This window comes from Oncorhynchus mykiss, chromosome 15, assembly GCF_013265735.2.
Source record: "Oncorhynchus mykiss isolate Arlee chromosome 15, USDA_OmykA_1.1, whole genome shotgun sequence".
Taxonomy (NCBI): domain Eukaryota; kingdom Metazoa; phylum Chordata; class Actinopteri; order Salmoniformes; family Salmonidae; genus Oncorhynchus; species Oncorhynchus mykiss.
In genome coordinates this window covers 61,921,802-62,040,587 of record NC_048579.1, presented here as the reverse complement: position 1 = coordinate 62,040,587, position 118,786 = coordinate 61,921,802, and the positions used below count along the sequence as shown (strand labels likewise).

The 118,786-nt window shown below is 40.9% G+C and overlaps 5 gene segments (V, D, J or C); 1 reads left to right on the top strand and 4 right to left on the bottom strand.

Annotated features, from left to right (window-relative positions):
- Positions 1 to 16,203: 16,203 nt before the first annotated feature.
- Positions 16,204 to 16,869, top strand: LOC110490857. The segment is given in 2 exon segments: positions 16,204 to 16,317; positions 16,439 to 16,869. Coding segments are annotated over 2 exon segments (426 nt in total).
- Positions 16,870 to 33,866: 16,997 nt separating this feature from the next.
- On the bottom strand, positions 33,867 to 35,816 carry LOC110490553. The segment is given in 2 exon segments: positions 33,867 to 34,453; positions 35,357 to 35,816. Coding segments are annotated over 2 exon segments (402 nt in total).
- Positions 35,817 to 48,322: 12,506 nt separating this feature from the next.
- LOC110490537 lies at positions 48,323 to 50,561 on the bottom strand. The segment is given in 2 exon segments: positions 48,323 to 48,898; positions 49,953 to 50,561. Coding segments are annotated over 2 exon segments (474 nt in total).
- Positions 50,562 to 62,685: 12,124 nt separating this feature from the next.
- On the bottom strand, positions 62,686 to 64,855 carry LOC118936447. The segment is given in 3 exon segments: positions 62,686 to 63,275; positions 64,328 to 64,444; positions 64,840 to 64,855. Coding segments are annotated over 3 exon segments (450 nt in total).
- Positions 64,856 to 89,615: 24,760 nt separating this feature from the next.
- LOC110490539 lies at positions 89,616 to 91,972 on the bottom strand. The segment is given in 2 exon segments: positions 89,616 to 90,205; positions 91,762 to 91,972. Coding segments are annotated over 2 exon segments (474 nt in total).
- Positions 91,973 to 118,786: the final 26,814 nt, after the last annotated feature.

Here is a 118,786-nt window from a genome sequence, read left to right as displayed (position 1 = left end):
CTTGCCCATAGTGTTGTTGCGGAAAAACACTCCCCCACTCCGTGCTTGTGCTAATGTTATTGTGGGCGATCCCTGTTACTCAGTGCCCCAGCTCCAAAGCAAAACACTCTTGACATTCCAATACTGGACTTTACAGGAAATTACAAACAGCCAGGAATACACACAGCACAGTCCAATGGACAATGAATCAAGTAAAAGTACAGACACTTTTGTTTCCAACTCCATATGTGTTTATCTCTCAAATGCCTTTAGATATATCCTATTCAAAAACAATTTCAGTGTTTCAAAAGGAATTATTTATGTTTTCTAACTACTAGCGCCACCCTCTGGTCCAGGTAAGAACAACCATTGGATAGGAGAACTACAGGATTAAAATGAATAAAACCAGGAAACACCTGTAGTACTGTCCCTGATTTATGTAACAAGGCTATGGCCATAGCTCTAGGTTCACTCTACCACAGTACATGTATTAGTTAGACTGTCTCTTGTGGGTTGGTTGTAGCAATCAGGACAGTCAAATCAAGCACTCTTATGATAACACCCCAAGTGAGGATAATAAAATGTGGCACATCGGCTGCGTACTGAGCACTGTTCTGTATGTACTATCAATATGAAACAAACGTACAGCAATATCTACATTCTGAAAAGAAATGTGAATCAAATCCAGAAGAATTTAAAGATACAGCTGAATATAAAGTAATGATAGGTTTATTTAAATGTTTGCTGTTTTCACAGAGTAAGTTATCAGTAAGCAATTCAAAACCTGCTGTACATAAATATTTGCATAAATATTTTTAAAATACACATCGAAGTTCAGAAGGAAATACAATTTAAGCATTTTTTCCCACTTTCAACACATCACATAATATAAATTAACATAACATTGTGTGAAACCTTGCATCTTGTATAAAGATTTATTATTAAGATATACACTATTTTATTTATGGATTCAAGAGATTGTGTGTAGATCCGTTCTAAGATGAAGACCATTTGTGGGTGTTAGTAAGAAGATCAATGATTATGTTTCTGAATGTATGAGTTTATTTGATTATATCTCTTCATTCATGCATACACTACATGGTGTGTGTGTGAAATAATCTAAATACATGCAAAAGTCAAGTGTGTGTGTGTGTGTGTGTGTGTGTGTGTGTGTGTGTGTGTGTGTGTGTGCGTGCGTGTGTGTGTGTGAATAGACACACAGTCAGGGTGCTCCTGGTCTCTCCAACACAGACAGGTCACTGACTGATTACCTGAGTCTTCATTCACCATCAGTTTATTCTACTGATTGACATCCAGGAGCATTCTGAAGTATACAAACTACCTCCCTTGACATTAACCCAACTGACTCAGAACAAAGAGGAGGGTTACGTCATTGAAAAGCGGAATGGACCTAGAACAGTGCCCTGAGGAACACCATCTACATCTTTCTCCGCTGTCAGTTGAGTTTTGGGGTTTGGGAGGCACTATGATGATCAGGTGACACAGATCACTCTTGCTCATACAGGAGGCTTATGGGACACAATTTTGGTTTCCATCTGTCCTCCCCTCGTCCTTCCTTCCCTCTTTGTCTTTCTCCATCCCTTTCTGGTCCCTCTCTCCAAATGTTTTAGGCCCACCAGGTAGTTCTGACTCAGGTTGGGCAGAGTAGGGGTTCACTAGAACATTTAGAACTCTGCAGACCTGAGAGAATGAACAAGAGTGGATTTAACATAATGAGCAATCATATACAGGGTTGGGTACTAACGGATTACATGTAACAGGGATGACTTAATTAGGCTACAAAAATAAAGCAACTAATCAACCCAGGTTACAAAAAAATGCAATAATAATGGGATTACAGTTAGTCTTAAAATCGGCTGATTACATTTTGGATTACTAATATCAAGATATGAGCTGCATGTGTTTGACTCAAGCACACTGAAGTAGCAGGTTTTTACATTTTAAGCAGATGCTCTTATCCTGAGTGACTTACATAATAGCATAATAGAGTCAAGTGCCTTGCTCAAGGGCACATGAGATTTTCAGTTGGCTCGTGGATTTGAACCATCGACCTTCCGGTTTCTAGCACAACTGCTAGGCTACCTGCCGTTAAACAACCCGGAAGTCACCATTCAGTGGGAATGGAAGGTTTTCCCAGCTGTTCGAATCTATTTTAAATCTCCAAAACGGCCAAGTTCTCTCCTTTTCTAAAACTAAAAACATCAGACCCCCACTTCCTGAAAACTGAATTATCCCAAATTTCATCAGGATCGTTGGGTCATAATTGTTTTTTGGGTTAGTCAACACAGCCTCATTCTGTTCATTTCCCAAGTACTGGGATGACACACATGACAAATAAGCTGCTTACTCAGCTAAACCTCTAGTTTCAGTAGAAATTAGTACACTAAAATCTACAGTGCCTTGCGAAAGTATTCGGCCCCCTTGAACTTTGCGACCTTTTGCCACATTTCAGGCTTCAAACATAAAGATATAAAACTGTATTTTTTTGTGAAGAATCAACAACAAGTGGGACACAATCATGAAGTGGAACGACATTTATTGGATATTTCAAACTTTTTTAACAAATCAAAAACTGAAAATTTGGGCGTGCAAAATTATTCAGCCCCCTTAAATTAATACTTTGTAGCGCCACCTTTTGCTGCGATTACAGCTGTAAGTCGCTTGGGGTATGTCTCTATCAGTTTTGCACATCGAGAGACTGACATTTTTTCCCATTCCTCCTTGCAAAACAGCTCGAGCTCAGTGATGTTGGATGGAGAGCATTTGTGAACAGCAGTTTTCAGTTCTTTCCACAGATTCTCGATTGGATTCAGGTCTGGATTTTGACTTGGCCATTCTAACACATGGATATGTTTATTTTTGAACCATTCCATTGTAGATTTTGCTTTATGTTTTGGATCATTGTCTTGTTGGAAGACAAATCTCCGTCCCAGTCTCAGGTCTTTTGCAGACTCCATCAGGTTTTCTTCCAGAATAGTCCTGTATTTGGCTCCATCCATCTTCCCATCAATTTTAACCATCTTCCCTGTCCCTGCTGAAGAAAAGCAGGCCCAAACCATGATGCTGCCACCACCATGTTTGACAGTGGAGATGGTGTGTTCAGGGTGATGAGCTGTGTGTTGCTTTTACGCCAAACATAACGTTTTGCATTGTTGCCAAAAAGTTCAATTTTGGTTTCATCTGACCAGAGCACCTTCTTCCACATGTTTGGTGGAAGTGTCTCCCAGGTGGCTTGTGGCAAACTTTAAACAACACTTTTTATGGATATCTTTAAGAAATGGCTTTCTTCTTGCCACTCTTCCATAAAGGCCAGATTTGTGCAATATACGACTGATTGTTGTCCTATGGACAGAGTCTCCCACCTCAGCTGTAGATCTCTGCAGTTCATCCAGAGTGATCATGGGCCTCTTGGCTGCATCTCTGATCAGTATTCTCCTTGTATGAGCTGAAAGTTTAGAGGGACGGCCAGGTCTTGGTAGATTTGCAGTGGTCTGATACTCCTTCCATTTCAATATTATCGCTTGCACAGTGCTCCTTGGGATGTTTAAAGCTTGGGAAATCTTTTTGTATCCAAATCCGGCTTTAAACTTCTTCACAACAGTATCTCGGACCTGCCTGGTGTGTTCCTTGTTCTTCATGATGCTCTCTGCGCTTTTAACGGACCTCTGAGACTATCACAGTGCAGGTGCATTTATACGGAGACTTGATTACACACAGGTGGATTGTATTTATCATCATTAGTCATTTAGGTCAACATTGGATCATTCAGAGATCCTCACTGAACTTCTGGAGAGAGTTTGCTGCACTGAAAGTAAAGGGGCTGAATAATTTTGCACGCCCAATTTTTCAGTTTTTGATTTGTTAAAAAAGTTTGAAATATCCAATAAATGTCGTTCCACTTCATGATTGTGTCCCACTTGTTGTTGATTCTTCACAAAAAAATACAGCTTTATATCTTTATGTTTGAAGCCTGAAATGTGGCAAAAGGTCGCAAAGTTCAAGGGGGCCGAATACTTTCGCAAGGCACTGTATTTGCACAATTGATCATCCAACTCATGAAATAATCTGATTACTCCTGGATCTGTTAGATCTGTCTTTTGACATCTTTATCATAGTAGACGGTTATGGGTCAGACATTCATGGTTGGGTCAGACATTCATGGTTGGGTCAGACATTCAAATGAACATTTCCTCTTTTACTGGCCACGATCTGCTTGGTGGCTGGGTGGAGTAGGCCCATTGCGCAACCAAAGAATGAGTGTTGGGAATGCTTTCCTTGAAACTTGACAGTGAAGCTGACCTTTTAGCAGGGATGCTATTTCATCAAGAAGAGGCATAAGGCAGCTGAGCCAGCACTTGCCTAAAGATATCTGCAGCATAAACTGAGGAGGCAGATGCTGGCTAACCAAAGAAGTATTCCAAAAGTAATCTGATAATGTTACTCATTTTGAGTAATCCAATGGATTACATTACTAATGATTTATTGTTACGTAATTTGTAATCAGTTACTGATTACATTTTTCAAGTAATCAGCCCAACCATGGATATGCAGTACAGTGAGCTCCAAAAATGTTGGGACAGTGACACATTTGTTTATTTTTGGATCTGTACTCCAGCACTTTGGATTTTGCTATGAGATTAAAGTGCAGACTGTCAGCTTTAATTTGAGGGTATTCTCATCCATATTGGGTGATCGTTTAGAAATTCCAGCACTTTGTACATGGTCCCTCCATTTTAGGGGGGCAAAAGTATTGGAACAAATTCACTTAAGAGTATTAAAGTAGTCAAAAGTTGAATATTTGGTCCCATATTCCTAGCACATAATATTCCTAGCAATGTGTCACTGTCCCAATACTTTTGGAGCTCACTGTATACTATAATATAACTACAAACAGAAAGTGCAACAACAAAAATATTCACCATGTGTTGATAGCTACAGTGTATAAAGTAGATACAACATGTCAATTCTATACCTCTGAGAAGTCTCCATTTTCGGCAGCCTGTATTGCATTCTGGGCAATGTAGTTGGGGAGCACCACGGGTTGGTGCTGTCCATCACACGGATCTCTTCCTCTATGGTACACACCTCAATTGCTCCATCACACTCCTTCACCAACCACTTCCTGGGTAATCGAACACACAGGGGGGATGATGTAAACCATGATTACAGCGTGAAACAGAGGAGGCTGGTGAGGGGAGGACAGCTCATAATAATTAATCGAATGGAGTGAATGGAATGGTATAAAACACATAGAAAACAGGTGTTTGATGTGTTTGAGACCATTCCATTTATTCTGTTCCAGCCATTACTATGAGCCTGTCCTCCCAATTTAAAATGCCACCAGCCACCAATGGCGTGAAACAATACCAAGAAAGTATAGATCACTTCATATATGCTTTGGTAAGCAGGAATCATGCTATTTCTTTCATCATTAACCAAGTAGGTGGTTTTGATTGAGTAGGATCCTCAATCCGGCATCACCTAACTACTATAGCCCAGTCATTTGGGGTTAACCTACTGTATAGCCCAGTCATTTGGGGTTTGCCTACTGTATAGCCCAGTCATTTGGGGTTAACCTACTGTATAGCTCAGTCATTTGGGGTTTACCTACTGTATAGCCCAGTCATTTGGGGTTAACTGACTGATCCATCATAGCCAATCCTGTCTCTGCGTTGTCCAGATTGGTGCTTAGCAGCTCCTTCAGCCTGCCCATCTTCTCCAGCTGATGGGCCACCTCTGGTTGGTCTACCACCAGGCCAAACATGGCTGGGTTGGTCTGGGCCATAGAGAGGACCATGTCCAGCTGACTGTGTGCATAGAGGGAGTCAAGAGAGAGGTAAAAACTGAGGCTAAGGGGCTAGATTGAAAACATTAGGATAACTATATGAATACATACACTGAGGTACTATATCTATATCTATACTATATCTATATCTGACATACTTACATTAGCATGTGTAGCTAATATTGCTAGCTACCTACGTAACCAGACAAATAATAAAAATGTATAGCAACCTTAAACAAGTCCTTCTGCACTAAAACAGCTTCCATTTACAGATTATCCTTGTATGATTTTTCTCCAAATCGCTGACTGCACATCAAGAGAACACAACGAAGGATGATATTAGGAACCACAACATCTTGCAAATGTGATTAGGAACATTTCTGAGAACATTTGTTAGGTTAAGTTACTGTATAGCCCAGTCATTTGGGGTTAACCTACTGTATAGCCCAGTCATTTGGGGTTAACCTACTGTATAGCCCAGTCAATTGGGGTTAACCTACTGTATAGCCCAGTCATTTGGGGTTAACCTACTGTATAGCCCAGTCATTTGGGGTTAACCTACTGTATAGCCCAGTCATTTGGGGTTAACCTACTGTATAGCCCAGTCATTTGGGGTTTACCTACTGTATAGCCCAGTCATTTGGGGTTAACCTACTGTATAGCCCAGTGATTTGGGGTTAACCTACTGTATAGCCCAGTGATTTGGGGTTAACCTACTGTATAGCCCAGTGATTTGGGGTTAACCTACTGTATAGCCCAGTGATTTGGGGTTAACCTGCTGTATAGCCCAGTCATTTGGGGTTAACTTACTGTATAGCCCAGTCATTTGGGGTTAACCTACTGTATAGCCCAGTCATTTGGGGTTAACCTACTGTATAGCCCAGTCATTTGGGGTTAACCTACTGTATAGCCCAGTCATTTGGGGTTAACCTACTGTATAGCCCAGTCATTTGGGGTTAACCTACTGTATAGCCCAGTCATTTGGGGTTAACCTACTGTATAGCCCAGTCATTTGGGGTTAACCTACTGTATAGCCCAGTCATTTGGGGTTAACCTACTGTATAGCCCAGTCATTTGGGGTTAACCTACTGTATAGCCCAGTCATTTGGGGTTAACCTACTGTATAGCCCAGTCATTTGGGGTTTGCCTACTGTATAGCCCAGTCATTTGGGGTTTACCTACTGTATAGCCCAGTCGCCGGCCATTGTTGAGGGGGTCTCTGTTGACATAGAGGTCCGATGTAACCAGAGATGTGGCACGGGTGGTGGGAATGCCCAGAGCGGCCATGGCCTCTCTGCACAGGAACTCCCGGATGCTGGAATGAAGGAAGGTTTTTTCAGCGCAACATTGTTGAAAGGTAGGCGCTTGAGAGATGAGGATGCAGAGTCCATGCCGACAGTCAACAGAGGTCGGGTCGGGTTGGGTCGGCCAGTTAGTCGTGCCCGGCACAAAACAAGTGCTCTATAATCCACTCACAGATTTAGCCTATGGAAACTCTCTTGCACTGACTGGATCATGGTGCAAAACAGTGAGTGGAGTTTATTAGTGCACTATTCAAAACCAGCCTACATAGAAAGTCTTTAAAGTCTCAATTTGACTCACTTGAAGGTTGTCATTATGGTCATGTGACATCCCTCTAGTCTATTTTGCCTTGGTTAAACCAGATTGGGAATGTTATTTGCCCGATGGAGTGGGCTACAATGCTCTAAGAAAGTATTATTCTACAGTGAGCTTTCAAAGTGTGTGTGTGTGGGTGTGTGCATGTGCACATGTGTAAGTAAGGTATGTGTGTGTGTAGCTCAGTGTGTGTTGCGTTGTGTATGTCTGTGTAGCTATGTGTGTGGGTGTGTAGCTATGTGTTTGTAGTTTGCAATGTAACCTTTTTAATTGCCAATAATATAGACCAGGGCACATTATTGCTTCCTTGTGCAGGAGATCTTATCACCCCTGTCTCGGGTTGAAATGAGATGTCATACAGGTACCCATAATTCAACACTGTGACTGTGTCTGGCCAGAGAGGCCCAGGCAGAATCGACCATTCCCGATGCAAAAGATTTAACACTCAGGTCCACTTCCAGCACAGATCCTGGTCATAAAATAAACCCAGCTAGCATCCAAGGCTTTTAAAATGCAGATGGAAGTGCTGTGCCTGCCTATCTGTGAAGCTGGAGATAAAATTGGCAGTTAATATCTTTAAAGAGGAAGCACTGGGGAAGGACTCCCTACATTCGTTTTGGGCAAAATGGTGGGATATGATTATGGACTTTTAATCATAAAGGCCTAGTTTGAAAAATACAGTATAGGCATTTGACACAATTGGCCACTATCATGCATATTCCCATAGATTAAATGTGTACAACAGCAAGTCATATACTGTATACCATCACAAAATACATAAAGGATATACACTACAGATGGTTTATAAAGAGTTGCAGAAACATCAACACACACAATCTGTTTTCAAAGATTCACTCACTAGATAATGTTGTCTTTGGAGTGTAGTTCATTACAGTAAAGAACTCGTCCTTTCCTTTGAGTATTTGAGTGAAATTTACTTTCCGGTGAATGTATTTTTATATACATGAGTTGTGTTTATCAGATTATAGCCACATCAACATGAGTAGTACAGGGGTGTCAGGTGTTTGTGTCAAGGACAACCAACCGACTGTGTAGTACACCCATTCTCTGTCACAAGGTATGACACAAGTCTTTTGTTCATCAGTCATGAGGTCATGTCTGTGTGTCGGGTTCACCATCACCGATAAGCATTAGAATAGATGTTACACATTATAAACTGGGTGGTTTGAGTCCTGAATGCTAATTGGCTGACAGCCGTAGTATATCAGACCGTATACCACAGGTATGACAAAACATGTATTTTTACTGCTCTAATTACGTAACCAGTTTATAATAGCAATAAGGCACCTCATGGGTTTGTGATATATGGCCAATATACCACGGCTAAGGGTGGTACCCATGCACTCCGCATTGCGTTGTGCATTAAGAACAGCCCTTAGCCGTGGTATATTGGCCATATACCACACCCCCTTGGGCATTACTACTTAATTATAATACCTGGAACTCAACACACACACACAACACAATTACAAGAGGAAGAGAATCAAAATGCACACTGAGTATTGGAGGGTAGAGGATAAATGGTGATCGTGAGATCACATTAGCGAATGTATTGATCCATTGGGCTAAACACAAGACATAAATTAGGAGGTGGGTGTTGAAACAGCCTATAATGGGAATAGATGTCTATTACAAATGATTAGGGGAACAAGACATTTTGATTAGGGGAACAAGACATTCCCCCGCCTACAAAATCCCTTTTTAATTCCTGGTTGTTATTTTTTGTATGATAGACTTCCATAGGTCTGAGTTACTTGACCGTGAAATGATCCTCACGTTGATTTATTTCAATGCCATTGATTATAAATAGCAATCATATTCAATATAAAATCAATGTCAATTGCCATTCTTATTACAGTTTGATGAACAACAATGCACCTTGTGAGGAATTGCGATAGTTGTGCAACAGGAATCACTGAGGTAATGATAATTTTTTCAGGCTGTCCAGTACTGCTTCATGCTTATGTGACAGCCCAACCAATGCACTATATCCGTGTCATGCCAATGCTTTGGAACCATTACAGAATTGGTGTGTAGTTGAATTTGTGTATGTGCTAAATATAACAAAGTATTATTGTCACAGTAACTTAGCAAACCGAGACCAGAAAAGGATGATACATTCCCATCACAATACACCAGATGGAGGTATAGACATGTATCTGGTCTTTTCAAAAGCTTAACCTGTCTATTTATGTTGGGAGTGTACCATCATAAGATGAGTATGTATCTAAATATATAACTGCACAAACATGTATACATTGAACTAGACCTAGGGTGTGTCTGCTGTAGCAATTTGGACATTAGACATCTTCCATAATGGTCAACTGACTATCAAATATTGATATACAAGACAAATATCACCAAACGGAAAATGGTATAGTCAGTACACTCTTAGAAAAAAAGGTGCTTCGGCTGTCCCTATAGGAGAACACTTGGAAGAACCCTTTTTTGGAACCCAAAATGGTTCTGCCTTGAACCAAAAATTATGTTCCTATGGGGACAGTCGAATAACCCTTTTGGAACCCCTTTTTTTAAGAGTGTATGGTCATGTCTGATCATAACAATCATACGATTCAAATATAACAGTAAATGTGCAATTTCTCTGACAGATTATTTACAAGAAACAACCAAATTAGTTGGTATGACTTGCCAAAATAGCACAGAATAACACTTTGTTTCACTGCACATCTTCACACGTGTAAATGTTCAGTCTTCACATTTCTTAAAGGGGCAGGTTCGTAAGCAGCAAGCAGTATATTTACAGTCATGTCAATGGTCGCACTTCACAGATGTCCGTGTATATACAGTAAATATCTCAGGATTGTTAGTTGGAGAAAGAGATGGTGAGTGGATATGAAAAGGAGCAGCTAACCTCATTCTTGGGTTAAAGTAGTGACATTATATTTCCTATATTTTCCTCTTCCACACACAATCAGAAATGTGAAGTTAGAGGCATTGTACAGTCCAAATGGTATTACTCTCCGATGGGTTGATCCCTAGTCAAGGTCCAGTATTGCCCACTCTCTTTATTAGTGTGCGACTGGTCGGTGTGGTCTTGGTTGCAGGCGGTTAGCTAGTAGACAGGCCAGGGCGATGCCGCCTATCTGGGTGAAGGCTAGACCCAGCACGGTGGCAGCAATGTGGAAGACGTTGTCATTGACGAAACTGAACACCTTCCGGAAACATCCGTGGGGATGGATCCCAGCAGCCGCCACCCCTTCGCCCCCCACAGCTGGCAGGGGTCGGTTCTGGCAGCCCTTGCGTCGGACGCAGCAGCTCTCGGGTAGCGACACAGAGGAGCCGTTGCCCATGGGCGAGAATGCTGCATCCTGATTGGCCCAGTCCGAGGTCAGCCAATCGCGCCAGCCCTCGGCCCCGCAGCACTCTAGCCCCCTCTGCAGGCTATCCAGAGCATTGGAGCGGCCCTCGTCTTCGCCATAGCCCGCCACTGCCTGCTGCAGTCCGCTACGGAACCCTCCGGCGATGTCCTCGCGGTAAAACAGGCCCGAGAGGCCGGCGGCTAGCCCTGCCATCAGTGCCGCCAACTGTATGAAGCCGTATGCCCGCAGCACGAAGGGTAGGTTGGCGGCCACTCCCAGACAGCCCAGGAAGCCCCAGGCCGTGACGGTGGCCCCAGTGGCCAGAAGGATGAGCGGGGTGTTGGGGTAGTGGTTGGCCGACAGCAGCATGTAGTCGGCCAGCGATACCTGGGCCCACACGCCCAGGGTGAAGATGGCCAGACCGGATGCCCAAAAGAGGCAGCTGAAGGCTAGCAGGGCCAGGCGTAGCAGGGGCATGATGCCCACTGGCCGGCAGCAGGGCAGGGGTCCACCCATGAGGGGAGCTGGTGGCGCCATGGAGGCCTCGGAGCACAGGGATATTGAGAGATGCTGTTGCAGCTGCTCCTGGTGCTCCTGGTGTTGCTTCTCCTGGAAGGGCGAGAGCATGTACCCGGGGAGTGCCGAGTGCCGCCGAAGCCCAGTAGAAGGGTTGAGGAGGCTCAGCCTTCTGGGAGAGGAGAGCCTCCGTGCCGCTAGCTGCTCACGTTCCCAGTCCACCTCTCGCCTGGGGCTCAGCCGAGCGGGCAAGGAGTCGTAGGGCAGTGGACAGCTCATGATGCCGGTTCAGGCTTTATCTACCTCCCTTTCTTGCTCTCTCTCTTCCTCTCTTTCTCTCTCTCTTTCTCTTTTTATTTCTCTCCTCCCGTTCTCCCTTGTTTCTCCCTATGAGGCAACCCCTCCCCCAGTTCTTTACGACTGGTTGTTAACCCACCTTCCCCACACACCCCCCTCCGTAGCCCCACTTCACAGTAAATCTCATTGACGGAGGCGTCGTGTCGTGGTGTTATCTGCATCCGTATGCCCCCCTCGTTCTGTCTTATTTATCGGTTTATTTCGGGGATTCCTTCCACCTGCGTGGTCACCAGAGCTCCATGTCACTATGGTGAGTGCCGCATCCTCTCGCTCTATGGTCAGGGGCAGAGGTGTTTATGATGGCTTGGACTCAGAAACCACCCAGGCACCCCCTCTCCCGGTGTGGAGGAGTCACTCGTCAGGATTTTAGTACCTACTCTGGTCGATTTGTAGCATCAACGAGCCGGAAAGAAAGTCCCCTATTCTGGTATGTCCTGTATTTTGTGAATATCATCCCAATAAAGACACATGCACTCACATGTTCTATTGATTTTCTATTGAGATAAGGTAAGTGGTCGACAAGCATTTTGTGACCCTATATCAGTCCAGTACCTGTATGGACTACTGTACTTTATGGCACTTGGAATGGGATTGGATGGCGATAGAAACTAACACAACTGGAAATACAGTATACTAAATGTGTGCTCTGAATCTGATAAACTGTATTCTGTAACGAAACACAACTGGTTACACATCCTTACATAGGCTATATAATTGTTTTGTTGACTATAGCCCGACCAATCCCATAATATCCTGCAAAATCCATGCAAATCAGAGGTTGCAGCAGAAATTCTGTCGTCAAAGGACTGGCATGTCCCCTAGCCTTCCCATAGATATTAGCGATTATTACCAAAGTTAGCTTTTGAATGTAAATTGAGCTGATTGCTGTAATTTTCAAAACAAATGTACAAAGTGAGATACTTTCGTCATGCAGTGGAGGCTGCTGAGGGGAGGATGGCTCATAATGATGTCTGGAATGGAGTAGAATGGAGTGAATGGAACGGTATCAAACATATGTTTTTGAAACCATTCCATTTTCTCCATTCCAGCCATTATTATGAGCTGTTCTCCCCTCAGCAGCCTCTACTTTCATCATGAGACCAAAATAAACTTGACAATGTAATTGGTTAGCTGGCATGTTCTAGACACAGTTTGTCATGCTAGCTTCCATTTTTGGTAACATCTGAGTAATTTACATCGAGATTACAACAGTACCTTTTGGATCCCCCTCCTGTGATACGCTTCAGCCATTTTGTGAACAAGTGCATGAAAAGGGCAATGTTTTAATTGGAATAGACCGGAGGTGATTTTGATAGTCAATAGGAAACCAAATACAGCTAAAGAGTTTGTTGGAGGTAACAGGCTTATTGGCCTGACTGCCATTAACAACATGGAGCCATTAGCCAAGTTGAAGGTATCAGTTTGATGTCATAGCCCCACCACTATATCATGGTATATACTCCATCTTGGGCTTCCTGGACACAATCATATACTTTCCCCTCGGAGTTTGCTGAAAATGGCACTGACCCCAATGTTATATATTTCCCAGAAATAGCATTGGTTTACTGTGTTTAGTCGTGGAAGAGAGGAAACAGGCTACGGTATCTGCACCAAATAGATTCTGAATGCTAAATATAGACTCTCAATTCATGGACCGAAGATATCTCCTTCTCTCAGGTGCTGTTAAATGGCAACCGGTTGTTCCCTGCTGGAATGAATGCATTCCTCTCAGACATTGGTCACCCCCATCCTCCTTCTGCCAGATACAGACACAGATACACACACACACAGACACACTCACACAGACAGACACAAACACACCAATCAGGGTTCATTAAATCCCCTTCCGCAAATTAAACACATTTGCGCAATGAAAGAGTCATTTGAAAAGGACACCCATCCATCAGGGGGAGGTGCAGGGAAAAGGGGTTTCCAGGGGAGAGGAGCAGGGCAGAGGGCCAAACCTTGGAGGGCCTTTTAACTAGTGTCTTCCACTAGTGAGGTGGGGGCGAGAAAGGTTCTGTGTAAACCAAGCCTGGAATATTGTCCACAGGTATGGTAACATCCATGCCATGAGATTCTTAATATTCCATCGTCTTGAAGAGGGTATTACACACCTCACACCCATTGTGCCAGCTCGTGTTTGTCACATTTAACTTGTTGAATAGACAAGACAAAGGCCAAAGAAAACCACAGTAGAGGGCAGCATTGGCAAAGGAATCAAAATGCCAGCAGAAGTACTCACCTCTTGTTAAATGAGGGAAAAGAGATTAGATCGATAAATGTTGATTTTTAGCAGTGCTGAGTATAGTTTCTATAATAGTCACCACAATGTGACTGAAATTTTAACAGTTTTAATCATCCATTCATTTCATTGAGTCATCTCCACCCCTTCTCTCCAGTGTATTTCAGGTGGTGAAACTGTTCAACTGCTAGACTGGTAGCTGTGAGAGTGAAACTGAGATTTACATATACAGAGCTGGGTGGTTCTGCTTGTCCCAGAATAGAGCAGCACTGTCACCAGATGTTCACTCTGTTCCCAGGGGGTTGTTAAATACAGGTGTGATCACATTGGTGAGTGTTCAAATGTTCAATAGCAATCTTAATTTGAGCCAATTTGCGATAGCAGGAAAACAATCCAGCAGTAACAAAAATGTGAATTATAATGTGGATTATAAATAATTAACATTTTTGTAGGGATGATGCATTTTTGATCAGGGAAAATCAAGTCTGAAATTTGGTGGAAATTACAAACTTCAGAAGCCATTTTAAACCTCAAATACACTAAACGTTTTACGTTTCTTGCATTGCAGGACAGTTCTCCTGCAACATGGTGATCAAATTAAGATCCTACATCTGTAGATTACAGCCTTTATAAATCTATAAATCAAGCAGGTCAAAAACTGTTCAAAGTTGAATAAATAGTACCATCCGTTACATGTGGCTAGACCTCTCCTGTTAATCTGTTAACATTGTAGTATCTAGACCTCTCCTGTTAATCTGTTAACATTGTAGTATCTAGACCTCTCCTGTTAATCTGTTAACATTGTAGTATCTAGACCTCTCCTGTTAATCTGTTAACATTGTAGTATCTAGACCTCTCCTGTTAATCTGTTAACATTGTAGTATCTAGACCTCTCCTGTTAATCTGTTAACATTGTAGTATCTAGACCTCTCCTGTTAATCTGTTAACATTGTAGTATCTAGACCTCTCCTGTTAATCTGTTAACATTGTAGTATCTAGACCTCTCCTGTTAATCTGTTAACATTGTAGTAACTACACCTCTCCTGTTAATCTGTTAACATTGTAGTATCTAGACCTCTCCTGTTAATCTGTTAACATTGTAGTATCTAGACGTATCTAGACCTCTCCTGTTAATCTGTTAACATTGTAGTATCTAGACCTCTCCTGTTAATCTGTTAACATTGTAGATCTAGACCTCTCCTGTTAATCTGTTAACATTGTAGTATCTAGACCTCTCCTGTTAATCTGTTAACATTGTAGTATCTAGACCTCTCCTGTTAATCTGTTAACATTGTAGTATCTAGACCTCTCCTGTTAATCTGTTAACATTGTAGTATCTACACCTCTCCTGTTAATCTGTTAACATTGTAGTATCTAGACCTCTCCTGTTAATCTGTTAACATTGTAGTATCTAGACCTCTCCTGTTAATCTGTTAACATTGTAGTATCTAGACCTCTCCTGTTAATCTGTTAACATTGTAGTATCTAGACCTCTCCTGTTAACCTGTTAACATTGTGGTATCTAGACCTCTCCTGTTAATCTGTTAACATTGTAGTATCTAGACCTCTCCTGTTAACCTGTTAACATTGTAGTATCTAGACCTCGCCTGTTAATCTGTTAACATTGTAGTATCTAGACCTCTCCTGTTAATCTGTTAACATTGTAGTATCTAGACCTCTCCTGTTAATCTGTTAACATTGTAGTATCTAGACCTCTCCTGTTAACCTGTTAACATTGTAGTATCTAGACCTCTCCTGTTAATCTGTTAACATTGTAGTATCTAGACCTCTCCTGTTAATCTGTTAACATTGTAGTATCTAGACCTCTCCTGTTAACCTGTTAACATTGTAGTATCTAGACCTCTCCTGGTAATCTGTTAACATTGTAGCATCTTGTGTTAATATGAACTACTGGTTGATGACAATGCAGTGAGAACATAAATAACTAAGCAATGACCTTTAGGTCTGATAGTTTTAAAATAAACTGTGAATCAGGCATTATGAATATATGATTACACCATTCAACAACATTTAAGACCAAAGTCTAATTATTGAAAGTGAAAATATAAATATTTGTATGACCCTTTTTGGGACATCTTATGGACTACTGATATTGTGGACTCAGGACTGTTCTTGTTTTCAAATCTCCAAATAACTTTTACATGAACTTTCACCCCATCACCAATATAACCAGTCACAACCACAAAGATTATGTTATTTTGAACAAAATATAAGTGCAACATGAGTTACAGTTACTTCTTGGAGTTACTTCTTGGAACCTGAAATAGATTTGAAACATAATTTGCATAATGCATCTCCCTGCTGCTCTAAGAGCATTTATATCCCTGTGAGTTTAACACTTCATGACTGAGACCTGTCCTTCATGACAACAGAACCCACAACAACCATGACTTTTATCACCATCGTCATTTGGACACTTGTCTTCTACATCAGGGGTAAAACAAACAAAGAAGAGATGTGTGTTTGTATAATGAAAAGTAATAAATTTGAGTGAACCGAATGATTGTTTTATTAATTCCTGGTGATGTACAATTATTAGTGTTTTCTATGTTTCAGAATCAAGAGGACAGATCACTGTGACTCAGACTCCTACAATGAAAGCCGTTCTCTCAGGACAGCTAGTCTCTCTGAACTGTAGAATCAGTAGTAATGTGTATGGTAATTGTTACAATGGTCAGTCATGGAACCATCAGTGTCTATCCTGGTACCAACAGAAACCAGGAGAAAAACCCAAACTCATGACGCTTCCAGGGAACACACTCCGTTCTGGGACTCCATCTAGATTCAGTGGTAGTGGATCTGGGAGTGACTTCACTCTGACCATCAGTGGAGTCCAGGCTGAAGATGCAGGAGATTACTACTGTCAGAGTTTACACTACCCCAACAGTGTCTGGGTGTTCACACAGTGATACAGAGCCGTACAAAAACCTCCCTCAGTCAGACTGCACAGTGACTGTACTGCTACAGCTGGGACCTACTGCAGGTGCTGAGGGGAGGAGAGGATCCAGTATAATGACACAGGGTGTAGTAGAGCTGAACAACAATAGAGTCAAACTAGAGCTACTGTATGCCTAGAAGACCTTAAATCATAACTGATCACTAAATGTTTCTCCTGACCATTAACTACATGTTGACTCTGCTGAGTAACCATCAACCAAACTCAAATCAAACTAGAGATGATGTGCAATGATCCAAACCCCCAAAGATGACCAGTGTTTTGAATAGCTAAAATTTAATCAACATGATTCAAACACATACAATAAAGCCTCCAAACACTCCTGGACAGTGAGAGTCAAGATGCTGCTCGAGCTGCAGGATGGTCAGGGTAGGGGAACTGTTACCTGGAAGAAACACATCAACTACATCAAAACAAAGCACTTTGGAAATGACTTCCTTAACTGTAAACTAATATAAAAGTTAGATTGCTAAAAGATGTGAAGAAAACTCAAACAGTAATATGATATAAAGCAGATTACAAGTATAAAGCACACAAGCAAGAAGGATACAAGTATGACGTGTTTAACTTTAGCATTTCTTTGTCATACAGATATATTTTTAGGAACGTAGCTCCCATTCCCCCCTCCTTCACAGTAGAAGCAACAAACAAGGTTCTAAAGACTGTTGACAGCTAGTGGAAGCCTTAGGAAGTGCAATATGACCCCATTTCCACTGTATCTTGGATAGGCTGTATCTTGGATAAGAGTAGAAAAACTACAAACCTCAGATGTCCCACTTCCTGGTTGGATTTTTCTCAGGTTTTCACCTGCCATATGAGTTATGTTATACTCACAGACATCATTCAAACAGTTCTAGAAACTTCAGGGTGTTTTCTATCCAATACTAATAACAATATGCATATATTAGCATCTGGGACAAAGTAGTAGGCAGTTCACTCTGGGCATGCTATTCATCCAAAAGTGAAAATGCTGCCCCCTATCCCAAAAAGGTTAAGGAGAGGTTTATCTAAAGTTCCATGTATAACACTTGTATTTTCATCAACATTTATGATGAGTATTTCTGTAAATTGCAAAATCACCGGATGTTTTGGAAGCAAAACATTACTGAACGTAATGCGCCAATGTAAACTGAGATTTTGGGATATAAATATGAACTTTATCAAATAAAACACACATGTATTGTGTAACATGAAGTCCTATGAGTGTCATCTGATGAAGATCATCAAAGGTTAGTGATTAATTTTATCTCTATTTCTGCTTTTTGTGACTCCTCTCTTTGGCTGAAAAAATGGCTGTGTTTTTCAGTGACTCTGTACTGACCTAACATAATTGTTTGGTGTGCTTTTGTCGTAGAGCCTTTTAAAAATCTGACACGTTGGCTGGATTCACAACAAGTGTAGCTTTCATTTGGTGTATTGCATGTGTGATTTCATGAAATGTTAATTTTTATAGTAATTTATTTGAATTTGGATGAAAGGTTTTAACTGACTTGCCTAGTTAAATAAAATTGTAATTCAATAATTTACGAGCCTAGATGTTTTAGCCTCGGAAAAAGACAAGGACCTTCCCGCTAGCCATAATTGGCTGAGATAATGGATAGGCTGGACATGCCGGGAGATGAGTTTGGATCTGCCATGTAGCATGCTTCTGTTTATAACGTGAGCTGCTCAGTATGTGTTGATAGTCCATTCTAACGCGCCATTTTTGAAATAAATACATTTAGCCATTGAGAAAGACCAAAGTTGTGCTACTTTTCTCAACAACATTGAAGCCCTGAATTTAGCAGGCATTTCCTTCACATTACCTATCAATTTAGACAAGTGTGTCAGGTTAGCGTCATCTAATAATTAATTATCAAATATTTTTATCTGGACACTTTCTGTGTTTGATATTGTTACTGTGCAAGTACCTATTTCACTGTACTGTTTACACCTTCTGTATCCTGTGCATGTGACAAATCATCTTTTTATTTTATTTGATATGGTGTGTGTTTACCAGAGACAGTAATGTGAAGAACAACACAACCTGCACCAATGTCAGATTAGGATATAGGCCAAAGACTTGATAACGTGTATTTTAACTGGAGTTTTTCCTTGTTGTAGGTTACTACTTTCACAACTTTTAGTGTTGAAATCTTTGGTTGTTTACTAAACAAATCATTTTGTTTAGCAAATGGCTTCACATGTGAATCCTTAAAGAGATGGGTGGGGTTAAGGTTTAAGAGGGTGTGAACGATGCTGAATGGGTGTAGACAAAAGAACTCTCCAGTACCAAAACATTCCATATTCTCTAAAGTGGGGTTACAAGTTTATCAACTTTCAAAGCAGAATTACTTTCCCATTGTTCTTCAACTTCAGTGTATGATATATCATGTTCTAGTTCTGAGTTTCTACTTTTAAAAAACACAATTTCAAATTTTGCTACATGAGACTGAATTGAGGTAGTCGGTCACATATGCAAACAGTGCCTCAACATGTCATGCAATTATTTGAATGGACTCCATCTGTGTGAAATGTGAAGTGTAGGTACCAGGTCTGTTCAAGCAGTTGGCACACAGTTCGGACACTCATCGTTACAACACAAAACATGCAACCAGAGGTCTCTTCACAGTCCCCACGTCAGAACAGAGGCTGGGAAATGCACATTATTGAATAGAACCATGACTACATGGTAACTCAATAAAATAACACCTTACTGCACAAAGGGGACTGTGAAAATACACAGACATTTTATATATATTGGATTAGAATTTGCACTGTACCATGTATTGGACCTAGATATTGTGTACAGGGTGGCAGGGTAGCCTGGTGGTTAGCGCATTGTAACCGAAAGGTTGCAAGTTCAAATCCCCGAGCTGACAAGGTCGTTCTGCCCCTGAACAAGGCAGTTAGTCCACTGTTCCTAGGCTGTCATTGAAAATAAGAATTTGTTCTTAACTGACTAGGCTGTCATTGAAAATAACTGACTTGCCTGGTAAAATATGTAAGCTGTGTGAGGTTTAAATGTGTGTATTTCAGTCCTTGATGAATAACGTTCTGTACTACAGTATGTATTTCATCATGCTTCATGTAGACCCCAGGAAAAGTAGCTGATACTTTTGCAGTGGCTAATGGGGATCCTAATAAATACCTCAATAATAGTGCCTTATATCATTTCTGAATAAAAACATCAGTCTCTGTTTTGGGTACCTCGGTTGAATAGTGAATTTCAAGGAACAATTCAACCATCATTGTACTTCCTGACGGCCATGCCAAAACACGTCAGAGTTTAAAATATTGTGTTCTATTGAACATGCTATCATAATAAAGGCATTTTAACTACTGATTAACAATTCAACCATATTTGTTGAGAAGATGGCATAACATGAATGTAACCCCTAATATGACAAGTTGTGTAAAAAAAAACACCACCTTCCTGACACACCCTGAAAGAACCTTCCAGCAACTTCCCAGTCTTTAATTAATTCCAGCTGAGGCTAATTTATCAATCAAGGCCACAATTGGCTGGACAATCAGCCTCAACCTTTTAAAAGTCTGCTGCTTACACAGATCTGTTCAACTGCATTACTGTACATTGGTTGCAGTTGCACAAAATCAAATCAAAACGTATCGGTCACATACACATACTTAGCAGAAGTTATTGCAGGTGTAGCAAAATGCTTGTATTCCTAGCTCCAACAATGCAGGAATATCTAACAATACACACAAATCTAAAAGTAAACGAGTGGAATTAAGAAATATTGAAATATTAGGACGGGCAATGTATATACACTACCGGTCAAAAGTTTTAGAACACCTACTTATCCAAGGGTTTTCCTTTATTTTGACTATTTTCTACGTTGTAGAATCATAGTGAAGACATCACAACTATGAAATAACACAAATATTTTATATTTGAGATTCTTCAAATAGCCACCCTTTGCCTTGATGACAGATTTTAACCACACTTGGCATTCTCTCAACCAGCTTTACCTGGAATATTTTTCTAACAGTCTTGAAGGAGTTCCCACATATGCTGAGCTCTGATTTTCCTTCATTCTGTGGTCCGACTCATCCCAAACCATCTCAATTTGGTTGAGGTCGAGGGATTGTGGAGGCCATGTCATCTGATACAGCACTTCATCACTCTCCTTTTTGGTAAAATAGCCCTTACACAGCCTGGAGGTGTACTGGGTCATTGTCCTGTTGAAAAACAAATGATAGTCCCACTAAGCCCAAACCAGATGGGATGGCGTATCGCTGCAAAATGCTGTGGTAGCCATGCTGGTTAAGTGTGCCTTGAATTCTAAATAAATCACAGACAGTGTCATCAGCAAAGCACCCCCACACCATAACACCTCCTCCATGCTTTACGGTGAGAAATACACATGCGGAGATCATCCGTTCACCCAAACTGCTTTCACAAAGACACAGCGGTTGGAACCAAAAATCTCCAATTTGGACTCAAGACCAAAGGACAAATTTCCACCAGTCTAGTGTCCACTGCTCGTGATTCCCGATCCAAGCAAGTCTCTTCTTCTTATTGGTGTCCTTTAGTAGTGGTTTATTTGCAGCAATTTGACCATGAAGGCCTGATTCACACAGTCTTCTCTGAACATGTCACGTTCGTCGTAACGAGGAGACCAAGGCGCAGCATGGTAAGCAAACATAACTCTTTAATAAAAAAGAGAACACTGAACAGAACTAAACAAAACAACAAAACGAACCGTGAAGCAATATGGCAAGTGCAGAACAGGCAACTAAACATAGAATAATAAACCACAAAACCAAAATGGAAAATGGCAACCTAAATAGGATACCCAATCAGAGACAACAATAAACAGCTGTCTCTGATTGGGAACCAATTCAGGCCACCATACACCTACATATACCAAAACCTCATAGAATTACAAAAAAACTCCCGGCCGCAAACCTAAACCTATATGGGAGGGTCTGGGTGGGCATCTAACCTCGGTGGCGGCTCTGGTTCTGTACGCTGCCCCCCTTCTTTACCCTGAGTCCACTCTTGTAGCACCGACCCGTGGATCCTCGCCGTAGGCCCCGGGCTGGGGACCCCGGACTGGGGACCGTCGCTGGAGACCCCGAACTGGAGACCGTCGCTGGAGGTTCCGGGCTGGGGCCCGTCGTTGGAGGTTCCGGGCTGGGGCCCGTCGTTGGAGGTTCCGGACTGTGGCCCGTCGTTGGAATTTCCGGACTGTGGCCTGTCGTTGGAGGTTCCGGTCTGTGGACCGTTGTTGGAGGTTCCGGTCTGTGAACTGTCGTCGGAAGCTCTGGACTGGGTACTGTCGCCGGACACTCTGGACTGGGTACTGTCGCCGGACGCTCTGGACTGGGTACTGTCGGCGGACGCTCTGGACTGACTTTTCCGAAGGTGGCCGAATCACCTGTCTTGTCGTGGGTGACCCTGCAGGTGTACACCTCCCCCTCTTCCCAGCGTGCCTTGCTCAGGGCCAGGGTGCTGCTGCGGCTGTAGCGGCTGTCCTTCTATTCTTCTGTGGTGGTCAGGACCCCCTCCTTCTCCTCCTCCCCGTCTACCTCCCCGCTCACCATCGCCCCCTGAGGGGAGTAGCAGCTCAGCAGGCAGGCCAGTCTGGCCGAGCCCCCAGAGAGCAGCTCAGAGGACGGGGGGAGCAGAGACACTGTGGGCCTTACAGAGGGACCAGCTGGAGAGGAGGGTCAGCTGCCACTACTCTATAATGGAATATATTAGGAGAGGGTCAGCTACTACGACTACTACTACTACTACTCTATATTTTTAGGAGAGGGTCAGCTAATCTACTACTACTACTAATCTATAACATTAGGAGAGGAGAGGGTCAGTTACTACTACTACTACTACTCTAACATGAGGAGAGGGGAGAAAAACTGCCCAGAAGAGCAGGGAGAAAAGACACTTGCCATGTCTGAATACCCATACTACCTCACTAAATAGTATGCAAAAAATAGTGTTTTATAGTTTATGAAATTTCATACACTGTACTTTGAATGCTCCATCTAATGCACAATTGTGTTGACGCCAGACATTTGGTACAGCCTCTCAATCTATCTGATTATCAGCTGTTGTCAAACACGTGAGTCAGAAAAGATGAATGAAATCTACTACATCGAAGGCCAAAATGATTATGCAGTTTAAGCATATAGTAGGCTAATATGAGTATTCGTACACGGCCACTATGTTATCAGTGAACAAAAACATTTCAGATCAACAGTACACAGTATAAACAACTAGCTACAGTACAGAGAACAACCAAGAACACTTAATCTATAAATAAATAGGCAAACGAAAAAAGTCTAGACAGGTTTTTTTTTTAAATGTAAGGTACAATCATGCTGTACAGTTTAGCCCATGAAGAACAACAAAACTTTGAGGGGTGGTTTTGCGGACACAGGTTAAGCCTAGTCCTAGACTCAAAAGCACTTTCAATAGAGATTCTCCATTGACTTTACATGACAAAAATGGTGCCGAAGAACATGGCTGACGTTTTACATTCTCCCAATCAATTGTGCTATTTTGTTAGTTTTTTTGTGTTTTGTGTAACTTATTTTTTTACTTATTGTGTACGGAATGTTGCTGCTATCATCTCTTATGACCGAAAATAATTTCTGGACATCAGAAAAGCGATTACTCACTGTGGACTGGAAGAAACGTTTTACTTTAACCTCTTGAAGCTAGGGGGCACTATTTTTATGTTTGGAAAAATAACGTTCCCAAAGTAAATGGCCTATTTCTCAGGACCAGATGCTAGAATATGCATATAATTGACAGATTAGGATAGAAAACACTCTAAAGTTTCAAAAACTGTCAACATTTTGTCTGTGAGTTAAACAGAAATTATATTGCAGGCTAAAACCTGAGGAAAATCCAATCAGGAAGTGCCCCTGTTTTTGAAAGCTCTCTGTTCTTATGCATCCCTATTGCCCATTTAAAGGGATATCAAGCAGATTCCTTTTTCTGTGGCTTCCTGAGGTGTCAACAGTCTTTAGACATAGTTTCAGGCTTTTATTTTGAAAAATGAGCGTGAAGGATCACATTGTGTAAGTGGATAGGTGGGGGCTCTCAGAGTGAGTTGGTGCGCAATTGAGTAAAATGGCCATTGTTCCTCCCGCTGTTATGGAAAAAGCTACACACTCGGTTGATATATTATCGAATATATATTTTAAAAACTACCTGAGGAATGATTATAAAAAACGTTTGACATGTTTCTGTGGACATTATGAAGACTATTTGGAATTTCCGTCTGCGTTGTCGTGACTGCTTTTTCCTGTGGATTTCTGAACATAATGCGACAAACAAACGTTGGTATTTAGGGTATTAAAATATTCTTTATGGAACAAAATGAACTTTTGCTGTGTAACTGGGAGTCTTGTGAGTGAAAACATCCGAAGATCATCAAAGGTAAACGGTTAATTTGATTGCTTTTCTGATTTTCGTGACCAAGCTTCCTGATGCTAAGTGTACATAATGCTATGCTAGGCTATCGATAAACTTACACAAACGCTTGGATTGCTTTCGCTGTAAAGCATAATTTCAGAATCTGAGACAACAGGGTGATTAACAAAAGGCTAAGCTGTGTTTCAAAATATTGCACTTGTGATTTCATGAATATGAATATTTTCTAGTAATATTATTTGACTTTTGTGCTATGCAGCGTTGCTGATGACAATTATCCCGGATCCGGGATGGGTGGTTCAGAAGTTAAGAACAAATTCTTACTTTCAATGACAGCCTAGGAACAGTTGGTTAACTGCCTTGTTCAGGGAAAGAACATCAGATTTATACCTTGTCAGCTCAGGGATTGGAACTTGCAACCATTCGGTTACTAGCCCAACGCTCTAACCACAAGGCTACCCTACCCCGCCTCTTACTTTCTTACTGTTATTATACTTAATCTCGCTTACTTTTGACTATCTATGTGTGTGTTCTCACATTTACTATACTTATTGACATTAGTCCTAGACTAACGTAACTTACTTTACTTTATTTCACCTTCTATATTACGTTTTCCGGCTACTGTATATCAACCAGTTTTACTTTTAGGTCTTACTGTTAGATAGTTTACATTGGTAGTGGCCACAGATACCTTGGGTCATTGCAGATCCAAATTTACTTACTTCAAAATGTCTTACTGCGATCTGTGACCCAGTGCCGCCAACACTAACATAGATATTTTTGTCTTAAACTTTCTCTACATTAGATTATATGGACGGTATACCCGATACAAATCTTACTTACTGTTAGTTTTACTGTTGAAATCCTCCCTCACATTTATCTTGACCAATGCTTTATAGGAATTTAATCCAGTCAATTTTAGTAAATTTAGAAATTATCCCCAAACTAATGAATACAGATTACTGGCCTTACCTTGCAGCTGATAATTCAATGTAGGTTGGATCTCGTCACCGTTTCTGTCACGTACCAGTTCACCACCGGCCTGTAAAGAACCCTCAGAATGGGGCCAGGTCTTTAATCTACTGATATTTCATCAGCCCGTGTACAGTTTTTGTGTCCCATGGCATGACAGAAAAAGGTATTGAGATCCGGTTCGAAAGGACCAAGCTGTCACGAGAATTTTCAATCCCAATGATGATAACAGTCACTATAGCTTTGACCAATTCCCCCTAGGTTGTAAAGCTAGGGTTAATAAGAATTAGGCAAAGACTCAGATTCTGCAAAAGGTCCATTGTAGTTTATTCATGAGAGCTCTAAAGTCCAAAATGCAAACACAGACATTTTATAACTCTCACTCTCACTCCCACCTACGCACACACCCACGCACACACACACACACACAGTAGGTGGGCTGTATCTTTCCCCACGGTCCACATTCCTCGTTTATCAATATTCGACCAAGCTGGCAGTTCCCTGCCGTTCCCTGCCTCCCTAGATTAGAGGGACCTTGACAGGCCCTTCTTCCTGTCGTACGTTTTTCAGAGTTCCAACCAGGTCAGGTCATGTATAGTTCAATTGTTCTCTGTGTTTTCTCAGTTCTCACACCACTACACAGCAACACAATGATTTCAGGCTACTAACACATTTCATACAATTATATGATTTCAGGGTGGAATCCTTCAGTCATTACTTTAAACATATAAATTCCCTTATCACTTACCTTTGATGATCTTCATATTGGTACACTCACAAGTCTCCCATTTACTCAATAAATGTTTGTTTTGTTCGATAAAGTCCCTGTTTATATCCAAAAACCTCAGTTTTGTTCAGTAATCCACAGGCTCAAACGCAGTCACAACAGGCAGACGAAAAATCCAAATAGTATCCAAAAAGTTCATAGAAACATGTCAAACAATGTTTATAATCAATCATAAGGTTGATTTTAGCCTAAATAATCGATAATATTTCAACCGGACAATAACGTCGTCAATATAGAAGGTAAACAAGAAAGGCATGCTCTCGGTCTCGCGCATGAAAAATCTCTAGGCCACTTCGGTGTCCGCTCATTCAGAGTGCTCTTACTCCCTCATTTTTCAGAATACAAGCCTGAAACAATTTCTAAAGACTGTTGACATCTAGTGGAAGGCATACGATGTGCAATTTGAGTCCTAAGTCAATGGATACTGTAAAGACATTGAATAGAAAACTACAACAACAACAAAAATCCTACTTCATGGATGGATTTTTCTCAATTCTTCACCTACCAAATCAGTTCTGTTATACTCACAGACATTATTTTAACAGTTTTTGAAACTTTAGAGTGTTTTCTATCCAAATCTATGTGCATATCCTAGCTTCTGGGCCTAAGTAGCAGGCCGTTTACTTTGGGCATGCTTTTCATCAGGAGGTGAAAATAGTGCCCCCTACCCTAGAGAAGTTAAAGGTTTTGTTCCCATCTCCTACCGAGAGCGGTATCACACAGTCGTTCCGAACAGCTGGTGCATGCTTCAGTGTTGCTTGCCTCAACGCGAGCATAAAAGGCATTTATCTCGTCTGGTAGGCTCGCGTCACTGGGCAGTTCGCATCTGGGTTTCCCTTTGTACTCCGTAATAGTTTTCAAGCCCTGCCACAACCGACGAGTGTCAGAGCCAGTGTAGTAGGATTCAATCTTAATCCTGTATTAACGCTTTGCTTGTTTGAGGGTTCATCTGAGGGCATAGTGGGATTTCTTATAAGTGTCCGGATTAGTCAGTTCTAGCCTTTAGCTCGATGCGGATGTTGCCTGTAATCCATGGCTTCTGGTTGGGATATGTACGTACAGTCACTGTGGGGACGATGTTGTCAATGAACTTATTGATGATGCCGATGACTGACATGGTGTTCTCCTCAATGCCATTGTATGAATCCCGGAACATATTCCAGTCTGTGCTAGCAAAACAATCCTTTAGTGTAGCATCCGAGTCACTGGTACTTCCTGCTTTAGTTTTTGCTTGAAAGCAGGAATCAGGAGGATAGAATTATGGTCAGATTTGCCAAATGGAGGGCGGGGGAGAGCTTTGTATGCATCTCTGTCTGTGGAGTGTCTCATGACCCCTCCTGTCTCAGTCTCCAGTATTTATGCTGCAATAGTTTGTGTCGGGGGGCTAGGGTCAGTTTGTTATATCTGGAGTACTTCTCCTGTCCTATTCGGTGGCCTGTGTGAATTTAAGTGTGCTCTAATTCTCTCTTTCTCTCTTTCTTTCTCTCTCTCGGAGGACCTGAGCCCTAGGACCATGCCCCAGGACTACCTGACATGATGACTCCTTGCTGTCCCCAGTCCACCTGGCCGTGCTGCTGCTCCAGTTTCAACTGTTCTGCCTTATTATTATTCGACCATGCTGGTCATTTATGAACATTTGAACATCTTGGCCATGTTCTGTTATAATCTCCACCCGGCACAGCCAGAAGAGGACTGGCCACCCCACATAGCCTGGTTCCTCTTTAGGTTTCTTCCTAGGTTTTGGCCTTTCTAGGGAGTTTTTCCTAGCCACCGTGCTTCTACACCTGCATTGCTTGCTGTTTGGGGTTTTAGGCTGGGTTTCTGTACAGCACTTTGAGATATCAGCTGATGTACAAAGGGCTATATAAATAAATTTGATTTGAGTAAAGGTGGTCTAGGATTTGTGACATGCTGGTAAAAATTTGGTAAAACTGATTTAAGTTTGCCTGCATTAAAGTCCCAGGCCACTAGGAGCGCCGCTTCTGGGTGAGCATTTTCTTCTTTGCTTATGGCCTTACAGAGTTGGTTGAGAGTGGTCTTAGTGCCAGCTTCGTTCTGTGGTGGTAAATAGACGGCTATGAAAAATATAGATGAGAACTCTTGGTTCACCTTCCAGCAGGACAATGACCCTAAGCATACTGCTAAAGCAACACTCGAGTGGTTTAACAGGAACATTTACATGTCTTGGAATGGCCTAGTCAAAGCCCAGACCTCAATCCACTTGAAAATCTGTGGTATGTCTTAAAGATTGCTGTACATCAGCGGAACCCATCCAACTTGAAGGAGCTGGAGCACGCTTTGTCTTGAAGAATGGGCAAAAATCCCAGTGGATAGATGTGCCAAGCTTATAGAGACATTCACCAAGAGATTTGCAGCAGTAATTGCTGCAAAATGTGGCTCTACAAAGTATTGACTTTGGGGTGGGGAATAGTTACGCATGCTCAAGTTTTCCGTTTTTTTGTCTTATTTCTTGTTTGTTTCACAAAAAAATATATTTTGCATCTTCAAAGTGGTAGGAATGTCTTGTAAATCAAATGATACAAAACCCACCCAAAAATCAATTTTCATTTCAGGTTGTGAGGCACCAAAATAGGAAAATAGGAATAGGAATAGGAAAAGGGGGTGAATACCTTCACTAGCCACTGTAAATCAAGTAGGTAAAAAAAAAATCCAAAGATATTAATCAAAAATCACCTACCACTTGTGGCTAGACCTTTCCTGCTAAACTAAACATTATAGTATCTACACCTCTCCTGTTAATCTGTTAACATTAGAGTATTTAGGCCTCTCCTGTTCATCTGTTAACATTGTAGAATCTAAACCTCTCCTGTTCATCTGTTAACATTGTAAACTCAGCAAAAAAAGAAACGTCCCTTTTTCAGGACCCTGTCTTTCAAACATAATTAATAAAAATCCAAATAACTTCACAGATCATTGTTGTAAAGGGTTTAAACACTTGTTCCCATGCTTGTTCAATGAACCATAAACAATTAATGAACATGCACCTGTGGAACACTTAAGACGGTAGGCAATTAAGGTCACTGTTATGAAAATTTAGGACACTAAAGAGGCCTTTCTACTGACTCTGAAAAACACCAAAAGAAAGATGCCCAGGGTCCCTGCTCATCTGCGTTAACATATCTTAGGCATGCTGCAAGGTGGCATGAGGACTGCACATATGGCCAGGGCAATAAATTGCAATGTCCATACTTTGAGATGCCTAAGCGCTACAGGGCTACAGGGAGACAGGATGGACAGCTGATCATCCCCGCAGTGGCAGACCATGTGTAACAACACCTGCAAAGGATCGGTACATCCGAACATCACACCTGCGGGACAGGTACAGGATGGCAACATCAAATGCCCAAGTTACACCAGGAACGCCCAATCCCTCCATCAGTGCTCAGACTGTTCGCAATAGGCTGAGAGAGGCTGGACTGAGGGCTTGTAGGCCTGTTGTAAGGCAGGTCCTCACCAGACATCACCGGCAACAATGTAGCCTATGGGCACAAACCCACCGTCGCTGGGCCATACAAGACTGGCAAAAAGTTATCTTCACTGATGAGTCGCGGTTTTGTCTAACCAGGGGTGATGTTCAGATTCGCGTTTATCATCGAAGGAATGAGCGTTACTCCGAGGCCTGTACACTGGAGGGGGATCGATTTGGAGGTGGAGGTTCCATCATGGTCTGGAGCGGTGTATCACAGCATCATCGGACTGAGCTTGTTGTCATTGCAGGCAATCTCAATGCTGTGCGTTACAGGGAAGACATCCTCCTCCCTCATCCCGCATGACAATGCCACCAGCCATACTGATCGTTCTGTGCATGATTTCCTGCAAGACAGGAATGTCAGTGTTCTGCCATGGCCAGCGAAGAGCCCGGATCTCAATCCCATTGAGCACGTCTGGGACCTGTTGGATCAAAAGGTGAGGGCTAGGGCCATTCGCCCCAGAAATGTCCGGGAACTTGCAGGTGCCTTGGTGGAAGAGTGGGGTAACATCTCACAGCAAATCTGGTGCAGTCCACGAGGAGGAGATGCACTGCAGTACTTAATGCAGCTGGTGGCCACAACAGATACTGAATGTAACTTTTGATTTTGACCCCCACCTTTGTTCAGGGACACATTATTCTGTTTCTGTTAGTCACAAGTCTGTGGAACTTGCTCAGTTTATGTCTCAGTTGTTGAATTGTGTTATGTTCATACTAATATTTACATGTTATGTTTGCTGAAAATAAACGCAGTTGACAGTGAGAGGACGAGTTTAGTATCCAGACCTCTCCTGTTAATCAATTAACATTGTAGTAACTACACCTCTCCTGTTAATCTGTTAACATTGTAGGATCTAGACCTCTCTTGTTAATCTGTTAACATTGTAGTATCTAGACCTCTCCTGTTAATCTGTTAACATTGTAGCATCTAGACCTCTCCTGTTAATCTGTTAACATTGTAGCATCTTGTGTTAATATTTTGTGTTAATATTTTTTTGTGTGTTGTTTGTAACTTGTATTTTTACTTATGTAATGTACATAATGTTGCCACTACCGTCTCTTAAAACCGAAAATAACTTCTAGACATCAGGACTGCGATTACCACGGACTAGCAGAATCCTTCATTTCCTTTCACGACTCTGACGAATCCGACGCAAAGGATATACTGCTTCCTCGGGAACAGGCCCCGATCCCCTGGATCTGCGTGAAGAGGAGGCAGAGAAAGAGGGGCCGAAAGGGCGGGCTGACTTCTGAGAATTCGTAGGCGATCGAATAAACCCCCACTTCCCTCCATTCTGATAGCAAACGTGCAATCTTTGGAGAATAAAATGTATGAGTTACGCGGAAGATTAAACTACCAAAGGGACATTAAAAACTATAACATCTTATGCTTCTCGGAATCGTGGCTGAGCAACGACAATATCAACATACAGCTGGCTGGTTATACGATGTACCGGGAGGATAGAACAGCAGCGTCTGGTAAGATAAGGTGCTGCGGACTATATATTTTTGTAAATAACAGCTGGTGCACGATATCTAAGGAAGTCTCGAGCTATTGCTCACCTGCTGTAGAGTATCTCATGATAAACTGTAGACCACACTACTTACCTAGAGAGTTTCCATCTGTATTCTTTGTAGCTGTTTACATACCACCACAGTCAGAGGCTGGCACTAAGACAGCATTGAATGAGCTCTATTCCGCCATAAGCAAACAAGAAAACGTTCACCCAGAGGCGGCGCTCCTAGTGCAGGGAAACTTAAATTTATTTTACCAAATTTCTATCAGCATGTTAAATGTGCAACCAGAGGAAAAATAACTCTGGACCACCTATACTCCACACACAGAGACGCATACAAAGCTCTCCCTCACCCTCAATTTGGCAAATCTGACCATAAATCTATCCTCCTGATTCCTGCCTACAAGCTAAAATTAAAGCAGGAAGCACCAGTGACTAGATCAATAAAAAAGTGGTCAGATGAAGCAGATGCTAAGCTACTGGACTGTTTTGCTAGCATAGACTGGAATATGTTCCAGAATTCCTCCGATGGCATTCAGGAGTACACCACATCAGTCATTGGCTTCATCAATAAGTGCATTGATGATTTCGTCCCCACAGTGACCGTATGTACATACCCCAACCAGAAGCCATGGATTACAGGCAGCATCCGCACTAAGCTAAAGGCTAGAGCTGCCGCTTTCAAGGAGTGGGCCTCTAACCCGGAAGCTTATAATAAATCCTGCTATGCCCTCCGACGAATCGTCAAACAGGCAAAGCATCAATACAGGATTAAGATAGAATCACACTACACCAGCTTTGACGCTAGTCGGATGTGGCAGGTCTTGCAAACCATTACAGACTAGAAAGGGAAGCACAGCCGAGAGCTGCACAGTGACACTAGCCTATCAGACGAGCTAAACTACTTCTATGCTAGCTTCGAGGCAAATAACATTTAAACATGCATGAGAGCACCAACTGTCATGGAAGACGGAGTGATCACGCTCTCCGCAGCCAATGTGAGCAAGACCTTTAAACAGGTCAACATTCGCAAGGCCGCAGGGCTAGACGGATTACAAGAACGTGTACTCCGAGCACGGGCTGATCAACTGGCAAGTGTCTTCAATTACACTTTCAATCTCTCCCTGTCCGAGTCTGTAATACCAACACATTTCAAGCAGACCTAGTGCCTGTGCCTGTGCCCAAGAATACTAAGGTAACCGGCCTAAATGACTACCGACCCGTAGCACTCACGTCTGTAGACATGAAGTGCTTTGAAAGGCTGGTCATGGCTCACATCTCCACCATCATCCCAGCAATTCTAGACCCATTCCAATTTGCATACTGCCCAACAGATCCACAGATGATGCAATCTCTATTGCACTCCACACTGCCCTTTCCCACCTGGACAAAAGGAACACCTATGTGAGAATGCTATTCGTTGACTACCGCTAAGATTTCAACACCATAGTATCCTCAAAACTCATCAATAATGTAAGGACCCTTGGACTAAACACCTCCCTTTGCAACTGGATCCTGGACTTCCTGACGGGCAGCCCCAGGTGGTAAGGGTAGGTAACAACACGTCTGCCACGCTGATCCTCAACACGGGGGCCCTTCAGGGGTGCGTGCTAAGTCCCCTCCCGTACTCCCTGTTCACCCATGACTGCATGGCCAAGCATGACTCCAACACCATAAATTAAGTTTATCGACGACACAACAGTGGCAGGCCTGATCACCGACAACGACGAGACAGCCTATAGGGAGGAGGTCAGAGACCTGGCCATGTGTTGCCAGCAACAACCTCTCCCTCAATGTGATCAAGACAAAGGAGATGATTGTGGACTACAGGAAAAAGAGGACTGAGCACGCCCCCATTCTCATCAACATGGCTGCAGTGGAGCAGGTTGAGAGCTTCAAGTTCCTTGGTGTTCCTTGGTGTCCACATCACCAACAAACTAACATGGTCCAAGCACACCAAGACAGTCATGAAGAGGGCACGACAAAACCTATTTCCCTTCAGGAGACTGAAAAGATTTGGTATGGGTCCTCAGATCCTCAAAATGTTCTACAACTGAACCAGGTTGCTTCACTGCCTGGTATGGCAACTGCTCGGCCTCCAACCGCAAGGCACTATAGATGGTAGTGCGAACGGCCCAGTACATCACTGGGGCAAGCTTCATGCCATCCAAGACCTCTATACCAGGCGGTGTCAGAGGAAGGCCCTAAAAATGGTCAAAGACTCCAGCCACCCTAGTCATAGACTGTTCTCTCTGCTCCCGCACGGCAAGCGGTACCAGAGCGCCATGTCTAGTTCCAAGAGGCTTCTAATCAGCTTCCTTCCCCAAGCCATAAGACTCCTCAACATCTAATCAAATGGCTACCCAGACTATTTGCATTGCCCCCCCTCCCCTCTTTACACCACTTCTACTCTCTGTTGTCATCTATGCATAGTCACTTTAATAACACTACCTACATGTACATACTACCTCAACTAACTGGTGGCCCTGCACATTGACTTTGTATCAGTACCCCCCTGTATATTGTCTTGCTACTGTTATTTTACTGCTGCTCATTAATTACTTGTCACTTTAATCTCTTCTTCTTATCCGTATTTTTACTAAACTGCGTTGTTGGTTAGGGGCTCGTAAGTAAGCATTTCTCAGTAAGGTCTACATCTGATGTATTCAGCACATGTGACTAGTAACATTTGATTTGATTTGCTGGTTGAAGATGATGTGGTTTGTGAGAACATACATAACTAAGCAATGACATTTAGGTCTGATAGTTTTCAAAGAAACTGTGAACCAGGCTTTTTTTATATACTGTATGTCTATACCATTCAACAACATTTAAGACTACAGTCTAATTATTAAAAGAGTCAACAAAAATGTGTGTTCCAAAGGAAAATCTTTATTTTCATCTATTCATTAAAGCATCAAAGCAAACATTCCTACAGTATCTAGTAGTAATAAAACAGAACACATCAAATCTAACACTGATTCAACCTCAGTCTACAGAGAGGATTGACACATGAACTCAAGCAAAGCCCTATGTTAGTCTACATGTCAGTGATCAATAAGGCAGAGAAAATCTGATCTCAGAACAGAGTCAAAGCAGAGGAACCAGCAGCCTCTCTCCACAGGGGTGTGACTGAGGGGTCCTATCCAGAACAGTCAGCCTTCCTCAGGGTCTTGGTCACTGGATTCTGGGATTTCTGCTGGGCTTCACAGGTCACCTCTCCTGCCTTGGTCCACTCCTGGCCAGTGAGAGTCAGGGTGCTGCTCCAGCTGTACAGACCATCCTTCTCCAGGACCCTAGAACTGGTCTCCTGGTTCTTGTTGGTCCCGTCCACTTTCCAGCTCATGGTCCAGTCTGAGGGGAAGCCCTTGTTGGCCAGACACGTCAGTGTGGCTGTTGTTGTACTGGACAGCTCCTCACTAGAGGGGGGCAGGACGGTGAGGGTGGGGGCACTGTTACCTGGATCAAATAGAACACATCAACTAAGTAACAACATCAAGTACAGCTACAGTAAGAGATTATCTTCAGCAAAGGACACAACAAAATAAAGTGAAATGGAAATGCCCTCTAAATATGAATGTAGGAGTCAGATTGATTAGAAGATGTGGAGAAAACACTAAAGTAACATGATACAAAGCAGATTTATGAACCAAACAAGTATAAATTGATTAACTAGAGTTGCTAATCATACGGTGTCAGATATACATGTCATACAGATATTGTTAAGGAATGAATCTGATCAGAATAGCCTACTCGTATTCATAGTATTTTCATCACATATCATCCATGTTAGATTATGAAGTCAGTTACAACCATAACTGAGACCCTTTGTCTTCACACTAACTGTGAAGTCTAGCAGGAACACAATGCAACAATGATGAAAACTATATACAATACTATTAGTTATTATACCAGAATTAGGAATGATAGTTTTCAATTATAAAATTATACTTTTGCAATTATACGAATCAGACACACAAATAAACCTAAAATTTATCATTTTGATTTAATAAATATTTACTTGAAAGAAGGCTCAGTCAAAAGCTACATTTAACCAAAATATTGAGATAATGATTTTTTAAAAATCGCACACAAACAGTAATACACAATGCAACAGCTATATTCCATATTATTAAATAGTTATCATACTAGAACTATCCTCTGCAATCCATCAAACCACACATTTAAATAAACACCTACATTTGAACATGTTGGTTGTTAGACAAAAGAAATATAAAAAGTTGTATTTTTTTAGAAAGTAAAGTATGTAGAATCACAATAATTTCATGGAGACAGAGTTCCACAGAGTAAAATACCCCCCAAAATAATCAGAAAGAAATATGAAGAGAGCTTGTTACTTACTTCCAACATCTAGTCTGGTGCCGCTACCAAAAGTCAACCACAGTGATACAATCCCTATTACTGCTGGTGCAACAACCTCCTGCATGTTTGGCACTCTTCATTTCTTTAGACTGTGGTTCAAATAATTAACTCTACTATAGTATGAATACATTTCAGAAATGATTTAATCTACTCAATTAGAAATAAAGTGTTTTTGATTTTGATTTCCTTAACATGGAACAAAACTGACTTTTTCTTGTACATTTCCTGCTAGGTGCAGTATGTTTATTCATACAACTAATCTAAAATGTAAGATAATCACTTCATAGTTTAAAGGCAGGTCAGATTTGATTAGACGTAATAACATTCATATTCAAATTGGCCATAGTATGTGTAGGGCTTGTGTATTTTGTTTAAATTATCTAAAAATGTTCATTTGAAAAATCCTCAATATCAAGGCAAAATGTATAGTGAAATTGAAACAGGACATCAAAGGGTGAATAAAACAGTTAATTTAGTTGTTTACTTACTTCCAACATCAAGTCTGGTGCCACTACCAAAAGTCCACCACAGTGATACAATCACTATTACTGCTGGTACAAAAACCTCTCTGTGTTGTGATGCTGCAGCTGTTACAGTGAAGATCACGTATAGAGAATCATAATCAACACTAATACACTTTAACATCTTCCAGGTAGAACAAACACTTCATATTAGCTGTTTCTGGGTAATATAAATATGAATTTTATCCTAAATCCAGATAATAGTATTTGTTCCTTCCTCTGTGTATCAGGTTCTCCTAGTCTGTAGATACAGTCCAGCATTAGATCAGTGTTGCTAGTATTCCTCCATATTGTCCATATGAAAGACAACAGCAGCAGCAGTAGTGATAGTGATCCATGTTGTATATTCCTTTATTAAACATGTTGATCTCACATTTAACAGTGGTGGTAAAGTCACAGAGGACAGACAACACTACCAGAGGAATCCTACCAGCTTTAGTTTAGAGAAGTGTTCACTAACTGATTAGAGGAACTTACATGAGAGACCAAGCATGAGTGAACAGACAGTTCATTATATCTGATCATCATCAGAATAACAATATAATGGTGGTGTGTCATAAAAGTTGCCATACATCAGTTATCAGAGTTAACAGTTGTTGTTTGATGTTATTGAAGGGGCAGCAGGTAGCTAGCGGTTAGAGTGTTGGGCTAGTAACTGAATATCCGGGTTGACAAGGTGAGAAATACAGTGCCTTGCGAAAGTATTCGGCCCCCTTGAACTTTGCGACCTTTTGCCACATTTCAGGCTTCAAACATAAAGATATAAAACTGTATTTTTTTGTGAAGAATTAACAACAAGTGGGACACAATCATGAAGTGGAACGACATTTATTGGATATTTCAAACTTTTTTAACAAATCAAAAACTGAAAAATTGGGCTTGCAAAATTATTCAGCCCCTTTACTTTCAGTGCAGCAAACTCTCTCCAGAAGTTCAGGAGGATCTCTGAATGATCCAATGTTGACCTAAATGACTAATGATGATAAATACAATCCACCTGTGTGTAATCAAGTCTCCGTATAAATGCACCTGCACTGTGATAGTCTCAGAGGTCCGTCAAAAGCGCAGAGAGCATCATGAAGAACAAGGAACACACCAGGCAGGTCCGAGATACTGTTGTGAAGAAGTTTAAAGCCGGATTTGGATACAAAAAGATTTCCCAAGCTTTAAACATCCCAAGGAGCACTCTGCAAGCGATAATATTGAAATGGAAGGAGTATCAGACCACTGCAAATCTACCAAGACTCTGTCCATAGGACAACAATCAGTTGTATATTGCACAAATCTGGCCTTTATGGAAGAGTGGCAAGAAGAAAGCCATTTCTTAAAGATATCCATAAAAAATGTTGTTTAAAGTTTGCCACAAGCCACCTGGGAGACACACCAAACATGTGGAAGAAGGTGCTCTGGTCAGATGAAACCAAAATTGAACTTTTTGGCAACAATGCAAAACGTTATGTTTGGCGTAAAAGCAACACAGCTCATCACACTGAACAAACCATCCCCACTGTCAAACATGGTGGTGGCAGCATCATGGTTTGGGCCTGCTTTTCTTCAGCAGGGACAGGGAAGATGGTTAAAATTGATGGGAAGATGGATGGAGCCAAATACAGGACCATTCTGGAAGAAAACCTGATGGAGTCTGCAAAAGAGCTGAGACTGGGATGGAGATTTGTCTTCCAACAAGACAATGATCCAAAACATAAAGCAAAATCTACAATGGAATGGTTCAAAAATAAACATATCCAGGTGTTAGAATGGCCAAGTCAAAGTCCAGACCTGAATCCAATAGAGAATCTGTGGAAAGAACTGAAAACTGCAGTTCACAAATGCTCTCCATCCAACCTCACTTAGCTCGAGCTGTTTTGCAAGGAGGAATGGGAAAAAATGTCAGTCTCTCGATGTGCAAAACTGATAGAGACATACCCCAAGCGACTTACAGCTGTAATCGCAGCAAAAGGTGGCGCTACAAAGTATTAACTTAAGGGGGCTGAATAATTTTGCACGCCCAATTTTTCAGTTTTTGATTTGTTAAAAAAGTTTGAAATATCCAATAAATGTCATTCCACTTCATGATTGTGTCCCACTTGTTGTTGATTCTTCACAAAAAAATACAGTTTTATGTCTTTATGTTTGAAGCCTGAAATGTGGCAAAAGGTCGCAAAGTTCAAGGGGGCCGAATACTTTTGCAAGGCACTGTATGTTGATGTACCTTTGAGCAAGGCCCGGCAGACCCAGGTCTCTACAAGGATAACTCAAGGGGATTTTTTTTTTTTTTTACAATTCACACATGGGCATAAAACACGTGTACGTGTGAAATAGGACACATTTAAGCACCCACCTAATTATTATAAAAGAAAGCTCAACCAGGACAAAATATATTCTGATGGGAGCCTACTTGGAAACTGAAATAGATTTGAAACCTCATTTGCATAATGCATCTGCTCCACTGCTCTAAGAGCATTTATATCCCTGTGAGTTGAACACTTCATGACTGAGAGCTGTCCTTCATGAACTCACAACAACCATGACTTTTATCGTGAGCTTTTTGTGGATATTGGTATTCTTAATTCAGAGTAAGATTTTACAATTTATTGCTCCTAAAATGACTTCCTTACAAGTAATATGTAATATATATATGTCATATTTAATTGAAATATGTGAACTGAATAATACTTCTGCCTAAAATTAGACAAAACAAACAGAGATCAATTAAAGGTTATTGAATGTCTCTGTTTCAGAATCCAGAGGACAGGTCACTGTGACTCAGACTCCTGCAGTGAAAACTGTTCTCCCAGAACAGACAGTTATTATAAACTGTAAAACCAGTGCAGATGTAGCAGATGCATGTCCTGGTGATTACACCTGTATGGCCTGGTACCACCAGAAACCTGGAGGAGCTCCTAAACTCCTTATTTATTTTGCTGAAGAACTTGAATCTGGGACTCCATCTAGATTCAGTGGCAGTGGATCTCATAGTGACTTCACTCTGACCATCAGTGGAGTCCAGGCTGAAGATGCAGGAGATTACTACTGTCAGAGTTACCACAGTGGTCCAGTGTTCACACAGTGATACAGAGTCATACAAAAACCTCCCTCAGTCAGACTGCACAGTGATTGTACTGCTACAGCTGGGACCTACTGCAGGTGCTGAGGGGGAAGAGACAGTGACACGGAACACTGACTGAACTAAAATACACTGAGATAAATATATCAGTGATGGTGACTATAATGTAAACTTATCCACCTTCATGTGAAATCATTCCTGAACTGACAACACCCGTAGGTCCAGACTACATAAATATGCCTTCCCTTTTGCTGTGGCTAACAAACCTTTTATTTAACATTTCAGACAATAAGTTGAATGGACTCTATGTGAAATAATAATGTCTCCCATGAGTTCAGAATAAATATCCCCGTCTCTGTTACGTCCCTCTATCGGGTAATGGGTTTCAAGCTAAGATTGAACCATATTTACTCAGATCATATAACATGATTTATAACCCACTTAAGCAACCTGAGGTACTCTCATACTAGAGACAGTGACATGGAACACTGGTTTGTGAAGTCAACTTTGAATATGTTTAGAACGCATCATTCAGATCACATGTTGCCCATCATCATCATCATCATCATTGTGCTGGACCTCCAAAAGTTATTTTAAGTTCTGAAAACCCCACAATACAGTTCCAACATGTAAAATAAGATGTAGAGAAGTAAAGAAAAAGAAGGTGATGGGACATCACCATCAGCCCCCCTAGATACAATACCCATATGAACCTCACAACCAGATATTGATCATCTAGCATTTTATTAACTATTTTAATGAGCAGGTTACTGACTGTTACATCTGTGAAGGAGACATGATGCTGGGATCAAACATTTGACACATTCGTGTAGAGACCTACACCATCTAGCTAAAATATAATAGAAATTTCATCTGTCATTATTTATATGATGGTATATGTGTTATGTCTCCTTCACTGAATCCACCATAGAGGTTAAAACCAGTCCACTACCTCACGTCTGGCCCAGTCCAGGGTATTTCAGGCAGTGAAACTGTTCAACTGCTAGACTGGTAGCTGTGGGAGTGAAATTGAGATTTACATAGACAGGGCTGCGTGGTTCTGCTTGTCCCAGAATAGAGCAACACTGTCACCAGATGTTCACCCTGTTCCCAGAGTGTTGTAGGTAGAGAAGACCTGTGGAAATATAATGAAGTGTAGACTACACTTTGAAGAAAACCATTGCTAAAACATCTCATTTAATAAAATCATATTTGGAATTAAACATGATAAGTTTACATACACTTAGGTTGGAGTCATTAAAACTCGTTTTTCAACCACTCCACAAATTTCTTGTTAACAAACTATAGTTTGGCAAGTCGGTTATGACATCTACTTTGTGCATGACACAAGTAATTTTTCCAACAATTGTTTACAGACAGATTATTTCACTTATAATTCACTGTGTCACAATTCCAGTGGGTCAGAAGTTTACATACACTAAGTTGACTGTGACATTAAACTCCTTGGAAAATTCCAGAAAACGATGTCATAGCTTTAAAAGAATATGATAGGCTAATTGACATGATTTGAGTCAATTGGAAGTGCACCTGTGGATGTACAGTGCCTTGCGAAAGTATTCAGCCCCCTTGAACTTTGCGACCTTTTGCCACATTTCAGGCTTCAAACATAAATATATAAAACGGTATTATTTTGTGAAGAATCAACAACAAGTGGAACACAATCATGAAGTGGAATGACATTAATTGGATATTTCAAACTTTTTTAACAAATCAAAAACTGAAAAATTGGGCATGCAAAATTATTCAGCCCCTTTACTTTCAGTGCAGCAAACTCTCTCCAGAAGTTCAGTGAGGATCTCTGAATGATCCAATGTTGACCTAAATGACTAATGATGATAAATATACGGAGACTTGTGTGTAATCAAGTCTCCGTATAAATGCACCTGCACTGTGATAGTCTCAGAAGTCCGTTAAAAGCGCAGAGAGCATCATGAAGAACAAGGAACACACCAGGCAGGTCCGAGATACTGTTGTGAAGAAGTTTAAAGCCGGATTTGGATACAAAAAAAGATTTCCCAAGCTTTAAACATCCCAAGGAGCACTGTGCAAGCGATAATATTGAAATGGAAGGAGTATCAGACCACTGCAAATCTACCAAGACCTGGCCGTCCCTCTAAATTTTCAGCTCATACAAGGAGAAGACCGATCAGAGATGCAGCCAAGAGGCCCATGATCACTCTGAATGAACTGCAGAGATCTACAGCTGAGGTGGGAGACTCTGTCCATAGGACAAAAATCAGTCGTATGTTGCACAAATCTGGCTTTTATGGAAGAGTGGCAAGAAGAAAGCCATTTATTAAAGATATCCATAAAAAGTGTTGTTTAAAGTTTGCCACAAGCCACCTGGGAGACACACTAAACATGTGGAAGAAGGTGCTCTGGTCAGATGAAACCAAAATTGAACTTTTTGGCAACAATGCAAAACGTTATGTTTGGCGTAAAAGCAACACAGCTCATCACACTGAACAAACCATCCCCACTGTCAAACATGGTGGTGGCAGCATCATGGTTTGGGCCTGCTTTTCTTCAGCAGGGACAGGGAAGATGGTTAAAATTGATGGGAAGATGGATGGAGCCAAATACAGGACCATTCTGGAAGAAAACCTGATGGAGTCTGCAAAAGACCTGAGACTGGGACAGAGATTTGTCTTCCAACAAGACAATGATCCAAAACATAAAGCAAAATCTACATTGGAATGGTTCAAAAATAAACATATCCAGGGTTAGAATGGCCAAGTCAAAGTCCAGACCTGAATCCAATCGAGAATCTGTGGAAAGAACTGAAAACTGCTGTTCACAAATGCTCTCCATCCAACCTCACTGAGCTCGAGCTGTTTTGCAAGGAGGAATGGGGAAAAAAATCAGTCTCTCGATGTGCAAAACTGATAGAGACATACCCCAAGCGACTTACAGCTGTAATCGCAGCAAAAGGTGGCGCTACAAAGTATTAACTTAAGGGGGCTGAACAATTTTGCACGCCCAATTTTTCAGTTTTTGATTTGTTAAAAAAGTTTGAAATATCCAATAAATGTCGTTCCACGTCATGATTGTGTCCCACTTGTTGTTGATTCTTCACAAAAAAATACAGTTTTATATCTTTATGTTTGAAGCCTGAAATGTGGCAAAAGTCCTACGTAGGGGTTGTTTAAGTTGCATCTCATTATATTCCCAGTATTACTTTATCAAATCTCAAATCTTATCAATCATCAAATTTGCCGGACGCTACCTGATTGGAATAATACTCCACATGTATCCTCAACAATCAATTAGACTTCCAGAAAGTACAGACTTGCCATTATTGTTATAAAATAACATCCCGCACTCAATACCACCCCGTGGTATTCTATGATGGGCAATGTTGAACGGAACCCCAAGATAACGCTACATTTCAAACCTTATTATCCAAAGAACTATAGCAAAGAACTATATCGTATTATCCAAATGTAAGATGAACACTTATTTCAACCCTCACACACTCTTGTATCACATTCACAGAAAACACAAACATCTCATCGCGCACCAGCGACTCCTGTGGCGGGCTGGGCGCAGTGTACGCTAGCCAAGGTGGCCAGGTGCACGGTGTTTCCTCCGGCGCATTGGTGCGGCTGGCTTCCGGGTTGGATGTGCGCTGTGTTAAAGAAGCAGCGGCTTGGTTGGTTGTGTATCGGAGGACGCATGACTTTCAACCTTCGTCTCTCCCGAGCCCGTACGGGAGTTGTAGCGATGCGACAAGATAGTAGCTACTACAACAATTGGATACTACGAAATTGGGGAGAAAAAGGGGTAAAAATTCAAAAAAAAAAAAAAAAAAAAGAAAACTACCAACATTAAAAGATCCCACTTCCTGGATGGATTTTCCTCAGGTTTTCGCCTGCCATATCAGTTCTGTTATACTCACAGACATTATTTTAACAGTTTTTAAAAACTTTAGAGTGTTTTCTATCCAATACTACCATGCATATGCATATCCTAGCTTCTGAGCCTAAGTAACATACAGTTTCCTTTGAGAACGTTTGTCATCCAAACTTCAAAATACTGCCCCCTACCCAAGAGAGGTTAAGTTATATCTATCCAAACGTGCAAAACTACCTACAGAGTACCCATGTCTCCTACCTAACTTTGTAACACTGTCCCAAAAATCCAATCTTACTTCATATTTTCTAAGTACCAGGAATATCAAAACACCGTATCAAAACCCCGTTCTGCTAGCGGAAGCCCTTGCCAACAGCCAATGAAATTGCAGGGCGCCAAATACAAATCACCAGAAATATCATAAATCAGATTTCTCAAAATTACAAATATTAGGCACCATTTTAAAGATACAATTCTTGTTAATCCAGCCACAGTGACTGATTTCAAAAATGCTTTACAGCGAAAGCTCCACAAACGATTATGTTAGGTCACCACCAACTCACAGAAAAACCCAGCCATTTTTCCAGCCAAAGAGAGGAGTCACAAAAAGCACAAATAGAGATTACATTAATCACTAACCTTTGATGATCTTCATCAGATGACACTCATAGGACTTCATGTTACACAATACATGTATGTTTTGTTTGGTAAAGTTCATATTTATATCCAAAAATCTTATTTTACATTGGCGTGTTATGTTCAGTAGTTCCAAAACATGCAGTGATATTGCAGAGAGCCACATGAATTTACAGAAATACTCATTATAAATGTTGATGAAAATACATGTGTTATACATGGAAAGATAGAAACACTTCTCCTTAATGCAACCTCTGTGTCAGATTTAAAAAAACACGGAAAAAGCATCATCTGAGTACGGCGCTCAGAGCCCAAAACAGCCCAAAGAAATATCCGCCATGTTGTGCAGTCAATATTAGTCAAATAGAATTATAAATATTCACTTACCTTTGATGATCTTCATCAGAATGCACTCCCAGGAATCCCAGTTTTACAATAAATGTTTGATTTGTTGGATAATGTCCATCATTTATGTCCAAATAGCTTCTTTTGTTAGGGCGTTAGGTAAACAAATCCAAAAGCGCGTTCAGGTCCAGTCAGACGAAAAGTTCAAAAGGTTGTATTACAGGTCAAAGAAACTTGTCAAAATAAGTATATAATCAATCTTTAGGATGTTTTTATCATAAATGTTCAATAATGTTCCAACCGCAGAATTCCATTGTCTGTAGAAAAGCAACGGAACGAGAGATACCTCTCATGTGATTGCGCGTGACTGAGAAAGAGGCTGCTGCCAGAACCCTAAGTCAAGCAGCTCTCATTCGCTCCCACTTCACAGTAAAAGCCTGAAACAACGTTCTAAAGACGGTTTACATCTAGTGGAAGCCTTAGGAAGTGCAGAATAACCCATATCCCACTGTGAATTCGATAGTTGTTTGACCCAGTTGTTTGTTATACACCGAACAAAAATATGAACGCAACATGTAAAGTGTTTCATGAGCTGAAATGAAAGATCCCAGAATTGTTCCATACGCACAAAAAGCTTATATTTCAACAACAACAAAAAATGACGCCAATGTGTTTACATCTCCGTTAGTGAGCATTTCTCTTTGGCCAAGATGATCCATCCACATGACAGGTGTGGCATATCAACAAGCTGATTAAACAGCATGATCATTATACAGTTTCACCTTGTGCTGGGGACAATACAAGGCCACTCTAAAATGTGTCAAGATCTGTTTCTGTAAAAGAAAAAGCCCACATTAAATCTTAGCTTCATATCAAGCTCATTCATATGTTTTCAAACGTTAAATCCTTGTCAATCTGAATTACAAAAGGTATTTGTATGCAGGGATTATAGAACCATCTAATGAGTGAAGATGTAATCAATCTGAGACAATCTTACGAGAACATGATGAACTATATGTATTTGGTTTTGCCCGCGTTAAGTATGAGTTTTAAATCATTAAGGGCTTTCTGCACAGCTGCAAAATCCCACTGTCACAGCTAGGTCAGCAGTCAGGGCTGTTACATAATAGTACATAATAGTATCATCCGCATATAGATGATTTAAAAAAAAAAATGTTTTACAAATTGACCAATAACATTTACAGTGGGAGAAAAAAGTATTTAGTCAGCCACCAATTGTGCAAATTGAGAGGCCTGTAATTGTCATCATAGGTACACTTCAACTATGACAGACAAAATGAGAAAAAAAATCCAGAAAATCACATTGTAGGATTTTTTATGAATTTATTTGCAAATTATGGTGGAAAATAAGTATTTTTTAAGTGGGAGAACTTGCACAATTGGTGGCGTCAGCAATAACATATCATTACATCATTAAAAAATAATTAAACAAAAACATTGGTGTAATAATTGCCAAGTATCTTCTAAACTATGCTGATGTGGTATACAAAAACATTTATTCTAAAATGGAAATAGGCCTATTTGGTTCTTCTTCCTCTTCTGTAAATACTTTGTATGTTTTTAAACACAATACCTGTCCATATGCAAATCAAGATCTACAGAAGTAAAACAAAAGATGATATAACCTCAACATTAATTCAAAGTTACAATCACTTCAGCCCCCCAAAACAAGTCCTCATATGGACCTCAACCAAATGTCTGATTTAAATGGATGAGATCTTCTAACATTATATTAACTATTTAAATGAGCAGGTTACTGACTGTTAGATCTGTGAATGAGAAATCATACTGGGCTCAAACATCAGACACATGTACTCTACAGATGGGAGGAGCTATTGGAAGGACAGGCTCATCATATTGGCTGAAATAGAATGCATGTTGTGTTGAATTGATTCCATTCCAGCCATTACAATTATGCCATGCTCCTATTGCTCCTCCCACCAGCCTCCTCTGCACTACATACACTATCTACATGAAGTATAATACCCATTGTATATGTAATTAATTCCATGGTGCCATATCATTTATGTCCCTCTCCCTGATTCCACCATAGAGGTTAAAACCAATCCACTCCCTCACATCTGACCTAGTACAGGGTATTTCAGGTAGTGAAACTGTTCAACTGCTAGACTGGTAGCTGTGGGAGTGAAACTGAGATTTACATAGACAGGGCTGGGTGGTTCTGCTTGTCCCAGAATAGAGCAGCAATGTCACCAGATGTTCACTCTGTTCCCAGGGGGTTGGAGGTGGAGAAGACTCTATTTTGAAGATGTGATGGTTTTAATATTAAGTGGACAAATGTATTGAATTTAAGCAAAATACATGAATGATCATATCATATTTGATCATATCGATCAAATGTTCAAATTCATTAGACTAAGTCTATATATCAAGCATGTTAAAAACTGCTCCAAGAAAGATGAATAAGGAGTTCCATCTACTACATGTGGCTAGATCTCTCCTGTTAATCTGTTAACATTGTAGTATCTAGACATCTCCTGTTAATCTGTTAACATTGTAGTATCTAGACATCTCCTGTTAATCTGTTAACATTATAGTATCTAGACATCTCCTGTTAATCTGTTAACATTGTAGTATCTAGACTTCTCCTGTTAATCTGTTAACATTGTCGTATCTAGACCTCTCCTGTTAATCTGTTAACATTCTAGTATCTAGACCTCTCCTGTTAATCTGTTAACATTCTAGTATCTAGACCTCTCCTGGTAATCTGTTAACATTGTAGTATCTAGACCTCTCCTGTTAATCTGTTAACATTCTAGTATCTAGACCTCTCCTGTTAATCTGTTAACATTGTAGTATCTAGACCTCTCCTGGTAATCTGTTAACATTGTAGTATCTAGACCTCTCCTGTCAATCTGTTAACATTGTAGTATCTAGACCTCTCCTGTTAATCTGTTAACATTGTAGTATCTAGACCTCTCCTGTTAATCTGTTAACATTGTAGTATCTAGACCTCTCCTGTTAATCTGTTAACATTGTAGTATCTAGACCTCTCCTGTTAATCTGTTAACATTGTAGTATCTAGACCTCTCCTGTTAATCTGTTAACATTGTAGTATCTAGACATCTCCTGTTAATCTGTTAACATTGTAGTATCTAGACCTCTCCTGTTAATCTGATAACATTGTAGTATCTAGACCTCTCCTGTTAATCTGTTAACATTGTAGTATCTAGACCTCTCCTGTTAATCTGTTAACATTGTAGTATCTAGACCTCTCCTGTTAATCTGTTAACATTGTAGTATCTAGACCTCACCGGTTAATCTGTTAACATTGTAGTATCTATACCTCTCCTGTTAATCTGTTAACATTGTAGTATCTAGACCTCTCCTGTTAATCTGTTAACATTGTAGTATCTAGACCTCTCCTGTTAATCTGTTAACATTGTAGTATCTAGACCTCACCGGTTAATCTGTTAACATTGTAGTATCTATACCTCTCCTGTTAATCTGTTAACATTGTAGTATCTAGACCTCTCCTGTTAATCTGTTAACATTGTAGTATCTAGACCTCTCCTGTCAATCTGTTAACATTGTAGTATCTAGACCTCACCGGTTAATCTGTTAACATTGTAGTATCTATACCTCTCCTGTTAATCTGTTAACATTGTAGTATCTATACCTCTCCTGTTAATCTGTTAACATTGTAGTATCTAGACCTCTCCTGTTAATCTGATAGCATTGTAGTATCTAGACCTCTCCTGTTAATCTGTTAACATTGTAGTATCTAGACCTCTCCTGCTAATCTGTTAACATTGTAGTATCTAGACCTCTCCTGTTAATCTGTTAACATTGTAGTATCTAGACCTCTCCTGTTAATCTGTTAACATTGTAGTATCTAGACCTCACCGGTTAATCTGTTAACATTGTAGTATCTATACCTCTCCTGTTAATCTGTTAACATTGTAGTATCTAGACCTCTCCTGTTAATCTGTTAACATTGTTGTATCTAGACCTCTCCTGTTAATCTGTTAACATTGTAGTATCTAGACCTCTCCTGTTAATCTGTTAACATTGTTGTATCTAGACCTCTCCTGTTAATCTGTTAACATTGTCGTATCTAGACCTCTCCTGTTAATCTGTTAACATTGTCGTATCTAGACCTCTCCTGTTAATCTGTTAACATTGTTGTATCTAGACCTCTCCTGTTAATCTGTTAACATTGTCGTATCTAGACCTCTCCTGTTAATCTGTTAACATTGTCGTATCTAGACCTCTCCTGTTAATCTGTTAACATTGTCGCATCTAGACCTCTCCTGTGAAAATAGTAGTATTTTGTGTTAGTATGAACAACTGGTTGATGACGATTTGCTTAGAACATAAATAACTAAACAATGAGGTTTAGATCTGATAGTTTCATAGAAACTGTGAATCCGGCTTGATTAATATGTTGCTGTATCATTCAACAACATTTAAGATTAAAGTCTATTTGGGTTTATTTAAAGAGACAATGAAAATATTTGTTCCAAAAGGAAATCTTTATTTTCATCTATTCATCAAAGCAAACATTCCTACAGTATCTAGTAGTAATAAAACAGAACACATCAAATCTAACAATGATACAGCCTCAGTCTACAGAGAGGATTGACACATGAACTCAAGGAAAGCCCTCTGTTTGTCTACATGTCAGAGATCAATAAGACAGAGAACATCTGATCTCAGAACAGAGTCAAAGCAGAGGAACCAGCAGCCTCTCTCCACAGGGGTGTGTGACTGAGGGGTCCTATCCAGAACAGTCAGCCTTCCTCAGGGTCTTAGTGACCGGATTCTGGGATTTCTGCTGGGCTTCACAGGTCACCTCTCCTGCCTTGGTCCACTCCTGGCCAGTGAGAGTCAGGGTGCTGCTCCAGCTGTACAGACCATCCTTCTCCAGGACCCCGGGACTGGTCTCCTGGTTCTTGTTGGTCCCGTCCACTTTCCAGCTCATAGTCCAGTCTGAGGGGAAGCCCTTGTTGGCCAGACACGTCAGTGTGGCTGTTGTTGTACTGGACAGCTCCTCGCTAGAGGGGGGCAGGACGGTGAGGGTGGGGGCACTGTTACCTGGAACAAACAGAAGACATCAACTGCAACTACTATGTCTAAAAGATTTATAAAAGCAATAGACATACAAATACATTGATTTGGAAATGCCTTTTAAATGTAATGTAGTTAGATTGGTAAAGGTTTGAAGAAAACACAAAACATAATATGATAGATATACAAAGCAGAATTATGAACAATATGAGTCAAGTGTGAGTGGTTAACTTTAGCGTTACTATGATGTCAGATATTTTAGGATTGTTTCTGATCAGAATACTCAGAACATCTACAGTATATCAAGATAATCCAGAGGTTGTATACAAAAATAAGACTCTTTCACAAAGCAACAATAACCGCAATAACCAACACTTTAAGAGTTATAAAGTCTGCTCTCAAACAAATCAGATACAAAAAATCCTACTATTTAACATTTTGATTGAATAAAACATTATTTGAAAGACTCCGTGTAAAACAATAGAAAAATGCAATGTATTTAAAATAAAGATTTATAAAATCGTAGTATATTTAAGCAAGTAAAAAAAAAATGTAATCAGAAAGAAATATGAAGAGAGCTTGTTACTTACTTCCAACATCTAGTCTGGTTCCGCTACCAAAAGTGTACCACAGTGATACAATCCCTATTACCGCTGGTACAAAAATCTTCTGACTATTGGGGAAGCTGAATTTCTTCAGACTGTGGTTCAAATATCTAACTCTAATATGGTATGAATACTTGCCAAATATTGTTTTATCTTCTACATTTGAAAGGAAGTGTTTATTGTTTCTTTTTTTAAAACCTACTGTTGATTGTATAGTTTCGACTCGGTGCCGTGTGTTTATTCATACAACTAGTCTAAGATGTAGGCTAATCTCTAACATCTTTCAAAAATGCAAGTCAAATTTGATTAGATGTAATAACATTTATATTCTAATTGACCATAGTCTGTGAAGGCCTTGTACTGCTGGCCTTGTGTATTTTTTGTATTTAAATCCTCAATATTGAGGCTAAATGTATAGAGAAATTGAACCGCAACATCAAAAGGTGAATAAAACAGTTAATTTGGTGCTTACTTACTTCCAACATCAAGTCTGGTGCCACTACCAAAAGTCCACCACAGTGATACAATCCCTATTACTGCTGGTACAAAAACCTCTCTGTGTTGTGATGCTGCAGCTGTTACAGTGAAGATCACGTATACAGAATCATAATCAACACTAATACACTTTAACATCTTCCAGGTAGAACAAACACTTCATATTAGCTGTTTCTAGATAATATAAATCTGAATTGTATCTTAAATCCAGATAATAGTATTTTTCCTTCCTCTGTGTATCAGGTTCTCCTAGTCTGTAGATACAGTCCAGCATTAGATCAGTGTTGCTAGTATTCCTCCATATTGTCCATATGAAAGACAACAGCAGCAGCAGTAGTGATAGTGATCCATGTTGTATATTCCTTTATTAAACATGTTGATCTCACATTTAACAGTGGTGGTAAAGTCACAGAGGACAGACAACACTACCAGAGGAATCCTACCAGCTTTAGTTTAGAGAAGTGTTCACTAACTGATTAGAGGAACTTACATGAGAGACCAAGCATGAGTGAACAGACAGTTCATTATATCTTATGTGGCAGGGTCTACAGACAATCACAATCACGGATTACAAAAAGAAAACCAGCCGTGTTGCGAACATCGACGCCTTGCTCCCAGACAAATTAAACAATCTCTTTCCTCACTTTGAGGACAATACAGTGCAGCTGACACGGCCCACTACCAAAGCCTGTGGGCTCTCCTTCTCTGTGGCCAATGTGAGTAAAACATTTACACGTGTTAACCCTCGCAAGGCTGCCGGCCCATCCCTAGCCGTCTCCTCAGAACATGCACAGACCAACTGGCTGGTGTGTTTACAGACATATTCAATCAATCCCTATCCCAGTCTGTTGTCCCCACATGCTTCAAGATGGCCACCATTTTTCCTGTTCCCAAGAAAGCTAAGGTAACTGAACTAAATGACTATCGCCCCGTCGTCATGAAGTGCTTTGAGAGACTAGTCAATGATCATATCACCTCCACCCTACCTGACACCCTAGACCAACTCCGATTTGCTTACCGCCCCAATAGGTCAACAGACGATGCCATCACACTACACACTGCCCTATCCCATTTGGACAAGAGGAATACCTATGCAAGAATGCTGTTCATTGACTACACCTCAGCATTCAACCCTATAGTACCCTCCAAACTCATCATTAAGTTTGAGACTCTGGGTCTCGACCACGCCCTGTGCAACTGGGTCCTGGACTTTCTGACGGGCCACCCCCCAGGTGGTGAAGGTAGGAAACAACATATCCACTCCGCTGATCCTCAACACTGGGCCCCCACAAGGGTGCGTTCTGAGCCCTCTCCTGTACTCCCTGTTCACCCATGACTGCTTATCCATGCATGCCACCAACTCAATCATCAAGTGTGTGGTGTCAGGAAAATAACCTCTCACTCAACGTCAACAAAACAAAGGAGATTATCGTGGACTTCAGGAAACAGCAGAGTGAGCCCCCCCGCGCAACAGCGCCTCTTCAACCTCAAGAGAATGAAGAAATATGGCTGGTCACCAAAAACACTCACAAACTTTTACAGATGCACAATCAAGAGCATCCTGTCGAGCTGTATCACCGCCTGGTACAGCAACTCTAGAGGGTAGTACGGTCTGCACAATGCATCACCGTGGGCAAACTACCTGCTCTCCAGGACACCTACACCACCTGATGTCACAGGAAGGCCAAAAAGATTATCAAGGACAACAACCACCCGAGCCACTGCCTGTTCACCTTGCTATCATCCAGAAGGCGAGGTCAGTACAGGTGCATCAAAGCAGGGACCGAGAGACTGAAAAACAGCTTCTATCTCAAGGCCATCAGTCTGTTAAACAGCCATCACAAACAGATAGGCTGCTGCCAACATACAGACTCAATCTCTGGCCACTATAATAAATGGATCACTAGTCACTTTAAATAACGCCACTTTAATAATGTTTACATGTCCTACATTACTCATCTCATGTGTATATACTTTATTCTATACCATCTACTGCATCTTGCCTACGCCGCACAACCATCGCTCATCCATATATTTATACATACATATTCTTAGTCATTCCTTTATATTTGTGTGTATAAGGTAGTCGTTGTGATTTTGTTAGATTACTTGTTAGATATTTCTGCATTGTCGGAACTAGAAGCACAAGCATTTCGCTACACTCGCATTAACATCTGCTAACCATGTGTACGTGATGAATAAAATGTGATTTGATTTGATCATCCTCAGAATGAAAATATATTGGTGGTGTGACATAAAAGTTACCATACATTAGTGATCTGAGTAAACTGTTGCTGTTTGATGTTATGAAGGATACGATACTTTAATCATTGAAGCCGACTTGGAAACTGAAATAGATTTGAAACATCATTTGCATAATGCATCTCCCTGCTGCTCTAAGAGCGTTTATATCCCTGTGAGTTGAACACTTCATGACTGAGAGCTGTCCTTCATGACAACAGAACCCACAACAACCATGACTTTTATCACCATCTTCATCTGGATACTTGTTTTCTGCTTTCAAGGTTACAATATTCATAATATATTGTTGAAGATAAATTGAATCTACGGTTTATACATGTTCAGCATATCAATGTTAATATTTATATTCAGAACGATTCATTACTATATGTAATATTTCATTCATATAAATGTTTTTCTTATATTTTTCAGAATCCAGAGGACAGTACGTTGTGACACAGACTCCTGCAGTGAAAGCTGTTCTCCCAGGACAGACAGTCTCTCTGAACTGTAAAACCGGCAGTAATGTGTATCCTGACTGTAATGGGTCAGGTAAACCATGTTTAGCCTGGTATCAACAGAAACCTGGAGAAACTCCTAAACTACTGGTCTACCATGGAAGCACCCTCTTCTCTGGGACTCCATCTAGATTCAGTGGCAGTGGATCTGGGAGTGACTTCACTCTGACCATCAGTGGAGTCCAGGCTGAAGATGCAGGAGATTACTACTGTCAGAGTTTACACCTTCTCAACAGTGTCTGGGTGTTCACACAGTGATACAGAGTCGTACAAAAACCTCCCTCAGTCTGACTGCACAGTGGGACCTACTGCAGGTGCTGAGGGGGAAGAGACAGTGACATGGAACAATGGTCACTGGAAGAGGTCAACTGGGACATGTGACAATATGGTTAGAAAGTAATCATTCAGATCACATGACCATCCACATCATCATCATCATAGTTACGACTTATAGTTTTTGTCATGGCCTTTAAGTGTATATAAAAGTTATTTGATGTTTTGCAACACAATACCTGTCCATATGCAAAGCAAGATCTACAGAAGTAAAACAAAAGATGCTATGACCTCAACATTAATTCAAAGTTACAATCACTTCAGCCCCCCAAAGCAAGTCCTCATATGGACCTCAACCAAATGTCTGATTTAAATGGATGTGATCTTCTAACATTATATTAACTATTTAAATGAGCAGGTTACTGACTGTTAGATCTGTTAATGAGACATGATGCTGGACTCAAACATAAGACACATTTACACTGCATACAGTTTCTACATAAAGTATAATACCCATTGTATCTGTCATTTATCTGTCATTTATCTGTCATTACAGAGCCGTAAAAAAACCTCCCTCAGTCAGACTGTACAGTGACTGTATTGATAGAGCTGGGACCTACTGCAGGTGCTGAGGGGAGGAGATGATCCAGTACAATGACACAGTGTGTAGTAGAGCTGAACAACAATATCTGTCTGATAACTCTAAGCTGTTAGATCATATTCAGTCATTATCCCATGTGTTCCTTACTGCATTTTGACTCATTATTATTGAGTATCTCATGGAGAACCATGAAACCATCTATCTACAAAAAGGTTCAAATCTGGTATCTTCTTAAACAGAGGATAGCAGCAATGACTTTGTACATTTAACAGCTCACTAAAAAGCTTACCTGCACACACATCTTACCTGCACACACATCTTACCTGCACACACATCTTACCTGCACACACATCTTACCTGCACACACATCTTACCTGCACACACATCTTACCTGCACACACATCTTACCTGCACACACATCTTACCTGCACACACATCTTACCTGCACACACATCTTACCTGCACACACATCTTACCTGCACACACATCTTACCTGCACACACTAGACACTCTACCATGATGCTGTTAGATTAGTAACCAACACAATACCTCTAACACATCACTGTATATTGTCTCAGTTAGCAGGATGGCCATCCTTAAGTCCTTCTGTTCACCTGATTTAGAATTCCTCACAATCAAATGTCGACCGCATTATCTACCAAGGGAATTCTCTTCGATTATAATCACAGCCGTGTATATTCCCCCCCAAGCAGATGGCTCTGAACAAACTTTATTTGACTCTTTGCAAACTGGAATCCATTTATCCGGAGGCTGCATTCATTGTAGCTGGGGATTTTAACAAGGCTAATCTGAAAACAAGACTCCCTAAATTTTATCAGCATATCGATTGCGCAACCAGGGCTGGAAAAACCTTGGATCACTGCTATTCTAACTTCCGCGACGCATATAAGGCCCTGCCCCGCCCCCCTTTCGGAAAAGCTGACCACGACTCCATTTTGTTGATCCCTGCCTACAGATAGAAACTAAAACAAGAAGCTCCCGCGCTGAGGTCTGTTCAACGCTGGACCGACCAATCTGATTCCACACTCCAAGACTGCTTCCATCACGTGGACTGGGATATGTTTCGTATTGCATCAGACAACAACATTGACAAATACGCTGATTCGGTGAGCGAGTTCATTAGAACGTGCGTTGAAGATGTCGTTCCCATAGCAACGATTAAAACATTCCCAAACCAGAAACCGTGGATTGATGGCAGCATTCGCGTGAAACTGAAAGCCCGAACCACTGCTTTTATTCAGGGCAAGGTGACCGGAAACATGACCGAATACAAACAGTGTAACTATTCCCTCCGCAAGGCAATCAAACAAGCTAAGCGTCAGTATAGAGACAAAGTAGAATCTCAATTCAACAGCTCAGACACAAGAGGTATGTGGCAGGGTCTACAGTCAATCACGGATTACAAAAGAAAACCAGCCCCGTCACGGACCAGGATGTCTTGCTCCCAGGCAGACTAAATAACTTTTTTGCCCGCTTTGAGGACAATACAGTGCCACTGACACGGCCCGCAACTAAAACATGCGGACTCTCCTTCACTGCAGCCGACGTGAGGAAAACATTTAAACGTGTCAACCCTCGCAGGGCTGCAGGCCCAGACGGCATCCCCAGCCGCGCCCTCAGAGCATGCGCAGACCAGCTGGCTGGTGTGTTTACGGACATATTCAATCAATCCCTATCCCAGTCTGTTGTTCCCACATGCTTCAAGAGGGCCACCATTGTTCCTGTTCCCAACAAAGCTAAGGTAACTGAGCTAAACGACTAACGCCCCGTAGCACTCACTTCCGTCATCATGAAGTGCTTTGAGAGACTAGTCAAGGACCATATCACCTCCACCCTTCCTGACACCCTAGACCCACTCCAATTTGCTTACCGCCCAAATAGGTCCACAGACGATGCAATCTCAACCGCACTGCACACTGCCCTAACCCACCTGGACAAGAGGAATACCTATGTGAGAATGCTGTTCATCGACTACAGCTCGGCATTTAACACCATAGTGCCCTCCAAGCTCGTCATCAAGCTCGAGACCCTGGGTCTCGACCCCGCCCTGTGCAACTGGGTACTGGACTTCCTGACGGGCCGCCCCCAGGTGGTGAGGGTAGGCAACAACATTTCCACCCCGCTGATCCTCAACACTGGGGCCCCACAAGGGTGCTTTCTGAGCCCTCTCCTGTACTCCCTGTTCACCCACGACTGCGTGGCCACGCACGCCTCCAACTCAGTCATCAAGTTTGCGGACGACACAACAGTGGTAGGCTTGATTACCAACAACGACGAGACGGCCTACAGGGAGGAGGTGAGGGCCCTCGGAGTGTGGTGTCAGGAAAATAACCTCACACTCAACGTCAACAAAACTAAGGAGATGATTGTGGACTTCAGGAAACAGCAGAGGGAACACACACTATCCACATCGATGGAACCGTAGTGGAGGGGGTAGTAAGTTTTAAGTTCCTCGGCGTACACATCACAGACAAACTGAATTTGTCCACCCACACAGACAGCATCGTGAAGAAGGCGCAGCAGCGCCTCTTCAACCTCAGGAGGCTGAAGAAATTTGGCTTGTCACCAAAAGCACTCACAAACTTCTACAGATGCACAATTGAGAGCATCCTGTCGGGCTGTATCACCGCCTGGTACGGCAACTGCTCCGCCCACAACCGTAAGGCTATCCAGAGGGTAGTGAGGTCTGCACAACGCATCACCGGGGGCAAACTACCTGCCCTCCAGGACACCTACACCACCCGATGTCACAGGAAGGCCATAAAGATCATCAAGGACAACAACCACCCGAGCCACTGCCTGTTCACCCCGCTATCATCCAGAAGGCGAGGTCAGTACAGGTGCATCAAAGCTGGGACCGAGAGACTGAAAAACAGCTTCTATCTCAAGGCCATCAGACTGTTAAACAGCCACCACTAACATTGAGTGGCTGCTGCCAACACACTGACTCAACTCCAGCCACTTTAATAATGGGAATTGATGGGAAATTATGTAAAATATATCACTAGCCACTTTAAACAATGCTACCTAATATAATGTTTACATACCCTACATAATTCATCTCATATGTATATGTATATACTGTACTCTATATCATCTACTGCATCTTTATGTAATACATGCCACTTTAACTATGCCACTTTGTTTACATACTCATCTCATATGTATATACTCCAGTCAATACCATCTACTGTATCTTGCCTATGCCGGTCTGTACCATCACTCATTCATATATCTTTATGTACATATTCTTTATCCCCTTACACTTGTGTCTATAAGGTAGTAGTTTTGGAATTGTTAGCTAGATTACTTGTTGGTTATTACTGCATTGTCGGAACTAGAAGCACAAGCATTTCGCTACACTCGCATTAACATCTGCTAACCATGTGTATGTGACAAATAACATTTGATTTGATTTAATTTGAGGTCACATATTCACTGATACATGTTTGTCTATGAGAACATCTTAGGGCAGCTGCCAATATATGTAAGAACTTTACCCTACAGAGTCATGGACATTACTGTCTGAGATCACAGAACTGTATTTCATGTAATGTTCTCAACACAAAAACTGAGTTTGGTAAGAGGGCTTTTAGCCTTGCTGCCCCATTATATTGGAACACCTTGCAAAAGGACTTGAAATTACATCATCTTATTCTGATTGATGATTTAAAATCCCAGATTGGAGGACTGCTGACCACAGACAGCATGTTTTTAAACCTGCTCTTTTAGTGTTTTAACTTCCATTCATTGTTATGTTTTATGTGGTGTTGTGTCTCATGTGTATACTGTATGGATGCTGCTGCCTTGACCAGGGCTCACTTGAACAATATGTCAATCTCAATGGGAATTTTCATGTTAAATAAAGGATAAATAAATACAATGAAATCTTAATATAAAGAGAACATACTGGGTTTCATCTTTTGTAATGATGTTGTACAGAGTCTCAATGTGTCTGGTCAGAGACAGAGGAGAGGAGGCAGGGAGCTGAACTCAGTCAGGAACAGAGTAGCAGTCCTGCACAGTGGAGCCCCTCTTCTCTCAATGGCAGTCCAATAGTCCAGTAGTCCGCATTCAGTCCACACAGTTCACTGCACTAACACTACTTTGCCTGCAGGGGACAAAACAGGACAAATTAGTATTCCTCTTTTCCATAAATATCAATATGTTACCATACCATATTACCATAACACTATAACACTAATCAACAGACAAAGTCATATATGTTCTTTAGATACATTAATATGATTTTTTTCTTCATATTGTCTTCACTATTAATTATGGTTTTGTCTTGCTAAACAACATTGATAGTGATCATATGTTATGGTACTTAAACCAATAATAGTATTGTATTTAATACATTTGTATTCGCTTCATTTCTTTACATATTAATAGGACTTCTATGACTATTTGGTGACAATTGTAGGAGCAAGATCATCAGATTGTAATGGACTCTCAGTTGTAATCTGATGGATCCTTAGTGGTATAAGTTTACTGACTAATGGTGAGGTGGAGAAGGCCAGAAGATGATTTGCATTGTGATGATACTCTGCATCGACAGCACATGCTTCAGTGGTCTGGTAGTGTTTATATCCCTGTGAGTTGAACACTTCATGACTGAGAGCTGTCCTTCATGACAACTACCATGACTTTTATCTTCATCTTCATCTGGATACTTGCTCTCTGCTTCAAGGGTAAAGAAAATTCCATGTTTGTTTAATTATTCTTTTATTTTTTTCATTTGACCTTTATTTAACCAGGTAGGCTAGTTGAGAACAAGTTCTCATTTGCAACTGCGACCTGGCCAAGATAAAGCATAGCAGTGTGAACAGACAACACAGAGTTACACATGGAGTAAACAATTAACAAGTCAATAACACAGTAGAAAAAAACAAGTCTATATACATTGTGTGCAAAAGGCATGAGGAGGTAGGCGAATAATTACAATTAGCAGATTAACACTGGAGTGATAAATGATCAGATGGTCATGTACAGGTAGAGATATTGGTGTGCAAAAGAGCAGAAAAGTAAATAAATATAAACAGTATGGGGATGAGGTAGGTAAAATTGGGTGGGCTATTGGGTGGGCTAATGAATTGGGTGGGCTAATGAATCGTAATCAATTGGAGTGAACTAAAAGGTTGTTAAAAATGTGTTATTACGTCAAGTATAATACCCATTTTATCTGTCATTAATTGCATGATGGCATATCTGTTATGTCTTCCTCCCTGAGTCCACCATAAAGGTTAAAACCAGTCCACTCCCTCATCTGCTCCAATCCAGGGTATTTCAGATAGTGGTCAACTGCTAGACTGGTAGCTGTGGGAGTGAAACTGAGATTGACATAGACAGGGCTGGGTGGTTCTGCTTGTCCCAGAATAGAGCAGTACCGTCACCATATGTTTACCCTGTCACAGGGGGTTGGAGGTAGAGAAGACCAGGGGAAACGTAATGAAGAAGTGTAGACTACACATAGTTGAAAACCACTACTAAAACATCTCATTTAATAACATCATATTAAGCATTTAACATAGTAAATACACATATGTTATGAAAAGTAACCATTTAGAAGTGAGAGTTCTGAGAGCAGATCTTAGAGGTTTATTATCAAATATCCCTAATCATTATCCTCACTGGTATTGATGCTACAGTATAACTGGATCAACTTCAATGATGACTTTTATCATGAGCTTTGTGTCGATATTGATGTCTATAGTTCAAGTTACGACTTACAATCTGTTAGTCTAAAATCAGTTTATTATTGAAATGTTTCATCTTACTTTTGTCTCCAATATAGAGAATGAGACTTCGGAGATTTAGACAACATGACTAAACGTTATCACAGAAATAATGATGAGTTCTTAAATGTCTCTGTTTCAGAATCCAGAGGACAGGTCACTGTGACACAGACTCCTTCAGTGAAAGCTTTTCTCCCAGGACAGACAGTCTCTCTGAACTGTAAAACCAGCAGTAATGTGTATTCTAATAACAACATAGCCTGGTACCAACAGAAACCTGGAGGAGTTCCTAAACTCCTTTCCATGCTACAACACTTCAGTCTGGGACTCCATCTAGATTCAGTGGCAGTGGATCTGGGAGTGACTTCACTCTGATCATCAGTGGAGTCCAGGCTGAAGATGCAGGAGATTACTACTGTCAGAGTTTACACAGTGGTAATGTGTTCACACAGTGATACAGAGCCATACAAAAACCTCCCTCAGATAGACTGCACAGTGACTGTAGTGCTACAGCTGAGAGAGAGGCAGGTTGACGTGACCAGAGTCAGAGTAGTGCAGAGGGTGTCATATGCTGAGGCAATGAAGTGGAAGAGGATCCCAGTGAGTAGAAGATTTGTGCCAGCATAGAGGGATAGGGCAGCTTCAGTAAGGTTGTCGTCTTAGCGTTCATAGCAATGGTTATCAACTGTACCATAGAAATGGAACATAAATGACAGAGAATGGCTGTAGTGGCGGCAGCTGCAGAGAAGTATTTAGGTATACGAGATTTGACTTCAGACGAGTTGTAGGGTGTGATTAGGGGAGGTGTCCCGTCCTCCCAGGTCGTTGGCATGGTGCAGAAGCAGATAAGGTCAAGTAGTGGAATGTGGTAGTGGGTTTTTATGTGTAGGTGGTAGCTGAAGAGAAGTACCTGGTGTACGAGGTTTTATTCTAGAAGAGTTAATGGGGAGGTGATTTTATTTTTATGAAGTAGTGGTATGTCGGTGTAGGGTCAGTTGGTGGGGCAAGTTTTTGGAACAGGAATAATAAAGATCATTTAATGTACATAGACCGTGACTGGCCTCACAATTTAGTGCAGTAGTTGGCGGTATATTCACCTTTAAATTGAATGTGATCCGCCAACCCAATCCCAAAGAAGAGCTCTTCAACTTCAGTTTCCCTGGGGGATCATAAAGTCTGTTTGCATAGAGAGAATACTTTGCATAGGGAGCAAATGCTTCAGTGGTCTGGTAGTGTTTATATCCCTGTGAGTTTAACACTTCATGACTGAGAGCTGTCCTTCAGGACAACAGAACCCACAACAACCATGACTTGTTTCACCATCTTCATCTGGACACATGCTTTCTGCTTTCAAGGTTACAGTTTTGGGAATTTATTGTTGAAAATTAATTACTACAGTCTACTACATCTACAGTGTATACATGTTCAGCATATCAACGTTAATATTTATATTCAGAACGATTCATTACTACATGTAATATTTCATTTATATAAAACAATGTATTATATTTTTCAGAATCCAGAGGACAGTACGTTGTGACACAGACTCCTGCAGTGAAAGCTGTTGTCCCAGGACAGACAGTCTCTCTGAACTGTAAAACCAGCAGTAATGTGCATGGTAATAACTACCTAGCCTGGTACCAACAGAAACCTGGAGGAGCTCCTAAACTCCTTATTTACCATGCTAAAACACTTCAGTCTATTGACTGTTCTGCTACAGATGTGACCTACTGCAGGTGATGAGGGGAAGAGACAGTGACATGGAACAATGGTCAGTAGAGGAGGTCAACTTTGAATATGTTTACAAAGCATCATTCAGATCACATGTTCCCCATCATCATACTTGTGAATAATTATTGTCATGGTTGTGAAGTTCACTTATAAAAGTTACATGAAGTTTTAAAACACACATTACCTGTTCATAATCAGAGTCAAATCCACAGATGTAAAAAATAATAATTATGATGTTACATCAGCATCAGCCACATATATCGCATCCCAATATGAACCTCACAAACAATTATTGATGTGATCATCTAGCATTATATTAACTATCTTGATAAGCAGGTTACATCTGTGAATGAGACATGATGCTGGATCTGTGAATGAGACATGATGCTGGATCTGTGAATGAGACACGATGCTGGATCTGTGAATGAGACATGATGCTGGATCTGTGAATGAGACATGATGCTGGATCTGTGAATGAGACACGATACTGGATCTGTGAATGAGACATGATGCTGGATCTGTGAATGAGACATGATGCTGGATCTGTGAATGAGACATGATGCTGGGCTCAAACATGAAACATGTTTGAAGAATATATGTTTTATCTGTCATTAATTATATGATGGAATATCTGTTATTGTAACTTCCCTGAATCCACCATAGAGTTTAGAACCAGTCACTCCCTCACATCTGTCCCAGTCCAGGTTATTTCAGGCAGTGAAACTGTTCAACTTCTAGACTGGTAGCTGTGGGAGTGAAACTGAGATTTACATAGACAGGGCTGGGTGGTTCTGCTTGTCCCAGAATAGAGCAGCACTGTCACCAGATGTTCACTCTGTCCCCAGAGGGTTGGAGGAAGAGAAGACTCTATGACTATCATGAAGCTGTGATACTGGTTTTTATTATGTGGATCTTGTAAAACAAATGTAGCTTAATGTAGGTGTGATCACATTGGTGAGAGTCCAAGATATCGATCAAATGTTCAATAACATTAGTTTACTGTCTTTATGAGTCTATAAGTCAAGCAGGTAAAAAACTGTCCAAGAAAGGTGAATAAGGAGTACCATCTACTACATGTGGCTAGACCTCTCCTGTTAATCTGTTAACATTGTAGTATCTAGACCTCTCCTGTTAACCTGTTAACATTGTAGTATCTAGACCTCTCCTGTTAATCTGTTAACATTGTCGTATCTAGACCTCTCCTGTTAATCTGTTAACATTGTAGTATCTAGACCTCTCCTGTTAATCTGTTAACATTGTAGTATCTAGACCTCTCCTGTTAATCTGTTAACATTGTAGTATCTAGACCTCTCCTGTTAATCTGTTAACATTGTAGTATCTAGACCTATCCTGTTAATCTGTTAACATTGTAGTATCTAGACCTCTCCTGTTAATCTGTTAACATTGTAGTATATTGTGTTAGTATGAACTACTGGTTGATGACAATGCAGTGAGAACATAAATAACTAAGCAATGACATTTAGGTCTGATTGTTTTAAAATAAACTGTGAATCAGGCTTTATGAATATATGTCTACACCATTCAACAACATTTAAGACCAAAGTCTAATTATTGAAAGTGAAAATAGAAATATTTGTCCAAAGGAAAATCTTTATTTTCATCTATTCATTAAAGCATCAAAGCAAACATTCCTACAGCATCTAATTGTAATAAAACAGAACACATCAAATCTAACACTCATACAACCTTAGTCTACAGAGAGGTTTGACACATGAACTCAAGCTAAGCCCTCTGTTAGTCAACATGTCAGTGATCAACAAGACAGAAAACATCTGATCTCAAAACACAGTCAAAGCAGAGGAACCAGCAACCTCTCTCCACAGGGGTGTGTGATTGAGGGGTCCTATCCAGAACAGTCAGCCTTCCTCAGGGTCTTAGTGACCGGATTCTGGGATTTCTGCTGGGCTTCACAGGTCACCTCTCCGGCCTTGGTCCACTCCTGGCCAGTGAGAGTCAGGGTGCTGCTCCAGCTGTACAGACCACCCTTCTCCAGGACCCCGGGACTGGTCTCCTGGTTCTTGTTGGTCCCGTCCACTTTCCAGCTCATGGTCCAGTCTGAGGGGAAGCCCTTGTTTGCCAGACATGTCAGTGTGGCTGTTGTTGTACTGGACAGCTCCTTACTAGAGGGGGGCAGGACGGTGAGGGTGGGGGCACTGTTACCTGGAACAAACAGAAGACATCAACTGCAACTACTATGTCTAAAAGATTTATAAAAGCAATAGACATACAAATACACTGATTTGGAAATGCCTTTTAAATATAATGTAGTTAGATTGGTAAAGGTTTGAAGAAAACACAAAACATAATATGATAGATATACAAAGCAGAATTATGAACAATATGAGTCAAGTGTAAGTGGTTAACTTTAGCGTTACTATTATGTCAGATATTTTAGGATTGTTTCTGATCAGAATACTCAGAACATCTACAGTATATCAAGATAATCCAGAGGTTGTATACAAACATAAGACTCTTTCACAAAGCAACAATAACCTCAATAACCAACACTTTAAGAGTTATAAAGTCTGCTCTCAAACAAATCAGATACAAAAAAACTACTATTTAACATTTTGATTGAATAAAATATTATTTGAAAGACTCCATGTAAAACAATAGAAAAATGCAATGTATTTAAAATAAAGATTTATAAAATCGTAGTATATTTAAGCAAGTAAAAAAAAAATGTAATCAGAAAGAAATATGAAGAGAGCTTGTTACTTACTTCCAACATCTAGTCTGGTTCCGCTACCAAAAGTGTACCACAGTGATACAATCCCTATTACTGCTGGTACAAAAACCTTCAGACTATTGGGGAAGCTGAATTTCTTCAGACTGTGGTTCAAATATCTAACTCTAATATGGTATGAAGACTTGCCAAATATTGTTTTATCTTCTACATTTGAAAGGAAGTGTTTATTGTTTATTTTTTTAAACCTACTGTTGATTGTATAGTTTCGACTCGGTGCCGTGTGTTTATTCATACAACTAGTCTAAGATGTAGGCTAATCTCTAACATCTTTCAAAAATGCAAGTCAAATTTGATTAGATGTAATAACATTTATATTCTAATTGACCATAGTCTGTGAAGGCCTTGTACTGCTGGCCTTGTGTATTTTTTGTATTTAAATCCTCAATATTGAGGTTAAATGTTTAGAGAAATTGAAACATGACATAAAAATGTGAATAAAACAGTTAATTTGGTGTTTACTTACTTCCAACATCAAGTCTGGTGCCACTACCAAAAGTCCACCACAGTGATACAATCACTATTACTGCTGGTACAAAAACCTCTCTGTGTTGTGATGCTGCAGCTGTTACAGTGAAGATCACTCATACATAAACATAATCAACACTAATACACTTTAACATCTTCCAGGTAGAACAAACACTTCATATTAGCTGTTTCTAGATAATATAAATCTGAATTGTATCTTAAATCCAGATAATAGTATTTTTTCCTTCCTCTGTGTATCAGGCGTTCTCCTAGTCTGTAGATACAGTCCAGCATTAGATCAGTGTTGCTAGTATTCCTCCATATTGTCCATATGAAAGACAACAGCAGCAGCAGTAGTGATAGTGATCCATGTTGTATATTCCTTTATTAAACATGTTGATCTCACATTTAACAGTGGAGTTAAAGTCACAGAGGACAGACAACACTACCAGAGGAATCCTACCAGCTTTAGTTTAGAGAAGTGTTCACTAACTGATTAGAGGAACTTACATGAGAGACCAAGCATGAGTGAACAGACAGTTCATTATATCTTATGTGGCAGGGTCTACAGACAATCACAATCACGGATTACAAAAAGAAAACCAGCCGTGTTGCGAACATCGACGCCTTGCTCCCAGACAAATTAAACAATCTCTTTCCTCACTTTGAGGACAATACAGTGCAGCTGACACGGCCCGCTACCAAAGCCTGTGGGCTCTCCTTCTCTGTGGCCAATGTGAGTAAAACATTTACACATGTTAACCCTCGCAAGGCTGCCGGCCCATCCCTAGCCATCTCCTCAGAGCATGCACAGACCAACTGGCTGGTGTGTTTACAGACATATTCAATCAATCCCTATCCCAGTCTGTTGTCCCCACATGCTTCAAGATGGCCACCATTTTTCCTGTTCCCAAGAAAGCTAAGGTAACTGAACTAAATGACTATCGCCCCGTCGTCATGAAGTGCTTTGAGAGACTAGTCAAGGATCATATCACCTCCACCCTACCTGACACCCTAGACCCACTCCGATTTGCTTACCGCCCCAATAGGTCAACAGACGATGCCATCACACTGCACACTGCCCTATCCCATTTGGACAAGAGGAATACCTATGCAAGAATGCTGTTCATTGACTACACCTCAGCATTCAACTCTATAGTACCCTCCAAACTCATCATTAAGTTTGAGACTCTGGGTCTCGACCCCGCCCTGTGCAACTGGTTCCTGGACTTTCTGACGGGCCATCCCCCAGGTGGTGAAGGTAGGAAATAACATATCCACTCCGCTGATCCTCAACACTGGGCCCCCACAAGGGTGCGTTCTGAGCCCTCTCCTGTACTCCCTGTTCACCCATGACTGCTTATCCATGCAGATGACACTACAGTGATAGGCTTGGTTACCAACAACAACGAGACGGCCTACAGGGAGGAGGTGAGGGGCCTCGGAGTGTGGTGTCAGGAAAATAACCTCTCACTCAACGTCAACAAAACAAAAGAGCTTATCGTGGACTTCAAGAAACAGCAGAGTGAGCACCCCCCCCCCCCCCCCCCCCCCTCCGTTCCTCGGTGTACACATCACGGACAAACTAAAATGGTATACCCACACAGACAGAGGCTGAAGAAATATGGCTTGTCACCAAAAACACTCACAAACTTTTACAGATGCACAATCAAGAGCATCCTGTCGAGCTGTATCACCGCCTGGTACAGCAACTATAGAGGGTAGTACGGTCTGCACAATGCATCACCATGGGCAAACTACCTGCTCTCCAGGACACCTACACCACCTGATGTCACAGGAAGGCCAAAAAGATTATCAAGGACAACAACCACCCGAGCCACTGCCTGTTCACCCTGCTATCATCCAGAAGGCGAGGTCAGTACAGGTGCATCAAAGCAGGGACCGAGAGACTGAAAAACAGCTTCTATCTCAAGGCCATCAGTCTGTTAAACAGCCATCACAAACAGAGAGGCTGCTGCCAACATACAGACTCAATCTCTGGCCACTATAATAAATGGATCACTAGTCACTTTAAATAACGCCACTTTAATAATGTTTACATATCCTACATTACTCATCTCATATGTATATACTGTATTTTATACTATCTACTGCATCTTGCCTACGCCGCACAACCATCGCTCATCCATATATTTATACATACATATTCTTAGTCATTCCTTTATATTTGTATGTATAAGGTAGTCGTTGTGATTTTGTTAGATTACTTGTTAGATATTTCTGCACTGTCGGAACTAGAAGCACAAGCATTTCGCAACACTCGCATTAACATCTGCTAACCATGTGTACGTGATGAATAAAATGTGATTTGATTTGATCATCCTCAGAATGAAAATATATTGGTGGTGTGACATAAAAGTTACCATACATTAGTGTTCTGAGTAAACAGTTGCTGTTTGATGTTATGAAGGATACGATACTTTAATAATTGGAGCCTACTTGGAAACTGAAATAGATTTGAAACATAATTTGCATAATGCATCTCCCTGCTGCTCTAAGAGCATTTATATCCCTGTGAGTTTAACACTTCATGACTGAGAGTTGTCCTTCATGAACCCACAACAACCATGACTTTTATCACCATCTTCATCTGGACACTTGTTTTCTGCTTTCAAGGTTACAATATTCATAATATATTGTTGAAGATAAATTGAATCTACGGTTTATACATGTTCAGCATATCAACGTTAATATTTATATTCAGAACGATTCATTACTATATGTAATATTTCATTCATATAAATGTTTTTCTTATATTTTTCAGAATCCAGAGGACAGTACGTTGTGACACAGACTCCTGCAGTGAAAGCTGTTCTCCCAGGACAGACAGTCTCTCTGAACTGTAAAACCAGCAGTAATGTGTATTCTAATAATCGCCTAGCCTGGTACCAACAGAAACCTGGAGGAGCTCCTAAACTCCTTATTTACTATGCTACAACACTTCAGTCTGGGACTCCATCTAGATTCAGTGGTAGTGGATCTGGGAGTGACTTCACTCTGACCATCAGTGGAGTCCAGGCTGAAGATGCAGGAGATTACTACTGTCAGAGTTACCACAGTGGTTATGTGTTCACACAGTGATACAGAGTTGTACAAAAACCTCCCTCAGTCAGACTGCACAGTGACTGTAATGCTACAGCTGGGTCCTACTGCAGGTGCTGAGGGGGAAGAGACAGTGACATGGAACAATGGTCACTAGAGGAGGTGACTTGTGACAATATGGTTAGAAAGTAATCATTCAGATCACATGACCATCCATATCATCATCATCATAGTTATGACTTACAGTTTTGTCATGGCCTCCCTCAGTCAGACTGTACAGTGACTGTACTGCTACAGCTGGGACCTACTGCAGGTGCTGAGGGGAGGAGATGATCCAGTATAATGACACAGTGTGTAGTAGAGCTGAACAACAATAGAGTCAAACTAGACCTATGTCTAGAAGACCTTAGATCATAACTGATCACTAAATGTTTCTCCTCACCTTTAACTACATGTTGACTCTGTTGAGTAACTCAAGGAAAACCATCAACCAATCTGAATATAGATGATGTGCAATGATGACTTGTGTTTTGAATAGCTAGAATTTCATCAACATGATTCAAACACATACAATAAAGCCTCTAAACACTACCCAGACATCCTCCCTCACACCACTGTGGTAGTTCCAGAGAGCAGCAGGTGAAGCAGGAGACTGGAGATGTCAGAGCTCTGGAGATCTCCCCTTTCTATCAGAGTCATTCAGCAGCATCACAGTCCCCACACAGACTGCAGTCACTGACCCTGACCACTGGAGGGAGACAGAACGCAGATACCATCTGGTCTAATAACATGGTAATAACAATATGCGTCATTTGTAGATGTCTGTAATAAAGCACTTAGAGCACTTAAATCAAACCCATGTAAATTATTACATAGCTACCATGTTTCTACATCACACAATATTTACTAATAAAGTCTGACTGTCCAGGAAGACTATTTACATACAGTATAAGACAATTTGCATAGACAGCACATGCTTCAGGGGTCTGGGAGGGTTTATAGTCCTGTGAGTTTAACACTTCATGACTGAGGACTGTCCTTCATGACAACAGAACTTCAATGATGACTTTCATCATGAGCTTTGTGTGGATACTGACTTTCTTAATTCAGGGTAAGATTTTTGAATTTAATGCTCCAAAATTAACTTTGTTATCGAAGTATGTAATCTAAATATTAACTCTGCCTTAAAATTCAGACAAAAACATGTTTGAAATACAATATTCTTAAATGTCTCTGTTTCAGAATCCAGAGGACAGGTCACTGTGACTCAGACTCCTGCAGTGAAAAGTGTTCTCCCAGAACAGACAGTTATTATAAACTGTAAAACCAGTGCAGATGTAGCAGATGCTTGTTCTGGGGATCACAACTGTATGGCCTGGTACCACCAGAAACCTGGAGGAGCTCCTAAACTCCTTATTTACTATGCTACAACACTTCAGTCTGGGACTCCATCTAGATTCAGTGGCAGTGGATCTCATAGTGACTTCACTCTGACCATCAGTGGAGTCCAGGCTGAAGATGCAGGAGATTACTACTGTCAGAGTTACCACAGTGGTAATGTGTTCACACAGTGATACAGAGTCGTACAAAAACCTCCCTCAGTCAGACTGCACAGTGACTGTACAGCTACAGCTGGGTCCTACTGCAGGTGCTGAGGGGGAAGAGACAGTGACATGGAACAATGGTCACTAGAGGAGGTGACTTGTGACAATATGGTTAGAAAGTAATCATTCAGATCACATGACCATCCACATCATCATCATCATAGTTATGACTTACAGTTTTGTCATGGCCTTTAAGTGTATATAAAAGTTATTTGATGTTTAGCAACACAATACCTGTCCAGATGCAAAGCTAGAGCTACAGAAGTAAAACAAAAGATGTTATGACCTCAACATTAATTCAAAGTTACAATCACTTCAGCCCCCCAAAACAAGTCCTCATATGGACCTCAACCAAATGTCTGATTTAAATGGATGTGATCTTCTAACATTATATTAACTATTTTAATGAGCAGGTTACTGACTGTTAGATCTGTTAATGAGACATGATGCTGGACTCAAACATAAGACACATTTACACTACATACAGTTTCTACATAAAGTATAATACCCATTGTATCTGTCATTAATTGCATGGTGGCATGTCTGTTACCAGCCTGATAGTACTGAAGTACTAGAATAATACAATAGGGACTGATAGTACTGAAGTACCAGTATAATGCAATAGGGACTGATAGTACTAGAGTACTAGTATAATACAATAAAGACTGATAGTACTGAAGTACTAGTATAATACAATAGGGACTGATAGTACTGGGTTATGAGTATAATCCACTGTAGAATGCAGATAATTACATTCTACAGTGGATTATATGCAGATAATTACAATTACAGACTTCACTCTGACCATCAATGGAGTCCAGGCTGAAGATGCAGGAGATTACTACTGTCAGAGTTACCACAGTGGTGATGTGTTCACACAGTGATACAGAGTCGTACTAAAACCTCCCTCAGTCAGACTGCACAGTGACTGTACTGATACAGCTGGGACCTACTGCAGGTGCTGAGGGGGAAGAGACAGTGACATGGAACACTGAGTGAACTAAAATACACTGAGATAAATACACAGGTGATGCTGACAAAAATGTCAATTTAACCCCTCTCATGTTAAATCATTCTTGAAGTGATAACACCCATATGTCCAGATGACATAAATAGTCCTCCCATTTTGTTATGGCCAACCTGAAACATGTTACATAATATGTTGAAAGGAATCCATCTATGTACACTAATAATGTCTCACAGCATTTCAGAAAAAAAACTCCAGTCTCTGTGAGATTCTTCTGTCAGGTTTTCATTTCAAGCGAAAATCTACCTTATTTTTTGAGATGTTATAACATTATTATAACCCCTAATCCCTAACACAGTGTTTCCCAAACCTCTCCTTAAGTATTTGAGGAAGTCCACATATTTTATTTTACTCCAGGAATACTACAACTGCTTTTCCTAGTGAGGGGCTGGCTAATTAGTGGACCATTTGAATCCGCTGTGTTAGTTCAAGAACACATCAAATACTGTAAGTGGACTATCTGGGGGGGACTTCAAGAGAGGTTTGGGAAACACTGCCCTGAAATGACCTGTGGTGCAGTCAACACAAAACCTGTCTAATACCACGCACTGCTAGAACATTCCAGCACCTTCCCAGTCTTTAATTGAGGCTTGTTTACCAATCAAGGCCATGATTGGCTGGGCAATCAGCCCCACCGCTTAAAAATGCTCCTGCTCACACAGATATCTTCAATTACACTGTCTCTGTGAGACTAAGAAAGTCGGGCGTATTCATTAGTTGTACACTGTAGCAAAACTTTTGCATCGGAAAAAGATTTGAAACGAAAGCAAGAGTTTCTATTGGACAAATTCAGCTAGGTCCCTCCCCATTTTGTTCCGTTTGCTACTGTTTGCTTGTGTTAGGTTCCATTAGGTTCCTAGTGAATACACCTCTGGGGAAGTGTATTCATTACAGAAACCCTTTACCATTTAAGAACCAAACGGATACTTTATGGCTCGGCTTAATGTACTTTAGAGGTCATAATGGATGTAACTCAAGTCCATTTCTAATGTGGTGTAACTGTGAATAATATAATCATTCTTAATTCTACTTTTTCTTTAAGTTGTTGTCTGTTGTTGTTGTTATTATTTTATATTGTTTTATTATTGACCATTTAACTATTCTTGATATCCCAATTTGTGCCTTGCTTGGACATTGGTAATGTAGTGGTCACGTCCTGTGTTGCTGTTAGTCAAAAGAAACAAACGGAAGTAAACAGAGCAAAATGAGAGTTTCAATTGGAAAAATTCAGATAGGTCCATCCCTGTTTTGTTTTGTTTGTCTTCGTTTAAGAAACGTTTTGCAACAGAGTCACGGGAATGAGTACACCCCTGTTTGCATAGCTTGGACACTTTGCATTGGCAGCACATGGTTCACTGCTCTAGGAGTGTTTATATCCCTGTGAGTTGAACACTTCATGACTGAGAGCTGTCCTTCATGACAACAGAACCTACAACAACCATGACTTTTATCACCATCTTCATCTGGATACTTGTCTTCTGCTTTCAAGGTTACAATTTTCAGAATCCATTGTTGAAGATTAATTTAATCTACAGTGTATACATGTACAGTATATCAATGTAACTATTTATATTCAGAACGATTCATTACAACATGTAATATTTCATTTATATAAATGTTTATTTTTTATTTTTCAGAAGCCAGAGGACAGTACGTTGTGACACAGACTCCTGCAGTGAAAGCTGTTCTCCCAGGACAGACAGTCTCTCTGAACTGTAAAACCAGCAGTAATGTGAATAGAAATAACCGTCTAGCTTGGTACCAACAGAAACCTGGAGGAGCTCCTAAACTCCTTATTTACTATGCTACAACACTTCAGTCTGGGACTCCATCTAGATTCAGTGGCAGTGGATCTGGGAGTGACTTCACTCTGACCATCAGTGGAGTCCAGGCTGAAGATGCAGGAGATTATTACTGTCAGAGTTACCACAGTGGTAATGTGTTCACACAGTGATACAGAGTCGTACAAAAACCTCCCTCAGTCAGACTGCACAGTGACTGTACTGCTACAGCTGGGACCTACTGCAGGTGCTGAGGGGGAAGAGACAGTGACATGGAACAATGGTCACTGGAAGAGGTCAACTGGGACATGTGACAATATGGTTAGAAAGTAATCATTCAGATCACATGACCATCCACATCATCATCATCATAGTTACGACTTATAGTTTTTGTCATGGCCTTTAAGTGTATATAAAAGTTATTTGATGTTTTGCAACACAATACCTGTCCAGATGCAAAGCAATATCTACAGAAGTAAAACAAAAGATGTTATAACCTCAACCTTAATTCAAAGTTACAATCACTTCAGCCCCCCAAAACAAGTCCTCATATGGACCTCAACCAAATGTCTGATTTAAATGGATGAGATCTTCTAACATTATATTAACTATTTTCATGAGCAGGTTACTGACTGTTAGATCTGTTAATGAGACATGATGCTGGACTCAAACATAAGACACATTTACACTACATACAGTTTCTACATAAAGTATAATACCCATTGTATCTGTCATTAATTGCATGATGGCACATCTATTATGTCCCCCTCCCTGAATCCACATAGAGGTTAAAACCTGTCCACTCCCTCACATCTGGCCCAATCCAGGGTATTTCAGGTAGTGAAACTCTAGACTGGTAGCTGTAGGAGTGAATCTGATATTTACATAGACAGGACTGGGTGGTTCTGCTTGTCCCAGAATAGAGCAGCACTGTCACCAGATGTTTACCCTGTCACAGGGGGTTGGAGGTGGAGAAGATCTGGGGGAATATAATGGAGAAGTTTACACTACACATTATTGAAAACCATTGCTAAAAAATGTAATTTAATAAACTCATATTAAGAATTAAACATAGTAAATACACATATGTAATGGAAAGTAACTCATTATCAGTGTGAATTCTGAGAGCAGATCTTAGAGGTTTATTATCAGCATCACTGGTATTGATGCTGCAGTATCAATAGGATCATTCAGTTGTGTAAATGATTACAGAGTATTTGTTGGATCAGATGCCATTTTAATTCTGTTTGAAAACATGAGAGTAGCTATATGCTGATTAATCTAAATGAGTATGAAATGTGCTGCCTATTCACGAGATAGTGATCACTGGAATGATGATTAAATAAACAATTGGGGTTATTTTCTGATCAAAACCATCTTTATTTGAACTCAGAGGCAAGATGACATGTACAACTCAATTTCAAAACTGTTAATTTAGCACTCAGCACTACTGATATTATTCACTATTATACTGTAACATTCAGCTCTAAAACACAAATGTGTCCTTTACTTGCACCATGTGTAGACCTTTCCCTCGTCCCAGCGTGCCTTGCTCAGGGTCAGGGTGCTGCTGCGGCTATAGTTGTCGAACTTCTCTTCTTCGGAGGTGGTCAGGACCCCCTCCATCACCTCCGCCCTTCCACCTTCCGTCTCAGATTTTGAAATGATGCTTTACAGCGAAAGCAATCCAAGCGTTTAAGTTTATCGATCGCATGACAAAACATTAAGTACACTTAGCATCAGGTAGCTTGGTCACGAAAATCAGAAAAGCAATCAAATTAATCGTTTACCTTTGATGATCTTCAGACGTTTTCACTCACGAGACTCCCAGTTACACAACAAGTGTTCCTTTTGTTCCATAAAGATTATTTTTATATCCAAAATATCTCAGTTTGTTTGTCGCGTTATGTTCAGAAATCCACAGGAAAGAGCGGTCACGACAACGCAGACGAAAATTCCAAATAATATCCATAATGTCAAATTAAATCAAATGTATTTATCACATACACATGGTTAGCAAATGTTAATGCGAGTGTAGCGAAATGCTTGTGCTTCTAGTTCCGACAATGCAGCAATAACCAACGAGCAATCTAACCTAACAATTCCAAAACTACTACCTTATACACACAAGTATAAAGGGATAAAGAATATGTACATAAAGATATATGAATGAGTGATGGTACAGAACAGCATAGGCAAGATGCAGTAGATGGTATCGAGTACAGTATATACATATGAGATGAGTAATGTAGGGTATGTAAACAAAGTGGCATAGTTTAAAGTGGCTAGTGATACATGTATTACATAAAGATGCAGTAGATGATATAGGGTACAGTATATACATTTACATATGAGATGAGTAATGTAGGGTATGTAAACATTATATTAAGTAGCATTGTTTAAAGTGGCTCGTGATATATTTTACATCAATTTCCATCAATTCCCATTATTAAAGTGGCTGGAGTTGAGTCAGCAGCCACTCAATGTTAGTGGTGGCTGTTTAACAGTCTGATGGCCTTGAGATAGAAGCTGTTTTTCAGTCTCTCGGTCCCTGCTTTGATGCACCTGTACTGACCTCGCCTTCTGGATGATAGCGGGGTGAACAGGCAGTGGCTCCGGTGGTTGTTGTCCTTGATGATCTTTATGGCCTTCCTGTGACATCGGGTGGTGTAGGTGTCCTGGAGGACAGGTAGTTTGCCCCCGGTGATGCTTTGTGCAGACCTCACTACTCTCTGGAGAGCCTAACGGTTGTGGGCGGAGCAGTTGCCTCCTGAGGTTGCCTCCTGAGGTTGAAGAGGCGCTGCTGCGCCTTCTTCACGACGCTGTCTGTGTGGGTGGAACAATTCAATTGTCCGTGATGTGTACGCCGAGGAACTTAAAACTTACTACCCTCTCCACTACTGTCCCGTCGATGTGGATAGGGGGTGCTTCCTCTGCTGTTTCCTGAAGTCCACAATCATCTCCTTTGTTTTGTTGACGTTGAGTGTGAGGTTATTTTCCTGACACCACACTCCGAGGGCCCTCACCTCCTCCCTGTAGGCCGTCTCATCGTTGTTGGTAATCAAGCCTACCACTGTAGTGGCCACGCAGTCGTGGGTGAACAGGGAGTACAGGAGAGGGCTCAGAACGCACCCTTGTGGGGCCCCAGTGTTGAGGATCAGCGAGGTGGAGATGTTGTTACCTACCCTCACCACCTGGGGACGGCCCGTCAGGAAGTCCAGTACCCAGTTTCACAGCGCGGGGTTGAGACCCAGGGTTTTGAGCTTGATGACAAGTTTGGAGGGTACTATGGTGTTAAATGCTGAGCTGTAGTCGATTAACAGCATTCTCACATAGGTATTCCTCTTGTCCAGATGGGTTAGGGCAGTGTGGTTGAGATTGCATCGTCTGTGGACCTATTTCGGCGGTAAGCAAGTTGGAGTGGGTCTAGGGTGTCAGGTAGGGTGGAGGTGATATGGTCCTTGACTAGTCTCTCAAAGCACTTCATGATGACAGAAGTGAGTGCTACGGGGCGGTAGTCGTTTGGCTCAGTTACCTTAGCTTTCTTGGGAACAGGGACAATGGTGGCCCTCTTGAAGCATGTGGGAACAACTGACTGGGATAAGGATATATAATGTCTACAGAAACATATCAAACATTTTTTATAATCAATCCTCAGGTTGTTTTTAAAATATATATTTGATAATATATCAACCGGGAGTGTAGGTTTTTCAATAGGACAGGGAGAAACAATGGCCGCTTTACTCTGTTGCGCAAAACTCACTCTGGGAGCCCCCACCTATCCACTTACGCAATATGATCTTTCTCGCTCATTTTTCAAAATAAAAGCCTGAGACTATTGACACCTTAGGGAAGCCATAGAAAAAGGAATCTGGTTGATATCCCTTTAAATGGAGGATAGGCATGCATAGGAACAGAGAGGTTTCAAAATAAGAGGCACTTCCTGATTGGATTTTCCTCTGGATTTTGCCTGCAATATCAGTTCTGTTATACTCACAGACAATATTTTGACAGTTTTGAAACTTTAGAGTGTTTTCTATCCTAATCTGACAATTATATGTATATTCTAGTTTCTGGGGCTGAGAAATAGGCAGTTTCAAATGGGTACGTTTTTTAGCCCCCCCAAAAATGACTGCCCCCTACACAGAAAATGTTAACATAATGCTAAGCTGAGTTTTCCTATATTGCACTTCTGATTTTCTGAATATAAATATTTGTAGTAATATTTATTGTATGTAGCGTTATGCTATTCAGCGGTTGTTGATGACACTTATCCCGTTAGTGGGATTGCAGCCATAACAAGCGAACACAGTGTCCAAAGAAGGGCCAGAAGCATACAGAATGGTGTCGTCTACGTAGAGGTGGATCAGAGAATCACCAGAAGCAAGAGCGACATCGTTGATCTGTACAGAGAAAAGAGTCGGCCCAAGGATTGAACCCTGTGGCACCCCCATAGCGACCGCCAGAGGTCCGGACAACAGGGCCTCCAATTTGACCTTAGAAAGGTAGGGTAGGATAGATATAGGTCTGTAGCAGTTAGGGTCTAGATTGTCTCCTCCTTTAGGAGGGGTATGACCGCGGCAGCTTTCCAATCTTTGGGGATCTCAGACGATACGGAAGAGAGGTTGAACAGGCTAGTAATAGGGGTTGCAACAATTTTGGCAGATCATTTTAGAGAGAGGGTCCAGATTGTCTAGCCCGGCTGATTTGTAGGGGTCCAGATTTTGCAGGTCTTTCATAACATCAGCTATCTGGATTTGGGTGAAGGAGAAATGAGGGAGGCTTAGGCGAGTTACTGTGTGGGGTGCAGGGCTGTTGACCGGGGTAGGTGTAGCCAGGTGGAAAGCATGGCCAGCTGTAGAAAAATGCTTCTTAAAATTCTCAATTATTGCGGATTTATCGGTGGTGACAGTGTTTCCTAGCCTCAGTGCAGTGGGCAGCTGGGAGGAGGTGCTCTTATTGTCCATGGACTTTACAGTGTCCCAGAACTTTTTGGAGTTTGTGCTATAGGATGTACATTTCTGTTTGAAAAAGCTAGCCTTTACTTTCCTAACTGCCCTTGTATATTGGTTCCTAACTTCCCTGAAAAGCTGCACGTCATAGCAGGGGCTATTCGAAGCTGCACAAAGGTAGGTCATGGCTAATATTGCCGACAGCTCTGTAATTTATTAGGAGACGCACAAAGAACGGTAAGTCGTGGCTGATATAGCCAACAGCTATATAATGTATTACTTTACTAGTGTAGCATGTAGGCTAACGTAACTTTAAATCAATGAGCCTCCACACAGTCAATCAGTGCGGGAACGTGATCATTGCACCCAAGATTGAGCTACATCTTGAGCCTAAATCCTGCCTGATGTTACTGCTGTTCCTAAAACCATTGACATATGTTAGCCTACTGTAACCACAGAGAGAGAGAGAGAGAGTGTGTGTGTGTGTGTGTGTGTGTGTGTGTGTGTGTGTGTGTGTGTGTGTGTGTGTGTGTGTGTGTGTGTGTGTGTGTGTGTGTGTGTTAAGGTTGGTCGATTGTGTACAGGACTACATCGCCCGACTGCGCCCCATAGCGATCCTCGATAGTCGATCCCTATTGGGGGGGTCTTTCTCATGGCTACCCATGTATTTCCATGGAAATATAACGTTTATTTGTAAAGTAATAAATATATAGATATTTTTAAAAGCATTCATGTTTTGCGTAAATGTAATATGCTAACCATTACTCTTGTTAAAAATATGAAATGGTATTACATTTGGTGAAGAGCACATTATGACTTGTTTAGGACTCGAAACTTGACTTGATACTTGACGGCCTTGACTTGAGACTTGACTCGGACTTGCCTGTCTTGACTTGGGGCTTGACTTGGGACTTGAGTGCTAAGACCTGAGACTTGAGACTTGAGGAGAGGAGAGGAGAGGAGAGGAGAGGAGAGGAGAGGAGAGGAGAGGCTGTGTTATCAGTGAACAAAACCATTTCAGATCAACAATACACACAGAATAAATAATTAACTGGTGGTTCTTCCTTTAAAAGTTCTGAGCTTATGCCGTGACCGTTTGTGGTAGATGGTGGCAGATTGTGGTAAATTGCGTCATTCTGTTATGGCACCACACTATCACAAGGGGGAGGTAGAATGCTGATCTATCTGTAGTCTAAACTGTGGCACAAATTGACTATCTTTTCCTAAATTAATGGAGGTGTTTTCAGTCTGAGAGTCTCTCTTCCCTGGCACTAGAGTCCTGCATCAGGCAACAACAACAAAAAAGTAGCTGGCAGTGGTCCTGGAGTTGAGAGAGAATTTGGGTAAATATAATAGCGCAAATACACTTGACATGTGGACTGACGTTTTTCAAAAAATAGGCAAGGTGGGCTTTTGGTTTCTCATTTTTTTAATTTTTAGACAATACAAAAACACACATACAAACAACAACTACACCACACCTGCCCAGACCCACCTGCTCACACCCCCATCTCCAGCGGCCGTATCACTCTGCCACATTGCACCATTTTGTTTCTCTCCATCGCCCACACGCACTTTAAACATTTGGACAATAAAGCATTTAAAAGGCTGACATTTGCTGATTTTAATACTTCTGACTGCCAAATTTCTAACTCCACCCATAGCATGGATTATTATAACCTAATGAAAAATAAAGTGAGTTTCTGGAACACGGAGTCCTTCTTTGCTGATGTGAAGAAGAAACTGAATGAAAGAGAGTCCAGCGAGGATTTGTCAGCATAAAGCTGAGTGACTCACTCATTAATGGCTTTGGATCAAAACAAATAAGTACCAACATTATTTCTGATTGTCTTTAATAAATAAATGCTTTGACTGTTTTGACCAAGTTAATCTGCTCATGCTGTGTGTGATACATTATTTGAGACATTGTGGTTACAATGAACAACATTTCTAACTCACCTAACGAAAAATGCATCAAGCATTATATGCATTTAAAAAAAAATCGAATTCAAGAATATATTTGTACCACTTTAGATGCTTTGGTTTTATTTGCAGTAGTGATGGACAGCTGGAGGCATTTTGAAAACATGTTTTCAAACATTTGTTTTTCACAAGTATAGCAGGTTGTGAACTCTACAAACAATGTTTCCATGATGGGATATTAGCCGGACAATAGACTCAATACCTCAATTTATTTACAACATAATAGTTTAATAGCCCGGCTACTGTAGGTGTGAAAATCCCCCCAATTTGCAATGTTTCAATGCTTAAAACCTCTTAGAACCACCCATCCCGGATCCGGTATATTTGTCATCAGCAACGCTGAATCGCATAGCGCAACAGTCAAATAATATTACTAGAAAATATTGATATTCATGAAATCACAAGTGTACTATAGCGAAACACAGCTTAGCCTTTTGTTAATCACCCTGTCGTCTCAGATTTGGAAGATATGCTTTACAGCGAAAGCAATACAAGCGTTTGTGTAAGTTTATCGATAGCATAGCAAAACAATAAGTACACCTAGCATCAGGTAACTTGGTCACGAAAATCAGAAAAGCAATCAAATTAATCATTTACCTTTGATGATCTTCGGATGTTTTCACTCACGAGACTCCCAGTTAGACAGCAAATGTTCCCTTTGTTCCATAAAGATATTTTTTATATCCAAATACCTCCATTAGTTTGGTGCGTTATGCCCAGGAATCCACCGGAAAGAGCGGTCACGACAACGCATACAAAATTATATCCATAATTTCCACAGAAACATGTCAAACATTTTTTATAATCAATCCTCAAGGTGTTTTTCAAATATCTATTCGAAAATATATCAACCGGGACAGTTGGCTTTTCACTAGGACCGGGAGTAACAACGGCCGCCTCTCTCTTTTGCGCACAAATCACTCTGAGAGCCCCCACCTGTCCACTTACGCAATGTGGTCGTTCACGCTCATTCTTCAAAATAAATGCCTGAAACTATGTCTAAAGGCTGTTGACACCTTAGGGAAGCCATAGAAAAAGGAATCTGGTTGATATCCCTTTCAATGGGCAATAGGGATGCATAGGAACACAAGGGTTTCAAAATAAGAATCACTTCCTGATTGGATTTTTCTCAGGCTTTCGCCTGCATGTCAGTTCTGTTATACTCACAGACAGTATTTTTACAGTTTTGGAAACTTTAGAGTGTTTTCTATCCTAAGCTGTCAATTATATGCATATTCTAGCATCTGGTCCTGAGAAGTAGGCCGTTTACTTTGGAAACGTTATTTTTCCAAACATAAAAATAGTGCCCCCTAACCTCTACATCACAGAACCTGAAAACTGAACAATATCCATGTTTTGGAGAAAGTGTAAACGATCTGTGGAGAAGCCAGCTATGACCCGGTCCATTTTGTTTTATGATTGTGCCCCCGGGAACTCTAAAGTCTTACATTTCTAACTCAAAAACTCAAAACCTCATGCAACCGCAAAATGTCAGATGAAGCATATACTGTACAGTATTTGTTCATCAACATCTTTATGCTTTAGTTAAAATACTTTCAAAATGCAGATGTTTATTTCAACTACTCTACATCTCAGCTACATTTTATTTGAGCTTCCCCCCCAGCTCCACCACCACGGGTAAAACCTTGCTGAAATGATCAATGTACTTGAAAATGAGCCGGAGCTGAGAGGATCACCAAAACTAAAGGTATTTTGGTTTCAGTAAATTGTCTTTAAAAAAAATAGATTGCTTAGCAATGTGTAGGCATACTATGTAATACAATTGATAATTGCGTACTAAAAACGTGAATGTGTTTTTGCAGAGCATACAACCATGCCGACGACCTTTCCGACCCCTCCTGTCTCAGTCTCCAATATTTATGCTGCAATAGTTTTTGTGTTGGGGTGCAAGGGTCAGTCTGTCATATCTGGAGTTTCTCTCCTGTCTTACCGGAGTCCTGTGTGAATTTAAGTATGCTCCCTCTAATTCTCTCTCTTTCTCTTTCTCAATCTCTGTTTATCTTTCTCCCTCTCTTCTCTCAGTGGACCTGAGCCTTTGGACCATGCCTCAGGACTACCTGACCTGATGACTCCTTGTTGTCCCAGCCCGCCTCGTCACGCTGCTGCTCCAGTTTCAGACCATGCATACCTCGAGCATTGAGGGGGCTAAGGTTTGAGAAGAGACAAGAAGAAACTCAGTATAAGCTAAGGTTGTAATGGTTGTTGAAACTCTGAGAGTATCGATTCCGACAGAATAAGAGCAACTCTTCGATACTAATTACTAGTCTGCAGCTAGGAATTATGTACCATTGAATGCGAAGACCGACAACCGCCAAAACATCTAGTCTATAAGAACAATTCTGAATGGGACTCTGAAGTATCCATTCTAACCATGAAAGACTTCATGGGAGAGAGAGAGACGGGCGGATGAACTTTCCAACAGAAAGACGGACGATTCCAACAGAAATCACAACGACACACTGAAAGTAAATATATATATTGATTGCAATTATTCCCGAATGAGTGAGCGTTCATGTGCAAAGGGTTAACATTTCAATTATAATAATCATCAACTGTGTAGTGACTTTTGTCATTCCCGCCCTTCTTAGTCCACACCCTTCCCTTTGTCCACCAGGTTGCCATATCGGCTTAGCCCATTAGGGAACATCCCCTATCATTTCCTTTTAATCATATCTACTGTTTGTTTGTTTATGCATTTCTGTGATTATTTAGTTAGTTACTAAATAAATGATTAAGACAATTGATGTATGGATGATTCATAGTGAAGGCTGGGTTCATGCAGGTAACCAACAACTTACAATGTTTGGAATGAGACTAACGTGAAGAATAGTAAAGAATAATTAATTAATTAGAAGACTAGTTGATCAGATATTAAAATATCTGAAAAGTTATTAGGAAAATTATAACTTTGTAAACTGAAGATTTTCCTTGGTGCCCCGACTTCCTAGTTAATTACATTTACATGATTAGTTTAATCACGTAATAATAATTGCAGAGAATTGATTTGATAAAATAGCAGTCTTCAATTTAATGATGCCAAAGACAGGACAGCATTCATTCATTAAATCACTTTAGCCGTGATTGTAAAATTAATCAAGACTCCCTTTGCTATTTAGTTTTATAACTAATATTATTGACTGTATTTAAAGACATGGATGACTTGTATGCTGTGTGATGACATGCACAAATTAATGAGCGATTGAATAACTTAGCTTCTCAAAGATGCCCGCTGGTGGGCTAACTAGCACTAACTACCATTAATGGCAACAATGGCTGACACTTAAATAATGTGCCATAGAATTCCACGGTGCCCCGCAAGTTGTGCTGTTCCACGCCACAACTTTTAAATTAAGAACCACTGTAAATGCTAATAAAAAAACTCTGTATTTTTAGACAAAACCATCCAACAGATAAATGTAAGATACACTCATGCTCTGCAGTTTAGCACATCAAGAGCAACAGTTCAATCGTGGTTTCAGCAGACCAGATAATCTTGTTTCTGATGGTCTGAGAGTCCTTTGGGTGCCTTCTGGCAAACTCCAAGCAGGCTGTCATGTGCCTTTTACTGAGGAGTGGCTTCTGTTTGGCCCCTCTACAGTTGAAGTCGGAAGTTTACATACACTGAGGTTGGAGTCAATTAAACTTGTTTTTCAACCACTCCACAAATTTCTGGCTAACAAACTATAGTTTTGGCAAGTCGGTTAGGACATCTACTTTGTGCATGACTGTAATGGCTGTTGGAAGGAGGTGAGGACCAAGGTGCAGCGTGGTACATGTTCATGATCTTTATTAACTGAACTGAACACTGAATAACCAAAACAACAACGAGAACGACCGAAACAGTTCTGTCTGGTGCAGACACAAAAACAGAAAACTACCCACACCACACTGGTGGGAAAAGGCTACCTAAATATGGTTCTCAATCAGAGACAACGATAGACAGCTTCCTCTGATTGAGAACCACACCCGGACAAACACACAGAAATAGAAAACATAGAAGACAAAACATAGAATGCCCACCCTTACTCACGCCCTGACCAAACCAAAATAGAGACATAAAAAGGATCTCTAAGGTCAGGGCGTGACAATGACACAAGTCATTTTTCCAACAATTGTTTACAGATTATTTCACTTATAATTCACGATATCACAATTCCAGTGGATCGGAAGTTTACATACTCTAAGTTCACTATGCCTTTAAACAGCTTGGAAAATTTCAGAAAATTATGTCATGGCTTAGGAAGCTTCTAATTGACTCAAATTATGTCAATTACCCTAAGAGATGGTTGGCTTCCTGGAAGGTTCTCCCATCTCCACAGAAGAACTCTGAAGCTGTCAGAGTGACCATTGCGTTCTTGGTCACCTCCCTGACTAAGACCCTTCTCCCCCGATTGCTCAGTTTGGCCAGGAGGCCAGCTCTAGGAAGAGTCTTGTTGGTTCCAAACTTCTTCCATTTAAGAATGATTTAGGCCACTGTTCTTGGGGACCTTCAATGCTGCAGAAATGTATTGGTACCATTCCACAGATCTGTGCCTCGACAGAATCCTGACTCGGAGCTCTATGGACAATTCCTTCGACCACATGGCTTGGTTTTTGCTCTGACATGCATTGTCAACTGTGGGACCTTATATAGACAGGTGTGCCTTTCCAAATCATTGTCCAATATTTGAATCTACCACAAGTGGACTCCAATCAACTTGTAGAAACATCTCAAGGATGATCAATGGAAACAGGATGCTACTGAGCTCAATTTTGAGTCTTACAGCAAAATGTCTGAATTTCTGTTTTAGTTTTTCTTTTTAAATTTGTACAATTTTCAAAAAAACTGTTTTGCTTTGTCATTATGAGGTATTGTGTGTAGATTGATGAATATTTGTTTTAATTATTATTCAGAATATGTCTGTAAAGTAAGAAAATGTGGAAAAAGTCTAAAAGTCTACCACCAAATAAACTTGGTGGTATGTGAACAATTCTTTCACCTTGGAGACTCTGCCCACTAAAAATCTACCAATCTGTCCACAGAAATCTTAAAAAATATATAGTCTAGAAGTCTTTCCACTGGAGAAGATGATAACATCTCATAACGTTGTTCATTAGCATGATTACATTTAGTTTTATGGGAGAAACACAAAAATGGACTTAATGTTCAGGACCAGTATTGTGCCGCTTCCAAAAGTGTACCACAGTGATTCATTGTGGTGAAGTCTCCGTACAAAAACCTCCTTCACACAGGAGTGAGCATCTTTATGTACAGAGCAATCTCAGTACCACTGAAGTACTAGTATAATACAGTAAGGACTAATAGTACTGAAGTCCTAGTATAATACAATGGGGACTGATAGTACTGAAGTCCTAGTATAATACAATGGGGACTGATAGTACTGAAGTCCTAGTATAATACAATAGGGACTGATAGTACTGAAGTCCTAGTATAATACAATAGGGACTGATAGTACTGAAGCACTAGTATAATACAGTAAGGACTAATAGTACTGAAGTCCTAGTATAATACAGTAAGGACTAATAGTACTGAAGTCCTAGTATAATACAGTAAGGACTAATAGTACTGAAGTCCTAGTATAATACAATGGGGACTGATAGTACTGAAGTCCTAGTATAATACAGTAAGGACTAATAGTACTGAAGTCCTAGTATAATACAGTAAGGACTAATAGTACTGAAGTCCTAGTATAATACAATGGGGACTGATAGTACTGAAGTCCTAGTATAATACAATAGGGACTGATAGTACTGAAGTCCTAGTATAATACAATAGGGACTGATAGTACTGAAGCACTAGTATAATACAATGGGGACTGATAGTACTGAAGTCCTAGTATAATACAATAGGGACTGATAGTACTGAAGTCCTAGTATAATACAGTAAGGACTAATAGTACTGAAGTCCTAGTATAATACAGTAAGGACTAATAGTACTGAAGTCCTAGTATAATACAATGGGGACTGATAGTACTGAAGTCCTAGTATAATACAGTAAGGACTAATAGTACTGAAGTCCTAGTATAATACAATGGGGACTGATAGTACTGAAGTCCTAGTATAATACAATAGGGACTGATAGTACTGAAGCACTAGTATAATACAGTACGGACTAATAGTACTGAAGTCCTAGTATAATACAATGGGGACTGATAGTACTGAAGTCCTAGTATAATACAATAGGGACTGATAGTACTGAAGCACTAGTATAATACAGTAAGGACTAATAGTACTGAAGTCCTAGTATAATACAATGGGGACTGATAGTACTGAAGTCCTAGTATAATACAGTAAGGACTAATAGTACTGAAGTCCTAGTATAATACAATGGGGACTGATAGTACTGAAGTCCTAGTATAATACAATAGGGACTGATAGTACTGAAGCACTAGTATAATACAGTAAGGACTAATAGTACTGAAGTCCTAGTATAATACAATGGGGACTGATAGTACTGAAGTCCTAGTATAATACAATAGGGACTGATAGTACTGAAGCACTAGTATAATACAGTAAGGACTAATAGTACTGAAGTCCTAGTATAATACAGTAAGGACTAATAGTACTGAAGTCCTAGTATAATACAGTAAGGACTAATAGTACTGAAGTCCTAGTATAATACAGTAAGGACTAATAGTACTGAAGTCCTAGTATAATACAGTAAGGACTAATAGTACTGAAGTCCTAGTATAATACAATAGGGACTGATAGTACTGAAGTCCTAGTATAATACAATAGGGACTGATAGTACTGAAGCACTAGTATAATACAGTAAGGACTAATAGTACTGAAGTACTAGTGTAATACAATGGGGACTGATAGTACTGAAGTCCTAGTATAATACAATAGGGACTGATAGTACTGAAGTCCTAGTATAATACAATAGGGACTGATAGTACTGAAGCACTAGTATAATACAGTAAGGACTAATAGTACTGAAGTACTAGTGTAATACAATGGGGACTGATAGTACTGAAGTCCTAGTATAATACAATAGGGACTGATAGTACTGAAGTCCTAGTATAATACAATAGGGACTGATAGTACTGAAGCACTAGTATAATACAGTAAGGACTAATAGTACTGAAGTCCTAGTATAATACAGTAAGGACTAATAGTACTGAAGTCCTAGTATAATACAGTAAGGACTAATAGTACTGAAGTACTAGTATAATACAGTAAGGACAAATAGTACTGAAGTCCTAGTATAATACAGTAAGGACTAATAGTACTGAAGTCCTAGTATAATACAGTAAGGACTAATAGTACTGAAGTCCTAGTATAATACAATGGGGACTAATAGTACTGAAGTCCTAGTATAATACAGTAAGGACTAATAGTACTGAAGTCCTAGTATAATACAATAGAGACTGATAGTACTGAAGTACTGGTATAATACAATAGGGACTGATAGTACTGAAGTACTAGTATAATACAATAGGGACTGAAAGTACTAAAGTACTAGCATAATACAATAGGGACTGATAGTTATGAAGTACTAGTATAATACAATAAGGACTTATAGTACTGAAGTACTAGTATAATACAATAGGGACTGATTGTACTGAAGTGCTAGTATAATTCAACAGGCACTGATAGTACTGAAGAATTAGTATAATACAACAGGGACTGATAGTACTGAAATATTAGCATAATCCAATAGGGACTGATAGTTATGAAGTACTAGTATAATATAATAAGGACTTATAGTACTGAAGTACTAGTATAATACAACAGGGACTGAGAGTACTGAAGTACTAATATAATACAATGGGGACTGATAGTACTGAAGTACGAGTATAATACAGTAAGGACTAATAGTACTGAAGTCCTAGTATAATACAATAGAGACTGATAGTACTGAAGTACTAGTATAATACAATAGGCACTGATAGTACTGAAGAACTAGTATAATACAGTAAGGACTAATAGTACTGAAGTCCTAGTATAATACAGTAAGGACTAATAGTACTGAAGTCCTAGTATAATACAGTAAGGACTAATAGTACTGAAGTACTAGTATAATACAGTAAGGACAAATAGTACTGAAGTCCTAGTATAATACAGTAAGGACTAATAGTACTGAAGTACTAGTATAATACAATAGGCACTGATAGTACTGAAGAACTAGTATAATACAACAGGGACTGATAGTACTGAAGAACTAGTATAATACAACAGGGACTGAGAGTACTGAAGTACTAATATAATACAATGGGGACTGATAGTACTGAAGTACGAGTATAATGCAATAGGGACAGATAGTTCTGAGTTATGAGTATAATTCACAGTAGAATGCAGATAATAAAGTTTCCAGCTTGGATCAACGATTTACACTATCAGGTATTTCTAACTGTCGTCGGTGGAAGAAGGTGAGGACAAATGCTCAGAGTGATACGTGTTAACCATTGTTTTAGTAAACCTGAACACTAAATACAAAACAATTAAAGAACAACCGAAACAGCTCCGTCAGGTGTAAGTATGGTTCTCAATCAGGAACAACGATTGACAGCTGCCTCTGATTGAGAACCATACCAGGCCAAACACAGAAATACCAACTCATAGAAAAACAAACATAGACAACCCATCCAACTCACGCCCTGACCATACTAAAACAAAGACATAACAAAAGAACTAAGGTCAGAACGTGACATAATTTTTTTTTCTTTTCATTTAGGTATTCAAAACTTGACACAATTATGTTATGAATGTGGGTCCTTACCAGTAAGATAATTTAAATATTAAACTTTGCATAGACAGCACATGCTTCAGGGCTCTGGGAGTGTTCATAGCCCTGTCAGACCATTCATGACTGAGAGCTGTCCTTCATGACAAGAGAACCCACAACAACCATGACTTTTATCACCTTATTCATCTGGACACTTGCCTTCTACATACAATGTATAATAATGATTAATATCTAAGTAATGACAATTAAGTAAGTAAAATATGATTATCTCAGGATAATGTATGTATTATATAATTTTAGTTGTTCAAAAGTGTTTTGTTTGTTTCTCTCACCATTCAATATTCAGAATCCAGAGGACAGTACACTCTGACTCAGACACCTGTAGTGAAAGCTGTTGGCACTGGAGAGAAAGTCAACATTGGCTGTAAACTCAGCAGTGGTATATATGGTAATTACCTAGCCTGGTACCTACAGAGATCTGGAGAAGCTCCTAAACTCCTAATTTATCAGATAAACAACATGTTAACTGGGACTCCATCTAGATTCAGTGGCAGTGGATCTGGTAGTGACTTCACTCTGACCATCAGTGGAGTCCAGGCTGAAGATACAGGATATTACTACTGTCAGAGTTACCACAGTGGTAATGTGTTCACACAGTGATACAGAGGCGTACTAAAACCTCTCAGTCAGACTGCACAGTGACTGTACTGATACAGCTGGGACCTACTGCAGGTGATGAGGGGGAAGAGACAGTGACATGGAACACTGATCAGTAGAGGAGGTCATTTTTGAATATGTTTAGAAAGTATCATTCAGATCACATGTTCCCCATTATCATCATCATCCTCACACTTGTGAAAAATTATTGTCATGGTTGAAAAGTTCACTTAAATGAAGTTTTAAAACACACATGTTCTGTTCATATGCAGAGTCAGATCTCCAGATGTAAAAAATAAATAATGGTGAATTTACACCAGCATCAGCCCCCTAAATCAAATCCCCATGTGTACCTCATAACCAGATATGAATGTGATCATCTAGCATTATATGAACTTTCTTGATAAGCAGGTTACTGACTGTAACATCTGTGAATGAGACATGATGCTGGATCTGTGAATGAGACATGATGCTGGGCTCAAACATGAAACATGTTTGAAGAATATATGTTTTATCTGTCATTAATTATATGATGGAATATCTGTTATTGTAACTTCCCTGAATCCACCATAGAGTTTAGAACCAGTCACTCCCTCACATCTGTCCCAGTCCAGGTTATTTCAGGCAGTGAAACTGTTCAACTTCTAGACTGGTAGCTGTGGGAGTGAAACTGAGATTTACATAGACAGGGCTGGGTGGTTCTGCTTGTCCCAGAATAGAGCAGCACTGTCACCAGATGTTTACTCTGTCCCCAGAGGGTTGGAGGAAGAGAAGACTCTATGACTATCATGAAGCTGTGATACTGGTTATATTATGTGGATCTTGTAAAACAAATTTAGCTTAATGTAGGTTTGATCACATTGGTGAGCGTCCAAGATATCGATCAAATGTTCAATAACATTAGTTTACTGTCTTTACGAGTCTATAAATCAAGACGTTAAACAACTGTCCAAGAAAAATGAATACCATCTACTGTATGTGTCAAGACCTCTCCTGTTAACATTGTAGTACTTTTATTATTTTACTGTTATTTAACTAGGCAAGTCAATTACAAACAAATTCTTATTTTCAATGACGGTGCAGGAACAGTGGATTTTTATTTTATCGGGGATTCAATCTTGCAGACTTTCAGTTACAAGTCCAATGCTAGTCCTCTCCTGTTAATCTGTTAACATTGTAGTATCTAGACCTCTCCTGTTAATCTGTTAACATTGTAGTATCTAGACATCTCCTGTTAATCTGTTAACATTGTAGTATCTAGACCTCTCCTGTTAATCTGTTAACATTCTAGTATCTAGACCTCTCCTGTTAATCTGATAACATTGTAGTATCTTGTGTTAGTATGAACTACTGGTTGATGACAATGCAGTGAGAACATAAATAACTAAGCAATGACATTTAGGTCTGATTGTTTTAAAATAAACTGTGAATCAGGCTTTATGAATATATGTCTACACCATTCAACAACATTTAAGACCAAAGTCTAATTATTGAAAGTGAAAATAGAAATATTTGTCCAAAGGGAAATCTTTATTTTCATCTATTCATTAAAGCATCAAAGCAAACATTCCTACAGCATCTAATTGTAATAAAACAGAACACGTCAAATCTAACACTCATACAACCTTAGTCTACAGAGAGGTTTGACACATGAATTCAAGGAAAGCCCTCTGTTAGTCAACATGTCAGTGATCAACAAGACAGAAAACATCTGATCTCAAAACACAGTCAAAGCAGAGGAACCAGCAACCTCTCTCCACAGGGGTGTGTGATTGAAGGGTCCTATCCAGAACAGTCAGCCTTCCTCAGGGTCTTAGTGACCGGATTCTGGGATTTCTGCTGGGCTTCACAGGTCACCTCTCCTGCCTTGGTCCACTCCTGGCCAGTGAGAGTCAGAGTGCTGCTCCAGCTGTACAGACCATCCTTCTCCAGGACCCCGGGACTGGTCTCCTGGTTCTTGTTGGTCCCGTCCACTTTCCAGCTCATGGTCCAGTCTGAGGGGAAGCCCTTGTTGGCCAGACATGTCAGTGTGGCTGTTGTTGTACTGGACAGCTCCTCACTAGAGGGGGGCAGGACGGTGAGGGTGGGGGCACTGTTACCTGGAACAAACAGAACACATCAACTAAGTAACTACATCAAGTACAGCTACACTTAAAGATTATCTTCAATCAAGTACACATCCAAATAAAGTGAATTGGAAATGCCCTCTAAATACAAATGTAACAGTTAGATTGTTTTCTCTACAGCTTTTAAACACTAAAGTAATTATACAAAGCAGATTTATGAACTGAACAAGTATAAAGTGGCTTGTCACGGTCGTCCTCCTCTTCATCTGAAGAGGAGAGGCGAGAAGGATCAGAGGACCAAAACACGGCGTGGTATGTGTTCATAGTGAATATTTAATAAAGAAAGTACTGAACACTGCATACAAAACAATAAACAACCGTGACGCTACAAATGAGACCTGTGCTGACACAAGCCACTAACATAGACAATCACCCACAAACAAACAGTGCAACCCAGGCTACCTAAGTATGATTCTCAATCAGAGACAACTAATGACACCTGCCTCTGATTGAGAACCATACTAGGCCGAAACATAGAAATCCCAAATCATAGAAAATCAAACATAGACTGCCCACCCAACTCACGCCCTGACCATACTAAATAAATACAAAACAAAGGAAATAAAGGTCAGAACGTGACATTACTAGTCATATGGTGTCAGTTATACATGTTCTACAGATATTGTTAAGGAATGAATCTGATCAGAATAGCCTACTCGTATTCATAGTATTTTCATCACATATCGTCCATGTTAGATTATGAAGTCAGTTACAACCATAACTGAGACCCTTTGTCTTCACACTAACTGTGAAGTCTAGCAGGAACACAATGCAACAATGATGAATATTATATACAATACTATTAAATAGTTATTTTCCAGATTTACGTTATAGTCCGCAATCATAAAAACCAGACATAAATAAACGTACAATTCATCATTATAATTCAATAAAATGTTATTTGAAAGAAGGCTCAGTCAAAAGTAATAGAAAATATATTTTCATGGAGACAGAGTTTAAGAAAGTGAAATACAAATAAAATGTCATCAGAAAGAAATATCAAGATATCTTGTTACTTACTTCCAACATCTAGTCTGGTTCCGCTACCAAAAGTGTTCCACAGTGATACAATTCCTATTACTGCTGGTACAAAAACCTTCAGACTATTGGGGAAACTGAATTTCTTCAGACTGTGGTTCAATAAGAACTATGCTATGTTATGCATACTTGCCAAAGATTATTTTATCTTGTTCATTTGAAATAAAGTGTGTTCTGTTTAGTTTTCCCAAAGTTTTTGCAAAACGTGCTGTTTACTGTACATTTCCTACAAGGTGCAGTATGCTTTTTTCATACACCTAATATAAAATGTAGATCATTCACTCTCATTGTTGAAGGGCAGGTCAAATTTGATTAGATGTAATAACATACTTATTAAAATTTGTGTCGGCCTTGTGTATTTATTCCCGAAATCATGTAAAAGTTTTTTTATTTTCTATTTAAAAAATCCTCAATATTCAGTCTAAATGTATAGAGAAATTGAAACGCAACATCAAAACGTGAATAAAACAGTTAATTTGGTGTTTACTTACTTCCAACATCAAGTCTGGTGCCACTACCAAAAGTCCACCACAGTGATACAATCACTATTACTGCTGGTACAAAAACCTCTCTGTGTTGTGATGCTGCAGCTGTTACAGTGAAGATCACGTATAGAGAATCATAATCAACACAAATACACTTTAACATCTTCCAGGTAGAACAAAAACTTAATATTAGCTGTTATACAGAGCCATACAAAAACCTTCCTCATTCAGACTGCTCAGTGATTGTGTTGCTACAGCTGGGACCTGCTGCAGGTGCTTAGGGGGAGAGGGTGAAATGGAACACTGGTAACTAGATGAGGTCAACTGTGATGTGACAATATGGTTTGAAATCATTCAGATCAGATGACCATCATCATCTTCATAATCGTCATGGTTGGTACCATAGAATGAACAAATATATCAATGCAACATATGAGCTGAAATAAAAGATCCCAGAAATGTTCCGTACGCTCAACAAGCATAATTCTCTCAATTGTTGTGCACAAGTTAGTAACATCCCTGTTAGTGAGCATTTATCTTTTGCCAATATAATCCATTCACGTGACAGGTGTGACAAATCAAGAAGCTGATTAAACAGCATGATCATTACATAGATGTATCTTGTGTTGGGGATAATAAAAGGCCACTCTAAAATGTGCAGTTTTGTCAGACAAAGCCACAGATATCTCAAATTTTGAGGGAGTGTGTAATTTGCATGCTGACTACAGTAATGTCCACCAGAGTTGTTGCCAGATATGTTACTGTTAATTTCTCTACCATAAGCCACCTCCAACACCAGACCAGGACCTCCACATCCGGCCTCTTCACCTGCAGGATGGTCTGACATCAGCCACCCAGACAGCTGATGAAACTGAATACTTTTTCTGTCTGTAATAAAGCCCCTTTTGTGCAGGTAAACTCAGTCTGATTGGCTGGGCCTGGCTCCCCAGTGGGTGGGCCTATGCCCTCCCAATCCCACCCATGGCTGCTCCCCTGCCCAGTCATGTGAAATCCATAGATTAGGGACTAATGAATTCATTTCAATTTGACTGATTTCCTTATATGAACTGTAACTCAGTAAAATATATGAACTGTAACTCATGTTGCACTTGTATTTTTGTTCAAAATAATATAATCTTTGTGGTTGTGACTGGTTATATTTGTCATGGGGTGAAAGTTCATGTAAAAGTTATTTGGAGATTTGAAAACAAGAACAGTCCTGAGTCCACAATATCAGTAGTCCATAAGATGTCCCAAAAAGGGTCATATTCCGAAAACATTTCAGCCGAGTATAACAAGTTCCCATATGCACCTCACAACAAACTATTGATATGATCATCAAGCACTATATTAACTATTTTAATGAGCACATTACTGACTGTTAGATCTGTGAATGAGACACTTGTATGTCAAAACCCAAATATCTTTCAATCACAAAACCACAGACAGTGTTAACAGCTCTTTAATATATTTTCGCTGTATTCAAAAGGGGTTTACAGGATAAAAGCAACACAGTACAAAATACAAGGACAGGACCGGCCACCACATAGGCCTACACACTAGAGTCCATCGTTGTTTGTCATGGAGCGTTTGGAGCTTCGGGGTTGGCATCATGGGATTCCAATGTGGTAGTCGTGGCCTCAGCGGTCTTGTCGTAGAAGGCAACTTGTCCAGGATCAGCTCCTTTGTTTTCCTGAGGGAGAGGTTGTTTACCTGGTACCACGCCGTCAGTGTCTTCCTTTTCCCTGTAGGCCGTCTCGTTGTTGTTGTTAATCAGGGTTACTACTGTTGTGCCGTTAGTGAACTTGATGATGGAGTTGGATCTATGTGAGGCCACGTAGTCCTGGGTATCCAGGGAGTACCGGAGGGGACTGACTACGCACCCTTGTGCTGTTTTGAGAAACAGTGTCGAGAAGGAAGTGTTATCTACCTTCACCACCTGGGGGCAGCACATCAGGAAGTCCAGCACGCAGTTGCATAGGGAGGAGTTCAGACCCAGGGCTGTGAGGTTTGTGGTGAGCTTATAGGACACTGTGGAATTGAAGGCTGTAGTCAATGAACAGCTGTAGCTGTAGTCAATGAACATAATCCTCACATGTTCATTCCTCTTGTCCAGGTGGGTGAGGGAAGTGTGCAGTGCAATAGTGATTGCGTCGTCCGTGGATCTGTCAGGGCGGCAGGGAAATTGGAGGGGATTGAGTGTGCCAGGGAGGAAGGAGGAAATGTGGTCTTTAACTAGCGTCTCAAAGCACTTCATGATGACAGAAGTGAGTTCTCCTTCAGTTCAGTTACTTTCCCTGGTGTCTCATGTGTACAGTATACTGTATGGATGCTACTCTCTTGCCAGGGCTCACTTGAAATCTCAATGTGACTTCTCTCGTTAAATAGAGGGTAAATAAATCAAATGAACTCTTAAGATGTTGAGGAGAGGCTGGGTTTCATGTAATTGTAATGATGGTCTACAGAGTCTCAGTGTGTCTGATCAGAGACAGAGGAGAGGAGGCAGGGAGCTGAACTCAGTCAGGAACAGAGTAGCAGTCCTGCACAGCGGAGCCCCTCTTCTCTCAGTGGCAGTCCAATAGTCCAGTAGTCCAGTATTCAGTCCACACAGCTCACTGCACTAACAGGAATCTCCCATCAGGGGGATTCATATGACCAATGATCACTGGACGGTGGAACATGACTGGTATTCCTCTTTTCCATAGACATCGTTATGTTACCATACCATATTACCATAACACTAATTAACAGACAAAGTGATTTATTACTTGTATTTTATTCTCTCCAGCATTCACTATGGTTTAGTCTTGCTGTACAATATTGATAGTGATCATATGTGATAGCCCATAAACCAATTATAGCATTGTATTTATACCCTTTTTATTCCATTCATTTATTTACATATTATTATCGAATTCTATGATTATTAGGCGACAAGATCATCAGATTATAATGGACTCTCAGTTCTAATCTGATGGAATTAGTTCTATTCCGATTGATGGAATTAGTTCTAATCCGATTGATGGAATCAGTTTGTCACGTTCTGACCTCTATTTCTGTTGTTTTGTATTTATTTAGTATGGTCAGGGCGTGAGTTGGGTGGGCAGTTTTCCATTAAAGAACATGAATAACCACCACGCTGCTTTTTGGTCCGCTTCTCCTCCTACAGACGAACGTCGTTACAGAATCACCCACCCACCAAGGACCAAGCGGCGTGGTAAACAGAGGCAGCAGCAACAGCAGCAGCAGGAGAAGCGACTGGTGCAGCAGGAGCAACAGCAGCAGCAGCAAAGGCAGCAGCAGGAGGAGCAACAGCAGCAGCAGCAGAAGCAGCAGTGGGAGAGGCTGCACTACTTGGAGAGATGGACTTGGGAGGAGATTCTAGACGGGAAAGGACCCTGGGCAGAGCCAGGAGAATATTGCCGCCCCAAGGCCGAGCTGGAGGCAGCAAAAGCAGAGAGGCGGCATTATGAGGAACTAGCACGGCAGAGCGGATGGAAGCCCGAGAGTCACCCCCAAAAATTTCTTGGGGGGGGGCACAGGGGGAGTGTGGCAGAGTCAGGAGTCAGACCTGAGCCAACTCCCCCCGTTTATCGTGAGGAGCCAAGGAGGAGCTCAGAACCAGAGCTGGTGTTGGAGGTGAGCGAAGCAGAGACTGTGAAGGAGTTAATGGGGAAATTGGAGGAGAGAGATATGAGGGATTTGCTGGTTTGGTGCATGAGGCACGACATTCGCCCGACGGAGCGTGTCAGGGATTTAATGGCACCGGGGTCAGCTATCCATACTCATCCTGAGGTGCGTGCGAGGGGTCTGGTGAAGACTGTGCCAGCCTCACGCACCAGGCCTCCTGTGCATCTCCCTAGCCTTGCACGTCCTGTGCCATCTCAGCACTACAGTGCTCCTAGCAGTGCTAACTGTGGCGGGCATGGTGCTGGTCAGGCACCGTGTTATGCAGTTGTTCGCACGGTGTCCCCAGTACGCGTGCTTAGCCCGGTGCGCTACATCCCAGCTCCCCACATCTGCCGGGCTAGGGTGAAGATCCAGCCAGGGCGGTTGGTGCTAGCCCTGCTCTCAAGATCTCCAGTACGCCTTCACGGTCCGGTCTATCCGTCACCACCTCCACGCACCAGCCCTCCGGTGGCAGCCCCCCGTACCAGGCTGTCTCTCCGGCCCATCCTTACAGGGGCTTCCTCCTCTCCAGCTCTGCCGGAGCCTCCCGCCTGTCCGGCGCCGCTGCCGGAGCCTCCCGCCTGTCCGGCGCCTCTGCCGGAGCCTCCCGCCTGTCCAGCGCCGCCAACGCCGCCCGTCTGCCCAGCGGCGCCAGCGCCGTCCGTCTGCCCAGCGGCGCCAGCGCCGTCCGTCTGCCCAGCGCCGCCAGCGCCGCCCGTCTGCCCAGCGCCGCCAGTGCCGCCCGTCTGCCAGGGGCCGCCAGTGCCGCCCGTCTGCCAGGGGCCGCCAGTGCCGCCCGTCAGCCAGGGGCCGCCAGTGCCGCCAGTCAGCCAGGGGCCGCCCGAGCAGCTGCCCCTCTGTCCCGAGCAGCTGCCCCTCTGTCCCGAGCAGCTGCCGCCCCTCTGTCCCGAGCTGCTATCGCCCCTCTGTCCCGAGCTGCTATCGCCCCTCTGTCCCGAGCAGCTGCCCCTCTGTCCCGAGCAGCTGCCGCCCCTCTGTCCCGAGCTGCTATCACCCCTCTGTCCCGAGCTGCTATCACCCCTCTGTCCCGAGCTGCTATCACCCCTCTGTCCCGAGCTGCTATCACCCCTCTGTCCCGAGCTGCTATCGCCCCTCTGTCCCGAGCTGCTATCGCCCCTCTGTCCCGAGCTGCTATCGCCCCTCTGTCCCGAGCAGCTGCCCCTCTGTCCCGAGCAGTTGTCCCTCTGTCCCGAGCAGCTGCTTCACCTCTGTCCCGAGCTGCCCCTCTGTCCCGAGCAGCCCCTCTGTCCAGTGGGGTCATTGAGAGGGGAGGCCATGGTGAGTAAGCCAGGGAGGCGGACAATAAGGCGGACTAAGACAATGGTGAAGTGGGGTCCGCGTCCCGCGCCAGAGCCGCCACCGCGGACAGACGCCCACCCAGACCCTCCCCTATAGGTCAAGGTTTTGCGGCCGGAGTCCGCACCTTTGGGGGGGGGGTACTGTCACGTTCTGACCTCTATTTCTGTTGTTTTGTATTTATTTAGTATGGTCAGGGCGTGAGTTGGGTGGGCAGTCTATGTTTGTTTTTCTATGTTTTGGGGCATTTCTATGTTTTCGGCCTAGTATGGTTCTCAATCAGAGGCAGGTGTCATTAGTTGTCTCTGATTGAGAATCATACTTAGGTAGCCTGGGTTTCACTGTGTGTTTGTGGGTGATTGTTCCTGTCACTGTGTTTGTTGTCACAGGATAGGCTGTATAGGTTTTCACGTTCCGTTTGTTGTTTTGTAGATTTGAGTTATTTCATGTATCGTTCAGTTTTCCATTAAAGAACATGAATAACCACCACGCTGCTTTTTGGTCCGCTTCTCCTCCTACAGACGAACGTCGTTACACAGTTCTAATCCGACTGATGGAATCTGTCATTCTGCCCATGAACAAGGCTGTTAACCCACTGTTCCTAGGCTGTCATTGAAATATGAATTTGTTCTTAACTGTTCTAAAATGACTTGCCTAGTTAAATAAAGGTACAAAAAATAATGAATCCTTAGTGTTCTAAGTATACTGAATAATGGTGTATGGAGAGAAGACCAGAATATTATTTGCATATTGATGATGCTCTGCATCGACAGCACATGCTTCAGTGGTCTGGGAGTGTTTATATCCCTGTGAGTTGAACACTTCATGACTGAGAGCTGTCCTTCATGACAACAGAACCTACAACAAACATTACTTTTATCACCATCTTCATCTGGACACTTGCTTTCTACATCCAAGGTACAACATATATAGGAGTTTTATGTTGGTATACTGAATAGTAAACAGCTTGAGTTAACTGAAAGATTGTTTAAATTGTTTTATTCATCCCTGGAGATACATTTATTAGCTTGCTCTCTGTTTCAGAATCCAGAGGACAGTACGTTGTGACACAGACTCCTGCAGTGAAAACTGTTCTTCCAGGAGAGACAGTCTCTCTGAACTGTACAACCGGCAGTAATGTGTATCCTGACTGTAATAGGTCAGGTAAACCATGTTTAGCCTGGTATCAACAGAAACCTGGAGAAACTCCTAAACTACTGGTCTACCATGGAAGCACCCTCTTCTCTGGGACTCCATCTAGATTCAGTGGCACTGGATCTGGGAGTGACTTCACTCTGACCATCAGTGGAGTCCAGGCTGAAGATGCAGGAGATTACTACTGTCAGAGTTTACACACAAACTGGCTTGGTAGCACCTTTTGGTCCACAGTGATACAGAGCCGTACAAAAACCTCCCTCAGTCAGACTCCACAGTGACTGTACTACTACAGCTGGGACCTACTGCAGGTGCTGAGGGGGAAGAGACAGTGACATGGAACACTTGTCACTAGATGACGCCAACTGTGACATGTGACAATATGGTTAGAAAGCAATCACTCAGATCACATGACCATCATTGTCACAATTATCATGGTTGTGACAATAGAATGACATATATACACTGAATAAAAATTTAAAGGCAACATGTAAAGTGTTACTCCGCATATCAGGAAGCAGATTATACAGCACGATCATTACACAGGTGCACCTCATGCTGGGGACAATAGAAGGCCAGTTATGTGCAGCTATGTCGCACAATGCCAAACATATCAAGTTTTGAGGGAGCGTGCAAATGGGAAAGGGAAAGTGAAAGACGACTACCTAGTCAGTTGTACAACTGAATGTCTTCAAATGAAATGTAACATTATGAGAGGAGAGGGTAAATTACTACTACTACTCTATAACATTATGAGAGGAGAGGGTCAGTTACTACTACTACTACTCTATAACATTAGGAGAGGAGAGGGTCAGTTACTACTACTACTTTATAACATTAGGAGAGGAGAGAATCAGTTACAACTACTACTACTCTATAACATTATGAGAGGAGAGGGTCAGTTACTACTACTACTTTATAACATTAGGAGAGGAGAGGGTCAGTTACTACTACTACTACTCTATAACATTAGGAGAGGAGAGAATCAGTTACTATTACTACTACTCTATAACATTATGAGAGGAGAGGGTCAGTTACTATTACTACTCTATAGCATTATGAGAGGAGAGGGTCGGTTACTACTACTACTACTCTATAACATTATGAGAGGAGAGGGTCAGTTACTACTACTACTACTCTATAACATTAGGAGAGGAGAGGGTCAGTTACTACTACTACTTTATAACATTAGGAGAGGAGAGAATCAGTTACAACTACTACTACTCTATAACATTATGAGAGGAGAGGGTCAGTTACTACTACTACTTTATAACATTAGGAGAGGAGAGGGTCAGTTACTACTACTACTCTATAACATTAGGAGAGGAGAGGGTCAGTTACTACTACTACTTTATAACATTAGGAGAGGAGAGGGTCAGTTACTACTACTACTCTATAACATTAGGAGAGGAGAGGGTCAGTTACTACTAATAATACTCTATAACATTATGAGAGGAGATGGTCAGTTACTACTACTACTCTATAACATTATGAGAGGAGAGGGTCAGTTACTACTACTACTCTATAACATTAGGAGAGGAGAGGGTCAGTTACTACTACAACTCTATAACATTAGGAGAGGAGAGGGTCAGTTACTACTACTACTCTAAAACATTAGGAGAGGAGAGGGTCAGTTACTACTACTACTCTATAATATTAGGAGAGGAGAGGGTCAGTTAATACTACTACTACTCTATAACATTAGGAGAGGAGAGGGTCAGTTACTACTACTACTACTCTATAACATTAGGAGAGGAGAGGGTCAGTTGATACTACTACTTCTCTATAACATTATGAGAGGAGAGGGTCAGTTATTACTACTACTCTATAACATTAGGAGAGGAGAGGGTCAGTTACTACTACTACTCTATAACATTAGGAGAGGAGAGGGTCAGTAACTACTACTCTATAACATTAGGAGAGGAGAGGGTCAGTTACTACTACTACTCTAAAACATTAAGAGAGGAGAGGGTCAGTTACTACTACTACTCTATAACATTAGGAGAGGAGAGGGTCAGTTACTACTACTCTATAACATTAGGAGAGGAGAGGGTCAGTTACTACTACTACTATATAACATTATGAGAGGAGAGGGTCAGTACTATTACTACTCTATAACATTAGGAGAGGAGAGGGTCAGTTACTATTACTACTACTATATAACATTAGGAGTGGAGAGGGTCAGTTACTACTACTACTCTATGACATTATGAGAGGAGAGGGTCAGTTACTATTACTACTCTATAGCATTATGAGAGGAGAGGGTCGGTTACTACTACTACTCTATGACATTATGAGAGGAGAGGGTCAGTTACTATTACTACTCTATAACATTAGGAGAGGAGAGGGTCAGTTACTATTACTACTACTCTATAACATTAGGAGAGGAGAGGGTCAGTTACTATTACTACTCTATAGCATTATGAGAGGAGAGGGTCCGTTACTACTACTACTCTATAACATTAGGAGAGGAGAGGGTCAGTTACTACTACTACTACTCTATAACATTAGGAGAGGAGAGGGTCAGTTAATACTACTACTACTCTATAACATTATGAGAGGAGAGGGTCAGTTACTACTACTACTCTATAACATTAAGAGAGGAGAGGGTCAGTTACTGCTACTACTACTCTATAACATTAGGAGAGGAGAGGATCAGTTACTACTACTACTACTCTATAACATTAGGAGAGGAGACGGTCAGTTACTAATACTACTATATAACATTATAAGAGGAGAGGGTCAGTTACTACTACTACTCTATAACATTAGGAGAGGGTCAGTTACTGCTGCTCTATTACAATAGGAGAGGAGAGGGTCAGTTACTACTACCACTACTCCATAACATTATGAGAGGAGAGGGTCAGTAACTACTACTCTATAACATTAGGAGAGGAGAGGGTCAGTTACTACTACTACTCTAAAACATTAAGAGAGGAGAGGGTCAGTTACTACTACTACTCTATAACATTATGAGAGGAGAGGGTCAGTTACTATTACTACTCTATAACATTAGGAGAGGAGAGGGTCAGTTACTACTACTCTATAACATTAGGAGAGGAGAGGGTCAGTTACTACTACTACTATATAACATTATGAGAGGAGAGGGTCAGTTACTACTACTACTCTATAACATTAAGAGAGGAGAGGGTCAGTTACTGCTACTACTACTCTATAACATTAGGAGAGGAGAGGATCAGTTACTACTACTACTACTCTATAACATTAGGAGAGGAGACGGTCAGTTACTAATACTACTATATAACATTATAAGAGGAGAGGGTCAGTTACTACTACTACTCTATAACATTAGGAGAGGGTCAGTTACTGCTGCTCTATTACAATAGGAGAGGAGAGGGTCCGTTACTACCACTACTCCATAACATTATGAGAGGAGAGGGTCAGTAACTACTACTCTATAACATTAGGAGAGGAGAGGGTCAGTTACTACTACTACTCTAAAACATTAAGAGAGGAGAGGGTCAGTTACTACTACTACTCTATAACATTAGGAGAGGAGAGGGTCAGTTACTGCTGCTCTATTACAATAGGAGAGGAGAGGGTCAGTTACTACTACCACTACTCCATAACATTATGAGAGGAGAGGGTCAGTTACTGCTACTACTCTATAACATTATGAGAGGAGAGGGTCAGTTACTAATACTACTCTATAACATTAGGAGTGGAGAGGATCAGTTACTACTACTACTACTCTATAACATTATGAGAGGAGAGGGTCAGTTACTAATACTACTCTATAACATTAGGAGTGGAGAGGATCAGTTACTACTACTACTACTCTATAACATTATGAGAGGAGAGGGTCAGTTACTATTACTACTCTATAGCATTATGAGAGGAGAGGGTCGGTTACTACTACTACTACTCTATAACATTATGAGAGGAGAGTGTCAGTTACTACTACTACTCTATGACATTATGAGAGGAGAGGATCAGTTACTACTACTACTCTATAACATTAGGAGAGGAGAGGGTCAGTTACTACTACTACTCTATAGCATTATGAGAGGAGAGGGTCCGTTACTACCACTACTCCATAACATTATAAGAGGAGAGGGTCAGTAACTACTACTCTATAACATTAGGATAGGAGAGGGTCAGTTACTACTACTACTCTAAAACATTAAGAGAGGAGAGGGTCAGTTACTACTACTACTCTATAACATTAGGAGAGGAGAGGGTCAGTTACTGCTGCTCTATTACAATAGGAGAGGAGAGGGTCAGTTACTACTACCACTACTCCATAACATTATGAGAGGAGAGGATCAGTTACAACTAATACTACTCTATAACATTATGAGAGGAGAGGGTCAGTTACTAATACTACTCTATAACATTAGGAGTGGAGAGGATCAGTTACTACTACTACTACTCTATAACATTATGAGAGGAGAGGGTCAGTTACTATTACTACTCTATAGCATTATGAGAGGAGAGGGTCGGTTACTACTACTACTACTCTATAACATTATGAGAGGAGAGGGTCAGTTACTACTACTACTCTATGACATTATGAGAGGAGAGGATCAGTTACTACTACTACTCTATAACATTATGAGAGGAGAGGGTCAGTTACTATTACTACTCTATAGCATTATGAGAGGAGAGGGTCCGTTACTACTACTACTCTATAACATTAGGAGAGGAGAGGGTCAGTTACTACTACTACTACTCTATAACATTAGGAGAGGAGAGGGTCAGTTAATACTACTACTACTCTATAACATTATGAGAGGAGAGGGTCAGTTACTACTACTACTCTATAACATTAGGAGAGGAGAGGGTCAGTTACTACTACTACTTTATAACATTAGGAGAGGAGAGGGTCAGTTACTACTACTACTCTATAACATTAGGAGAGGAGAGGGTCAGTTACTACTACTCTATAACATTATGAGAGGAGAGAATCAGTTACAACTACTACTACTCTATAACATTATGAGAGGAGAGGGTCAGTTACTAATACTACTCTATAACATTAGGAGTGGAGAGGGTCAGTTACTACTACTACTCTATAACATTAGGAGAGGAGAGGGTCAGTTACTACTACTCTATAACATTAGGAGAGGAGAGGGTCAGTTACTATTACTACTCTATAGCATTATGAGAGGAGAGGGTCGGTTACTACTACTACTCTATAACATTATGAGAGGAGAGGGTCAGTTACTATTACTACTCTATAGCATTATGAGAGGAGAGGGTCCGTTACTACCACTACTCCATAACATTATGAGAGGAGAGGGTCAGTAACTACTACTCTATAACATTAGGAGAGGAGAGGGTCAGTTACTACTACTACTCTAAAACATTAAGAGAGGAGAGGGTCAGTTACTACTACTACTCTATAACATTAGGAGAGGAGAGGGTCAGTTACTGCTGCTCTATTACAATAGGAGAGGAGAGGGTCAGTTACTACTACCACTACTCCATAACATTATGAGAGGAGAGGGTCAGTTACTGCTACTACTCTATAACATTATGAGAGGAGAGGGTCAGTTACTAATACTACTCTATAACATTAGGAGTGGAGAGGATCAGTTACTACTACTACTACTCTATAACATTATGAGAGGAGAGGGTCAGTTACTAATACTACTCTATAACATTAGGAGTGGAGAGGATCAGTTACTACTACTACTACTCTATAACATTATGAGAGGAGAGGGTCAGTTACTATTACTACTCTATAGCATTATGAGAGGAGAGGGTCGGTTACTACTACTACTACTCTATAACATTATGAGAGGAGAGTGTCAGTTACTACTACTACTCTATGACATTATGAGAGGAGAGGATCAGTTACTACTACTACTCTATAACATTATGAGAGGAGAGGGTCAGTTACTATTACTACTCTATAGCATTATGAGAGGAGAGGGTCCGTTACTACCACTACTCCATAACATTATAAGAGGAGAGGGTCAGTAACTACTACTCTATAACATTAGGAGAGGAGAGGGTCAGTTACTACTACTACTCTAAAACATTAAGAGAGGAGAGGGTCAGTTACTACTACTACTCTATAACATTAGGAGAGGAGAGGGTCAGTTACTGCTGCTCTATTACAATAGGAGAGGAGAGGGTCAGTTACTACTACCACTACTCCATAACATTATGAGAGGAGAGGATCAGTTACAACTAATACTACTCTATAACATTATGAGAGGAGAGGGTCAGTTACTAATACTACTCTATAACATTAGGAGTGGAGAGGATCAGTTACTACTACTACTACTCTATAACATTATGAGAGGAGAGGGTCAGTTACTATTACTACTCTATAGCATTATGAGAGGAGAGGGTCGGTTACTACTACTACTACTCTATAACATTATGAGAGGAGAGTGTCAGTTACTACTACTACTCTATAACATTAGGAGAGGAGAGGGTCAGTTACTACTACTACTTTATAACATTAGGAGAGGAGAGGGTCAGTTACTACTACTACTCTATAACATTAGGAGAGGAGAGGGTCAGTTACTACTACTCTATAACATTATGAGAGGAGAGAATCAGTTACAACTACTACTACTCTATAACATTATGAGAGGAGAGGGTCAGTTACTAATACTACTCTATAACATTAGGAGTGGAGAGGGTCAGTTACTACTACTACTCTATAACATTAGGAGAGGAGAGGGTCAGTTACTACTACTCTATAACATTAGGAGAGGAGAGGGTCAGTTACTATTACTACTCTATAGCATTATGAGAGGAGAGAATCAGTTACAACTACTACTACTCTATAACATTATGAGAGGAGAGGGTCAGTTACTAATACTACTCTATAACATTAGGAGTGGAGAGGGTCAGTTACTACTACTACTCTATAACATTAGGAGAGGAGAGGGTCAGTTACTACTACTATATAACATTAGGAGAGGAGAGGGTCAGTTACTATTACTACTCTATAGCATTATGAGAGGAGAGGGTCGGTTACTACTACTACTCTATAACATTATGAGAGGAGAGGGTCAGTTACTATTACTACTCTATAGCATTATGAGAGGAGAGGGTCCGTTACTACCACTACTCCATAACATTATGAGAGGAGAGGGTCAGTAACTACTACTCTATAACATTAGGAGAGGAGAGGGTCAGTTACTACTACTACTCTAAAACATTAAGAGAGGAGAGGGTCAGTTACTACTACTACTCTATAACATTAGGAGAGGAGAGGGTCAGTTACTGCTGCTCTATTACAATAGGAGAGGAGAGGGTCAGTTACTACTACCACTACTCCATAACATTATGAGAGGAGAGGGTCAGTTACTGCTACTACTCTATAACATTATGAGAGGAGAGGGTCAGTTACTAATACTACTCTATAACATTAGGAGTGGAGAGGATCAGTTACTACTACTACTACTCTATAACATTATGAGAGGAGAGGGTCAGTTACTAATACTACTCTATAACATTAGGAGTGGAGAGGATCAGTTACTACTACTACTACTCTATAACATTATGAGAGGAGAGGGTCAGTTACTATTACTACTCTATAGCATTATGAGAGGAGAGGGTCGGTTACTACTACTACTACTCTATAACATTATGAGAGGAGAGTGTCAGTTACTACTACTACTCTATGACATTATGAGAGGAGAGGATCAGTTACTACTACTACTCTATAACATTATGAGAGGAGAGGGTCAGTTACTATTACTACTCTATAGCATTATGAGAGGAGAGGGTCCGTTACTACCACTACTCCATAACATTATAAGAGGAGAGGGTCAGTAACTACTACTCTATAACATTAGGAGAGGAGAGGGTCAGTTACTACTACTACTCTAAAACATTAAGAGAGGAGAGGGTCAGTTACTACTACTACTCTATAACATTAGGAGAGGAGAGGGTCAGTTACTGCTGCTCTATTACAATAGGAGAGGAGAGGGTCAGTTACTACTACCACTACTCCATAACATTATGAGAGGAGAGGATCAGTTACAACTAATACTACTCTATAACATTATGAGAGGAGAGGGTCAGTTACTAATACTACTCTATAACATTAGGAGTGGAGAGGATCAGTTACTACTACTACTACTCTATAACATTATGAGAGGAGAGGGTCAGTTACTATTACTACTCTATAGCATTATGAGAGGAGAGGGTCGGTTACTACTACTACTACTCTATAACATTATGAGAGGAGAGTGTCAGTTACTACTACTACTCTATAACATTAGGAGAGGAGAGGGTCAGTTACTACTACTACTTTATAACATTAGGAGAGGAGAGGGTCAGTTACTACTACTACTCTATAACATTAGGAGAGGAGAGGGTCAGTTACTACTACTCTATAACATTATGAGAGGAGAGAATCAGTTACAACTACTACTACTCTATAACATTATGAGAGGAGAGGGTCAGTTACTAATACTACTCTATAACATTAGGAGTGGAGAGGGTCAGTTACTACTACTACTCTATAACATTAGGAGAGGAGAGGGTCAGTTACTACTACTCTATAACATTAGGAGAGGAGAGGGTCAGTTACTATTACTACTCTATAGCATTATGAGAGGAGAGGGTCGGTTACTACTACTACTCTATAACATTATGAGAGGAGAGGGTCAGTTACTATTACTACTCTATAGCATTATGAGAGGAGAGGGTCCGTTACTACCACTACTCCATAACATTATGAGAGGAGAGGGTCAGTAACTACTACTCTATAACATTAGGAGAGGAGAGGGTCAGTTACTACTACTACTCTAAAACATTAAGAGAGGAGAGGGTCAGTTACTACTACTACTCTATAACATTAGGAGAGGAGAGGGTCAGTTACTGCTGCTCTATTACAATAGGAGAGGAGAGGGTCAGTTACTACTACCACTACTCCATAACATTATGAGAGGAGAGGGTCAGTTACTGCTACTACTCTATAACATTATGAGAGGAGAGGGTCAGTTACTAATACTACTCTATAACATTAGGAGTGGAGAGGATCAGTTACTACTACTACTACTCTATAACATTATGAGAGGAGAGGGTCAGTTACTAATACTACTCTATAACATTAGGAGTGGAGAGGATCAGTTACTACTACTACTACTCTATAACATTATGAGAGGAGAGGGTCAGTTACTATTACTACTCTATAGCATTATGAGAGGAGAGGGTCGGTTACTACTACTACTACTCTATAACATTATGAGAGGAGAGTGTCAGTTACTACTACTACTCTATGACATTATGAGAGGAGAGGATCAGTTACTACTACTACTCTATAACATTATGAGAGGAGAGGGTCAGTTACTATTACTACTCTATAGCATTATGAGAGGAGAGGGTCCGTTACTACCACTACTCCATAACATTATAAGAGGAGAGGGTCAGTAACTACTACTCTATAACATTAGGAGAGGAGAGGGTCAGTTACTACTACTACTCTAAAACATTAAGAGAGGAGAGGGTCAGTTACTACTACTACTCTATAACATTAGGAGAGGAGAGGGTCAGTTACTGCTGCTCTATTACAATAGGATAGGAGAGGGTCAGTTACTACTACCACTACTCCATAACATTATGAGAGGAGAGGATCAGTTACAACTAATACTACTCTATAACATTATGAGAGGAGAGGGTCAGTTACTAATACTACTCTATAACATTAGGAGTGGAGAGGATCAGTTACTACTACTACTACTCTATAACATTATGAGAGGAGAGGGTCAGTTACTATTACTACTCTATAGCATTATGAGAGGAGAGGGTCGGTTACTACTACTACTACTCTATAACATTATGAGAGGAGAGTGTCAGTTACTACTACTACTCTATGACATTATGAGAGGAGAGGATCAGTTACTACTACTACTCTATAACATTATGAGAGGAGAGGGTCAGTTACTATTACTACTCTATAGCATTATGAGAGGAGAGGGTCCGTTACTACTACTACTCTATAACATTAGGAGAGGAGAGGGTCAGTTACTACTACTACTACTCTATAACATTAGGAGAGGAGAGGGTCAGTTAATACTACTACTACTCTATAACATTATGAGAGGAGAGGGTCAGTTACTACTACTACTCTATAACATTAGGAGAGGAGAGGGTCAGTTACTACTACTACTTTATAACATTAGGAGAGGAGAGGGTCAGTTACTACTACTACTCTATAACATTAGGAGAGGAGAGGGTCAGTTACTACTACTCTATAACATTATGAGAGGAGAGAATCAGTCACAACTACTACTACTCTATAACATTATGAGAGGAGAGGGTCAGTTACTAATACTACTCTATAACATTAGGAGTGGAGAGGGTCAGTTACTACTACTACTCTATAACATTAGGAGAGGAGAGGGTCAGTTACTACTACTCTATAACATTAGGAGAGGAGAGGGTCAGTTACTACTACTACTCTATAACATTACGAGAGGAGAGGGTCAGTTACTACTACTAATACTCTATAACATTAGGAGAGGAGAGGGTCAGTTACTACTACTCTATGACATTATGAGAGGAGAGGGTCAGTTACTATTACTACTACTCTATAACATTAGGAGAGGAGAGGGTCAGTTACTACTACTCTATGACATTATGAGAGGAGAGGATCAGTTACTACTACTACTACTCTATAACATTATGAGAGGAGAGGGTCAGTTACTAATACTACTCTATAACATTAGGAGTGGAGAGGATCAGTTACTACTACTACTACTCTATAACATTATGAGAGGAGAGGGTCAGTTACTACTACTACTCTATGACATTATGAGAGGAGAGGGTCTGTTACTACTACTACTACTCTATAACATTATGAGAGGAGAGGATCAGTTACAACTAATACTACTCTATAACATTATGAGAGGAGAGGGTCAGTTACTAATACTACTCTATAACATTAGGAGTGGAGAGGATCAGTTACTACTACTACTACTCTATAACATTATGAGAGGAGAGGGTCAGTTACTATTACTACTCTATAGCATTATGAGAGGAGAGGGTCGGTTACTACTACTACTACTCTATAACATTATGAGAGGAGAGTGTCAGTTACTACTACTACTCTATGACATTATGAGAGGAGAGGATCAGTTACTACTACTACTCTATAACATTATGAGAGGAGAGGGTCAGTTACTATTACTACTCTATAGCATTATGAGAGGAGAGGGTCCGTTACTACTACTACTCTATAACATTAGGAGAGGAGAGGGTCAGTTACTACTACTACTACTCTATAACATTAGGAGAGGAGAGGGTCAGTTACTGCTACTACTACTCTATAACATTAGGAGAGGAGAGGATCAGTTACTATTACTACTACTCTATAACATTATGAGAGGAGAGGGTCAGTTACTACTACTACTCTATAACATTAGGAGAGGAGAGGGTCAGTTACTACTACTACTCTATAACATTAGGAGAGGAGAGGGTCAGTTAATACTACTACTACTCTATAACATTATGAGAGGAGAGGGTCAGTTACTCCTACTACTCTATAACATTAAGAGAGGAGAGGGTCAGTTACTGCTACTACTACTCTATAACATTAGGAGAGGAGAGGATCAGTTACTATTGCTACTACTCTATAACATTATGAGAGGAGAGGGTCAGTTACTACTACTACTCTATAACATTAGGAGAGGAGAGGGTCAGTTACTACTACTACTTTATAACATTAGGAGAGGAGAGGGTCAGTTACTACTACTACTCTATAACATTAGGAGAGGAGAGGGTCAGTTACTACTACTACTTTATAACATTAGGAGAGGAGAGGGTCAGTTACTACTACTACTTTATAACATTAGGAGAGGAGAGGGTCAGTTACTACTACTCTATAACATTAGGAGAGGAGAGAATCAGTTACAACTACTACTACTCTATAACATTATGAGAGGAGAGGGTCAGTTACTACTACTACTCTATAACATTAGGAGAGGAGAGGGTCAGTTACTACTAATAATACTCTATAACATTATGAGAGGAGATGGTCAGTTACTACTACATTTTGTTCCGTTTGCTACTGTTTGCTTGTGTTAGGTTCCATTAGGTTCCTAGTGAATACACCTCTGGGGAAGTGTATTCATTACAGAAACCCTTTACCATTTAAGAACCAAACGGATACTTTATGGCTCGGCTTAATGGACTTTAGAGGTCATAATGGATGTAACTCAAGTCAACTTCTAATGTGGTGTAACTGTGAATAATATAATCATTCTTAATTCTACTTTTTCTTTAAGTTGTTGTCTGTTGTTGTTGTTATTATTTTATATTGTTTTATTATTGACCATTTAACTATTCTTGATATCCCAATTTGTGCCTTGCTTGGACATTGGTAATGTTGTGGTCACGTCCTGTGTTGCTGTTAGTCAAAAGAAACAAACGGAAGTAAACAGAGCAAAATGAGAGTTTCAATTGGAAAAATTCAGATAGGTCCATCCCTGTTTTGTTTTGTTTGTCTTCGTTTAAGAAACGTTTTGCAACAGAGTCACGGGAATGAGTACACCCCTGTTTGCATAGCTTGGACACTTTGCATTGGCAGCACATGCTTCACTGCTCTAGGAGTGTTTATATCCCTGTGAGTTGAACACTTCATGACTGAGAGCCGTCCTTCATGACAACAGAACCTACAACAACCATGACTTTTATCACCATCTTCATCTGGATACTTGTCTTCTGCTTTCAAGGTTACAATTTTCAGAATCCATTGCTGAAGATTAATTTAATCTACAGTGTATACATGTACAGTATATCAATGTAACTATTTATATTCAGAACGATTCATTACAACATGTAATATTTCATTTATATAAATGTTTATTTTTTATTTTTCAGAAGCCAGAGGACACGTTGTGACACAGACTCCGGCAGTGAAAGCTGTTCTCCCAGGACAGACAGTCTCTCTGAACTGTAAAACCAGCAGTAATGTGAATGGAAATGACCGTCTAGCTTGGTACCAACAGAAACCTGGAGGAGCTCCTAAACTCCTTATTTACCATGCTAAAACACTTCAGTCTGGGACTCCATCTAGATTCAGCGGCAGTGGATCTCATAGTGACTTCACTCTGACCATCAGTGGAGTCCAGGCTGAAGATGCAGGAGATTACTACTGTCAGAGTTTACACCTTCTCAACAGTGTCTGGGTGTTCACACAGTGATACAGAGTCGTACAAAAACCTCCCTCAGTCAGACTGCACAGTGACTGTACTGCTACAGCTGGGTCCTACTGCAGGTGCTGAGGGGGAAGAGACAGTGACATGGAACAATGGTCACTGGAAGAGGTCAACTGGGACATGTGACAATATGGTTAGAAAGTAATCATTCAGATCACATGACCATCCACATCATCATCATCATAGTTACGACTTATAGTTTTTGTCATGGCCTTTAAGTGTGTATAAAAGTTATTTGATGTTTTGCAACACAATATCTGTCCATATGCAAAGCAAGATCTACAGAAGTAAAACAAAAGATGTTATAACCTCAACATTAATTCAAAGTTACAATCACTTCAGCCCCCCAAAACAAGTCCTCATATGGACCTCAACCAAATGTCTGATTTAAATGGATGAGATCTTCTAACATTATATTAACTATTTAAATGAGCAGGTTACTGACTGTTAGATCTGTGAATGAGACATGATGCTGGACTCAAACATAAGACACATTTACACTACATACAGTTTCTACATAAAGTATAATACCCATTGTATCTGTCATTTATCTGTCATTTATCTGTCATTACAGAGCCGTAAAAAAACCTCCCTCAGTCAGACTGTACAGTGACTGTATTGATACAGCTGGGACCTACTGCAGGTGCTGAGGGGAGGAGATGATCCAGTACAATGACACAGTGTGTAGTAGAGCTGAACAACAATATCTGTCTGATAACTCTAAGCTGTTAGATCATATTCAGTCATTATCCCATGTGTTCCTTACTGCATTTTTACTCATTATTATTGAGTATCTCATGGAGAACCATGAAACCATCTATCTACAAAAAGGTTCAAATCTGGTATCTTCTTAAACAGAGGATAGCAGCAATGACTTTGTACATTTAACAGCTCACTAAAAAGCTTACCTGCACACACATCTTACCTGCACACACTAGACACTCTACCATGATGCTGTTAGATTAGTAACCAACACAATACCTCTAACACATCACTGTATCTTGTCTCAGTTAGCAGGATGGCCATTCTTAAGTCCTTCTGTTCACCTGATTTAGAATTCCTCACAATCAAATGTCGACCGCATTATCTACCAAGGGAATTCTCTTCGATTATAATCACAGCCGTGTATATTCCCCCCCAAGCAGATGGCTCTGAACAAACTTTATTTGACTCTTTGCAAACTGGAATCCATTTATCCGGAGGCTGCATTCATTGTAGCTGGGGATTTTAACAAGGCTAATCTGAAAACAAGACTCCCTAAATTTTATCAGCATATCGATTGCGCAACCAGGGCTGGAAAAACCTTGGATCACTGCTATTCTAACTTCCTCGACGCATATAAGGCCCTGCCCCGCCCCCCTTTCGGAAAAGCTGACCACGACTCCATTTTGTTGATCCCTGCAGATAGAAACTAAAACAAGAAGCTCCCGCGCTGAGGTCTGTTCAAAGCTGGTCCGACCAATCTGATTCCACGCTCCAAGACTGCTTCCATCACGTGGACTGGGATATGTTTCGTATTGCATCAGACAACAACATTGACAAATACGCTGATTCGGTGAGCGAGTTCATTAGAACGTGCGTTGAAGATGTCGTTCCCATAGCAACGATTAAAACATTCCCAAACCAGAAACCGTGGATTGATGGCAGCATTCGCGTGAAACTGAAAGCCCGAACCACTACTTTTATTCAGGGCAAGGTGACCGGAAACATGACCGAATACAAACAGTGTAACTATTCCCTCCGCAAGGCAATCAAAAAAGCTAAGCGTCAGTATCGAGACAAAGTAGAATCTCAATTCAACGGCTCAGACACAAGAGGTATGTGGCAGGGTCTACAGTCAATCACGGATTACAAAAGAAAACCAGCCCCGTCACGGACCAGGATGTCTTGCTCCCAGGCAGACTAAATAACTTTTTTGCCCGCTTTGAGGACAATACAGTGCCACTGACACGGCCCGCAACTAAAACATGCAGACTCTCCTTCACTGCAGCCGACGTGAGGAAAACATTTAAACGTGTCAACCCTCGCAGGGCTGCAGGCCCAGACGGCATCCCCAGCCGCGCCCTCAGAGCATGCGCAGACCAGCTGTCAGGTGCGTGAATGAGGACCCAAAAGCGAATTAACAAAACAGAGTTTCTTTAATGACGAAACACATGTAGGCTCAGATGGACAGGCAGATTCCGACAGGACAGGACAAGGTTAGATGAACTGGCAGATTCCGACAGGACAGGACAAGGTTGCAGCAAACACGACGATAGTCTGGTTCAGGCATGAGAAACACAAACGAGAATCCGACAAAGACAGAAGCAGGAACAGAGAGAGATATAGAGACCTAATCAGAGGGAAAAAGGGAACAGGTGGGAAAAGGGGTGAACGAGGTAGTTAGAGGAGACAAGGAACAGCTGGGGGAAGGAGGGTAAGAAAAGGTAACCTAATACGACCAGCAGAGGGAGACAGGGTGAAGAGAAAGAACAGGAACAAGACACAACATGACAATACATGACACCAGCTGGTTGGTGTGTTTACGGACATATTCAATCAATCCCTATCCCAGTCTGTTGTTCCCACATGCTTCAAGAGGGCCACCATTGTTCCTGTTCCCAAGAAAGCTAAGGTAACTGAGCTAAACGACTAACGCCCCGTAGCACTCACTTCCGTCATCATGAAGTGCTTTGAGAGACTAGTCAAGGACCATATCACCTCCACCCTTCCTGACACCCTAGACCCACTCCAATTTGCTTAGCGCCCAAATAGGTCCACAGATGATGCAATCTCAACCACACTGCACACTGCCCTAACCCATCTGGACAAGAGGAATACCTATGTGAGAATGCTGTTCATCGACTACAGCTCGGCATTTAACACCATAGTGCCCTCCAAGCTCGTCATCAAGCTCGAGACCCTGGGTCTCGACCCCGCCCTGTGCAACTGGGTACTGGACTTCCTGACGGGCCGCCCCCAGGTGGTGAGGGTAGGCAACAACATTTCCACCCCGCTGATCCTCAACACTGGGGCCCCACAAGGGTGCTTTCTGAGCCCTCTCCTGTACTCCCTGTTCACCCACGACTGCGTGGCCACGCACGCCTCCAACTCAGTCATCAAGTTTGCGGACGACACAACAGTGGTAGGCTTGATTACCAACAACGACGAGACGGCCTACAGGGAGGAGGTGAGGGCCCTCGGAGTGTGGTGTCAGGAAAATAACCTCACACTCAACGTCAACAAAACTAAGGAGATGATTGTGGACTTCAGGAAACAGCAGAGGGAACACACACTATCCACATCGATGGAACCGTAGTGGAGAGGGTAGTAAGTTTTAAGTTCCTCGGCGTACACATCACAGACAAACTGAATTTGTCCACCCACACAGACAGCATCGTGAAGAAGGCGCAGCAGAGCCTCTTCAACCTCAGGAGGCTGAAGAAATTTGGCTTGTCACCAAAAGCACTCACAAACTTCTACAGATGCACAATTGAAAGCATCCTGTCGGGCTGTATCACCGCCTGGTACGGCAACTGTTCCGCCCACAACCGTAAGGCTATCCAGAGGGTAGTGAGGTCTGCACAACGCATCACCGGGGGCAAACTACCTGCCCTCCAGGACACCTACACCACCCGATGTCACAGGAAGGCCATAAAGATCATCAAGGACAACAACCACCCGAGCCACTGCCTGTTCACCCCGCTATCATCCAGAAGGCGAGGTCAGTACAGGTGCATCAAAGCTGGGACCGAGAGACTGAAAAACAGCTTCTATCTCAAGGCCATCAGACTGTTAAACAGCCACCACTAACATTGAGTGGCTGCTGCCAACACACTGACTCAACTCCAGCCACTTTAATAATGGGAATTGATGGGAAATTATGTAAAATATATCACTAGCCACTTTAAACAATGCTACCTAATATAATGTTTACATACCCTACATAATTCATCTCATATGTATATGTATATACTGTACTCTATATCATCTACTGCATCTTTATGTAATACATGCCACTTTAACTATGCCACTTTGTTTACATACTCATCTCATATGTATATACTCCGCTCAATACCATCTACTGTATCTTGCCTATGCCGGCCTGTACCATCACTCATTCATATATCTTTATGTACATATTCTTTATCCCCTTACACTTGTGTCTATAAGGTAGTAGTTTTGGAATTGTTAGCTAGATTACTTGTTGGTTATTACTGCATTGTCGGAACTAGAAGCACAAGCATTTCGCTACACTCGCATTAACATCTGCTAACCATGTGTATGTGACAAATAAAATTTGATTTGATTTAATTTGAGGTCACATATTCACTGATACATGTTTGTCTATGAGAACATCATAGGGCAGCTGCCAATATATGTAAGAACTTTACTCACCCTACAGAGTCATGGACATTACTGTCTGAGATCACAGAACTGTATTTCATGTAATGTTCTCAACACAAAAACTGAGTTTGGTAAGAGGGCTTTTAGCCTTGCTGCCCCATTATATTGGAACACCTTGCAAAAGGACTTGAAATTACATCATCTTATTCTGATTGATGATTTAAAATCCCAGACTGCTGACCACAGACCGCATGTTTTTAAACCTGCTCTTTTAGTTTTAACTTCCATTCATTGTTATGTTTTATGTGGTGTTGTGTCTCATGTGTATACTGTATGGATGCTGCTGCCTTGACCAGGGCTCACTTGAACAATATGTCAATCTCAATGGGAATTTTCATGTTAAATAAAGGATAAATAAATACAATGAAATCTTAATATAAAGAGAACATACTGGGTTTCATCTTTTGTAATGATGGTGTACAGAGTCTCAATGTGTCTGGTCAGAGACAGAGGAGAGGAGGCAGGGAGCTGAACTCAGTCAGGAACAGAGTAGCAGTCCTGCACAGTGGAGCCCCTCTTCTCTCAGTGGCAGTCCAATAGTCCAGTAGTCCGCATTCAGTCCACACAGTTCACTGCACTAACACTACTTTGCCTGCAGGGGACAAAACAGGACAAATTAGTATTCCTCTTTTCCATAAATATCAATGTTACCATACCATATTACCATAACACTATAACACTAATCAACAGACAAAGTCGTATATGTATATATGTATATATATCTTTAGATACATTAATATGATTTTTTTCTTCATATTGTCTACACTATTAATTATGGTTTTGTCTTGCTAAACAACATTGATAGTGATCATATGTTATGGTACTTAAACCAATAATAGTATTGTATTTAATACATTTGTATTCGCTTCATTTCTTTACATATTAATAGGACTTCTATGACTATTTGGTGACAATTGTAGGAGCAAGATCATCAGATTGTAATGGACTCTCAGTTGTAATCTGATGGATCCTTAGTGGTATAACTTTACTGACTAATGGTGATGTGGAGAAGACCAGAAGATGATTTGCATTGTGATGATGCTCTGCATCGACAGCACATGCTTCAGTGGTCTGGGAGTGTTTATATCCCTGTGAGTTGAACACTTCATGACTGAGAGCTGTCCTTCATGACAACAGAACCCACAACAACCATGACTTTTATCACCATCTTTATCTGGACACTTGCTTTCTGCTTCAAGGGTAAAGAAAATTCCATGTTTGTTTAATTATTATTATTTTTTTTTTCATTTGACCTTTATTTAACCAGGTAGGCTAGTTGAGAACAAGTTCTCATTTGCAACTGCGACCTGGCCAAGATAAAGCATAGCAGTGTGAACAGACAACACAGAGTTACACATGGAGTAAACAATTAACAAGTCAATAACACAGTAGAAAAAAACAAGTCTATATACATTGTGTGCAAAAGGCATGAGGAGGTAGGCAAATAATTACAATTTAGCAGATTAACACTGGAGTGATAAATGATCAGATGGTCATGTACAGGTAGAGAGAGATATTGGTGTGCAAAAGAGCAGAAAAGTAAATAAATATAAACAGTATGGGGATGAGATAGGTCAAATTGGGTGGGCTATTGGGTGGGCTAATGAATTGGGTGGGCTATTGGGTGGGCTAATGAATTGGGTGGGCTAATGAATCGTAATCAATTTGAGTGAACTAAAAGGTTGTTAAAAATGTGTTATTACATCAAGTATAATACCCATTTTATCTGTCATTAATTGCATGATGGCATATCTGTTATGTCTTCCTCCCTGAGTCCACCATAAAGGTTAAAACCAGTCCACTCCCTCATCTGGTCCAATCCAGGGTATTTCAGATAGTGGTCAACTGCTAGACTGGTAGCTGTGGGAGTGAAACTGAGATTTACATAGACAGGGCTGGGTGGTTCTGCTTGTCCCAGAATAGAGCAGCAATGTCACCAGATGTTCACTCTGTTCCCAGGGGGTTGGAGGTGGAGAAGACTCTATCTTGAAGATGTGATGGTTTTAATATTAAGTGGACAAATGTATTGCATTTAAGCTAAATACATGAATGATCATATTGGTGAGAGCCAGACATATCGATCAAATGTTCAAATGCATTAGACTAAGTCTATATATCAAGCATGTTAAAAACTGCTCCAAGAAAGATGAATAAGGAGTTCCATCTACTACATGTGGCTAGACCTCTCCTGTTAATCTGTTAACATTGTAGTATCTAGACATCTCCTGTTAATCTGTTAACATTGTAGTATCTAGACATCTCCTGTTAATCTGTTAACATTGTAGTATCTAGACCTCTCCTGTTAATCTGTTAACATTGTAGTATCTAGACATCTCCTGTTAATCTGTTAACATTGTAGCATCTAGACCTCTCCTGTTAATCTGTTAACATTGTAGTATCTAGACCTCTCCTGTTAATCTGTTAACATTGTAGTATCTAGACCTCTCCTGTTAATCTGTTAACATTGTAGTATCTAGACCTCTCCTGTTAATCTGTTAACATTCTAGTATCTAGACCTCTCCTGTTAATCTGTTAACATTGTAGTATCTAGACCTCTCCTGGTAATCTGTTAACATTGTAGAATCTAGACCTCTTGTCATGTACTGTCATGTTGTGTCTTGTCTCTGTCCTTTCCCTTCACCCTGTCTCCCTCTGCTGGTCGTTGTTAGGTTACCTTTTCTCCCCCGCTTTCCCCCAGCTGTTCCTTGTCTCCTCTAACTACCCATTCACCCCGTTTCCCACCTGTTCCCTTTTTCCCTCTGATTAGGTCCCTATATCTCTCTCTGTTTCTGTTCCTGTCCTTGTCGGATTCTTGTTTGTTGTGTTTCATGCCTGAGCCAGACTATCGTCATGTTTGCTGTAACCTTGTCCTGTCCTGTCGGAATCTGCCGGTCTATCTGAGCCTACCTATGTTTGGTTATTAAAGAAGCTCTGTTTAAGTTAGTTCGCTTTTGGGTCCTCATTCACTCACCATAACAGAAGAATCCGACCAAGAATGGACCCAGCGACTTCGGATCCTCTCCACTCAGCCGTCGGGATCCAGGGAGCGATGCTAGGCAGACACGAGCAGGAAGTGTCTGCTGCTCGACATGCCGTTGAGACCCTGGCCACCCAAGTCTCCAACCTCACAGAACAGGTTCACCATCTCCGCCTCGATCCACCGGCCACTTCCAGGGCTTTCGAATCTCCGGAGCCCAGAATCAATAACCCGCCGTGTTACTCTGGGGAGCCCACTGAATGCCGCTCGTTCCTCACCCAGTGTGATATTGTGTTTTCTCTCCAGCCCAACACTTACTCCAGGAGCACTGCTCGTGTCGCCTACGTCATATCTCTCCTTATTGGACGGGCTC